This window comes from Phyllobates terribilis, unplaced genomic scaffold (genome assembly GCF_046119375.1).
Source record: "Phyllobates terribilis strain yellow unplaced genomic scaffold, ASM4611937v1 Scaffold_11__3_contigs__length_659146591, whole genome shotgun sequence".
Lineage (NCBI taxonomy): Eukaryota > Metazoa > Chordata > Amphibia > Anura > Dendrobatidae > Phyllobates > Phyllobates terribilis.
Window position 1 is genome coordinate 621,622,859 of NW_027362771.1, and position 144,179 is coordinate 621,767,037.

At 45.5% G+C, this 144,179-nt stretch overlaps 1 protein-coding gene across 1 annotated transcript; it reads left to right on the plus strand.

Moving 5' to 3' along the window:
• Positions 1 to 14,708: 14,708 nt before the first annotated feature.
• On the plus strand, positions 14,709 to 109,213 carry LOC141167409 (extracellular calcium-sensing receptor-like). Its single transcript, XM_073654815.1, has 5 exons — positions 14,709 to 14,714; positions 16,034 to 16,861; positions 33,424 to 33,651; positions 39,960 to 40,083; positions 108,294 to 109,213. Exons 1-5 carry the CDS (start codon positions 14,709 to 14,711, stop codon positions 109,211 to 109,213), a joined length of 2,106 nt encoding a protein of 701 aa, XP_073510916.1.
• Positions 109,214 to 144,179: the final 34,966 nt, after the last annotated feature.

Below are 144,179 nucleotides of genomic sequence, written 5' to 3' on the forward strand. Positions count from 1 at the left end.
ACCAGCATGTCGCACACAACATCACCGCTTCTTTGAGAAACTCTGTGTGTGACAGGGTGCATTTCACCACAGACACTTGGACGAGTAGGCATGGACAGGGGCGTTACATGTCGCTGACTGGGCACTGGGTAACTATGGTGACAGCAGAACAAGGGGATGCTGTCCAAGTCTTGCCGTCCCCACGAGTTGTGCGTCAATCCTCTTTATGTCAAAGTTCCTCCACTGCTTCTGCCTCCTCAACCTCCTCTCGGTCTTCCACCTGCACCCAAAGCCTGTCTGGTCATGCCACAAGCTTTCTAACTGCACAGAAGGGATCCTGCACACCTCCTTACTATGCTGGCAGTAGGGCTCAACGTCATCAGGCGGTTTTTACTTTGAAATGTCTGGGAAATGTGAGTCACACAGCCGAGGAGTTGTGGTCAGCTCTGGAGAACCAATTTCATGAATGGTTGTCTCCACTGGACCTGAAACCAGGGAAGGCCGTGTGCGACAATGCTGCAAACCTGTGTGCGGCCCTTCGCCGGGGCAATGTCACACACGTGCCTTGTATGGCTCACGTGTTGAACCTGGTTGTCCAGCAATTTTTAGCCCACTATCCCAGACTAGATGTCCTTATGCAGAGGGCACGGTCGCTGTGTGCTCACTTCCGCCGTTCGCATCCCGCAGCTCAGCGACTTACATCTCTACAGAAGTCGTTGGGCCTGCCACTTCACCGGCTAAAATGCGATGTGCCTACCCAGTGGAATTCAACTCTGCACATGTTGCAGCGACTGTGGCAGCACCGACAAGCCCTGGTGCAATACGTTCTGACGTATAGCCTGGGCCAACGAGATCCAGAGGTGGGGCAAATCACGCTGGAGGAGTGGTCTCAGATCAGGGACCTCTGCACCCTTCTGCACAGTTTTGAAATGGCGACGAAGATGTTTAGTGCTGACGATGCCATTATCAGCATGACTATTCCGGTGATTTACATGCTGGAGCACATGTTAAACAGAATTCGGAGTCAGGTGGTGGCACAAGAGGAGGTGGAGGAAGTAGAGGAGGAGGAGTTGTATGCGGAAGGGCTAACATCTGCAAGGTCCAGACGGTCGGCAGCACCAAGGCGGCAGGCATGTGAGGGTGGGGGAGATGGTTTTACCAGGGCACATGGTAGCAGCCAAACTAGTGAGGAAGGTGCAGGAGCCCAGGAAGAAGTGGAGGACGAACTGATGGAAGACTCATCAGATGAGGGAGACCTTGATCACATTTCTGTTGTGCGAGGTTGGGGGGAGAGGACAGAGGAAGGAAGCATGATTGTTACCTCGCCACCAACAGAACAGGGACTTGGTGCTCCTGGATGCGCAACACACATGAGTGCCTTCTTGCTGCACTACCTGCAACATGACCCTCGAATTGTGAGAATTAGAAATAATCCTGACTACTGGGTTGCCACACTGTTAGATCCCCGGTACAAAAGTAAATTTGCAGAAATTATTCCTGCCATAGAAAGGGATGCACACATGCAGGAGTATCAGCAGAGACTGTTGCAGAATCTTACATGTGCTTTTCCACAAAACACCAGTGGTGCACGTAGTGAATCTCACAGTTCCAACTTGCCAACCGTGGGACCGTCAAGTGTTCAGCACTCAAACCGTAACAGAAACACAGTATCTGCTGGTAACATCAATTTTGCGGAATCATTTCACCACTTTTTTAGCCCATCCTTTACAAGGCCACAGGAAACAAGAAGTCTGACACATAGTCAACGCCTAGAGACGATGGTACAGGAGTATCTCCAAGTAAACATTGAAGCCATGACTGTGTCACTGGACCCTTGCTCTTTTTGGGCTTCCAATCTGGATAAATGACCGGAGCTAGCCACTTACGCCTTGGAGATCTTGTCATGCCCCGCAGCCAGCGTTCTGTCTGAACGTGTGTTCAGCGCTGCTGGTGGTGTGCTGACAGATAAGCGCACGCGGCTCTCCACTGATAATGTAGACAGACTCACGTTCATAAAGATGAACAAATCATGGATCCGAAACGACTTTTCTACCCCTGTGTCATCCTGGGGAGAGTAAAAGCTTGATGATTGGTTAAAATCACCCTACCAACCGTTTTAAGCTTTCAAATTATTAATCATGTTTATCTGTATCTTGGCTGGAAAATAATTTGGGCTTTGTAGCAGTGTGCAGCACTGATTCTATTAGGCCATCTATAATAAGCTCCACCAGATTTAAAATTACTAATCATGTTTATCTGTATCTTGACTGGAAAATAATTTGGGCTTTGTAGCAGTGTGCAGCACTGATCCTATTAGGCCATCTATACTAAAGCTTCACCAGATTTAAAACTAATAATAATTTTTAGCTGCATCTAGCCCGGAAAATAATTTTGGGGCTCCGAGATGCGCAAGACACATAAGTGCCTTCTTGCTGCACTACCTGCAGCATGACCCTCATATTATCAGAATTTGAAGTAGTCATGACTACTGGGTTGCCACACTCTTAGATCCACCAAACTTTTCGATCAACCTTTTCATTTTAATAAAGACCAAAAAAATGGTCATTTTTGAAATTATAAGCATTAGCAGGTTGTTAGAAACTGAAATCAAACAGTTTTCAACTCAAAACTTTATTCTAGGTGATGTTACATTTTCACATAGGACCCCTTGTTCGAAAGGAGCTTCTGAACTCTCTCGTCCATTGAATTTGTCAGGTTTTGGATGGTTTCTGCTTCAATTGTTTTGCATGAGGACAGAATACCCTCCCAGAGCTGTTGCTTAGATGTGAACTGCCTCCCGCCATCATAGACACTCCTTTTAATGATGCTCCAAAGGTTCTGAATGGGGTAGAGGTCAGGGGAGCATAGGGGTCACACCATAAGTTTGTCCCTTTTTATGCCCATATCAGCCAGAGATGCAGATGTTTTATGTGCAGCATGAGATGGTGCATTATCATGCAAAAAAATGATCTTGCTGTGAAATACACGGTTCTTCTTCTTGAACCATGGCAGGAAGTGCTGTTTGAGAAAATCCACATACATTATGGAGTTCATCTTTAGCGCCTTCAGGGATCCTAAAGGGGCCGACAATCTCTCTCCCCATGATTCCAGCCCAAAACATTACTCCACCTCCTCCTTGTTGGCACTGTAGCCGTGTTTGCGTGGGGTGTCCATCAACCAGCCATCCTCCACTCCATCCATCTGGACCATCGAGCACTGCACGGCACTCATCCGTGAACAAAACAGTTTTGAAATTAGTCTTCATGTAATGTTTGGCCCACTGGAGCCGTTTCTGCTTGTGTGAAGTGGATAGAGGAGGTCGACAGGATGGCGTATGCACAGCTGCAAACCTCTGAAGGACCCTGCATCTTGTTGTTCGGGGGACGTTGGAGGCACCAGCAGCTTCAAAAACTTGTCTGCTGCTATGACAAGGCTTTTTTGCCGCTGCTCTTTCAACCTGACGTAATTGCCTGTAGGAAAGAGTCCTCAATTTGCCCTTATCAGCACGCACACGTGTGTACTGTGAATCAGCAACATACTTCTTGATTGCCAAGACACTTCATCCTGATCATCGCACAATGTTGATTGTAGTCATGCCTTGACCTAAACACTCCACAATTTGTTGCTTCTCAGCAGCCGACACATCCTTTTTCTTTCCCATTTTGGCAGAAAATGTAGGCTGCTTAATAATGTGAGACAGCCTTCTTAAGTAGTCTTGCCTTTCATTGGACACACCTGACAAACTTATTAGCACAGGTGTCTGCAATTGCTTACAGTGATATAAAGAGCCCTGACACACATCACCATCAATGAGTTTAACTGACAAACAAACAAATTCTTCCCTTATCACTCCTAAACACTTTTTGCATAATAATTTGGAACACAGTGTACATGTGCTTTTCCACAAAACACCAGTGGTTCACGTAGTGAATCTTACAGTTCTAACTTGCCAACCGTGGTCTGTATGGAGTTGTTCAATAAAGGGCCCAAAATTAAGATAACATAGATGGGAGAGGTCTCTATGAATAGGAATTCCTAAGTATTTGATACCCTGTGAGGGCCAGGCACAGGGAAAGTTGGACTGGATGGAATCCTATATGGATTTGGGGAGGGAGACATCGAGGGCGTCAGACTTCGCTGCAATGATTTTAAAATTTGACCATGTAACAAAGTGATCTATTTCAGCCATAACAGCATGGATGGATATATGTGATTGAGTGATATATACTAGGACATCATCAGCAAATAGAGAGCACTTGTACTCGGTGCCTCCCACCTCAATCCACCTAATATTGGGGTTATGGCGAATTGATGAGAGCAGGTGCTCCATCACTAGGATGTATAAGAGAGGGGACAGAGAACATCCCTGCCTTGTCCCATTGGTGATTGTGAAAGGTGATGAAAATGTTCTGACGCGCCCCCTGGGCCTTGGGACACCCGGAGCCGGACCGTTTTTGGTGGATGCTGGTGGTTGTAGTCTCCGTGGCGGCGACCCGGTTCCGTGGCTCAGGGTGGTCAAACCAGTGGCGGAACTATTTATGTGGTTTTGATGTTTAAATGTCCGACTACGCCACCCGTGGATTGCGGTCAGAGTGAACCGCCGCTGCAGGGCAGACCGCTGAGGCTGGTGTTGTGGGTGCAGCAGAGCGTAGCATAACTCCCCACGGGAGGAGTATAGCCTCAGGGCAGTGTATGCGGAGGATGGGGGTGATGGTGCAGGGCAGCAGCAGTAACGACACGGAGTCAGTGATGCAGTCCAGGGCCTTTACTCACAGTTCTTATTATCCAGACCACGTCTGCAGGTAACGGCTGCCCACGTCGTACTGTGCTCACCAGGTGAGGGGCTCAGACAACTCCCAGATAACTTTGGAGCGCTTCACAGGACCCCCTTTGTGTGTCCTTTGTCTGGCCTTTCTTACCAACCCTTCTGTCCGGCTGCCTCGGGCCTCCTCTTGGTAAACTTGGCGCCAGTTTCCCTGACCCTATGTGGTGCCTTCCTAGCGGGTGTAGCGAGGGGCTGCGCCACAAAAAATGTCACAGCCTCCTGTTTCTAGCTGAGGGTCGTTTCCTGCCTCCACTAGTTTCGGGGACCGGTCTCCCCCTTTGGCCTGACCCCTCCACGCAGGTGGATTCGGGAGTGCGGTGGCGACTCGCCCGTCCGCACCCCTGGGATCCCTTCGTTCCTCGTTCCTGGAGCCTTTTCCGCTCCTCTTCCTTCCTTCTCCCTCTTCCAGGCCTGGGCCTCTGTTACTAGGCCCGCCTCCGGAGCAGAGCTCATGCAGAGCCCCTGCTCCCTGCCACTTCTGCTCAGACTTCTCTGCACTGAACTAAGATGGTGCCCACCTTTTATACTCCCTTCTCAATGCACCCAGGAACTGCTTCCTCCCTGCTCCTGCACTACAGGGTTCCCCTTCCTCAGTGTTCCCTCCCCCCACTCCAGCCAGGGACAGGGACTGTCGTGCCCATCTCAGGGGCATATTGGTCGCCCTGCCCCACGGCAATGTGGTGTAATGCATGCAGGTGTCGGGTCCTGATCCACACTACATCCTTACCTGAGAGTGAGATATCACACCTCTGGGTGAGGTGCAATACCTCTGTAGCAACCGAGCCCTCAGGGTGCTACAGTTCCATTTATCTTCAGCCTAGCTGACGTATTGCGATACAGGGCCGTGATTTTGGCTAGAAAAGGGTCCCCTAGACCCCTACCCCAAGCTTTTTAAGAGAATCATATATGGCGTGCCAGGAGACTCTATGGAATGCTTTCTCAGCATCCAACGAGAGTATCTAATTACAAATTTTTAACTGCATCTAGCCCAGGAAATACTTTGTGCCTAGTAGCAGTGTCTGCTAGTCAGCGGATTATCCCGGCTGTTAAGCAAGCTACACCACCTGTAGTTTGGACACTTATTTTTTTTAAAGGAAATGCTTCGGGACCACGGGATACTCAGTGAAGAGCATCAAGAGGCACCCCAAGGCATAGGGGCTGGGACTGGCAGTAGGATGCCTTGCGGTGGACAGCCGAGCTCGATCCTTATAAAAGCTTTTTAACTGCAGCAGCTTTAGTGGACGCTACTGGAGCTGGAATTACGCGGCTGCTGGCATGAGACTTGCCCTCCAATAGATCCTTGTAAATGGATTTAAAGTGTATTCATTCAAATTAGAGAGACAATTTAAATTAAAAAGCTTAGAGCTGCCTCCACCACAGGGGGGCTCGCTCGACCCACCAGCGGACAGGCACCAGTATTGGGAGAGGGGGGCTGGCCGTCAGGGTTCACCGCGGCTCTGGCACAAACCCGGCGACGCGGAGGTGGCACGGGCAGGAGCAGACTGAACATGTCGGCTTCTCACTTTTTGGATTTTAGAAGGGCATGACATGCCTATATCTGTGTCCCCCCCTCCTTTTACTCCTCCACCTCTTTTCTTTTCGCATGACTATATGTACTTGTCACTTTTCCATGTGTTAGTTGTGTCTTCTGAGCAGTTTGTCAGCTTTTGGACACCTTTGAAGGTGTTTTCTATGTGTTTCTATGTGTTTTTGTTTGACTGCCATTGGTTTTAACGGTGTTCGAAGGTGTTCGACGAACAGTTCGGCGAACACACGGGTGTTCGACGAACCGAACCGAACTCGAACACTACGGGGGTGGCTCAACACTACCTTTAAGCCTCTGTGTGTGTACTCTTACCAGTATATATTGGAGCATTGTGCCAAAAAGCCACTGTGTGCACTCTGCACCCACTACTGTCGTAATACTGTACCAAGAAGCCCCTGTGTGTACTCGGCACTGATATATAGTGGAATACTGTGCCAAAAAGCCACTGAGTGTACTCTGTACCCCCGCCTGTGGTAGTGCTGTAACAAAAAGCCACTGTGTGTACTTTGCACCCCCGCCTGTGTTAGTACTGTACAAAAATCTTCTGTGTGTACTCTGAACATATATATGTTGGAGTACTGTGCCTAAAAGCTGCTGTGTGCACTCTGCAACCACACCTATGGGAATACTGTGCCTTTTAGCCTCTGTGTATTTTGCAGTTGGGTCTGTATGAGTAGGGAGTAGTGATGAGCGCGCACTAAAATGCTCAGTTGCTCATTGCTCGGGTTGAGCAAATCGTAATGCTCGAGTGCTCGACCCAAGCAATGAGCCCAATGTAAGTCTTTGGGAAACGCAAGCATTTTTCTGGTGCCCCCCATGGAGATCTGCAGGGGGCCAAAAATTGCTCAAATCGATGGAAAAAGTGCTGAAATGACATGGGAACAGCATGCGGAAGACCCCTGGAAGCATCTCTGACTCCAAGGTCACTGCTGTGAACAATATTGTCAGAATATTTTGCCACTTTAACGGACTCACAATAAAACATACAAAAACGAAGCCAAAATGGATTTTCCTGGAAAAAACGTTAAAGAACATTCTTTCCAGGGTAATGACTTCTATATAAGGCAAAAAAAACAAAACACACAAAAAAAATTGCTCCTCTACACCTTGGGCTTTGTTCACACGTAGCATTTTTGATGTTTTTTTGCACTTCTGCATTGCTTTCAATGGTGAAAAATACATTCACCAGTAAATGTCATTTTAACATTTTACTACCTTATCTGCCCATGTAGTGTGTGAGATATGATCAATCATGTGCCGACAGGCATCCATTACTATTGTTAAAGGGCCAGCAGTCGGCCCTCACTATTGTTAGAGGGCCATCAGCCGGCTATGCTTTGTTGTTCCCATTATTTAAGAGTCGGCCTCCTATACTGTTATTGCATATACAGAGACTGCAAGGGCTGCCAAAAATTTGGACGCAACTTTCTGGTGGTGGCAAACTGACTGGAAGCATTATCTCTTATCCTACCAACAACCTTTTCACATTGCTCTTGCTTCAAGATTGTGGTGTTTCGCGGCCTTTTAGTAATTGGGACAGGAACGTTGCTTGACATGATGTGAGTGTTTGTTGTGCACCCTGAGCAGGCACAGTTTCATCTTGCCAATAGCCTCGGCCTCTGCTGCACCATCACCATCACATCCTCTTCCCAGTCCCTTGCCACTCACCTTGCCCATTTTAAATGGAGTATAATATTTGGCACACTCCACTAAATGTCTGTATGATTACTGGAGTAATATGGGATCACATGTGATGACCATAGTTTTAGGCAGTGGCCTATTAGTATGATATTGGTCAGCGACAAAGTGTGAACAACACACAACTGCCAGACTTTAAATGGAGTACAATATCTAGCACGCTCCCAAAAATTCTATATTATTCCCGCAGTAATATGGGATCAGGTCTGATGGCCACGGTTTTAGGCAGTGGCCTTGCAGTGTGGTATTGGTCAGTGACCAAGTGTTAATAGGTTCAACAACACACAACTGGCAGACTTTAAATGGAGTATATTTGGCACAATCCACAAAATGTCTGTATTATTACTGCAAAAAAATTGGATCAAGTGTGATGACCATGGTTTTAGGCAGTGGCCTTGTAGTATGATATCGGTCAGCATCCAAGTATGAATAGGTTTGAACAACATACGACTACCAGACTTTAAAAGGAGTGCAATATCTGGCACACTCCTAAAAAAATCTGTATTACTAGCGCAGTAATATCTGATCGCGTCTGATGACCACGGTTTTTGGCAGTGGCGTTAGAGATATGGTATTGGTCAGCAACCAATTGGGAATAGGTTGAACAACACACAATTGGCAACTTTAACTGAAGTATATTTGTCGCGCTCCAAAAAATGTGACTATTATTACAGCAGTAATATGGGATCACATCTGATGACCATGGTCTTAGGCAGTGGCCTGTTAGTATTATATTGTTCAGTGACGAAGTGTGAATAGGTTTGAACAACACACAACTGGCAGACTTTAACTGGAATGTAGTATTTGGCATGCTCCAAAAAATTACACAATTATTACCGCAGTAATATGGGATCACGTGTGATGACGATAATTTTAGGCAATGGCATATAGTATGACATTGGTCAGCGACCAAGTGTGAATAGGTTGAACAACACACAGCTGGCATACTTTAAGTGGAGTGTAATATTTGGCACTCTCCAAAAATTGTCACTGTTATTATGACAGTAATATGGGATCACGTCTAATGATGGACATGTTTCTCTGCTTCCACAATACAGCAATGCAAATAAAATAAAAAAAATCTGGCTGTATTCTGCTAAGAAGCAAATGGAGCAGTGAAATGGTGTACTGTATTGCTTTTTAAGGAAATAATCAGGATTAAGAGCAAAAAAAGAATTAGCCCTATTATCTGGGGCTATGGAAATCTGTAAAAGCAGCAGACAGAATGTGCAAAGGACCCTATTCTGCTGTGTACAGTATTCACAAACTCTGCCTGCCTCCTGCCTAACTTCTGCTATCACCAGTAATATATACAGCTGGATTAGTCCTGAGAAGGACTGTTAGCTCAGATGGATATATATCTTGCTGTGGAATATCTCTACCTAACTAATAAACCGTCAATTCTCTCCCTCACTCAGCAGCATCTCTCCCTACTCTGCTTGTTTCCGGGGTAAACTGTGACGAGCATAGGGTCACCGGGTCTTATATAGACCCCATGACGCTATGGGGCCAGCCAATCACTGTAATGCCCACAACCAACATGGCTACGGCATAACAGTGAGTGGCAGGCTATCCCCACATGTTTATTCTCTGTTTATAGAGCACCAAACATGTAGGGCGGGAACCCAAGCTCCCACCCAAGCAAATTGGAAGTATTCACCGAGAGCCGAGCAGTGAGATACTCGGATGAGTACCGAGCAGTTGCGAGTATGCTAACTCATCAATAGTAGAGATCCTAAAAAATGATTTAAGTTTATAGCAGTCTCTTTGTCATTTGTGGACCCAAAAAAAAGTTTACTGTACCGCTGTGTCTATAGGAGTAGTGTGCCTACAAAAAAATTCTAGTCTGCAGCCGTTTCTTTCACATTTGAGGGCCTAAAAAAATTATTTTATTGTACTGCTGTCTCTGCATGTTGTGTGCAGGCGTAATGGTTGTGTGCGAGTAGTTTGCATAAAAAATTACTATTATTAATTATTAAAGAGCCATTTAATCTATGGCATTTTACATGTGAAAATTGGTATATATAATATTAAATAAGTACAATGATCTTCAACAAAAGAAGTCACCGACTGATACAGGAGGAGAGGTGACCCTGCCCACTAGGGCTTACAGTCTACAAGGGATGGGTGATGATACAGTTGGTGAGGTTAGAGCTGGTCGTGCAGCGGTATAGTAGAACAAGGGTTACTGTAAGTTGTTGGCCTGTCAGAAGAGGTTGGTATTCAGGTTCCTTTTGAAGGTTTCCAAGTTAGGCAAGAGTCTGAAGTACTGGGAGACTAGGTGTGGAGGAGACAGGTTGTGGGTGGCTTTGTATGCCATGGTTAGTATTTTGAATTGAAGTATCTGGGCAATGGGGAGCAAGTGAAGGGATTGGCAGAGAGGAGAGTCTGGGGAATAGTGGGGTGACAGGTGGATTAGTCGGACAGCAGAGTTTATGATAGATTGGAGGGGTGTGAGAGAGTTAGAAAGGAGGTCACAGAACAGGAGATTTAAGAAGTCAAGGCAGGAGATAATAAGGGCATACACTAGTGTTTTTTCAGATTCTTGCTTAAGGAATGTGCGGATCCGGGAAATATTTTTGAGTTGGAGCCGGCAGGAAAGTGGAAATGGCTTGGATATGTGGTTTGAAGGAGATGTCAGAGTCAAGGGTTACCCCAAAGCAGAGAGCTTGTGGGACTGGGGAGAATGATCAGCCACTGACTTTTGATGGATAGTTCTGTTGGAGGGGTTGAGTGAGATGGGAGAAAGAAGATGAATTCTGTTTTATTCATCTTAAGTTTTAGAAATCTAGCAGAGAAGAAGGATGAAACAGCAGACAGACTGTTATGCACACGCCCAGGCTGACTGGCGTGTGCATGATTTAGTGATTCCACTGTGCCATGAACCGGAGAGTGCCTTGAGGGGCGTAACTAAGTATCCACCCGATCCGACCAAGGTCGCATGACGGCTAACGACGCCATGCACCAGGGAGGAACCGAGCAGAGGGACCAGGTGCTACTCCAGGCCAGACCCCGGACACGGCTGTTGACCCACACCGGGGAATACAGGAACAGGCAGGTTAGGCTGGCACACAGACAGGTGGGTATTGGCAGGCATGGCTGGCATGCAGACATGTGGGCACTGGCAGGCACGGCTGGAGTGCAGACAGGAGGATACTGGCAGGGACGGCTGGTATGCAGACAGGAGGGTACTGACAAGTACGGCTGGTGTGCAGACGGGGAGGTACTAGCAGGTTGGAGCACAGGCTGGATAGGGTCCAGTACAGACTGGGATTCAGGAACAGAACCACAGATGCGGTAGACAAGCAGAGAGGAACCTCTCGAGCGGTGGGCAAGGCGGAGCAGAGGTACCACCGGAGCGGTGAGCAAGAAGAGCAGGGAGAAACCGCCGGAGCGGTGAGCATGGCAGAGCAGGCAGGAACCGCCGGAGCGGTGAGCAAAGCAGAGCAGGCAGGAACCGCCGGAGCGGTGAACAAGGCAGAGCAGGCAGGAACCGCTGGAGCGGTAAGCAAGGCATGGCAGAGAGGAACCGCCGGCGCGGTAAGCAAGATAGAGCAGGCAGGAACCGCCGGAGCGGTGAGCAAGGCAGTGCAGGGAGGAACCGCCAGAGCGGTGAGCAAGACAGAGCAGGCAGGAACCGCTGGAGCAGTGAGCAAGGCAGAGCAGAGAGGAACCGCTGTAGCAGTGAGCAAGGCAGAGCAGAAAGGAACCGCCGGAGCTGTGAGCAAGGCAGAGCAGGCAGGAACCGCCGGAGCGGTGAGCAAGGCAGAGCAGGCAGGAACCGCCAGAGCGGTGAGCAAGGCAGAGCAGGCAGGAACCGCCGGAGCGGTGAGCAAGGCAGAGCAGGCAGGAACCGCCGGAGCGATGAGCAAAGCAGAGCAGGAAGGAACCGCCGGAGCGGTGAGCAAGGCAGAGCAGGAAGGGACCACCAGATCGGTGAGCAAGGCAGAGCAGAGAGGAACCGCCGGAGCAGTGTACAAGGCAAAGCAGAGAGGACAGGGCTCTGTTCACACTGAACAGACAGGAAGGGAAAAGCAGAACCAGATACACACAAGGTACTTGCAATGAAGTAGCGAGTGGACTCTAAACTCACAAACGGAAGAACAGCGACAACGAGTAGGAGTTAGGTGCAGGTTCTGACTCTGCAGAAAAAGGGAAGGTACGGACATAGAGAAAAACAGGTAACAGGCTAGGAGAGTGTTCAGACAGGAACTGACACTGCAGCGAGATACAGGAGCGAGTCTGGGTATGCGGCCCCCAGAAGGCTTTACGAACAGGCTAGTAGCGTGTTCAGACAGGCCTGGGAATACAGCCTCCAGGAAGGCGGACAGGCAGGAAAAACAGAACAGGACCTGGCACATCAGAGGCAAGGAGCCCTCTGAAGGTTAGAGTTGCTCAGGCACCAGCTTCAAGGTGGAGCTGGTTTAAATATCCAGTGAAAGACAGCAATAGGCTGAGGACGCATTAGGGGTGTGCCCACAGCAGCTACAAAAAACAGGAAGTAACCGGGCCGCCGCCCTAAGCAGTCAGAACAGAGACAAACAGACAGCATGAATAGAAGCCAGGCTAGCAGACTGGACTGAAGATCAAGTTTGTGATCTTGCATAGTGAGAGATGGTGCACCATGCAAGCCCGCCACTAGGTATGTTACACAGACATTGTGGGATTCTGGTTAGTAAGGAGGTGATATCCGGTCCAGAGAGGTAGATCTGTGTGTCATCAGCATAGAGATGATACTGAAATCTGTGGAACTCTATGAGCTGTCCAAGGCCAAAAGTGTAGATGGTGAAGAGCAGGTGTCCTGGAACTGAACCTTGGGGGACCCCCACAGATAGGGGGCAAGATGAAGAGGTGGCGTGTGAATGTCCGGTCTGATAGGTATGAAGTGATCAAAGATAGGGTTGGTTTGTGATGCCAAGAGATAAGAGAATCTGTAATAAGAGGGAATGGTCCACTTTGTCGAAGGCAGGGGATAGGTCCAGGAGGAGGACAGAGTAGTGTTGCTTGTGTAGCACCCCAAGGGTTCGGTCGCTGCAGAGGTATTGCACCTCAACCAGAGGTGTGATATCCCACTCCCGGGTAAGGATGGTGTGTGGACCGGGACTCAGTTAGCTGCATGCATCACATACACCCCATTTCTGGGGGACAGCTCAACGGTGCTCCCATTAGTACAGTAATGCAGGCATGACAGAACATGTCCCTGGCTGGAGTGGGAAGGGGGGAGGAAAACCCTGTTATGTTGGAGCAGGAGGGGACGGTTTCTGGGCATAGGTAGGAGCCCATTGGTTGCAAGTCACCTGGGCTCATACTCAGAGAGGGAGGTATATAAGGTGGGCTCCATCTTAGATCAATGTTCAGTCTGAGAGAGGAAGTGACAGAGCAGGGCCTCTGTGGAGCTCTGCTCCGGAGCCTGGCCTAGCCTGTGGGGCCCAGCCAGCACAGGAAGAGAGGAGAAGTTCAGTCAGGAGGAGTGAGAGAAGGAGCTCAGCCAGAGAGGGCTGACAGGGAGCTGTGGCTCAGTCTGGGCCCAGCTCCACGAAGAAGGCCTGGAGTGAAGGCCATAGCCAGAGGAGAGGAACGGAAACAGAAAGGAACAGAAAGGAAAGTTAGAAGGAACAGAACACCAAGAGAGGCCCAGAGACACGAAGGTAGAAGGAACCCTAAGGACCCAGGAGATTGCGGGTGACGGGTTGGCAGAACAGGGTACCGGATCCCAAGTTGGTGGAGGCGACTAATCCTCAGCCAAGGACCGGCGGTCATGACCATTTACTGGTGCGACCCCTCACTACACCTACTTGAAAGGCACACCACATAGAGTCAGGGAAGTGGACACCCAGCCTCCCAAGAGAAGACCCGAGGCAGCTGGACAGAAGTAGTGTCACTGGTGGGGCACGGCTGACGAAAGGATAGAACGGAGTCCTGTGCCACACTCCGGAATTACCTGGGGGTTGATCGAGCCCCCTGCCTGGTGGACGCAGCACGGCTCGGGCGGTGCTATCTGTGCACAAGTTACCTGGATGAGAACTGTGAGTAAAGAACTTGAACTGCAACACCTTGTCTCTGTGCTTTCTCTCCGCATACAGCACTACTAGTGCTGGGACGCCCGCACCATCACCCCCACCATCTACTACACTGCCCTGGGGCTGCACTCTTCCCGTAGGGAGTTACACTACCACAGCTGCATACACCATCAGCCCCAGCGGTCTGCCTTGCAGCAGCGGTTCGCACTGACCGCAATCCACGGATGGCGTAGTCGGACATTAAACCACAAAAACCCTATAAAGACTGCCACTGGTTTGACCACCCTGAGCCACGGGACTGGGTCGTCGCCGCGGTGACTACAACTCCCAGCATTCCACAAAAAGGGCCCGGTTCCGGGTTCCCCATGCGGCCCAGGGGGCGCGTCACTTGGATTTGGCAGTTAGTAGGTCATTGTTGACTTTAGTCAAGGTAGTTTCAGTGGAATGATGCCGTCAGAAGCCAGATTGTAAGTGGTCATAGAGGGAGCAGGAGGAGAGGTAGTAGGATAGTTCAAGGTGGACGTGTTGTTCCAGTAGTTTTGAGGCATAGGGGAGAAGTGATATGGGGTGATAGCTAGACACAGAGAATGGGTCAAGGCAGAGCATTTGAAAATAGGTGCTATTGAGGCATGTTTGAAGCATGAGGGTAAGACACCAGTTGTTAATGAGATGTTAAAGAGATGGGTTAGGGTTGGGATAACGACTATGGTGAGGTTTGGAATGAGGTGGGATTGGATTGGGTCAAGTGCCCAGGTGGTTGAATGTGATCTGGAGAGTAGAGAGGAAAGTTGATCTTCTGTAATGGTGAATTAGCTGATTTTGGAGTAGGAATGCTGAATAGTTTTGAGGAGGGGCTGTGGGGACTGTAGGCCAAAGCTTTCTCTGATGTTATCAATCTCCTGCTTGAGAATGAGGCAAAGTATTTAGCTGAGTTGAGAGGAGAGGGAGGAGGTGCTGGGGATCCAGGAGAGAATAAAAAGTGGTGAATGCCCACAAGGAGAAATGTTACCCCTTAGATACCGGTCTGATGCCTCTCAACCAACCAAATCAGAACTCACACTTTGCACTGACGAGGGGCAGTACCCCGAAACACAGTGTCTGCAAATTGAGTTTCTGGTTCTGGCTTATATCCTAAGTCATGTGGTAAGGCTCGTTAAAGGGTCACTATTGACTTTTAGGATTGCTACTTCCTGTAGGTGGCACTAGAGTTCAAGTCCTCCTCCTCTCTGAAAAGACAATTTGAACATTTCCCAGAGGAGCATTGCGTCTTTTAAAGTCTCCTCACCGTGACATGCTTAACATGTCACTCTCTGCAAGGAGAAATGTTACACCTTAGATATCAAAAATATAAAACACTGGGGAGGATTCATTTATTTTTTGTAGGGTCTGTTCATAGAAAGTAGCTTAATAATGGGGTGGCGGCACCAAAAAGCAATTTGGTTCAGGGCACCATTAAGCCTGAAGCTTGCATGGAAAGATATGCTAAAATATTTTTGGGAGTCATTTGCATACTTTCCACAAAGAACATTTTTACTGATTTATATCTTCTTTCATGGGCTTTTCAAAGTACAAAAATTAAATTTGCTCCAGAATAAAAGAAATTAAAGTAAGAAGGCTTTTCTAGGTATTTCCAAAGACAATGTCTACAAAATAAATGCTGAGTGAAAAAAAAAATAATTATAAAAGGGGGTTGGTCTTCCTAGCATAACATGTCTATGTGTTGCATGGACAGCCTTTTGAATCTATGGAGATTGTGCAATGTTTTATTTTTACTGCAGTGGTGAGCAATGAAATTAGGTTCTTGCTCATGGGTTTCCACATCCGAATATAACACAATATGAGCACTTTAAGATCTTTTCACCTTTCGATTTTTTAGCAAAAGATCTTTATTACTCTATAATCTCCCAACCAACAAACTTTATTCAAATTTCTAATTCTTATATTGCAATTTGCATTTTTTTCCAGATCAGTCCATTTTCCAGTGTTTCCATCTTAAGTAACAGAAACATGTTTCCATCCTTCTTCAGGACTTTCCCGAGTGACATTGTCCAGTCTAAAGGCATGGCTCAGCTTATTCTCAGATTTGGCTGGACCTGGATTGGTCTTCTCGCTCTCGACAATGATTATGGCCTACAAGGAATTCAGCCAATAAAAAAAGAAATAATAAGAGCTGGAGCATGTGTGGCCTTTATGGAATATATTAGCCTTGGCCAACCCGATCGCAATGCTCCACGCATAGTCAAGGTCATGAAAGAGTCCTCTGCTATGGTTGTTGTTGTTTTTACTACAGAAATTGAATTTATTCCTATTTTGAATGAGATGATAAATCAAAATCTAACAGGGAAGATTTTTGTTGGGAACGCCGGTTGGGCGAAGTCGCTGTTATTATCCATAAGTAAATATTTCCAATTGTTATCTGGTAGTCTTAGTTTAGCCAGCAATGATTACACTGTCCCAGGTTTAAGTCAATTCCTGGCCAAGATCCATCCATCTACGACTACAACATCAAAGTGGACCAAGATGATGTGGGAGACGGTTTTCAACTGCCAATTTCTTACTGAAAACCAAACTGTTTCTTTAGGGAACTCGGTGAAGATTTGTACTGGATCAGAACGTATAGAAGATATCAAGAACAACGCCATCTATATCTCCAGCCTTAAAATGACCTATGTAATGTTTGCAGCTGTCCATGTCTTATTCAAAGCTTTAGATGATCTGAAAACCTGCAAAATTGTGGAAGGGCCATTTTCTAAGAGGACCTGTGCGAACATTCAGAACTTCAAACCATGGCAGGTAAATATACATATTCTGGGTTCAAAAACATTACTGTTTATATATTGTGGTAGGTCGTCTCGCTCGGCTGCTTCCGGAAGTAGACTCAGGAACCCGGTTTTCTCTGCAGGCTTTATTATATGGCATAAAGCCCTACAACTTCAGCAAAAAATAAACACGGCCTTACTGGCAAAACAACAAAACAACAAAACAAAAGATAAACGATAACCCAGTCCTTATGTGTATGTGTGGTTCACTCACACAGGTTATGTCCAGCCTTCAGCTCCTCTCTGAGCTATGGCTATCCAGTCTGGAGACCTTGCCTCTCCAAACACAACAACACAGAGAAAAAAAAAAACTGAACATTTAAAGCTTGCTCAGCCATACCCTGAGGTGGAAGTATGGGGAATGACTTCCCTCCCACCTCTACGTCATTCCCATAAAACCACACCCTTTAAAAGAGGAAACCCCCAGCATAAAATATGCTGGCAGAAATTCAGTAGGTCTCAGTTCACACAGGAAAGCATCCTGAGTGATACATACCTCCCCTCACATATAACACTAGTGACTCTGTCATATATTTCCCCCCTCTGCCCAAAGCCAGGGATTTAGGCACCTTCAGACACAAAACAGGGAATTCTGGAGAGGGCATCACATTTTGCAGATGACTAGCCCAGTCTGGGCTAAAAACGATAATGTCATCAAGGTAGGCTGCGGCATACTTCTCATATGAGCCAAGGATCTGAACCATGGCCCTTTGGAAGGTGGCTGGTGCTCCCTGAAGTCCGAAAGGCATTCGGGTGTACTGGAAGCGCTCATCAGGTGTTGAGAAAGCTGTTTTCTCCTTTGCCCTCTGGGACATGGGGATCTGCCAGTAGCCCTTTGTCAAGTCGAGGGTGGTAATATATCTCCCAAGTCCAAGCCTCTCGATGAGTTCATTGACGCGGGGCATCGGGTATGCGTCACACTTGGAAACCTCATTCAGCCTGCGATAGTTGTTACAAAATCTCCACTCCCCGTTGGGCTTTGGCACGAGAACTATGGGACTAGACCATCCGCTCTTTGATTCCCCTATCACCCTGAGGTCCAACATCCTCTTCACCTCAGCTAAGATTACCTCACGGCCGGCTTCAGGAATCCTATAGGGTTTGAGGTTTACCCTAACATGCGCTTCCGTCAGCATGTCATGCTCGACCACCTCCGTATGCCCTGGCAACTCCGAGAACAGGTCACGGTTCCATTGCAGCAGCTCTCTACATCCCCCGTGCCAGCTATAGAGTCTGCGCTATCATGACATTCTCGACTTTGGCTTTCGGACTGGCTCCCAAACAAGAAGCCTCCAGCGTTTCCCGATCTCACCACAACTTGAGCAAGTTCACATGGTACACTTGGTGCGGCTTTCTTCGGCCAGGATGGAGAACTTTGTAGTTCACTTTGCTGAGTTTCTCCATCACCTCATACGGGCCTTGCCACTTGGTCAGGAACTTGCTCTCGATGGTGGAAATAAGCACCAGTACGCGATCCCCAGGATGGAAATGTCTCAGCCTCGCCGACCGACTATAATCCCTTGCCTTGGCCTCTTGTGCTTGGAGGAGATGAGCCTTCATGATAGGCATCACTTTAGCCATTCTCTCCTGCATCTCAGCGACAGGTTCTATTATGCTCCAGTGGGGTTTAACCTTGGCTTCCCAGGGTTCCTTGTCAATATCCATGAGCCCTCGTGGATGTCGTCTTTACAATAGCTCAAACGGGAAAAACCTGTAGAGGCTTGTGGGACCACTCTTACCGAGAAGAGCAGGAATGGTAGCGGGTAGTCCCAGTCATGACTGTCCTTCTCTATGACCTTTTTGAGTATTGCTTTTAAGGTTTTATTAAAGCGCTCCACCAGGCCGTCTGTCTGCGGATGGTAAACAGAGGTTTGCAGATGGGTAATCTGAAGGATTTTACAGAGCTCCTTCATTACCTTGCTCATGAACGGGGTTACTTGTTCCATTTGAATCTCCTTTGGCAGTCCGGTCCTGGAAAATACATGGAAAAGGCAATGCTTCTATTCGACTAGTTCCTCAGTGGTAACGCCTCTGGGACCTGGGTCACATAGTCCATGACCACCAGGATGTATTGGTGGCCCCGGGCCGATTTGACTAAGGGCCCCACTTGGTCCATGACAATCCTCTCAAAGGGGATTTCTATCACAGGTAGGGGGATTAAAGGACTACGGAAGTGGGAGGAGGGTGCCGTTATCTGGCAGGTGGGACAGGGTCTACAATAGTTCAGGATCTCCCTGTAACACCCTGGCCAGTAAAACCTCCTCAGCATCCTCTCCAAAGTTTTATCAACCTACAGGTGTCCCCCCAGAACATGTGAATAGGCCATATCTAATACCCTCTGTCGGTATGGCCCTGGAACTAATAGCTGCTCCACTATTTCACCACCCCTTGGTTTAGTCACCCGATACAATAAATCCCCCTGAACTGCAAAGTGTCAGTACCTGGTGTCTGCCTCCGGCTCTTGAGCTACCCCATTACAGACAGTAACATTGTCCCATGCCCCCTTCAAGGTCAAGTCCCGAACTTGAGCAGGCCCAAAGTTCTCTCCTGTCACCTCTAACTCAGGGTGGTCGGCCTCTTTGGTCACAGTCTCATCCTCATCGCTAGCAAGGGCACACAATGGGAACTCATCCCCTTCAGATGTTGATGGGTGTATTTTCCTTAGGGACCTGGAATTTGTCCACGTGACTCAGTCCGGTTCCTTTCCCCCATAAGTTCCAGAACAACAGGAAATCGCTCCTCAATATGACAGGATGCATCAGATCCTTAACCACCCCGACCTGGATTGGGCACCACAGTCTGATCTCCCTGTCACAGTGGGTAGTCCTTGGTGTCCCCATGTATGCAGCGAATGCCCACTGTCTGGGCAGAGATTAGCTGATGGGGAAGGTTGGCCCTGATTAGGGTCACTATATTCCCTGAATCCAACAGTCCAAGCACCATCACCCCATGAATGGACACGGCACATGAATGCAGTCCCTCGCTGGGTCAACAGTCCACGCTGCTGGTGGGATAAGCATAATAGGAGACCCATTTGCCTACGCTGCAGTCCATGGGCTCAGGGGACATATGACACCTGTCGGCTACGTGTCCAGGGTTGTGAGACTGCCAAAAGACTAGATCTCTAGTAGTGTTGAGCCACCCCCATAGTGTTCGAGTTCGGTTTGGTTAGTCGAACACCCGTGTGTTCGCCGAACTGTTCGTCGAACTGTTCGTCGAACACCTTCGAACACCGTTAAAACCAATGGCAGGCAAACAAAAACACATAGAAACACATAGAAAACACCTTCAAAGGTGTCCAAAAGCTGACAAACTGCTCAGAAGACATAACTAACACATGGAAAAGTGACAAGTACATATAGTCATGCGAAAATAAAAGAGGTGGAGGAGTAACAGGAGGGGGAGACACAGATATAGGCATGTCATGCCCTTCTAAAATCCAAAAAGTGAGAAGCCGACACGGCCAGTCCGCTCCTGCCCGTGCCACCTCCGTGTCGCCGGGTTTGTGCCAGAGCCGCGGTGAACCCTGACGGCCAGCCCCCCTCTCCCAATACTGGTGCCTGTCCGCTGGTGGGTCGAGCGAGCCCCCCTGTGGTGGAGGCAGCTCTAAGCTTTTTAATTTAAATTGTCTCTCTAATTTGAATGAATACACTTTAAATCCATTTACAAGGATCTATTGGAGGGCAAGTCTCATGCCAGCAGCCGCGTAATTCCAGCTCCAGTAGCGTCCACTAAAGCTGCTTTAGTTAAAAAGCTTTTATAAGGATCGAGCTCGGCTGTCCACCGCAAGGCATCCTACTGCCAGTCCCAGCCCCTATGCCTTGGGGTGCATCCTGATGCTCTTCACTAAGTATCCCATGGTCCCGAATCATTTCCTTTGAAAAAATTAAGTGTCTAAACTACAGGTGGTGTAGCTTGCTTAACAGCCGGGATAATCCGCTGACTTGCAGACACTGCTACTAGGCACAAAGTATTTCCTGGGCTAGATGCAGTTAAAAATTTGTAATTAGATACTCTCGTTGGATGCTGAGAAAGCATTCCATAGAGTCTCCTGGCACGCCATATATGATTCTCTTAAAAAGCTTGGGGTAGGGGTCTAGGGGACGCTTTTATAGCCAAAATCACAGCCCTGTATCGCAATACGTCACCTAGGCTGAAGATAAATGGAACTGTAGCACCCTGAGGGCTCGGTTGCTACAGACGTATTGCACCTCACCCAGAGGTGTGATATCTCACTCTCAGGTAAGGATGGAGTGTGGATCAGGACCCGACACCTGCATGCATTACACCACATTGCCGTGGGGCAGGGTGACCAATATGCCCCTGAGATGGGCACGACAGTCCCTGTCCCTGGCTGGAGTGGGGGGAGGGAACACTGAGGAAGGGGAACCCTGTAGTGCAGGAGCAGGGAGGAAGCAGTTCCTGGGTGCATTGAGAAGCGAGTATAAAAGGTGGGCACCATCTTAGTTCAGTGCAGAGAAGTCTGAGCAGAAGTGGCAGGGAGCAGGGGCTCTGCATGAGCTCTGCTCCGGAGGCGGGCCTAGTAACAGAGGCCCAGGCCTGGAAGAGGGAGAAGGAAGGAAGAGGAGCGGAGAAGGCTCCAGGAACGAGGAATGAAGGGATCCCAGGGGTGCGGACGGGCGAGTCGCCACCGCACGCCCGAATCCACCTGCGTGGAGGGGTCAGGCCAAAGGGGGAGACCGGTCCCCGAACTAGTGGAGGCAGGAAACGACCCTCAGCTAGAAACCGGAGGCTCTGACATTTTATGTGGCGCAGCCCCTCACTACACCCGCTAGGAAGGCACCACATAGGGTCAGGGAAACTGGCGCCAAGTTTACCAAGAGGAGGCCCGAGGCAGCCGGACAGAAGTGTTGGTAAGAAAGGCCAGACAAAGGACACACAAAGGGGGTCCTGTGAAGTGCTCCAAAGTTATCTGGGAGTTGTCTGAGCCCCTCACCTGGTGAGCACAGTACGACGTGGGCAGCCGTTACCTGCAGACGTGGTCTGGATAATAAGAACTGTGAGTAAAGGCCCTGGACTGCATCACTGACTCCATGTCGTTACTGCTGCTGCCCTGCACCATCACCCCCATCCTCCGCATACAATGCCCTGAGGCTATACTCCTCCCGTGGGGAGTTATGCTACGCTCTGCTGCACCCACAACACCAGCCTCAGCGGTCTGCCCTGTAGCAGCGGTTCACTCTGACCGCAATCCACGGGTGGCGTAGTCGGACATTTAAACATCAAAACCACATAAATAGTTCCGCCACTGGTTTGACCGCCCTGAGCCACGGAACCGGGTCGCCGCCACGAAGACTACAACCACCAGCATCCACCAAAAAGGGTCCGGCTCCGGGTGTCCCAAGGCCCAGGGGGTGCGTCAGAACATTTTCATCACCTTTCACAATCACCAATGGGACATGGCAGGGATGTCCTCTGTCCCCTCTCTTATACATCCTAGTGACGGAGCACCTGCTCTCATCAATTCGCCATAACCCCAATATTAGGTGGATTGAGGTGGGAGGCACCGAGTACAAGTGCTCTCTATTTGCTGATGATGTCCTAGTATATATCACTCAATCACATATATCCATCCATGCTGTTATGGCTGAAATAGATCACTTTGTTACATGGTCAAATTTTAAAATAAATGCAGCGAAGTCTGAGGCCCTCGATGTCTCCCTCCCCAAATCCATATAGGATTCCATCCAGTCCAACTTTCCCTTTGCCTGTCCCTCACAGGGTATCAAATACTTAGGAATTCCTATTCATAGAGACCTCTCCCATCTATGTTATCTTAATTTTGGGCCCTTTATTGAACAACTCCATACAGAACACGGTTGGCAAGTTAGAACTGTAAGATTCACTACGTGAACCGCTGGTGTTTTGTGGAAAAGCACATGTACACTGCGTTCCAAATTATTATGCAAAAAGTGTTTAGGAGTGATAAGGGAAGAATTTGTTTGTTTGTCAGTTAAACTCATTGATGGTGATGTGTGTCAGGGCTCTTTATATCACTGTAAGCAATTGCAGACACCTGTGCTAATTAGTTTGGCAGGTGTGTCCAATGAAAGGCAAGACTACTTAAGAGGGCTCTCTCACATTATTAAGCAGCCTACATTTTCTGCCAAAATGGGAAAGAAAAAGGATGTGTCGGCTGCTGAGAAGCAACAAATTGTGGAGTGTTTAGGTCAAGGCATGACTACAATCAACATTGTGCGATGATCAGGATGAAGTGTCTTGGCAATCAAGAAGTATGTAGCTGATTCACAGTACACACGTGTGCGTGCTGATAAGGGCAAATTGAGGACTCTTTCCTACAGGCAATTACGTCAGGTTGAAAGAGCAGCGGCAAAAAAGCCTTGTCATAGCAGCAGACAAGTTTTTGAAGCTGCTTGTGCCTCCAACGTCCCCCGAACAACAAGATGCAGGGTCCTTCAGAGGTTTGCAGCTGTGCATACGCCATCCTGTCGACCTCCTCTATCCACTTCACACAAGCAGAAACGGCTCCAGTGGGCCAAACATTACATGAAGACTGATTTCAAAACAGTTTTGTTCACGGATGAGTGCCGTGCAGCGCTCGATGGTCCAGATGGATGGAGTGGAGGATGGCTGGTTGATGGACACCCCACGCAAACACGGCTACAGTGCCAACAAGGAGGAGGTGGAGTAATGTTTTGGGCTGGAATCATGGGGAGAGAGATTGTCGGCCCCTTTAGGATCCCTGAAGGCGCTAAACATGAACTCCATAATGTATGTGGATTTTCTCAAACAGCACTTCCTGCCATGGTTCAAGAAGAAGAACCGTGTATTTCACAGCAAGATCATTTTTCTGCATGATAATGCACCATCTCATGCTGCACATAAAACATCTGCATCTCTGGCTGATATGGGCATAAAAGGGGACAAACTTATGGTGTGACCCCCATGCTCCCCTGACCTCTACCCCATTCAGAACCTTTGGAGCATCATTAAAAGGAGTGTCTATGATGGCGGGAGGCAGTTCACATCTAAGCAACAGCTCTGGGAGGGTATTCTGTCCTCATGCAAAACAATTGAAGCAGAAACCATCCAAAACCTGACAAATTCAATGGACGAGAGAGTTCAGAAGCTCCTTTCGAACAAGGGGTCCTATGTGAAAATGTAACATCACCTAGAATAAAGTTTTGAGTTGAAAACTGTTTGATTTCAGTTTCTAACAACCTGCTAATGCTTATAATTTCAAAAATGACCATTTTTTTGGTCTTTATTAAAATGAAAAGGTTGATCGAAAAGTTTGGGGGATCTAAGAGTGTGGCAACCCAGTAGTCATGATTACTTCGAATTCTGACAATATGAGGGTCATGCTGCAGGTAGTGCAGCAAGAAGGCACTTATGTGTCTTGCGCATCTCGGAGCCCCAAAATTATTTTCCGGGCTAGATGCAGCTAAAAATTATTTTTAATTTTAAATCTGGTGAAGCTTTAGTATAGATGGCCTAATAGGATCAGTGCTGCACACTGCTACAAAGCCCAAATTATTTTCCAGTCAAGATACAGATAAACATGATTAGTAATTTGAAAGCTTAAAACGGTTGGTAGGGTGATTTTAACCAATCATCAAGCTTTTACTCTCCCCAGGATGACACAGGGGTAGAAAAGTCGTTTCGGATCCATGATTTGTTCATCTTTATGAACGTGAGTCTGTCTACATTATCAGTGGAGAGCCGCGTGCGCTTATCTGTCAGCACACCACCAGCAGCGCTGAACACACGTTCAGACAGAACGCTGGCTGCGGGGCATGACAAGATCTCCAAGGCGTAAGTGGCTAGCTCCGGCCATTTATCCAGATTGGAAGCCCAAAAAGAGCAAGGGTCCAGTGACACAGTCGTGGCTTCAATGTTTACTTGGAGATACTCCTGTACCATCGTCTCTAGGCGTTGACTATGTGTCAGACTTCTTGTCTCCTGTGGCCTTGCAAAGGATGGGCTAAAAAAGTGGTGAAATGATTCCGCAAAATTGATGTTACCAGCAGATACTGTGGTTCTGTTACGGTTTGAGTGCTGAACACTTGACGGTCCCACGGTTGGCAAGTTGGAACTGTGAGATTCACTACGTGCACCACTGGTATTTTGTGGAAAAGCACCTGTAAGATTCTGCAACAGTCTCTGCTGATACTCCTGCATGCGTGCATCCCTTTCTATGGCAGGAATAATTTCTGCAAATTTACTTTTGTACCGGGGATCTAACAGTGTGGCAACCCAGTAGTCAGGATTATTTCTAATTCTCACAATTCGAGGGTCATGTTGCAGGTAGTGCAGCAAGAAGGCACTCATGTGTGTTGCGCATCCAGGAGCACCAAGTCCCTGTTGTGTTGGTGGCGAGGTAACAATCATGCTTCCTTCCTCTGTCCTCACCCCCAACCTCGCACAACAGAAATGTGATCAAGGTCTCCCTCATCTGATGAGTCTTCCATCAGTTCGTCCTCCACTTCTTCCTGGGCTCCTGCACCTTCCTCACTAGTTTGGCTGCTACCATGCGCCCTGGTAAAACCATCTCCCCCACCCTCACATGCCTGCCGCCTTGGTGCTGCCGACCGTCTGGACCTTGCAGATGTTAGCCCTTCCGCATACAACTCCTCCTCCTCTACTTCCTCCACCTCCTCTTGTGCCACCACCTGACTCCGAATTCTGTTTAACATGTGCTCCAGCATGTAAATCACCGGAATAGTCATGCTGATAATGGCATCGTCAGCACTAAACATCTTCGTCGCCATTTCAAAACTGTGCAGAAGGGTGCATAGGTCCCTGATCTGAGACCACTCCTCCAGCGTGATTTGCCCCACCTCTGAATCTCGTTGGCCCAGGCTATACGTCAGAACATATTGCACCAGGGCTTGTCAGTGCTGCCACAGTCGCTGCAACATGTGCAGAGTTGAATTCCACCGGGTAGGCACATCGCATTTTAGCCGGTGAAGTGGCAGGCCCAGCGACTTCTGTAGAGATGTAAGTCGCTGAGCTGCGGGATGCGAACGGTGGAAGTGAGCACACAGCGACCGTGCCCTCTGCAGAAGGCCATCTAGTCTGGGATAGTGGGCTAAAAATTGCTGGACAACCAGGTTCAACACGTGAGCCATACAAGGCACGTGTGTGACATTGCCCCGGCGAAGGGCCGCACCCAGGTTTGCAGCATTGTCGCACACGGCCTTCCCTGGTTTCAGGTCCAGTGGAGACAACCATTCATGAAATTGGTTCTCCAGAGCTGACCACAACTCCTCAGCTGTGTGACTCACATTTCCCAGACATTTCAATGTAAAAACCGCCTGATGACGTTGAGCCCTACTGCCAGCATAGTAAGGAGGTGTGCAGGATCCCTTCTGCGCAGTTAGAAAGCTTGTGGCATGACCAGACAGGCTTTGGGTGCAGGTGGAAGACCGAGAGGAGGTTAAGGAGGCAGAAGTAGTGGAGGAACTTTGACATAAAGAGGATTGACGCACAACTCGTGGGGACGTCAAGACTTGGACAGCAGCCCCTTGTCCTTCTGTCACCATAGTTACCCAGTGCCCAGTCAGCGACATGTAACGCCCCTGTCTATGCCTACTCGTCCAAGTGTCTGTGGTGAAATGCACCCTGTCACACACAGAGTTTCTCAAAGAAGCGGTGATGTTGTGTGCGACATGCTGGTGGAGCGCAGGCACACCTTTCTTTGAGAAGTATGCCGACTGGGCATCTGGTACTGGGGCACTGCAACGGACATAAGGTCTCGAAAATCCTCTGTGTCCACCAGGCGGAAAGGCAGCATTTCTGTAGCCAAGAGCTTGCAGATGGTGAAATTCAACCTCTTAGCTTTCTCATGGCTAGGAGGAAATGGTCTTTTACTTGTCCACATCTGAGGGACCGAGGGCTGGCTATTGTGCTTAGACGGGGTTGATAAGGGTGTCCCCGGCAAACTGCCGGTCTGTGAGGAAGATGCAGGCGGATATGTTAGGTTGCCTTGATCCAAAGGTGGTGCTATCGATGTCGGACAGCGTTCAACACCAGCTGGTGTTCCCACCTCCAAAGAAAATGATGACCTGCCAATCACGCTGGCTGTTGCGGGTAAAGAGGTGGCAGGTCTGCGCCCCATAAAAGGTGTGACTGCTGTCCCCCCAGTCACAGAGGATGAAGAGGCCGCGGATGCACAAGATATGGCAGACGGTGGTTGGCCCGGCCGGCTAGGCCGCATTGTAGCACACTGAGCTTCCCACTGCAACTTATGCTTCATGTCCATGTGCCGGTTCATGCATGAAGTACTCAAACTATGTATTTTTTGGCCTCTACTTAGCTTTTGCTGACAAATGTTACAGATAACACGAGTTGGGTCATCTTTATCGATCTGAAAAAATGCCCAGGCTATGCAAGGCTTAGCACCCATGCGACCTGAAGAGCCACCACGACTTGTGGTGAGAGGCAGAGTTGTGTTTGAGGATGCAGTTGTTGACGTGCTTCCAGTACTACGTCTCTGTCCAGTAAGGCGCAACCTGACCTCGTCGTCACTAGCATCTTCCTCCACCTCCTCTGCTGACCTCATCTCTTGGCTGACTGTGGGTTGACAGTAAGTGGGATCTCCAACCTCATCATCATCACCCTGTGTGTTATCACACCCGACGTCCTCACAGCCAACCTGTTCCTGCCCTGACAAAAAACTAAAGTTGTCGCTCCAATCAGGTATTTGAGTCTTATCATCGTCTTCCTCATTGTCTCCACCAACAGGAGTTACAGTTTGGGTATGAGGGTCTACATTATGGTCAGAACCTTCTGCGTCTGGTCCTGGATCCGACTCATAAAGATTCTGGGCATCAGTGCAGATCATTTCCTCGTCTGGATTCACAGAAGCGCTGGAGTCGACCTCTGATTCCCAGGCTATAGTATGAGTAAACAGCTCTGCAGACTCAACCATCTGTTCTACCTCATACTCAGACGGGCAGCTGGAGATTTGGGAGCTGTGAGGAAGCAAATGCGATTTGGGTGACACCTTTGAGGACTGGAGTATTTGTGATGTTGAAGTTGATGTGGAGGAGAGCCCACTTAAAGGAGCACTTGATATCCGTTGAAGCACCTGCTGTTTTTGTGCCTCATCTGAAATTTGTAGCGATTGGCGTGGCCGTAAGAAAGGGATCTTATCACATTGTCCGCTAAAAGAAGTAGACATTTTAGTTTGGCTGGAAGATGGTCTTTCTTCTGCAGATGTTACTGTTGCTTTAACACCTACCCCACGGACACAACCTTTTTTCCCCTTCCCAACATGCCTATTCCCCTTTCCACCAGCAGCAGGCCTTTTTCCACTCATTTTGGTGGTTAACTAATTCACAACTCTGGAGTTGTTTGCACAAAAAAACAATGCATGGTAACCGAGCAGAACTGAGTGGCCAAACTGTGGTATTAGGCCAAAACTATTGACTGGGTTAGATGCAGAAAAAAATTATATTCAATTTGCAACCTGATGGAGGTCAGTATAGATGGACTAATACAACAAGTCCCACACACAGCTAGAAGCCCAATATTTTTTCAGAGGTAGATGCAGAAAAAAATATATTCAGTTTGCAACCTGATGGAGGTCAGTATAGATGGACTAATACAACAAGTCCCACACACAGCTAGAAGCCCAAATATTTTTTCAGAGGTACTGTAGATGCAGATAAAAATTATTTTTAATTTGCAACCTGATGGAGATCAGTATAGATGGACTAATAGAGAAAGTCCGACACACTACTAGAAGGCCAAATATTTTTTCAGAGCTAGATGCAGAAAAAAATTATATTCAGTTTGCAACCTGATGGAGGTCTGTATAGATGGATTAATAGAACAAGACCCACAAACAGCTAGAAGCCCAATATTTTTTCAGAGGTAGATGCAGAAAAAAATATATTCAGTTTGCAACCTGATAGAGGTCAGTATAGATGGATTAATAGAACAAGACCCACACACAGCTAGAAGCCCAATATTTTTTCAGAGGTAGATGCAGAAAAAAATATATTCAGTTTGCAACCTGATGGAGGTCAGTATAGGTGGACTAATAGAACAAGTCCCACACACTGCTAGAAGGCCAAATATTTTTTCAGAGCTAGATGCAGAAAAAAATTATATTCAGTTTGCAACCTGATGGAGGTCAGTATAGATGGATTAATAGAACAAGACCCACACACAGCTAGAAGCCCAATATTTTTTCAGAGGTAGATGCAAAAAAAAATTATATTCAGTTTGCAACCTGATGGAGGTCAGTATAGATGGATTAATAGAACAAGACCCACACACAGCTAGAAGCCCAATATTTTTTCAGAGCTGGATGCAGAAAAAAATTATATTCAGTTTGCAACCTGATGGAGGTCAGTATAGATGGATTAATAGAACAAGACCCACACACAGCTAGAAGCCCAATATTTTTTCAGAGGTAGATGCAGAAAAAAATATATTCAGTTTGCAACCTGATGGAGGTCAGTATAGATGGACTAATACAACAAGTCCCACACACAGCTAGAAAGCCCAATATTTTGTCAGAGCTAGATGCAGAAAAAAATATATTCAGTTTGCAACCTGATGGAGGTCAGTATAGATGGACTAATACAACAAGTCCCACACACAGCTAGAAGCTCAATATTATTTCAGAGGTAGATGCAGAAAAAAATATATTCAGTTTGCAACCTGATGGAGGTCAGTATAGATGGACTAATACAACAAGTCCCACACACAGCTAGAAGCCCAATATTTTTTCAGAGGTAGATGCAGAAAAAAATATATTCAGTTTGCAACCTGATGGAGGTCAGTATAGATGGACTAATACAACAAGTCCCACACACAGCTAGAAGCCCAATATTTTTTCAGAGGTAGGTGCAGAAAAAAATATATTCAGTTTGCAACCTGATGGAGGTCAGTATAGATGGACTAATACAACAAGTCCCACACACAGCTAGAAGCCCAATATTTTTTCAGAGGTAGGTGCAGAAAAAAATATATTCAGTTTGCAACCTGATGGAGGTCAGTATAGATGGACTAATACAACAAGTCCCACACACAGCTAGAAGCCCAAATATTTTTTCAGAGGTACTGTAGATGCAGATAAAAATTATTTTTAATTTGCAACCTGATGGAGGTCAGTATAGATGGACTAATAGAGAAAGTCCGACACACTACTAGAAGGCGAAATAATTTTTCAGAGCTAGATGCAGAAAAAAATTATATTCAGTTTGCAACCTGATGGAGGTCAGTATAGATGGATTAATAGAACAAGACCCACACACAGCTAGAAGCCCAATATTTTTTCAGAGGCAGATGCAGAAAAAAATTATATTCAGTTTGCAACCTGATGGAGGTCAGTATAAATGGATTAATAGAACAAGACCCACACACAGCTAGAAGCCCAATATTTTTTCAGAGCTAGATGCAGAAAAAAATTATATTCAGTTTGCAACCTGATGGAGGTCAGTATAGATGGATTAATAGAACAAGACCCACACACAGCTAGAAGCCCAATATTTTTTCAGAGCTAGATGCAGAAAAAAATTAGATTCAGTTTGCAACCTGATGGAGGTCAGTATAGATGGACTAATAGAATGATGCTATGCCCAAAAGATTTTACTTCACTAGGTGCAGTAAAAAAATTGGTATTCTATACACAGGTGGTATATCTTGCAACACAGATAGGCTACTCCACTGACTAACACACTCTGCAATAGGCCAAAAAGGATTAGCTTTGCTAGATTCAGCCAAATGCTGTGAAAAAAACTTGCACAGCACTGGCACAGACCTGCCTGGCAAAAACTGATAGGAACTGATGTAACCTAGTCCTGAAAAGGACTCCAATTACAATTAGTCTTTACTCCCACAACCTATCTATTTAAGAGCACAGACCTGCCTGATAAAAGTCGTAGGAAATGCTGTAACCTAGTCCTTAAAAGGACTGCAATCACAACTATTCCCTACTCCCAAGCTATCTGTATATTTGTGCGAAAATTGGCTTGAAATTAACAAGGTATAGCGCACACAGCAACAGCGGTGCCGTCTAACACGCAGCTGCAGCAGTGAGAAAATGGTGGCGACGGGGAAAATGGCTTGGTTTTATAGGGCAAGGACATGTGACATACACTGCCAATGACACATGCCCTTGCTTGTGTGAAAAAAAGCACTTCGCTCCGTGTGTGCGCTGTTGATAGGCTGACAGATTGCACCTCCCCACTGCAAATGTGGGAAAGAGAAAAAAAAATGGAGATCTTCATTGTTCCTGCAGAGATCCATCCCCTGCCCCTCCCCCCACCCTGCTGTACACTCAAACTGCGTATTAACATTAATTTTCATCATTACTGAGAAAAAATCCAGTTATGATTTTGGTGCACGAACAGTTATCGAACATAACCTCGAACAGCCGAATTTTTCTCAAATTGTTCGTGTTCGCTGAACGGCTCGAACACCGCCCAAAACAGCTTGAATTTGAGATAGGCGAACAGTTCGATTAGAACAACACTCATCTCTAATCTCTAGCAACAGTCCTTGTGCCACATTCAGTGAGAGTGGGATGCCCCCCAGTGGTGGCTCTAGACCCCTTCCATGGTGAACCGGCCCCCTTTTTGGGTATCCCAGTACAGAGGAGTGACTATTTCTGGCTTCCCGAGGTTTCCCGAGAGATTTCTCAACCACCTGGCACCTCTCTACCAGGCCAATTAAGTCATCTGCATTCTGGGGATGCGCTGGGTAACCCAAGTCTGTACTGACTTGGGAAAGGAGTGCACAAATCTATCAATCACCACCCGCTCAACCATCTGGGCCGGAGTGGAGGACTCTGGCTGCAACTACTTCTGAACGAGCTGCAATAGGTCAAACATCTGCGAGCGAGGGGGTTTGTCACTGGCATACGCCCAATGGTGGACTCGTTGGGCTCACCGCCATATTCACTCCCATACGTGCTAAGATATCTGTCTTTAGTGTGGCGTATTCCTTGCCATCCTGCAGTTCCAAGTCGTAATATGCCTTTTGGGGTTCCCCGACAAATATGGTGCCAGAACCTCTGCCCACTGTTCTGATGGTAGTTTCTCCCGATCAGCGACCCTCTCAAAGACAGTCATAAATGCTTCAACATGATCCCCGGGGGTCATCTTCTGCATGGCTCGTCTTACCGCCTTCCTGATGTGGGAGTCAGTTGGCCCTGGGGGTAGGGCGATTGCCCTGCCCTAGATGATGTTCACCATAAGCTGTATCTGCTGCTGTTCTGGCTTGTGCTGCTGCTGGCCTTTTACTGCAAATGGATTTGTTGCAACAGTTTGGTCGTCTCCTTGTGATGCTGCTGGCTCTGCAAATGCTATTGGTGCATCTGTTGTTGGCTCTGCACCAGGTGCTTAATGAGCTCCTCCATGCTGCCAGACTTCTCTGGCAGGCTGCTGGCCTTCACCAAGGACATCAACCGGTCTGTGTGGCAGGTACACGTGTTCCTGGAATCTTGCACGCACTCGCACACCAACTGTGGTAGGTCGACTCACTCGGCTGCTATCGGAAGTAGACTCAGGAACAGGGTTTTCTCTGCAGGCTTTATTATATGGCATAAAGCCCTGTAACTCCAGCAAATATAAACACAACCTTACTGGCAAAACAACAAAACAAATGATAAACGGTAGCACAGTCCATATGTGTATGTGCGGTTCGCTCACACAGGTTATGTCCAGTCTTAAGCTCCTCTCTGAGCTGTGGCTGTCCAGTCTGGAGACCTTGCCTCGCCAAACACAACAACACAGAGAAAAAAAAAAGGACTGAACACTTACATGTTGTGACCCCCTTATGCAGAAATAACTGTGTCTAAACTTCTGATAATTGTACATTAGTATTGCAAATTGTCTTGGAGGAATTTTAGCCCATTCCTCCATACAAAACATCTTCAACTCTTTAATGTTGGTTAGTTTTCTACTATGAACTGCTCGCTTCATGTACTTCCACAACATTTCTATAGGATTAAGGTCAGACTCAGGACTATGATTTGTCCATTCCAAAAAATTAATTTTATTCTTTAACCATTCTTTTGAAGAACGACTTGTGTACTTTGGGTGATTTCTTGCTGCATGACCCACATTCTCTTAAGATTCAACTCAGGGCAGGTGTCTGACATTTTCCTTTTGAAATGGCTCTTTTCATTCACTTATATGACAGTTATGAAAAATTCCGAGCAAGCATGCTCAACAGTTTTCAGAGCTTCTATACCAAGAGATTGAAAGAGTTTTCCCATTAACAGTAACATGCAATGGGGCCTTGTTGTCAAGACAGATGTAGACCACTTCTTTAGAAAGACATCTTTTGACATTCATGGCATATTCGTTGGATATCACATTAGTGTTCATTTAATTGGGACATTTATCCACAGGGTTTTATAAAGAGAAAATTTGGGGAAATGTTCATGTTCTCCTAGAAGATCCTGACATTTAAATCCAGTACTGCTGTCAATGTCAGAACACGTATGATTGTGGTTGTTTTCACATTATTGTTGGCATTGTTTTTTTACAATGACTTTTATTAAAACTTTGTATTAAACATCTCCCAATTTAGCTCATGTATTATATACGGAGAGTAAGGGTTAACATTAATTTGAAGAACGAAAAATATTTTGATGAGAATGGGGATCCTCCTGGACTCTATGCTGTTGATGACTGGCAGCTGAAGGCAGATGGGACCCTGGCACAAGTGAAGATTGGCATCTATAATAATTCAGCCCCACCTCCTCAGGATCTGACCCTGAACTCAAATCTGACAGTGTGGAAACTGGGAAGTCAACACGTGAGTGGAAATACAAAGAATAATAAATACAAGAACTAAATGTGAGTGATCATAGGGATGTGATTCACATTTAGGCTGTGTTCACACTTGAGTTCTTTACATGACGTCAAAGTCGATAAACTTTCAAAACTAAACCACTTTAAACATAAAGGACTTGAAATCCTCATTTGTGGGGAGGTTGTGTAAGAGTTTTTCATTTCTAGAAGCGTTGTATAGGCTGTTTGCACTTGGAGATTTTAGAGGAGTTTTTGGAGCAGAAACTGTTTTTGTTAGATGCCGCCACAGCCGTCTAAATTTTCAGAGTAATTTTATTATATATTGTACTACGAGTGTTGAGGGGGAAACCACATAAAGAATAAAAAAAAATCCACAAAAAATTAGCATAGTGCACAACAATGATAAAATGACATTGCTGTGCACATGGTCTGACTTTTGTCACTTCTATTAACTGCTTCAGGGTTCAGAAACAACCGAAAAGCCACCTGATTAGCCGCTTCAGAAAAAAAAGCCACTAGATTTTTCCTGAAGTGGCTTTATAAAAGACAATTCTGTAAGCTCTGCCGTTGGATGAAAGATGTCTGCACTCAGAATGGTTCTCCTCCGAAAACTCTGATTACACATAACCATAAAGGGATTTTGGGCTATTTTGGGCTATTTTTTAAATGCCGAAGTAGCCTGTGAGTTTTGTCAGAGAAAACCGCTTGAGACAAACACCGGCAGTCATTTTCCCAAACAGCTTTGCTGGCTGTCCTGCCGGCATTCTTGTGTCAGCTTCACGCTTGTGTCTTTTGCTCTATACTGTTAAATATAGAGAGTGAGTGGCTTCCCAGGGGAAGCTGCCTGAAGAGTGACCATGTTACCTCATTTTACACCTTCCCGACAAGCGCCATGCATGTAGTGCTCTGTGGGAGTTGCGGTCCCGCAATTGTGTAAAAGCGGCAAAACATAAAAGAAATGTATAAATGTCGTATCTCTGTAATTGAACTGACCCAAAGTAGGAAGCTGCCTTATCAATTTTACCACAAGCAGAACGGCATAAAAGAAATCCCCAAAAAACAATTCCTGAATTGATGGTTTTTGTTCATTTTTCCTCCCAAAAAACAGAATAGAATGCGATCAAAAAAAGTAATGTGCCCGAAAATGGTACCAATAAAAACGTCAACTTGTCCCGCAAAAAACAGTCCATCCTGTGAGTCTGTCTGACAAAATATGGAAAAATTATGGCTCTCAAAATATGGCGTTGCAAAAACTTGTTTTTACAATAAAAAGCATCTTTTAGTGTGTGACAGTTGTCAATCATAAAAACTCGATATAAATCTGGTATCGCTGTAATCGCACCAACTTGAAGAATAAAGTCATCTTATCAGTTGTACTGCACAAGGAATGGCGTAAAAAATAAATAAAAGCAATTATTTTCCTGCTGCTTATTTGTTCATTCTGCCTCCCAAATATCGCAGCAAGGCTCGATTCACATTTATCCTGCGATCTGCGCTGAGAACTGGGGTTTCCGTTTAAATCTCTAACATACATGATTCAGACGGAACCTACGGCGGAAGATTCCCTGTAATGAGACAGATGGAGGCACTGTGGACGCCGTCTGGCCTATGATCCTATGGTGTCCGTCTTTTTATTAGGCGTGCATAAAAGTGCCGTCAGCCACAGTTTTATGAACCTCTGAAAAAAAGGACACCGCTAAACAGAGGCCAGATGGAGTCCATAGTCACTCTGTTGCCTCATTATAGTGAATAGATCGCTTGGGGATTTCATCTGAATCACTTCAATTTGAGATTTAGATGGGAACCCCAATATAAGTGCTCAGCGTAGAGCACAGGATAAACGTGATTCAAAATGTTCTGTAAAATATTCCTAATAAAAGCTTCAACTCCATTCACAAAAAAAGCATGTTTCCACTCAGGTCCATCATCTTTTAACGATAATATAGAGACTTCCACATTACTGGTAGTACAAAGGCTCTGGAAAAAATAAATGGTTCCTCGCCCTTCAAAAGAAATCCAACAAATTCTGCGCTCCCAAATCCAAATTTCCCCCTCCCTTCTGAGCTCCAGTGTGTTTTTAAATTGCAGTTAGCATCCACATGTTTGGCATTTCTGTAGCGAAGAGAGCATGCCTAATTTTCAGGTGCATGTCTCCGAAAGCACGAGCTGGGCATAATGTACTGGTAACCACAATGTACTGGTCACTACAGCATACTGGTCACTACAACGCAGTTTGCAATCTTTACTTAGCAACATCTACTGCTGCTTGTTTGTGGAAAACACCCATGGAGTCAAAATCGTCACTCTACCTGTAAATAAATTCACAAAGGGGTATAATTTCCAAAATGGGGTCAATTTAGGGGGGATTCTGCTCTTCTAGCATGTAGGGGCTCTGTATATGGAGTCCACAAACTATTCTAGGAAAATCTGCGCTCCAGGAGGCAAATAGAGCTCCGTCCCTCCCGAGTCTAAGAAGTACTGTACAGTCATATATGAGGTATTTCTAAACTCGGTAGAAATTGTGGGACAAATTTTATTGCCATTTTTACCCATTTCCCATTGTGAAAATGTAAAATCTGGGGCTGAAACAAAATGTCTGTGTTAAAAATGTACGGTAATTTTTCTTCAGTGCCCAATGGTATAAAATTACGTTACCCACCTCTGGTGTCAATATGATCACTGCACACATAGATGAATTCATTGAGAGGTGTAGTTTGTAAAATTAGGTCAGTTACGGGGGGGTTCAGATGCTCTGGCATGTCAGGGGCTCTACCAATTTGACATGGCACTCTCAAACCAGTCTAGCAAAATCTGAACTCCAATATGGCGCTTCTTCCCTTCTGAGCTTTGCACTATGCCTCAAGGTAGTTTTCGATCTCATATGGGGTCCATTTTCTCCTGTTATCCTTGTAAAAATGCAAAATTTTGGGCTAAAAAACATTCATGCGGGAAAATTTTTATTTTTTTTATTTTCACTGTTCAATGTTGTAAACTTCTGTGAAGCACCTGGGGGTTCAAGGTGCTCACCAAACATCTAGATAAGTTCCCTAAGGGGTCTAGTTTCCAAAATGGTGTCAGTTGTGGGAGTTTCCACTGTTTAGGTACATCAGGGGCTCTCCAAACGCAACACGGCATCCGTTAATTATTCAAGCAAATTTTACATTCAAAAAGTCAAATGGCGCTCCTTCCTTTATGAACCCTGCTGTGTGCCCAAACAGTGGTTTTCTCCCACATATGGGGTATTGGCTTACTCAGGAGAAATTGCACAATAAATGGTATGGTGTAATTTCTCCTGTTATCCTTATGAAAATGCAAAATTGGGGGCTGAAAAACATTTTTGTGGGAAAAATGTGAAAACATTTTTTTTACGGCTGAATGTTATAAACTTCTGTGAAGCACCTTGGAGTTCAAGGTGCTCACCATACATTTAGATAAGTTCCCTGAGGGGTCTAGTTTCCAAAATGGTGTCACTTGTGGGGAGTTTCCACTGAATAGGTACATCAGGGGCTCTCCAAACGCAACATGGCGTCCGCTAATTATTCCAGCAAATTTTACATTCAAAAGTAAAATGGCGCTCCTTCCCTTCCGAACCCTGCCGTGCGCCCAAACAGTGTTTTTTTCCCACATATGGTGTATCAGTTTTCTCAGGAGAAAATGTACAATATATTTTGGGGTCCAATTTTTCCTGTTATCCTTGCGAAAATAAAAAAATCAGGGTCTATAATAAAATTTTTGTGAAAAAAGTTAAATGTTCATTTTTTTCTTCCACATTCCAAAAATTCCTGTGAAGACCCTGAAGGGTTAATAAACTTCTTGAATGTGGTTTTGAGCACCTTGAGGGGTGCAGTTTTTAGAATAGCATCACTTTTGGGTATTTTCTGCAATAAAGGTTTCTCAAAGTCACTTCAAATATGATGTGGTCCCTAAAAAATGGTTTTGTAAATTTTGTTGGAAAAATTAGAAATCGCTGGTAAACTTTTAACCCTTATAACTTCCTAACAAGAAAAAAAAATTGGTTCCAAAATTGTGCTGATGTAAAGTAGACATGTGGGAAATGTTAACTATTTTTTTGTGACATGACTCTCTGATTTAAGGGCATGAAGATGAAAATTTAGAAAATTGCTAAATTTTCAAAATTTTTGCCAAATTTCTGATTTTTTCACAATTAAACGCAAGTCATATCAAATAAATTTTACCACTATCATGAAGTACAATATGTCATGAAAAAACAGTCTTAAAATCACCCGGATCTGTTGAAGCGTTCTAAACTAATTACCTCATAAAGTGACAGTGGTCAGAATTCAAATAATTCAAATAATTGGCCCGGTCAGGAAGGTGAAAACAGGCTTCGGGGTGAAGGAGTTAACCACCGGCTATTTTACTGTTGTTTTTGTAGCATTTTTTTTCTACATATTCTGTTTTAGAGTACAGACGGCTTCTAAACAAAGTCTCCTGAAGAGAGAACATGCTGTAAAGCACTTCATGGTTTGCAAACCCTAAAACAGTTAAAAGATGTAACAAGTAGTGATGAGCGAGTATGTTCTTCGGCGAGTATGCTCGGGCCGAGATCCGAGTATTTACAGCTGCTCGGTGATATGTTTGAATCGCTCCCGTGTGCATGATTTGCGACTGTTTGACAACTTTAATACATGTGAGGAATGTGTTAGAAAGCTGTCAAACAGTTGCAAATCATGCACACGGGAGCGATTCAAACATATCACCGAGCAGCTGTAACTACTTGGTGCTCGGCCCGAGCATACTCGCCGAAAGGGTTAACAGAACATACTCACTCATCACTAGTAACAAGTCTTTATGGAGTGGAAACTGAGGAGAAGCTGGGAACTTGCAAACAAAGTCTTTTTACTCTGGTTTTGGAGTGAAAAATGAGCAGATCCTCCAAACTTTTAAGGAGTATTGAGATTTGGAAGAGAATTTGGGGTTTCCTCTCTGTTTCTGCTCAGTTGCAGCTCCAAAAAGATTCTGTGCGCACATAGCCTCTGAGCGAAATCTTTCCAAATTCTCTTCAAAAACCTGAAGGTCATGTTCAGGTTCTGCTCTGAAAAATCTGCAAAATTATTCAGTATATACATAGCCAGTTTTTGATCCACAAACTCTGTCTATACAAAGCCTTAGAGTATTTGCACACATCGTATTTAAGATGCAGATGGATCCCTGAGGTTTGCCTAGGCAATGCCACTTAAGGAAAAAGTCAGTAGTCTTTTTCCAGAAGCGGCTTTGCTGGTGGCTTTGCCATCCTTTTAATTGCAGCTTTGCCGCTGGAGTCTTTTCTCTGTAATTTAAACTATAACCATTGAGCAACTGTCAATAAATTAACTTTTTACTTCTTTTAACTGATTTACAATTTCTTAACCATAAAGCAGTTAAAAGAACCAACAAAAGATTGAATGTGCACAGCAATGTCATTTTTACATTTATATGCATTATGTCAATGTTTGCAATAGTTATACAGTGCCTTTTCAAGTGGATTCCAGACAGAATCTACCTGAAAAACACATTGTGTGCACACTTTTCTTTTTTGCTGAGTTTTTGAAGCAGAAACTAAGGGTATGTGCAAGACCGCTTGTGTTTTCCTCGAGAGTCTTCTTTTGCAAAACTAATGAATGGCTTCAAAACAAAAGTCACATGAAGAATGATCAGGTCACTTCTTTCAGCTGCTTTATAGCTTTCGAAGCCTTGAGAAGCTAAAAAGAAGCTCAAAAGACTAAACATATGCACAACGTGCTATATTTTGCATTTTAGATTCTTTTTGGCATTTCTAGTCCTTTTTCAAGCAGGTTTCAAATGGAATCTGCCAGAAAAATGATACCTCAAATTAGTGTTTTTATAACTTCTCATGGTTAGAAGCAGTAGCATTTTAATTCTTCAGGCGAATACCACTAGGGAGCGACAAGCCAATCTAATGAAAAATTCAGAAAAAACACACCTTTGGCTGAGCAGAAAATAACAGCAAAGCCGATAGTCATTTTCCTGGAGAAGGCATTGCCTAGATAAACTTGGCGGCTCTGCAACCAGGAGAAAGGCATTGTGTGCACCTACCTCAACTCTACTCAAATCAATTGTTTTTTGAATGATTTGTAGCATTTCTGCTCCAAAATTGCAGCAACAAAAAACTCAGCGTGAACACATTCTAAGAATCTTAATCCCAACTTTTCACCTCCCCCTCCATTTCATTATCAGTTTGATTTGACACAATTCTTTCTGGGGAATCCTGTGCACTATATTACATTTGATCTCTCTAGTGTAAATTACACAGCATCTTAAAGAAATAAAATTAATCTTTACTTTTTCCAGGTTCCACTATCAAGGTGTAGTACCAGTTGCATCGTGGGCTTCCGGAAGGCCGCTATTGAAGGGAAACCATCATGCTGCTATGCCTGTGTCCCGTGCTTACATGGAGAGATCTCAAATCAGACAGGTGATATTCCACACCAGGGAAACTAATTTCAAGTTCCAAAAACAGAATATAACCCTGAATCCAAGCAATTTTTCTTAGGGCTCATACTCATTTGGGAGAAAAACGGACAAGTGCAATCCAATAAAAAAATCATATTGCACTCTGACTAATGTTTTTCTAGAAGTCTCTGCTCATCAGCAATTTTTTTATCAGCTCAGATCGGACTGAGAAAAAAATTGCAGCATGCTGCAAATTGCCGTGTATATTGGACGAGACTCGCCAATGCAAGTCAATGGGTGGGATTAAATAATTGGACGGCACTCGGACTATGTGCGTGCTGCCCGTTTTTGGTCTGTGAAAACACACATGTGTCCAAAAGTCCTGGAAATTGCACTTGGACAACCCAGGAAGCTGACACAAAAGATGTTATAAATGGGAAGCTTGAAAAAACACACCTCCATGAAAACCAGGAAGATTACACACATCATTAATGTGGAGCTAGTGATAGTTCTGGTGCATCAGTGGGCAGAATTATGGGACACCCGGGATGCTGGTTATGTGGACCTGACTCGGCGCCATGCAGCCTCGACCCAGATTTACAGCAACATGTTTGCCAATTTTAACAGCAGCTCCAAAAAAGTTCAGGATGATATAAGTAAGTATTCCAAAAAATATAAACATTACATTATGCTTGTCGGAATATATGTGTCATGGTTTTTTTTTTTAGTGACCATAATGTTTTCTTTTTGTTTTATAGGTATATCATTCTTTAAAAATCAAATAAGAAAATGTTAACATAATAGTACACCATACTAGCAAAGAGATTCAAAAATATAATTTATTTTAAGGCATACACTGTCATTGCTGATATTATATTTTGTAAGCAAATATATTATACTTTGTTTTATTTTACAGTGGATTCAGTCACCAAAAGATGGAGGAGTTGCCGGGACCAGTTACGCCGGGAGAGGCAGCTGCGGTCCAACAGCAGGGGTGTTGCTGTCAAAAAGAGGCCATACCTCTACTACGACCGCCAAAATTTTTTGGTCCCAGTGTTAGATCTGCGATTGTAAGTGTCTACCTTTTGCTTTATTTTTAATCTAATGTTTTTATTAGGCTGTATCCTACAAAATTTATTTTTTAATATCAAATTCCTTACATTTCAGACCTAAAAAGGGAACTGTATCCAGTTCGAAAGTGGTGGAGGCTCATTCTGAAATGGAGGCAGGAGATTGTGGACATGATGAAGAGGAGGCACTGGACACCACAAGTGCAAGCCACACCATCGACAGCTCCTCACAGCTGTGCATCAGCCTTCAACGCCCCCGACGAAGGAGGGCCCCCAACAACAGCAATGCCAGAACAGCCAGCGAACTTGGTGTGACAGAAAAAGGTTGGAGGGCCCTCTGTCTTATTCTGGCCCAATATTTTAGAAAGGTCTCTTTTGGGTTGACTCTGAGGACCAGGGCAGCTTTCCAAATTGTCCTGAGTTCATCAAAACCACCCAACAGTCCAATGGCGGTTTTTGATTTCCTGGAAAGGTGGCAGTTTCTCAGGGAAACAAAAAACATCTATTCAACCCTAAAGAAGGGCATTTAGCCAAGCGGGTTGGTCAACATCCTCCACTTTCATTGGCAGCTTCCCACCAGCAGCTCACTCCTCCTCCTGTAGCCCACAGCCTGTGTCCACTGGCACCACCTCCTCCTGTCACCTACAGCCTGCATCCACCGGCACCACCTCCTCCTATGGCCCCCAGCCTGCAACCAATTCCACAGCATCCTGGACAACATTGTTGGCAAACAAAAACACCCTCCCCAGCAACTATCCAGCCAATTTATATTTTACCTGGATGGAACGTGGGCCCAAATGAAGATCTAAAGGGCAGAGGAGCACGTTCCAAGGAGGCTTTTGGTTCTGAAATGTCTGGCCAACAACTTTATACCCCAGAATCCCACCATCAGACTTGTGTGTTGGGTTCTGAAATACATTTTCAATAAGAAGAGACTGCGAACCATAGAATGTTCCCACCCTTTATTCCCCTTCCGTCAGTTACCCCCTATGTGTCGACTCCAGTTTATGATCCCTCACCTTTTTCCACACCCAGTTCAGGCCCTGATGTAAGTACATCCCCCTTGTATTATAATTTGTAAATTGAGTATTTATTATTTAGTCCTTTTGTTTGTGCAAGCATTTGTTCAGCATTATGTTTTGGTGTATGAAAATAATATGCCTTTTTTTTGGTATCAAAATCTGTAATAATAAATAATTTATTTGGTTTGAAAATTGCCTTGTTGTTTTGTTTTTTTTTGTGAAAAAAAAAAACACACAACACTATAAAGCATCAGCGGGACAGCGTACAACTGTGGGCTGATGATTATAGTCTGTGAATTTGTCATAAACATTGAGTTTCACAGACTATTATTATCATCACCTAGTTGTATGTTTACCCTTTACTGAGTATTAACATGGAGGACCCCCCCAAAAATGGCGTGGATTGCCCCTAAATTTAAAGAACCAGCAGAGGGAAAGTGGACAGTTGGGGCTACTGTTTATGGCCTGGGAAAGGGGTTTTACCCAAGGAGCTTCCAAGGCTATTAAAATCACATCACAGCTGTATACTTAGCTTTTAGTGGTTATTAAAATGAGGGATCCAGAAAAAAATGATGTGGGGTACCCCTATCTATAATATAACTGACCAAGCATCCCTCTGTCTGAAGCCTCTATAGACTGCGCATGCGTGACGTGCAGTCTGGCTCCAGATAGAAGAACGTATGGAGCCGTTACAGGTAAGAGGAGTGTATGGTGCCGGAGATCGCGGTATGCGTAGACACTGAATGTATACCACGATATCCGGCGCCATACTTACATACTTACCTGACCAGGAGGAGCGTTGCCGCGGCGCCTCTCTTCTGGCCTGAGACCAGGGATGGAGTAAAGGCGTCGGATTCGGCGCATGCGCATAGCGCTATCCGACGCCATTTTACTGAAGACACATTTGCAGTGTGTCTTCAGCAAAATGGCACAAGACAGCGCGGTGCTCCAGCGCCGCACTCCTCCCCCGACCTCCGGCAGAACAGGACACAGCAGCGCTGGAGCACAGGGAAAAAAGGTGAGTAAAAGTGTTTATTTTTTTTGTATGTGTGCAGAGAAGTACCATGCATACCAGGATTGGGGGGTGAGGGGGCCACACATACAAGGATTGGGGGATGAAGGGTGCTGTAACATCCCTGGCGGTGTGCTGGCATGGCTTACCATCTCCCACCATGCAAGACCTCCAACTTACCTATCAGTCCAGGCTGCACACTTTGCTCCAGTATGTGCTGTGTGCATGTCTTTTGTCTGATTGCTTAGGGCGGCGGCGCTGTTGCTGCCTGATTCTTAAATTTACAGTGTGCGCAGTCATAATGCCTCCCCAGCCTATTGCTGTGAGTTACTGGATACTTAAACCCCCTCCACCCAGTAGGAGGTGCCTGAGCAACACTTTCTTTCAGTGTGTTCTGTGCAACTGAGTTGCCAGGTACTGTCCTGTATCTTGTCTGTTTCCACCATCCTGGTGGCTGAGTACCCAGGCCCGTTACCTGTATCTGTGACTTCTAGTCTGTTTCCGCCACCCTGGGGGCTGAGTACCCAGGCTCGTTACTGTACCTTGTTCCTGGTTCAGTTCCTGTCTGAACTATGTCCTAGCCCGTTACTTGTTTGTCTCTATGTTGGTATCTTCCCTTTTCCTGCAGTTTCTGTAAACTGCACCTAACTCCAACTCGTTGTCTCTGTACTTCTGTTTGTGAGTTTAGTGTCCACTACCTATTTCATTGTAAGTACCTTGCGTATATCTGCTCTGCTTGTCTACCGCACCTGCGGTTTTGCTCTGCTTGTCTATCGCACCTGCGGGTTTTGCTTTGCTTTGCTTGTCTACCGCACCTGCGGGTTTTGCTGTGCTCTGATTGTCTACCGCACCTGCGGGTTTTGCTCTGCTCTACTTGTCTACCACAACTGCGGGTTTTGCTCTGCTCTGCTTGTCTACCTCACCTGCGGGTTTTGCTCTGCTCTGCTTGTCTACCGCACCTGCTGGTTTTCCTCTGCTCTGCTTGTCTGCCGCACCTGCGGCTCTGTTCCTGTATCCCAGTCTATACTGGTCCCTATCCTGCCTGCGTTCCTACCTGCCAGTACCCACCTGTCTGCATACCAGCCGTGCCTGTCAGTACCCACCTGTCAGTATGCCAGCCTAACCTGCCTGTTCCTGCATTCCCCAGTGTGGGTCAACAGCTATGACTGGGGTCTGACCTGGAGTAGCACCTGGTCACTCTGCTCGGTTCCTCCCTGGTTCACGGAGTCGACTGAGCCACCGTGCGACCTTGGTTGGACCGAGTTGATACTTAGTCACGCCCCTCCAGGCACTCCTCGATTCATGGTCCAGTGGGATCACTAACTACGCTCATGCCAGTCAGTCCGGGCGTGTGCATAACAGTTTGCTCAGGCATGGTCCCCGTTGAGTTCCACGGCCCTCCACTCTCGGAAACAATTGAATTCTTGTCTGGCGAATACGTGCACCAAGGAAAAATTTTTTCTCAAGCTGAGGTCCAGGCGATTTACGCACCAGCCCAAATGGAGCTATCAGCACTCGTTCCTCCTGATCCACCACGGTACTATGGGAATCCAAAACAAAGCCGTGTGTTTGTGGAGCAATGTATGCTGCATTTCAAATTCTATGCTCACTATTTTCCCACTGATCAGGTTAAAGTAGCATTTATGATGTCCTACTTAGCGGGTGATGCCTTGAATTGGATCACCCCCCTATGGGAAGCATGGGATCCTATCGTCTCTGACCTGCAGGCCTTACTGGTGGCTTTTCTAATTGTCTTCGATGACCCTAACCCTGAGGCTTCTGCTAAAGCTTACCTTCCCAATATCCTGGAGCAGTCCCGATGGGTGATGCATGTAGGTAGCCCACCAGCTCTCCAGCCTGAAGAGACTGCTGCCTACACAGAATCCACACAGGATGACAATGCTACACAGAATACTTCTCTTCCCAACCTCAAGAGGCAGTCCAGACGTGCCAGGCGTAGAGGTAAACCGTCACGCCAGGTTCTATCCTCCCAAAGACCTCCTGTTCCCCAGCCTGTAGAGGCAGCTACCCGCACAGAATCCATGAAGGATGACCATGTTCGTCAGGCAAAGCAGAGTCTGGAACTCAGTCACAAAATCGGATTGCGGTCCCGCTGCGGTTGTTTGGGACACCTTGACGGTCTTTGTCGAGCGAAGGTTGGACAATCCCAAGACATTAGGCCAGTAGGAGAGGCTGCCCTTGGCGTTAGTATTTCCTCTTCACAGATGACCGTGACTGTTTCCGTAGCAAGTGAAGGCCTTGCATTAACCGGAAGTTTCGGGCGTAAAGCCTTGAATAGTCGGTGTCTGATTCACGTCCGACAACTCCAGAATCCGGTTTGGGCATTGTCAGCGGAAGGACGAGCCCTACTCAGAAACAGTCAAAATATGTCTGTACAAATTAAGCTCCAGATTGGAGCATTACACATGAAGAAGTTCACATTCCCGGTGCTGTCTGGTTTACCCACAGGTCGTCCAAAGCCGAGAGATCTAGTGCCCGCTCAGGTCTGGAGATCCTGCATGGTGTTTCCTGGGGGACTGCTGAGGTACAAGGGGTGTCCAGTCCCCATATCGTCAGGACAGTCAGCGGTGTCTTCTTCTTCTTCTTCACCAGATCTGCTCGTCGCTGACTCGCTGTGCGCTGAAGTTTCCGAAGGAAGGGAAGCGGAGGCGTTGTCCCCACACAGTCTCGACGATTGTACCAATGATCTGGCTTCACGTACCACCCCGCCTCACAGACTTGTCATCTCAGAAACCAGACTCATGTTGGTCCCAAAGCAAGAATCCTCTATCCCTAATAAATCTGGCAATAAGTCCATCAAGGTGGTGGCTTCCTCCAAGTCTCTGCACCCCTCCAACCAGGCGGAGGACATCCAGTTGTCTCCTGAATCATCTGGGGTGCTACCTGATAACAAATAGAGAGAGACTTTCCTACACCCTGTACCTGGTACTTTGCTCACTTCATCCAGTAAGCTTGGCAAAGTGTACGCCAAGGCGGTGGTTATCCCCAAGTCTCTGCACCCCTCCAACCCGATGGAGGATTTCCAGTTGTCTCGTGAATCTTTTGGGGTGCTACCCGATATTAACAAGTGGAAAGAGACTTTCCTGTGTCCTGTTTCTTGTCCTTCACCCACTTCATCTGTTGCTGAGGATGGCTCGATGGGAGGAAGCATCCTAGTCACCAAGATGATGAGACCAGCTTCGTTCCCTCTAGTGGACAGAAGAGGTAATCTTCTCGAAGAGAAGGATCGGTCTCCAAATTATCTGCAGAAAATCCTTGCAGGCTTGAAGAAGACGGGGCATAAAGGGGGGCACTGTAACATCCCTGGCGCCGTGCTGGCATGGCTTACCATCTCCCACCATGCAAGAACGCCAACTTACCTATCAGTCCATGCTGCACACTTTGCTCCAGTATGTGCTGTGTGCATGTCTTTTGTCTGATTGCTTAGGGCGGCGGCGCTGTTGCTGCCTGATTCTTAAACTTACAGTGTGCGCAGTCGTAATGCCTCCCTAGCGTATTGCTGTGAGTCACTGGATACTTAAACCCCCTCCACCCAGTAGGAGGTGCCTGAGCAACACTTTCTTTCAGTGTGTTTTGTGCAACTGTGTTACCAGGTCCTGTCCTGTATCTTGTCTGTTCTGCCACCCTGGGGGCTGAGTACCCAGGCCCATTAACTGTATCTGTGACTTCTAGCCTGTTTCCGCCACCCTGGGGGCTGAGTACCCAGGCTCGTTACTGTATCTTGTTCCTGGTTCAGTTCCTGACTGAAAAGTGTCCTAGCCCGTTACTTGTTTCTCTCTATGTTGGTTTCTTCCCTTTTCCTGCAGTGTCTGAACCTGCACCTAACTCCAACTCGTTGTCTCTGTACTTCTGTTTGTGAGTTAAGTGTCCACTCGCTACTTCATTGTAAGTACCTTGTGTGTATCTGCTCTGCTTGTCTACCGCACCTGCGGTTTTGCTGTGCTGTGCTTGTCTACCGCACCTGCGGGTTTTGCTCTGCTCTGCTTGTCTACCGCACGAGCGGCTTTTGCTCTGCTCTTTAAGTCTACCGCACCTGCGGGTTTTGCTCTGCTCTGCTTCTGTACCGCACCTGCGGGTTTTGCTCTGCTCTGGTTGTCTACCGCACCTGCGGTTTTGCTCTGCTCTGCTTGTCTACCGCACCTGCCGGTTTTGCTCTGCTCTGCTTGTCTACTGCATCTGCGGGTATTGCTCTGCTCTTCTTGTCTACCGCAAATGTGGGTTTTGCCTGCTCTGCTTGTATACCGCTCCTGCGGGTTTTGCTCTTCTCTGCTTCTCTACCGCACCTGCGGGTTTTGCTCTGCTCTGCTTGTCTACTGCATCTGCGAGTATTGCTCTGCTCTTCTTGTCTACCGCAAATGTGGGTTTTGCCTGCTCTGCTTGTATACCGCTCCTGCGGGTTTTGCTCTTCTCTGCTTCTCTACCGCTCCTGCGGGTTTTGCTCTTCTCTGCTTCTCTACCGCACCTGCGGGTCTTGCTCTGCTCTGCTTGTCTACCGCATCTGCGGGTATTGCTCTGCTCTTCTTGTCTACTGCACATGTGGGTTTTTCCTGCTCTGCTTGTATACCGCTCCTGTGGGTTTTGCTCTGCTCTGCTTGTCTACCGCACCTGCGGGTTTTGCTCTTCTCTGCTTCTCTACCGCACCTGCGGGTCTTGCTCTGCTCTGCTTGTCTACCGCATCTGCGGGTATTGCTCTGCTCTGCTAATCTACCGCACCTGCGGGTTTTGCTCTGCTCTGCTTGTCTACCGCACCTGCGTGTTTTGCTCTGCTCTGCTTTTCTACCGCACCTGCGGGTTTTGTTCTGCTCTACTTGTCTACCACACCTGCGGGTTTTTCTCCACTCTGCTTGTCTACTTCCTGTATCCCAGTCTGTACTGGTCCCTATCCTGCCTGCGTTTCTACCTGCCAGTTCCCACATGTCTGCATACCAGCCGTACCTGCAAGTTCGCCCCTGTCTGCATACCAGCCGTGCCTGCCAGTACCCACCTATCAGTATGCCAGCCTAACCTGCCTGTTCCTGCACTCCCCGGTGTGGGTTAACAGCTGTGACCGGGGTTTGACCTGGAGTAGCACCTGGTCACTCTGCTCGGTTCCTCCCTGGTTTTGCGGAGTCGACTGAGCCTCAGTGCCACCTTGGTCAGACCGAGTTGATACTTAGTAACGCCCCTCCAGGCACGCCTCGGTTCATGGTTCAGTGGGATCACTAACCACGCTCACGACAGTCCATCCGGGCATGTGCGTAACAGGTACCATGCATACCAGGATTGGCGGGTAATGGGGCCACACATTCCATGATTGGGGGATGATCGGGCCACACATACCAGGATTGGGGGATGAGGGGTACCATACATACCAGGATTGAGGGATAAGGTGGCCACACATACCAGGATTGGGTGATGAGGGGACCATGCATACCAGGATTTGGGGATGAAGGGACCATGCATACCAGGAATTCGGGTGAGGGGACCATGCATACCAGGATTGAGGGATGAGGGGGCCATGCATACCAGGATTGAGGGATTAGGGGGCCACGCATACCAGGATTTGTCGATGAGTGGTACCAAATATACCAGGATTGGGGGATGTGGGGTACCATACATACCAGGATTGGAGGTGAGGGGACCATGCATACCAGGATTGGGGGATGAGGGGGCCACACATACCAGGATTGGGGGATGAGGGGTACCATGCATACCAGGATTGGAGGGGTGATGGGAGCCATGCATATCAGGAATGGGGATGAGGGGTTCATTCCATACCAGGATTGGGGGTGAGGGGACAATGCATACCAGGATTGGGGGTGAGGGGACCACACAAACCAGGATTGGGGGATGAGGGGTACCACGCATACCAGGATTGGGGGATGAGGGGTACAACGCATACCAGGATTGGAGGATGAGGGGTACTATGCATACCAGGATTGGGGGATGAGGGGTACCAAGCATACCAGGAGTTGGGGATGAGGGGTACCATGCATACCAGGACAGGGATGAGAGGGCCATACATACCAGGATTGGGGATGAGAAAGCCATGCATACCAGGATGAGGGTTTGGGTACCATACATACCAGGATTGGGATGAGGGGTGCCATGTATACCAGATATGAAATGAGGGGTGTCATGCATACCAGGATTGGGGATGGGGGTGCCATGCATACCAGGACAGGGATGAGGGGGCCATACACACCAGGATTGGGGATGAGAAAGCCATGCATACCAGGATGATGGTTTGGGTACCATACATACCAGGATTGAGATGAGGGGTGCCATGTATAGCAGATTTGAAATGAGGGGTGTCATGCATATCAGGATTGGGGATGGGGGTGCCATGCATACCAGGACAGGGATGAGGGGGCCATGCATACCAGGATTGGGGATGAGAAAGCCATGCATACCAGGATGAGGGTTTGGGTACCATACATACCAGGATAGGAATGAGGGGTGCCATGTATACCAGATTTGAAATGAGGGGTGTCATGCATACCTGGAATGGGGATGGGGGTGCCATGAATACCAGGACAGGGATGAGGGGGCCATACATACCAGGATTGGGGATGAGAAAGCCATTCATACCAGGATGAGGGTTTGGGTACCATACATACCAGGATTGGGATGAGGGGTGCCATGTATACTAGATTTGAAATGAGGTGTGTCATGCATACCAGGATTGGGGATGAGGGGTGCCATGCATACATGGATTGGGGATGAGGGGTGCCATGCATACCAGGATTGGGGGAAGAGGCACGCCATGCATACCAGGATTGAGGGGTGAGGGGTACCATGCATACCAGCATTGAGGAATGAGGGGACCACACATACCAGGATTAGGGGATGAGGGGTACCATGCATACCGCCGGGATTGGGGGATGAGGGGTACTATGCATACCAGGATTGGGGGATGAGGGATAATAAGCATACCATGTATACCAGATTTGAAATGAGGGGTACCATGCATACCAGGATTGGAGGATGAGGAGTGCCATGCATACCTGGATATGGATGAGGGGGCCATACATACCAGGATTGGGGATGAGAAAGCCATGCATACCAGGATGAGGGGTTGGGTACCATACAGACCAGGATTGGGATGAGGGGTGCCGTGTATACCAGATTTGAAATGAGGGGTGCTATGCATACCAGGATTGGGGATGGGGGTGCCATGCATACCAGGATTGGGGATGATGTGGTGCCATGTATACGAGGATTGGGATGAGGGGTGCCATGCATATCAGGATTGTGGGAAGAGGCGTGCCATGCATACCAGGATTGAGGGGTGAGGGGTACCATGCATACCAGGATTGGGGGATGAGGGGTACCATGCATACCAGGATTGGGGGATGAGGGGTACCATGCATACCAGGATTGGGGTATGAAGGGTACCATGCATACCAGGATAGGGATCTGGAGGGCCATGTAGACCAGGATTCGGATGAGGGGCCATGCATACTAGGATAGTGATGAAGGGCCATGCATACCAGGATAGGGATGAGGGGTACCATGCATACCAGGATGGGGGGTGCCATGCATGCCAGGATAAGGGATGAGGGGTGCCATGCATGCCAGGATTGGGGATGAGGGGTGCCATGCATACCAGGATTGGGGATGAGGGGTGTAATGCATACCAAGATTGTGGGTGAGTGGTGCCATGCATACAGGATTGGGGGTGAGGTGTGCCATGCATACAGGATTGGGGGTGAGGGGTGCCATGTATAAAAGGATTGGAGGTGAGGGGTGCCATGCATACCAGGATATGGATGAGGCGTGCCATGCATACCAGGATAGGGATGAGGGGTGCAATGCATACCAGGATTAGTGGTGAGAGGTGCCATGCATACCAGGATTAGCGGTGAGAGGTGCCATGCATACCAGGATTGGGGTGAAGGGTGCCATGCATACAGGATTGTGGGTGAGGGGTGCCATGCGTACCAGGATTGAGGGTGAGGGGTGCCATGCGTACCAGGATTAGGAGTGAGAAGTGCCATGCATACCAGGATTGGGGATGAGGGAGCCATACATAACAGGATTGGGGATGAGGGAGCCATGCATACCAGGATAGGGATGAGGGGTGCCATGCATACCAGGATAGGGATGAGGGCAGCACATAACAGAATGGGGGAAAAGGATTGGGGAGCACAAGTACCACGATGGGGGCAGCACAAATACCAGGATGGGGGCAGCACATACCAGCATGGGAAACCGTATATCAATAAAAATGCTCGCCACCCGGGCGTAGAACGGGCTCAATAGCTAGTAATTAATAACCAGCTAAGGCAGACAGCTGCGGGCTGATATCAATAGGTGTGGAAGATCGGCTCACTTGTTTGCTTATAGAGATAGACTCAGGAACACTGTCCCTTTATTTATTTATTGTACTCACTTATATAGCGCCTTTAACCCCTTAAGGACCGAGCCACTTTGTACGTTAATGACGGGGCCAATTTTTTAAATTCTGACTACTGTCAATTTATGCGGTAATACCTCTGGAATGCTTCAATGGATCCCCTTGATTCTGAGATTGTTTTTTCGTGACATATTGTACTTCATGATATTGGAAAATTTCTTTGATATCACTTGCGTTTATTTGTAAAATAAACAGAAATTTGGCGAAAATTTTTAAAATGTTGCGATTTTCAAACTTTGAAGTGTTATGCCCTGAAATAAGAGAGATATGTCACACAAAATACATAATAAATAACATTTTCCACATGTCTACTTTACATCAGCACAATTTTGGAACAATTTTTTTTTTATTAGGGAGCTATATGGGGTTAAAAGTTGACCAGCGATTTCTCATTTTTCCAACAAAATTTACAAAACCATTTTTTTTAGGTACCACATCACATTTGAAGTCACTTTGAGGGGTCTATATGACAGAAAATACCCAAAAGTGACACCATTCTAAAAACTACACCCCTCAAGGAACTCAAAACCACATTCAAGAAGTTTATTAACCCTTCAGGTGCTTCACAGGAACTGAAGCAATGAGAAAGAAAAAAATTAACATTTAACTTTTTTTCACACAATATTAAATTTAGACCATTTTTTTTTATTTTCACAAGGGTAACAGATAAAAATGGACCCCAGAATGTATTGTGCAATTTCTTCTGAACATTCTGATACCAAATATGTGCCTGAAAACCACTGTTTGGGTGCGTGGCAGGGTTCGGAAGTGAAGGAGTGCTTTTTGAATTAAAAATTTGCTGGAATAATCAGCAAACACCATGTTGCGTTTGGAGGGCCCCTGATGTCCCTAAACAGCAGAAACCCCCCACAAGTGACCGCATTTTGAAAAATAGACCCCTCAATGAACTTATATAGATGTGTGATGAGCACTTTGAACCCCCAGGTGCTTCACAGAAGTTTATAACATAAAGACGTGAAAAAAAAACTCACAAAAATTTTCTTTTAGCCCCAATTTTTTATTTTCACAAGGGTAACAGGAGAAAATAGACCCCAAAAATTGATGTGCAATTTCTCCTGAGCACGCTGATATCCTATATGTGGCAGAAAACCACTATTTGGGCGCATGGAAGGTTTGGAAGGGAAGGAGCGCTATTTAACTTTTTGAATTCAAAATTTGCTTGAATAATTAGCGGACGCCATGTTGCGTTTGGAGAGCCTCTGATGTGCCTAAACAGTGGAAACCCCCCACAAGTGACCCCATTTTGAAACTAGACCCCTCAGTGAACTTATTTAGATCTGTGGTGAGCACTTTGAACCCCCAGGTGCTTCACAGAAGTTTATAACGTAGAGCCGTGAAAATAAAATAAATCACAAAAATTTTCTTTTAGCCCCAAATTTTTTATTTTCACAAGGGTAACAGGATAAAATTGACCTCTCATTTTGTTGTGAAATTTCTCCTGAGCACGCCAATACTCTACATGTAATAGGCAACTACTTTACTGTTATGGTTTGAGGGTGCTATGACCCACTGGGAGATCCCCTGAGGTGCCATAACAGCAGATTCCCCCATAAATGACCCAATTTTTCAAACTACACCTCTCAATGAACTCATCTAGGGGTGCAGTGATCATACTGACACCAAGGGTGTGCCACGGAATTTTATTCCATTGGGTAGTGAGGAAAAAATAATTACATTTTTACTGCAAAAAATTTGTTTTAGCCCCTGATTTGACATTTTCACACTGAATAATGGATAAAAATGGCACCAAAATTTGTCCCATAATTTCTGCTGAATGTGGCAATACCTCATATGTGGCTGTGCAGTACTGGATAGCCACACGGAGACACTCAGGAGGGACGGAGCGCTATTTGCCTCCTGGAGCTCAGATTTTCCTAGAATGTTTTGCCTACCCCATATACAGAGCCCCTAAATGCTAGAAGAGCAGAATCCCCCCTCAAGTGACCCCACTTTGGAAATAATACCCCTGCCAAACATGTGGACACTAAATGTGGTTTAGACACACTGCAGTGCTCAGAAGGGCGTTGGGATTTGCATTTTGGAGCGCAGATTTTGCTGTATTTCTTTTGGGGGGCGAGGAGCCATTTAGCTTTTCCAGAGCCTTTGTAATACCCGTAACGTGGAAGCCCCCTATATTTCCAGTAACACATTGACAGACCTGAGTGGGGGCTTTTATGTGAAGTTTTTATTGGGAACATTTTACATAACATTTTGGATCACATGTATCCTGCGCTCTACGCTGAGCACTTATATCGGGGTTTCCATCTACATCTCCAAATGACGTGATTCAGATGAAACCCCAGAGGGATCCATTCACTATAATGAGATGAGACAGTAGAGTTACTCTGGACTCCATCTGGCCTCTGTTCAGCGTTGTCCTTCTTTTCAGAGGTGCACAAAACTGTGGCTGACAGCGCTTTTATTTACGCCTAAAATGTTGGACACCGCCGGATCATAGGTCAGACGGCGTCCACAGTGCCTCCATCTGCCTCATTACAGGGAATCTTCCATCAGGGGTTCCGTCTGAATCACGTATTTCAAAGATTTACACGGAAACCCCGGTGTAAGCGCTAAGCGCAGAGCATAGGATACATGTGCGCCGAGACTTACTGCAATCTTTGGGAGGCAGAATGAACAAAAATCAACAATTCAGGATATTTTTGCTGCTCCGCGTGTGGTAAAATTGATAAGGCAGCTTTATTCTTTGGGTCAGTACGTTTATAGCGGTACCACATTTATGTAATGTTTTTAATGTTTTGGCACTTTTACATAATAAAACTTATAAAAAAAAAATTATCTTTGCATCGCTTTATTCTGAGAGATGTAATTTTTTAATTTTTCGGCTGATGGAGCTATATGGTGGGTAGATTTTTGCGGGACAAGATGACGTTTTCAGCGGTACCATTTTTATTTCCATCCGCCTTTTTGATCCCGTTTTATTCCACTTTTTTCCAGTGGCATGATGAAAAGTCATATTTTCTCATGTTTTTTTTTTTTTTACGCTGTTCACTGAAAGGGTTAACTAGTGTGACACGTTGGAGCTGTTCCGTACACGGCGATACTAAATATGTGTACTCTTTTATTTATTTTTTTTTTTTACCTATAAATCTGTATTTATAAGTGTAATATTTATTTTTTTTTACTTTTTTTTTAGATTTTTACAATTTTTTTTTTTACTTTTTTACTTAGTCCCACTATGGGACTTTCACTTTTTTCATAGGTATAGTGTATTGCAATGCACTACATTATACCTATTGTAAGGCAGCGCTAGTCATCATACTGGGGGATACTCGCTGCACCGGGTCAATTAAAGCACACATGCAATGTCTTTCTGGTTTTTCCCAATGCCGCAGTTTATTATTTATCATAAACCGCTTATCACCAAGTCCAAGTCAGTGGCTCGCCGGCATGCACATATAATATCCACGAGCCTCAAGTGGCAGACAGGCCCACTGGGCTCCAGTTACAGCCTTCAGCAAGGTAATAGCCTAAATGTCCACATTAAGCAGTGTTTTTACCTTTGCCAGGTTACAGCTGCTTCAGTCCGTTTGGTTTGCCACCACTGTGGCTTTGCGGCTTCCCAGATGGGGTGTCTAGCCCTCGCTCCCTCAAAGGCTACTGGAATGTTTCAAACACACATCCAGTCTTCGCCTTCCATGACTCTTGCCTTCCAAGCCGGCTTTCCCTCCAAGGCCACTGGCATCTACACACAGGATCCAGCCTCGACCTTTCAGGCTGCCAGACTTCACCAGGCTTCACTTTAACGGTGTCCGACATGGGAAAAGGCCTCACGCCTTACACACTAGCTCTCCCTGTTTCAAACTACTCGGGTTTATATATCCGTCTGCGCATGTAGGACCTGTCATGATGTCACAGTCATGTGATTATTCCTTCCGTGTGCACGTAGGACCAGTGCTGATGTCACGGTCATGTGATCAGTCATCTGAGGGAGAGGTACATGGTCAGGCAAAAACACACCCTGGACCATTACCGTAATGTCAAGCAAGCCGCTGCATTACATATCCCCCACCTCTGTTCAAACTTGTGGGGTTGAACACATAATATACACAATTACCCCATAACCCACAGTTCACACCAAGTCCATGTACTTGACAATTGCGTTGCTCAGTCCCTGTAAAATTAGTCATCGACATCAGCCCATCCCTTAGGGACCTACCGTCCGTCATTGTCACCGACTACGTCACATCACATTTCTGGGTCATAAACTTGTCAGACCTCCCCCGCTCCCAGCGGTCAGTCGTAACCTTGTCAGGCCTCCCCCGCTCCCAGCTGTCAGTCGTAACCTTGTCAGACCTCCCCCTCTCTTAGCGGTCAATACAGCAGTGGGACTCACATGCCCTGGCATCCAAGGTCCAGTTCAACTCTGTACTGTCCCGTCCTCTATTAGGTCGTCTGTATGGGCCACTCAAACCTGAGCCACCGGAGGTCTCACTACCTCTAAACCCACCCCCACTACTCTCAGGACGTCTTGAAAGGTCCCTAACTTCAGATGTAGCTGTTCTGTTACTTAGGGGGCCCTTTCTCTGTCTGGTCTCACAATTTCTAGACCGCTGCCATCTTCTGCTGCTCAGATGATGCTGTCTATCCATTCGCAGTCTAGCGAGATTCAACTGTTCTACATCCCGCAGGTAAGTCACTCGGTACTCCATCAGCATGCGCACATATGCAAGACTTTCTTCCATTTCTACAGCGGAGAATGACACCTTGCCGTCTTCATCTGGTATCCAGTCCTGACGATCACGTGGACTGCTTACTTTCATCACACCAGACTTCTTTACCATCAGCTGCATGGCTCGGCCATTCCTCCCAATGAGCTTTCTTACCAGAGCCTGAGGCACCCGGATGACCTCTTCCCGCAGACTCTGAGCTTTTCTCATAAGCTCCAGTTGTCTAACGGCTTGTTCCGTCTTCAACCGGAGAAACCGCTTCGTGCGAATACATTGCCAGTGCATGTCACTTAGGATAGCCACCCTCTTCACTGTGACTTCGGTCATGGACAGGACCACCAGCTGATTAGCTCCTGAGGTCGAGTACACCTTACAGGCTCCCACGCCCTTCTTAAACTCTTCATGCACGGACTCACTGGTGCACTCTTCTCTCAAATCCTCGGGTACATCTGTGAGGCATTTGTACCGAGACGTTTCTGTCTCACCAGTGGTTTCCAGACAATCAACCAGCTCAGGTTTCAGGGACAACTGACTTTCAGCTTCGTCACCCTGTATGCATCCCCTGAGCTGACTCACAGCTATAACTTCAAGAATTTTCGTCTTGACCACTTCCATCTCATTTTCATCTTCTGTTGACACATTCTTAGCTCTCCTCAGGTCCACCTTCTCATGGTATAAGGGAGTGAGTGTAACTTTTTTTTCCTTTTCCTTCTCCAAGGAGGCCTTGTTCACTGAGTGATACTTTGCCAGGCGACTTTTGAGCTTGAAAACTCCTTCCTCTAGCTCAGCTACTCACCTCTCAGCAGCCCATCTCTGAAGCTCTTCCTGCTTCAGCTGCTCCTTTAACAGTAGAGTTCTCTCAGACCTCTCTGTCTCCAATGCTCCCACTCGGCTCTCAACAGCCAGTCTCTCAAGCTTCTCTTGCATCATATGGGCTTGTAGCAACTCCTTGAGCTCCTTGATCTCAGCTCCTACATCCACTGAATCATCCGAGCTCGTATTATTCAAGGAGGTATCTGTTTCATACCTCCCATCTCCAGTGGCCAACTCCTGGCCCTGGTCTGTGGCTTCTCCGATAGTCTCCTCCATCTGTTTCTGCTCAGCTTCCATCTTGCTGATTCTTTCCTTAAGGCAAGTCTCTACCCTCTGGAGATTATCACAGAACGTCTGCAGCTTCTTCACCTGAGCTTCCAGACTTAGGGTCTTTCTGCAGAGATTACCATTTTCCTCACAGGTGTCCTGCAGAGTGGTCTCAAGCACTAGTCGCATGTGCTCTGCATCCGCCTTATCATCCTCTAGTTTTTCTTTAACCCTGAGGAGATACTCATAGTCTCTCTTGATTTGTTGCAGTTCCATATTGAACTTTTCATGTCTCTTTTCTGCCTCTTTCAGGGCGGATAGCACCCAGTCTCGCTGGTACAGAGAGTCCACCAGCCGCTCTATCTCCTGCCTTAGAGGCTTTCCTTGGTCCTGGCATTGCTGCAGCTCCCTCATGAGCTCACCATATTCCTTCTTGGAGTCACACAGCTCCCGGTTGAACTCTTCACGCAGTCGTTTTAGGTTTTGGTCACGCCCAGAAACTTCATTCTGCAGCGCCTCCTTCTCACTGTGCTGTCTCTGTATCTCCAGGGTTTGCACCACAGTCACCTTCTCTTTGATCGTCAGTTCTGTCTGGTGTGACCTCTCATCGATTTCTTCCGCCTGTTTTCTGAACTTCTTGGCTTCTTCTTCAGCTTTGGCTTAGGCTTGACTCATTTCCATCACTTGCATTTTAAGGCATTCAGCTTCAGCACTTATGTCAAGCTGTCGTCAATGTTCGGCCTCTAGGGTCTTTTGGAAGCCTTCGGTCTCCTCAGCTAGTTGCTGCTGCATCTGCTCCTGTTTCATCTTCTCAGCTTCCTCGACAAGGAATTTTTGTGTGTTGTCTTTGTCAATCTCTAATAGAAAAACCTCCTCCTTGATTTTGTAGAACGCTTCCTTCCATTGGTTAACCTCCTCGTCTGCTTCTACAGGATCCACACTTGGAATAAAGGCAAACAGTACTACATTTTCTTTATTTTCACTTTCAGCAGCGACTACAGGAGCAACCTTCTTGTGGTCCTTGCGCTGTCGACAACGAGAGGGAGACTCTCTTTCTACTTTTGTAGTGTCACCGTCAGTTGTGGGGTCTGCTTCACTCTCTATGGTGTCGTGGACCAACAAGTCACCTCCCACCTTGACTTCACCCCCTTCTACTGGAGCTACTCCATTATCAAAGGTCACATTGTCATTTTTAGGCGGTACCAACCCACCACCAGTAAATTTTTTTGATTTTCTACACTCCACGCTGTTTTGACCCACCGCCCCTTGTTTAGACTCCGCCCCCTTTTGGACACCCACACCTGTAGGAGAATTTTTACAAAAAAAATCAACAATAAACTTAGGACTCAGTTCACAACATCTCTTACCACCTCCCCGGGCACTCTGGGACAATACTGGCGCCCCCGGAGAGTCCACAGAATGGTCCACTGCCGCCATTCTTTACGGTGCCCACAGCTCCTGCGGTTCCTCCACCATGTCCTGTAGACGTTTCTCACATTCCTGCTGCAGTTTTAACCGGCACTTTAACTGCTCAAAAGCTTCATTTTCTTTTGCTGCTCTGTTCACAGCCATTGCGGTACACTATCCACACACACCGCTCTCCCCGGAAAATTTTCGCGGCCCCGCCGAGCCACAGCAAACCAGGTTTGAGTGCGACTGCAATTTTCGTAACCCCTGCCAAGTTACAGCAAGATGCTTTAATCTTCGTGACCACGCCGAGTCACAGCAAGATGCTTTAATCTTCGTGACCCCACCGAGTCACAGCAAGATGCTTGTATCCACACTCGTCGTCCTGTGCCGTTACCCCTAGCAACCGGGCTGCAGTTGCCCCTAGCAACTGGGCTGCAGTTGCCCCTAGCAACCGGGCTGCAGTTGCCCCTAGCAACCGGGCTGCAGTTGCCCGCATTCTCGAACCAAATGTAAGGCAGCGCTAGTCATCATACTGGGGGATACTCGCTGCACCGGGCCAATTAAAGCACACATGCAATGTCTTTCCGGTTTTTCACAATGCCGCAGTTTATTATTTATCATAAACTGCTTATCACCGAGTCCAAGTCAGTGGCTCGCCGGCATGCGCATATAATATCCACGAGCCTCAAGTGGCAGACAGGCCCACTTGGCTCCAGTTACAGCCTTCAGCAAGGTAATTGCATAAATGTCCACATTAAGCAGTGTTTTTACCTTTGCCGGGTTACAGCTGCTTCAGTCCGTTTGGTTTGCCACCACTGTGGCTTTGCGGCTTCCCAGATGGGGTCTCTAGCCCTCGTTCCCTCAAAGGCTACTGGAATGTTTCACACACACATCCAGTCTTCGCCTTCCAGGACTCTTGCCTTCCAAGCCGGCTTTCCCTCCAAGGCCATTGGCATCTACTCACAGGATCCAGCCTCGACCTTTCAGGCTGCCAGACTTCACTAGGCTTCACTCTAACGGTGTCCCACACGGGAACAGGCCTCACGCCTTACACACTAGCTCTCCCTGTTTCAAACTACTCGGGTTTATATATCCGTCTCCGCATGTAGGACCTGTCATGATGTCACAGTCATGTGATCAGTCACCTGAGGGAGAGGTACATGGTCTGGCAAAAACACACCCTGGACCATTATCGTAATGCCAAGCAAGCCGCTGCATTACACTATATTGAAAGCTCCATTCTGTGCACTGGTCTCTGGAGCTTTCCGTTTCTTGGTGACCTGGAGTTCGTCATGATGACCCCTGGTCACCATGGCAATGGTCGGGCCCCCGCGATGACGTCAGGAGGGCGCTGACCTGAAGGTAGAGGGAGCTCCCAGCCCTCTACCTTGTCTCCTGAATGCTGCAATAGCGCTCGATCGCAGTACTCAGAGGGTTAACAGCCAGGGGCAGCGCTGACACCGCTCCAGGCTGTTTAGTGCCGCAGCTCAGCCACTGGCAGCACTGAGCTCCGGCACTGATAGAGCAGCAGACACTGAAATTTCAGCTCACCTGCTGCATCATGCTGTGATCGGTAAGTTCAATTGACTGACCGATCGCAGCGATCTGGGTGCAGGGACCGACGGCATGGGTCCCTGCACCCCTTCTCGTGCCGCTCAGCTGTCACAGACAGCTGTCGGCACTGAACTGGCACAGCGTGTTTACACACTGTGCCAGTTCAAACATATAACGGACACTGCACGGCAATGAGCGGTAACTTACACCCACTCATGCCGTGCAGTGTCCGTCATTGAGCGCTATGGGGTTAATTCCACAGCGCTCCACAGACAATATTGGAACTGTCCCGATTGGGGTTCACAATTTAAATTTCCTGTCAATATGTCTTTGAAGTGTGGGAGGAAACTGGAGAACCCAGAGGAAATCCACACAAACACTTGGAGAACATACAAACTCCTCGCAGATGTTATCCTTGTTGGGATTTGAACCCAGGACCCCAGTACTGCAAGGCTGCAGTGCTAACCACTGAGCCACCTTGCTGCCATGTCTCTTTAAATCTTTTGCGGTTTATTGAGAGCACTGCATAAACCACGACAACGTTAGCAAAACAAACATGGCCTTCACAGTCTCACAGGAAAAACAAAACATATCGCATGGCACAGTCCTTGTTGCTATGAGTAACCGCCCACTTCAGGAACAAATAACCCAAGGTTTAGCTTTCTTTCACATGACAAAACAGCTCCAGAGCTTTCACTTCCAAACCCACCCTACACCAAATGCTCTAAAAAGCTAGGAATTTATCCTCTGACCACCTCCTTCTCTACAGGTGTTTCATCACCCTAGCACTAAACATGGTTGATTAACCCTTCATTACTTTGTGTGCTGGAACTTTTTTCTATGTTTATATTACTGCAGCTAACAATCCCAGTGCTACATATCTCCCCTCCAGTACTTTGCTAGTAACTTTGACACATACCCCCCTCTGCCCAAAGCCATAGGTTTTGGCACCCTCAGTCACCAAACATGGAAGTCTGCATTAATGTGCAGCTTCCCAGTCCTGCCCAGGTATTTTCACTTTTCTTCCCCGATGGCAATCTTCTTTAGGTTTATGGTAAACCCTCTTTCCTCAGCGCATCCACAATGGCCTGGATCTTCTGCAGATGACTTCCCAATATGGGCTGAATATCACAACATCATCGAGGTAAGTTGTGGCATACTTTTTGTGAGGGGCTAAGAGCTGGTCTTTGGCCCTCTGGAAGGTAGCTGGGTCTCCTTGCAGCCTGAATGGGCTTCTGGTATACTGGAAGCAACGTCAGGAGCAAAAGAGGCCATCTTCTTCTTGGCACTTTGAGAGAGGAGGATTTGCCAGTAACCTTTGGTTAGGATGGGGAGGTGATATATCTTTCTGACCCTAGCTTCTCTATGTTCATCGTCCCGGGGTATCAGATACGCATCAAATTTAACCTCTCCCTTCAAAATCCACTTGCTGCGGGATTCGAGGATTATTTACAGCTTTTGGTTCACATGTACATGTGATTCCATTAGGATTAGTGTTGAGCGAACATGCTCGACACTGCTCGGTACTCGCCCGAGCATCACGCTACTCGGGATCTTCGACGAGCACCGATCATTTCCGGGTTATTAGGGCGGGAGCTCGGGTCTCCACCCTGCCTTTTTGGCGCATTTTTCAGAGCCAATGAACATGCAGGGATTGCCAGACAGTCACTGTAATACCGCAGCCATGTTAGTTGTGGGCACTACATTGATTGGCTGGCCGCACAGCGTCACCTCGAGTATTTAAAACCGGGCGCCGCCATCTTGGACACAGATGGCTGGGATCAGACAGTGTAGGGACAGCACTGCTGATTTAGGGAGAGATATATACTGCAAAATAGTTAGCGTAGGGTCTGTAAAGGCTGCCAGATCAAACAAACAGTCCTTCTCGGGACTAACATCCATCCCAGATATCAGGCAGGCTGTATAGGAGATGCAGTGGTTATACCAGCAAACGCTGCATTACAGTCCTGTGTGCTCCTGTTGCTGAAATTGCTGGACTTAGCTCCAGGTCTCGGGGGCCAGGAAAAATCCTTTTTTTTCATCTAAATCCTCTTTTTTTTTTTTCCTCCTTCACACTGTACAAATACCCATCTTATTAACATTTTGGTGTCCCCCCCCCAAAAAAAAAAGTCTGTCTGTGACAGTTCAGACACAAATATATATTTTTAAAAAGCCTATTTTGGGGAAAAGGGGTGGTTATGTGGGAGAGAATAATCGCCCTAGTAGTCTATATCCCAATCCACATGTTAGTGGACCCCAAAAGGACAAAAGAGGGATTTAATTCCAAAAATATCAATTTTATTAGAAATTGTAAAAATTACATCATAATTCACAATTTAAGAGGAGGGAAGAAGAAGAGGTGGTAGGTAAACCATAGGGGCAGGTTTTAAGGAATAAAATCCTGCCAGGAGACTAACATCCCTAAACCAGCATAGAAGGTAAGCCAGGTACGCGTACTAGCTGCTATTTAAAAGATAATGGAAGGATCATATCAATCTATGTCCACACTAGTAATATCAGTGAGGTATAAAGCATGGTATACATGATAATAATATTGATATGTGGACATATGGCACCATATATCAGATCATATAGCAGTAATATATGGGTAAGAGCATTAAACAAATAGCATTAGATAGGTAGCATAAAACATGAATACCGGTGATACATAAGTGTTAATAGATCGATAGTGCTATTGATATAGTATTACTGTCTAGTCTGGAGCTGTCTAGTCTGGAGCTGCGGCTCTATAGAAAATCAATTACCTTGTGCCATATGAGAAGTGATAAAGCAGCGTGTCCTGGAGAGCTGGGGGGGATGTGGAGCAGCCTCGACGCGCGTTTCGCCCTGGGAGTGGCTTCGTCAGCCTCCTGACGAAGCCATATCCCCCCCAGCTCTCCAGGACACGCTGCTTTATCACTTCTCATATGGCACAAGGTAATTGATTTTCTATAGAGCCGCAGCTCCAGACAAGACAGCTCCAGACTAGACAGTAATACTATATCAATAGCACTATCGATCTATTAACACTTATGTGTCACCGGTGTACATGTTTTATGCTACCTATCTAATGCTATTTGTTTAATGCTCTTACCCATATATTACTGCTATATGATCTGATATATGCTGCCATTTGTCCACATATCAATATTATTATCTTGTATACCATGCTTTATACCTCACTGCTATTACTAGTGTGGACATAGATTGATATGATCCTTCCATTATCTTTTAAATAGCAGCTAGTACGTGTACCTGGCTTACCTTCTATGCTGGTTTTAGGATGTTAATCTCCTGGCAGGATTTTATTCCTTAAAACCTGCCCCTATGGTTTACCTACCACCTCTTCTTCTTCCCTTCTCTTAAATTGTGAATTATGATGTAATTTTTACAATTTCTAATAAAATTGATATTTTTGGAATTAAATCCCTCTTTTGTCCTTTTGGGGTCCACTAACATATGGATTGGGATATAGACTACTAGGGCGATTATTCTCTCCCACATAACCACCCCTTTTCCCCAAAATAGGCTATTTATCATTTTTTTCAGCTTTCTAGGGATTACTGGCCATATATATATTATTTATGGCCAGCTTGTAGGTTTTCATATATTTTTAAAAGAGTCTGGTGTAGGCCAGAGAAATAGAACTGTGGTTTTGCAGTTCCACGGTTCAAACCTGTGTATTATCCTCTTTTGGGCCATTTTTAATTACAAATAAACAGTTTGAGTGTGTCGCTCACTGTTCAGCGGCAAATATATCTATTTAAAAAAGTCTGGTATACACCAGTATATTATAACTGTGGTTTTGCCGTTCCACGGTAAAAAATCTCTATTATCCAGCTTTTGGTATTTTAGTAATAATGTCTCCTGATTGTTCAGACACCAATATATCTGTTTAAAAGAGTCTGGTATACACCAGCAAATTATAACTGTGGTTTTGCCGTTCAACGGTGAAAAATCTCTACTATCCTGCTTTTGGCATTTTTTGCCATAAAGAAAAACAGTAATAGTGTCTCCTGATTGTTCAGACAGAAATTTATCTGTTGAAAATAGTCTGGTGTAGGCCCGAGAAATAGAACTGTGGTTTTAGAGTTCCACGGGTCAAATCTCTGTATTATCCTGCTTTTGGCATTTTTTGCCATAAAGAAAAGCAGTAATAGTGTCTCCTGATTGATCAGACACAAATATATCTGTTTAAAAGAGTCTGCTATACACCAGTAAATAATAACTGGATTTGCCGTCCCACGGTAAAAAATCTCTATTATCCAGCTTTTGGTATTTTTTCCATAAAGAGAAACAGTAATAGTGTCTCCTGATTGTTCAGACACCAATATATCTGTTTAAAAGAGTCTGGTATACACCAATAAATTATAACTGTGGTTTTGCCGTTCCACGGTAAAAAATCTCTATTATCCTGCTTTTGGCATATTTTGCCGTAAAAAAAAATTTAATAGTGTCTCCCTGATTGTTCAGACACAAATATATTTGTTGAAAATAGTCTGGTGTAGGCCAGAGAAATAGAAGTGAGGTTTTGCAGTTCCACGGTTCAAACCTCTATATTATCCACTTTTGGGCCATTTTTACCTAAAAAAAAACAGTTTGAGTGTGTTGCTCACTATTCAGCCGCAAATATATCTATTTAAAATTGTCTGGTATACCCCAGTAAACAATAACTGTGGTTTTGCCATTCCACGGTAAAAAATCTCTATTATTCAGCTTTTGGTATTTTTTCCGTAAGGAAAAACAGTAATAGTTTCTCCCTGATTGTTCAGATTGTTTAAAAGAGTCGGGTGTAGGCCAGAGAAATAGAACTGTGGTTTTCCTCTTCCATGGTTCTAATCTACTTTTTATTACCCTTTTTCCATTGATAGTGCGAGTGTTAGCTATTTTACTTCCTTTACAATGGGCCTGGCGCTTGGCAAGGGACGTTGAACTGGACGTTCAGGTGATGGTGCGTGCAGAGGACGGGGCGGTGGCCAAGGTGAAAATGTGCCACAACCAACAGCCACATCTTCTCGCTCCCACTTCTTGACCCAATTACTAGGGAAGCACAGAACAACACCAGTATTGCGAACTGATCAGTGTGACCAGGTTATTAATTGGATAGCAGATAATACTTTCAGTTACCTGGGCACCACCACCTCCAGTCTGTCTTCAACACGGTCAAATGTTAGAAGACGTGAGTCTCGACCGCATACTCCTCCTCACCCTGATGCTCCTTCCTCCCACCATGCCGAGTATCGTCTGACAGCAACTGATCCCACAGTTGGACACTCTGAAGAGCTGTTCACTGGTCCATTTCCTTATTTGTGCCCCTCGCCTGCTCCGCTTGAAGTGGTGGAAGAGGAGATCCCATGTAGTGATGCCCAAATATTTGAAGAGCCACGGCCACAGGAGGAGGATCGTGGTGCGCAAGTGTAAGAGGAGGAGGTGGTGGATGATCTAGTAACTGACCCAACATGGCAGGAGGACATGCAGAGTGAGGCCAGCAGCACACAGGGTGAGGGAGGCAGAGTACCCCAACAGGCAGGAAGAAGCAGTGTGGTGGCCGCACACAGAAGGCAGGCCACAGTTCCCCGTAACACCAACACGAGGAACATTGCCAGTACAACCTGTAGGTCTTCCAGAGTCTGGAATTTTTTTAAAGACTCTGCTGATAACCCCAAAAAGGCCATTTGTACCACATGCCCTGCCAGCATCAGCAGGGGTGACAAAACTTCCAGCCTTACCACCACCAGCATGATCAGGTACATGGCAGCAAAGCACCCGACTTTGTGGGGTGAACCCCAGGGTCCACGACCAGTGTCAGCGGGTGTCACCACTGCTTCTTCCGCTGTTGTGCGTGCAATAGAACCCCCTGTTGTGTGGCAATCCCCTGTCCATACTGCATGCAAAGACGTCCCCTCCTCTCAGTCTTCACCTATTATGCAGTTTCTCAAGAAACAGCATCAACGTCCACATCCACGTCCCACCACAACGTTCAATTGTCCATATCCCAGACCTTTGAATGAAAGCGGAAATTCGCAGCCAACGCCCCTCAGGCCACAGTCCTAAATTTGCACATTTCACGACTGCTTGCGTTGGAAATGCTGCCTTTTAGGCTGGTGGAGACGGAATCCTTCCGCAACCTTATGGCGGTGGCCGTCCCTTGGTACTCGGTCCCCAGCCGACAAAATTTTGCCCAGTGTGTCATCCTCGCACTACCCAAGCACGTGTCCCAAAACATCTTCCCTGCCCTCAACAATGCAGTTACTGGGAGAGTCCACCTGACAACGGACACGTGGACAAGTGCTTGTGGCCAAGGATGGTACATCTCCCCGACGGCACACTGGGTAAACATAGTGGAAGCCGCGAACCAGTCGGACCTTGGGACGGAACACATCCTCCCCACACCGAGGATTGCGGGCCCTATGTCAGTCAGAATTGCCCCCACAGTGTACAGCTTCTGCGTATCATCCTCCTCCTCCTCCTCCTCATGTTCATCCTCCATTTCAGGTATCACCACATCAGTTACAAGCTGGAAGCACTGCAGTACTGCCTCCGCCAAGTGGCAACAGGCTGTGCTGAAACTCATAAGCTTAGGTGAGAAACCTCACACTGCTTGTGAGTTGTGGACCGCTGTGAAAGAGCAAGCAGATCTGTGGCTGAGACCGCTGAACCTACATCCAGGCATAGTCGTGTGTGACAATGGCCGTAACCTGGTGGCGGCTCTGAGGTGAGGCGAGATCACACAAGTACCATGCCTGGCTCATGTGCTTAACCTCGTGGTTCAGCGGTTTCTTAAATAGTACCCCACGTTGCCAGATCTGCTCGTCAAAGTACGCCTCCTGTCAGCTCATTTTCGCAAGTCACCTACAGCTTAAGCCGCCCTTGCTGTGTTGCAGCAGCGATTGCAGCTTCCGTCACACCGACTGGTGTGTGATGTCCCCACACATTGAGCAGAAGAGAGCAGTTGTGAAGTTCCAGCTGCAACAAGGCCGTCGATATTCAGGTCAGAGTATGATGAGATGGATCATGAAGCCGTAGCGGTCGATAGCACACAGCCCAGCCTCAACTCATCCCAACGTGCATTGGGGGAAAATGAGGGAGAGGAGGAGGAGGAAGAACAGGAGCTTGTATCATGCGCTGTAGATGGTAGTACTTGTACAACTGCATACTATCTGTTCAGCGTGGGTGGCCTGAGGACAGGGGGGAGGAGGAGGAGGAGGAGGAGAGCATGGTCAGTCATCATCTTGGTGAGGACACGGAAGTCTTGCCAGTTACCAGTCTGGCACGCATGGCTGACTTTATGTTACGCTGCCTTAACCGTTACCCTCGCGTTGTCAAAATGTTGGGTGACAGTCATTACTGGTTGGTGACACTTTTAGACCCCACTACAAGGAGAACTTTCACTACCTTATTCCTGAGGTGTAGAGGTCTACAAAAATGGGGCAGTACCAGAAGGCCCTTGCTGAAGAACCGTTAAAAAAATTGGCATCTGAACACGCTAGCAGCAGAGGTCACATTTCGTTGCCCAACCACGGCGTACATGCGAGAGAGAAGCAACTCCAATCCAGCAGAGGGGACAGTTTTCTCAGACCCTTACATCGGACAGACACTGAGGCGCGGGGTACTCTCACAAGGAGTGGAAAGTTTCAAAAGATGGTGAGGGAGTACCTTGCCAACCGTACCAACATCCTCCGTGATTCCTCTGTGCCTTTTAATTATTGGGTATCCAAGCTGGACACTTGGAATTAACTCGCTCTGTACGCCTTGGAGGTCCTGGCCTGCCCTGCTGCTAGCGTGTTATCGGAGCGTGTTTTTAGTGCCGCTGGGGGAATTATAACTGATAAGAGCACTCGCCTGTCAACTGACAATGCTGACAAGCTGATCCTTATCAAAATGAACAAGGGCTGGATTGGGCCAGACTTCTCATCACCACCAAATGATAGCAGAGTAACATAAAGTCAAATCCACAGTGTTATTTAGGGAGGTGTATTCACATGCACCGCTTCACACCCACACATGGGTAAACGCTTCCTCATTTCGGCTGTTTTATGTTCTTCTCCTTATCCTCAGCCTCCACCACCACTATACCACCAGGGTGACCGTGGTCCGTGTTGCCATTATTGAAAGTTCCTCCATCCTAATTTTTGGCAGCTTTTGCTTGGAAGGCATAAGCAAAGACTATGTGAGACCCACTCCCCAATAATAGGAATAATGTTTTTAAGATGCTGTACTGTATGGCTCTTGTAAGGGACATTAAAACCATCTTGTTAAGCTACTGCGACCTCCACCACTAGTCCAAGGGGCATTCAAACCATCTTGTTAAGCTACTGTGACCTCTACCACTTTACCAAGGGGCATTAAAACCGTCTTGCTAAGTTACTGCGACCTCCAGGTCTCTTCCGAGGGGCATTAAAACAGTCTTATTAAGCTACTGTGACCTCCACCACTTTTCCAAGGGGCATTCAAAACATCTTGTTAAGCTACTGGGACCTCCACCACTTTTCCAAGGGGCATTAAAACCTTCTTGTTAAGCTACTGCGACCTCCACGTCTCTACCGAGGGGCATTAAAACTGTCTTGTTAAGCTACTGGGACCTCCACGTCTCTTCCGAGGGGCATTAAAGGCGTCTTTTGAAATGTTTTGTTTTTAATTAACTCTAACCTCCACGACTCTTCGAACGGGCAATGCATTTCCTCCTAATTTTTGGCAGCTTTTGCTTGGAAGGTATAAGCAAAGACTATGGGAGACCCACTTCCCAATAATGGGAATAATGTTTGTAATATGCTGTACTGCATGGCTCTTGTAAGGGGTATTGCAAGTTCCTCTGTCCTAATTTTTGGCAGCTTTTGCTTGGAAGGCATAAGAAAAGACTATGGGAGACCCACTTCCCAAAAATGGGAATAATGTTTGCAATATGCTGTACTGCATGGCTCTTGTAAGGGGCATTGCAAGTTCCTCCGTCCTAATTTTTGGCAGCTTTTGCTTGGAAGGCATAAGCAAATACTATGGGAGACCCACTCCCCAATAATGGGAATAATGTTTTTAAGATGCTGTACTGTATGGCTCTTGTAAGGGGCATTAAAACTGTCTTGTTATGCCACTGCGACCTCCACCTCTATTCCAAGGGGCATTCAAACCATCTTGTTAAGCTACTGTGACCTCCACCACTTTTCCAAGGGGCATTAAAACTGTCTTGTTAAGCTACTGCGACCTCCACGACTCTTCCAACGGGCATTGCATTTCCTCCTAATTTTAGTCAGCTTTTGCTTTTCAATGCATAGGCGAACACTAAGGGAGACTCACTCCCCAATAATGGGTAGAAGGTTTTTAGTATGCTGTAATCCACGTCTGTTTCAAGGGGCATTGCAGTTCCTCATAATTTTTGGAAAGCCTTCCATTCACTGCTTAGGCCAACAGTGTACATGAGACCCAGTTGCTCTAAATGGAAAAAATGGTTTAGTTAAGGCCTTCTGACCTCCATGTCATTTCCAAGGGGCATTGGAGTGCCTCAAAATTTTTGGTAGACATTGCACTCACTGTATGCCCTATTACTGTGTAGCCAAACCGCTCCTTTTGTTACAGAAACATATCCTACAAGACATATGTGGTTGACTGGCCTGATATTGATGTGAATGGTCCCTGTTCCCCCTTCTCTTTCTCCTTTGCCACTACCTCATCCATCATTTATCACTTGAAGCTTTGTTTTAACGGGAGTCATAGAACTGGGATACTAGCAGGAAAACATCCAGCAATCCTCGGAGGAGGTAGGATATGCGCCAAAACGCTGACCACCTCAGGCCTAGCCGCTATTACATACATGCACTTGCATTCCAAGAAAACAAAGCAGATGCTAACTTCTATCATCATCATCATGCTCCTCACCTTGGCACTCTTAACTCCCCTGATGGAGAAGCCAGGGCCCACCGGAGGAGTCTGGTTCTCTGGTGGGCTCGTCCAATGCTGCCCTAAAGCAGGCCAGGCTCAGAAAAGTGTGGGGAAAGGTGACAGGAGAAATATGGGCGGATGGGGACCGTTAATGGACACCCGGCCGCCCCCAGGTGGCTGGGGACCGTGTGTGGACACCCGGCCGCCCCCTGGTAGCTGGGGAATGAGCATGGACACCCGGCCGCCAGGCGGCTGGGGACTGAGTATGGATACCTCTCTGCTGAAGCAGCCATGAGGTAGTGGCCAGCTTCAGCCTCCTCCAAACTAAAAGGCCCCATTTCAAATGAAAGCTAGCAGTATGGTATTGCAGCCTGCGGGTGGGTGGGTGGTTGGCTGCATATTTGCGCTTGCATTGCAAGGAATGGGGGAGGTACAATTGAACACTGCCCTGGGACAAGGACTTGCACGGGGATAGTTGCAAGTCTGCATCTTCTGATGCGGCAAGGATCACTTCTGATGGGCGCACTTTTTGGCAGTGACCTGGGAGTCAGAGATGCTTCCAGGGGTCTTCCCCATGCTGTTCCCATGTCTTCTTTTCAGCACTGTATGCATGTGTCACCCAGCACATGGCCAGATAAGGTTGTAAAATGTTAAAATGACATTTCCCAGTGAATGCATTTGTCACGGTTGAAAGCAATACAAAAGTGCAAAAACGCATTAAAAATGCTACTTGTGAACATAGCCCAAGGTGTGGAGGAGTATTTTTGTTTTTGGTTATTTATTTTACCTTATACACAAGTCTTTACCCTGGAAAGGAAATTCCTTAACATATTTCACAGGAAAACCGTTTCAGTTTCGTTTTTGTATGTTTTATTGTGTGCCCGTAAAAGTGGCTTAATACCTCTGACCACGTTGTTGACAGAAGTGACCTGGGGGTCAGAAATGCTTCCAGGGGCGATAGCCGTGCTGCCCACATTTCTTTTGAGCACTGTCACTATCGTTTTGGGCACTTTTTAGGCTTTCTACGGACTGCCGGGGGTGCCACAGCAAAAATGCTCGTGTCTCCCATAGACTAACATTGGGCTCATTGCTCGGGTCGAGCACGCGAGTATCACGGTGAGTTAGGCCCGAGCTTCGAGCACCCGAGCATTTTAGTGCTCGCTCAACACTAATCAGGATTCCATGTTCACCAACTCGTATCTGTCTTGGCAACTCCGAACACAGGTCCTGATTCCACTGAAGCAGTTCCAGTCACTGTTGTTTCTCGGCCGGTGACAGTTTCTCTGCCACTGTGACACCCTTAGTATCCTCTTCTGGTCTGTTCAGCCAACATGAAGTTTCAAAGTGGTTTCTCTGTGGTCTTGCCTTGATGGATAGCGGCATGAGAGGATTTTGGAAGGGAGAGGTTGTAGTTGTCAACTGGCAGTAGGGACAGGACTCGCAATATCTTAGGATTTCACAGTGACATAAAGGCAAATAGTACCTCCACATGATGAGTTCTTGAGTTTTGTCCGCCCCAGCTGGCAACCCAAGATGTAAAAGGGCCCTTTGTATATAGGGTCCTATACCAACAATTGCTCCATTATCTTCTCCCTCACTCTAGTAACCCGGTACAACCAAGTACCCACTCAACATGAAATTGGGAAACCTAGTGTCAGACCTGTGATATGCCGTTTATAACCGTTACCTTATTGAATGCTTCTTTTATAGATAGATCTCTATGTTGGGTGAAGCCAAATTTTTCTCTGGTCTCCCCTATATCAGAATTGTCTGCCTCGGGGGATACTACTTTCTCCTCTTCTCTCATTAAACAGAAGGGAATCCTGTCAGACTCTGGGTTTGGAGAGACTTTTTTAGGGCCAATCCGTTTCTTACCCGAGTAATCGAAGTCTCCTACCCTCCCCCTCAAGTCCCAAAACAATATAAAGTCCCAGCCTATGATAATTGGGTGCAACAAATTCGGGACCACACCGACCTCATGGGACTTAGTACCTCGGTCAGTTTCAATGACCACTCTGGCCACTGGATAGTATTTAGCATCCCCTTGAATGCAGCGGACGCCAACCTTCTTCCCAGGGATCAATTGGACAGGAAGTGTGGCCCTCATGAGAGTCACCAAACTTCTTGAGTCTAGTAGTCCAGTAATTTGCAGGCAATTCACTATTGAAAGATAAGTTTTGGACCCCTTGCTGGGTGGACAGTCCACACTGCAAGCTGGATATCCGTAAAAGGACCACCGTCGTCCCATGCTACAGTCCACTTGCTCAGTGGTAAGGTGACAATGGGCTGCTATATGCCCTATGCCGTGAGATCTCCAGCAAATTGCATACCCCAATGAGGGCATTATCATGACCGATGCCACCTCGTTGGAATTTTGACACCCCACCCCCTTTTTAACCTCCACTCCCCAGTATGAAATGGGTTGTATCCCCATGGACCCATAGACCTCTTGAAACCTTTCAACCAGTCCGACCAAGTCATTGGCGTTCTGTGGATCTCTCTGGGTAACCCAAGTCTGCATCAGGCTCGGAAGGCAGTGCACAAACTTGTCCATTACAATTCGCTCCACCATCTGAGCTGGGGTTGAGGACTCCAGCTGTAACCACTTTTGGATGGGGTGCAGAAGATGAAATGTTTGGGAGCAAGGGGGTTTATCATGGTGATATGCCCAGCAGTGAACCCATTGTGCCTTGATAGACATTTTCACCACACAAGCTCAACAAAATTTCTGTTTTCAATTTTTCATATTCTTTGGTGTCCTGTAAGGCCAAATCATAGTAGATCTTTTGTAGCTCCCCCATTAAGTATGGCTCCAGGACTTCTACCCTCTGCTCTGCCGGGAGTTTCTCTCTATCGGCGACCCTTTCAAAAATGGTAAAAAAGGCCTCTATTTCATCATCTGGGGTCATCTTCTGCAAAGCTCTCCTCACCTTCTTCCGGACAGAGAAATCATAAGCTAATATTGGGGTGGGAGCTCCTGCCATTCCACAAATCGAGTAAATCAATCTGCTGCTGCTGTTGTTGGAGCTGCTCCTGGTGCTGTTGCTGCTGCTCGAGCTGCTGATTCTGCACCCTGTGCTGCAGCTGCTGCAGGTGCTGCTGGTGCTGGCTTTTGACCAGATTTATCTGCTCCTCCATTTTGTCTGACCTCTGTTCCATCCTTACAGCTGCCTTTGCCGAAGACATGCAATCTGTCCACAGCAGGCACATTTGCTTCCTGGGGATCTTGCCCACAATTCTGCCTACCACCACTGTGGTAGATCGGCGCACTTGGTTGCACATAGAGGTAGACACAGGAAAATTAGTTTATTAAAAGCACTGCGTAAACCATGGCAACATTAGCAAAACAAACATGTTCTTCCCAGTATAACAGGAAAAGCAAAACATTACATATGGCACAGCCCTTGTTGTTACGGGTAACTGCCCACTTCAGGTACAAACAACCCAAGATTTAGCTTTCCTTCACACGATAAAACAGCTCCAGAGATTTCATCTCCAGACCCACCCCACACCAAATGCTCTAAAAGGCTGGAAATGTATCCTCTGACCTCCTCCCTCTTTACAGGTGTTTAATCACCATAGCACTAAACATGGCAGATTAACCCCTCGTTACTTTGTGTGCTGGAACATTTTCCTATGTTTATATTACTGGAGCTAACAATCTCATTGCTACATATCTCCCCTCCAGTACTTTGCCAGTGACTTGGTCACATTGGCTAGGAAGGGGTCATGAACATTGGCCCCCTCTCAGACTAAAAACATCAGCTCTCAGGCACCCCAGAAAAGGCGCATCCATAAGATGCGCCAAATCTGGTACTTAGCATTTGCTCTTCCCACTTGCCCTGGTGTGCCAGAATCTTATGGATGCACCTTTTCTGTGGCAGCTGAGAATTGATATTTTTAGTCTGGGAGTGTGCCAATATCCAAGGCCCCTTCCTAGCCTATTAATATTACCCCACAGCTGTACGCCTAGCCTTTGCTGGTTATTAATTATAGGGGGACCCCAAAACATTTTTTTTCCAGGTCAGCCATTTTAATAACCAATAAAGGCTAAGTTTACAGCTGGGAGGTGATATTAATAACCTAGGAATCTCCATGGGCATTACCCTCTACCAAAGCTATAAACATCAGTCCGATCTGTCTGCTTTCCCTCTGCTGGTTTTTAAGATTTAGGGGCATCCCTAATTTTTTTCTGAAATTGAATTATTTATTAGTAAATTACGTGTACAGTAAGCTACACATGCAAAGCACTGATTATATATATCACTCACATATATCTATCTATCTATACTGTATATGTATTGAATTATTTTTCCTTGGAAAAATATTTAAATTACATAGAGAATTGCTCTATGTAAAAGCTCATGTTAAAATCACATTGCATATGGATTTCATTTGCATGTGTTTTGGATGTTAACCAGATGTTAGGGGATAAAAATCAGATTGTACTCGCATGAAAATCGCATGCTATTTGCATGACACTTGGCCGACTTTTCAGGAACAGTATCAGACCATTTTTTTTACGGTGATGGGTATGAGCTCTTAGTCTTAAAATGAATAAAGTGGATGCCTGAGTAAGCAATTCCTCAAATGAGTTATCCAAGAATTTGAATTAATAGCCTTTCCATAGTATAAGTCATTAAAGTATAGTAATTAAGAATTTAGGAAGTCACATCAGTTGTACAATTTTCTGGAGGAATATAGTCCTTCCATAGTTTAGGCAAGCACACAGTCATTTATACTGTTTTGAATTTTTCTGCTACTGCAGCTCGGCTTGTGAATGTGAACAGGGCTGAGAAGGGTTGAGATACAATAACAGACACATTCATTCCAGTATCAAACATATTTTCCAGCATAAAGAATCACAGGGTACCCAAAATAAATAATTTTAAAAAACATGCTCACAAAAAGCTAACTCTGACACAATATCAGTAATAAGAAATCTAAATTTTATTAAATCGATCACATGAATGAATCCAAAAAAGAAAAATTCTGTCAAAATGGAATTTAAAAATTTAAATAGGGGCTATCTCTGCAAGAATGTAGATACTGAAAAAAAAACATATAGAAGCTGGCAAGTCATGCAGCACTAAAAAAAACAATGCATAAAAGGAAAGAAAGAAAAAAATAATGATAATGACAGTATGTGTAAAATACTGATACAGATGAGATGAAGGGTGCCAATTGATACGTAAAGTATTAAAATATATTCACCAACAAGATAATAACAGTTATGTAGAAAAGATAGCGTCAAGTAACTATTTACAATGAAATACCAAACATTAAAGACACTGTTAAAGGGGACGTCAAAAATTTGTTAAATAACTTGTAAAAATCCCAAAGCTCTCCTGATTCTGCCACTGTTTTCCATTTTGTGCTGTGCATAGGTATTCACATTTGTTGCTTCTGGAATGCAGTATGTGAAATCTCTCCTGGAAGTGCAACTGGGTGTTTTTTCAGAGTCTTTTCTGCACTTTCACCCCACCCTTCTACTTGCTGTCAATCACAGCTCAGTAGAATCTGAGACTGCTAGACTGATAAACTGCCGTGTTGTGATTGGCTGTGTTTGGACAGAAGGGATGAAAGCACATGCCCCCAGAGAAGACTGAACAAATCTCCAGTTTGATGCAAGCATAGATTTCACATACTGCACTTCAAAATCAACAAATATGATTATCTTTGCAATGGAAAATATTCTCAAAGTATACACCCTCCAATCAAAAGGCTGCAAAAAATACTTCAGGAAAAAAAATCAAAATGTTTTCAACAATGAGTTTTTAGAGCAGAAAATTAATGGAAACTCCCCAAGGCCATTTGCATACAGAGTCCTTTTGCTTAGTTTTCCTATCACCAATGACAGCACAACATGAGAGAGGGGATCCACCCTTCAAGGACAGGAAACCTACAGAATAAAAGGATGGCGCCTCTCCACCACCTCAGTTGGCTTCCAGTCCTTGATGGGGGAATCTCTTAAAAAGGGTCAGCTTACTTGAAGATAAAAAGACTGAAGAACTGAGGATGTGCCCAGGCCTGGGCAGTCAGCTCAGGCAGCGGTGTCTTCCCTGCCTCGGCCAGTGCACGGCCAGTGCATGGTCCTTGGAAAGTCCAGGGAGACTTTCACTTATGTGTGGGCGCAGGTGAGTGGAATGCTGGGACGGTGATTGCCTGCTCTGATGCCACTCATCATATGCAGGATCTAAATGATGCGCAGGAGCCAGATGAACCGGTACTTCCGGAGTGTACTGGAAGAGGCCTGGAGGGGCGAGCTGTAGCGCAGGTCCCACATTTAGGTGCAGTAAAACCATTGGGTGAGCACTTCCGTGCTCCAGCTTTCGCCTCCAAGAAAATGAAGCCAGTCATCGAGCAGCAGCATATGCAGCAGCAGCCTGATGGGAAGCCCCAGACGCAGTTGGAGCTGCATTGACTCCGTGGCAGTGGTGGCGGCTGCTGAGTCGGTGGGGGATGGAGTACTGTGAAGAGTAGCAGGTCAGTGGAGCTCCGGTAAAGTGGATGATTCGTCAGCCTTGGCTGAGATGTGTCCTCCCCTTAATCTGGTAACATTTGATTGCCGCAGAGTACAGTGAGGGCCATTTATATGAATAAACCTAAATTAAATGGGAATGGTTGGTGATTAGAGATGAGCGTTGTTCTACTCGAACTGTTCGCCAATCTCAAATTCGAGCTGTTTTGGGCGGTGTTCGAGCCGGACGGCGAACACGAACAATTTGAGAAAAATTCGGCTGTTCGAGGTTATGTTCGATAACTGTTCGTGCACCAAAATCGTAACTGGATTTTTTCTCAGTAATGATGAAAATTAATGTTAATACGCAGTTTGAGTGTACAGCGGGGTGGGGGGAGGGGCAGGGGATGGATCTCTGCAGGAACAATGAAAATCTCCATTTTTTTTTCTCTTTCCCGCATTTGCAGTGGGGAGGTGCAATCTGTCAGCCTATCAGCAGCGCACACACGGAGCGAAGTGCTTTTTTTCACACAAGCAAGGGCATGTGTCATTGGCAGTGTATGTCACATGTCCTTGCCCTATAAGACCAAGCCATTTTCCCCGTCGCCACCATTTTCTCACTGCTGCAGCTGCGTGTTAGACGGCACCGCTGTTGCTGTGTGCGCTATACCTTGTTAATTTCAAGCCAATTTTCGCACAAATATACAGATAGCTTGGGAGTAGGGAATAGTTGTGATTGCAGTCCTTTTAAGGACTAGGTTACAGCATTTCCTACGACTTTTATCAGGGAGGTCTGTGCTCTTAAATAGATAGGTTGTGGGAGTAAAGACTAATTGTAATTGGAGTCCTTTTCAGGACTAGGTTACATGAGTTCCTATCAGTTTTTGCCAGGCAGGTCTGTGCCAGTGCTGTGCAAGTTTTTTTCACAGCATTTGGCTGAATCTAGCAAAGCTAATCCTTTTTGGCCTATTGCAGAGTGTGTTAGTCAGTGGAGTAGCCTATCTGTGTTGCAAGATATAACACCTGTGTATAGAATACCAATTTTTTTACTGCACCTAGTGAAGTAAAATCTTTTGGGCATAGCATCATTCTATTAGTCCATCTATACTGACCTCCATCAGGTTGCAAACTGAATATAATTTTTTTCTGCATCTAGCTCTGAAAAAATATTTGGGCTTCTAGCAGTGTGTGGGACTTGGTCTATTAGTCCATCTATACTGACCTCCATCAGGTTGCAAATTAAAAATAATTTTTTTCTTCATTTAGCTCTGAAAAAATATTTGGGCTTCTAGCAGTGTGTGGGACTTGTTCTATTAGTCCTTCTATACTGACCTCCAGCAGGTTGCAAATTGAATATAATTTTTTTCTGCATCTAGCTCTGAAAAAATAGTTGGGCTTCTAGCGGTGTGTGGGACTTGGTCTATTAGTCCATCTATACTGACCTCCATCAGGTTGCAAATTAAAAATAATTTTTTTATGCATCTAGCTCTGAAAAAATATTTGGGCTTCTAGCAGTGTGTGGGACTTGGTCTATTAGTCCATCTATACTGACCTCCATCAGGTTGCAAATTAAAAATATTTTTTTTCTGCATCTAGCTCTGAAAAAATATTTGGGCTTCTAGCGGTGTGTGGGACTTGGTCTATTAGTCCATCTATACTGACCTCCATCAGGTTGCAAATTAAAAATAATTTTTTTCTGCATCTAGCTCTGAAAAAATATTTGGGCTTCTAGCAGTGTGTGGGACTTGGTCTATTAGTCCATCTATACTGACCTCCATCAGGTTGCAAATTAAAAATAATTTTTTTCTGCATCTAGCTCTGAAAAAATATTTGGGCTTCTAGCAGTGTGTGGGACTTGGTCTATTAGTCCATCTATACTGACCTCCATCAGGTTGCAAATTAAAAATAATTTTTTTCTGCATCTAGCTCTGAAAAAATATTTGGGCTTCTAGCAGTGTGTGGGACTTGGTCTATTAGTCCATCTATACTGACCTCCATCAGGTTGCAAATTGAATATAATTTTTTTCTGCATCTAGCTCTGAAAAAATAGTTGGGCTTCTAGCGGTGTGTGGGACTTGGTCTATTAGTCCATCTATACTGACCTCCATCAGGTTGCAAATTAAAAATAATTTTTTTCTGTATCTAGCTCTGAAAAAATATTTGGGCTTCTAGCGGTGTGTGGGACTTGGTCTATTAGTCCATCTATACTGACCTCCATCAGGTTGCAAATTAAAAATAATTTTTTTATGCATCTAGCTCTGAAAAAATATTTGGGCTTCTAGCGGTGTGTGGGACTTGGTCTATTAGTCCATCTATACTGACCTCCATCAGGTTGCAAATTAAAAATAATTTTTTTCTGCATCTAGCTCTGAAAAAATATTTGGGCTTCTAGCAGTGTGTGGGACTTGGTCTATTAGTCCATCTATACTGACCTCCATCAGGTTGCAAATTAAAAATAATTTTTTTCTGCATCTAGCTCTGAAAAAATATTTGGGCTTCTAGCAGTGTGTGGGACTTGGTCTATTAGTCCATCTATACTGACCTCCATCAGGTTGCAAATTAAAAATAATTTTTTTCTGCATCTAGCTCTGAAAAAATATTTGGGCTTCTAGCAGTGTGTGGGACTTGGTCTATTAGTCCATCTATACTGACCTCCATCAGGTTGCAAATTAAAAATAATTTTTTTCTGCATCTAGCTCTGAAAAAATATTTGGGCTTCTAGCAGTGTGTGGGACTTGGTCTATTAGTCCATCTATACTGACCTCCATCAGGTTGCAAATTAAAAATAATTTTTTTCTGCATCTAGCTCTGAAAAAATATTTGGGCTTCTAGCAGTGTGTGGGACTTGGTCTATTAGTCCATCTATACTGACCTCCATCAGGTTGCAAATTAAAAATAATTTTTTTCTGCATCTAGCTCTGAAAAAATATTTGGGCTTCTAGCAGTGTGTGGGACTTGGTCTATTAGTCCATCTATACTGACCTCCATCAGGTTGCAAATTAAAAATAATTTTTTTCTGCATCTAGCTCTGAAAAAATATTTGGGCTTCTAGCGGTGTGTGGGACTTGGTCTATTAGTCCATCTATACTGACCTCCATCAGGTTGCAAATTAAAAATAATTTTTTTCTGCATCTAGCTCTGAAAAAATATTTGGGCTTCTAGCAGTGTGTGGGACTTGGTCTATTAGTCCATCTATACTGACCTCCATCAGGTTGCAAATTAAAAATAATTTTTTTCTGCATCTAGCTCTGAAAAAATATTTGGGCTTCTAGCAGTGTGTGGGACTTGGTCTATTAGTCCATCTATACTGACCTCCATCAGGTTGCAAATTAAAAATAATTTTTTTCTGCATCTAGCTCTGAAAAAATATTTGGGCTTCTAGCAGTGTGTGGGACTTGGTCTATTAGTCCATCTATACTGACCTCCATCAGGTTGCAAATTAAAAATAATTTTTTTCTGCATCTAGCTCTGAAAAAATATTTGGGCTTCTAGCAGTGTGTGGAACTTGGTCTATTAGTCCATCTATACTGACCTCCATCAGGTTGCAAATTGAATATAATTTTTTTCTGCATCTAGCTCTGAAAAAATAGTTGGGCTTCTAGCGGTGTGTGGGACTTGGTCTATTAGTCCATCTATACTGACCTCCATCAGGTTGCAAATTAAAAAAAATTTTTTTTCTGCATCTAGCTCTGAAAAAATATTTGGGCTTCTAGCAGTGTGTGGGACTTGGTCTATTAGTCCATCTATACTGACCTCCATCAGGTTGCAAATTAAAAATAATTTTTTTATGCATCTAGCTCTGAAAAAATATTTGGGCTTCTAGCGGTGTGTGGGACTTGGTCTATTAGTCCATCTATACTGACCTCCATCAGGTTGCAAATTAAAAATAATTTTTTTCTGCATCTAGCTCTGAAAAAATATTTGGGCTTCTAGCAGTGTGTGGGACTTGGTCTATTAGTCCATCTATACTGACCTCCATCAGGTTGCAAATTAAAAATAATTTTTTTCTGCATCTAGCTCTGAAAAAATATTTGGGCTTCTAGCAGTGTGTGGGACTTGGTCTATTAGTCCATCTATACTGACCTCCATCAGGTTGCAAATTAAAAATAATTTTTTTCTGCATCTAGCTCTGAAAAAATATTTGGGCTTCTAGCAGTGTGTGGGACTTGGTCTATTAGTCCATCTATACTGACCTCCATCAGGTTGCAAATTAAAAATAATTTTTTTCTGCATCTAGCTCTGAAAAAATATTTGGGCTTCTAGCAGTGTGTGGGACTTGGTCTATTAGTCCATCTATACTGACCTCCATCAGGTTGCAAATTAAAAATAATTTTTTTCTGCATCTAGCTCTGAAAAAATATTTGGGCTTCTAGCAGTGTGTGGGACTTGGTCTATTAGTCCATCTATACTGACCTCCATCAGGTTGCAAATTAAAAATAATTTTTTTCTGCATCTAGCTCTGAAAAAATATTTGGGCTTCTAGCAGTGTGTGGGACTTGGTCTATTAGTCCATCTATACTGACCTCCATCAGGTTGCAAATTAAAAATAATTTTTTTCTGCATCTAGCTCTGAAAAAATATTTGGGCTTCTAGCGGTGTGTGGGACTTGGTCTATTAGTCCATCTATACTGACCTCCATCAGGTTGCAAATTAAAAATAATTTTTTTCTGCATCTAGCTCTGAAAAAATATTTGGGCTTCTAGCAGTGTGTGGGACTTGGTCTATTAGTCCATCTATACTGACCTCCATCAGGTTGCAAATTAAAAATAATTTTTTTCTGCATCTAGCTCTGAAAAAATATTTGGGCTTCTAGCAGTGTGTGGGACTTGGTCTATTAGTCCATCTATACTGACCTCCATCAGGTTGCAAATTAAAAATAATTTTTTTCTGCATCTAGCTCTGAAAAAATATTTGGGCTTCTAGCAGTGTGTGGGACTTGGTCTATTAGTCCATCTATACTGACCTCCATTAGGTTGCAAATTGAATATAATTTTTTTCTGCATCTAGCTCTGAAAAAATAGTTGGGCTTCTAGCTGTGTGTGGGACTTGGTCTATTAGTCCATCTGTACTGACCTCCATCAGGTTGCAAATTAAAAATAATTTTTTTCTGCATCTAGCTCTGAAAAAATATTTGGGCTTCTAGCAGTGTGTGGGACTTGGTCTATTAGTCCATCTATACTGACCTCCATCAGGTTGCAAATTAAAAATAATTTTTATCTGCATCTACAGTACCTCTGAAAAAATATTTGGGCTTCTAGCAGTGTGTGGGACTATTTGTATTAGTCCATCTATACTGACCTCCATCAGGTTGCAAATTCAAAATAATTTTTTTCTGCATCTAACCCAGCCAATAGTTTTGGCCTAATACCACAGTTTGGCCACTCAGCTCTGCTCGGTTACCATCCATTGTTTTTTTGTGCAAACAACTCCAGAGTTGTGAATTAGTTAACCACCAAAATGAGTGGAAAAAGGCCTGCTGCTGGTGGAAAGGGGAATAGGCGTGTTGAGAAGGGGAAAAAAGGTTGTGTCCATGGGGTAGGTGTTAAAGCAACAGTAACATCTGCAGAAGAAAGACCATCTTCCAGCCAAACTAAAATGTCTACTTCTTTTAGCGGACAATGTGATAAGATCCCTTTCTTACGGCCACGCCAATCGCTACAAATTCCAGATGAGGCACAAAAACAGCAGGTGCTTCAACGGATATCAAGTGCTCCCTTAAGTGGGCTCTCCTCCACATCAACTTCAACATCACAAATACTCCAGCCCTCAAAGGTGTCACCCAAATCGCACTTGCTTCCTCACAGCTCCCAAATCTCCAGCTGCCCGTCTGAGTATGAGGTAGAACAGATGGTTGAGTCTGCAGAGCTGTTTACTCATACTATAGCCTGGGAATCAGAGGTCGACTCCAGCGCTTGTGTGAATCCAGACGAGGAAATGATCTGCACTGATGCCCAGAATCTTTATGAGTCGGATCCAGGACCAGACGCAGAAGGTTCTGACCATAATGTAGACCCTCATTCCCAAACTGTAACTCCTGTTGGTGGAGACAATGAGGAAGACGATGATAAGACTCAAATACCTGATTGGAGCGACAACTTTAGTTTTTTGTCAGGGCAGGAACAGGTTGGCTCTGAGGACGACGGGTGTGATAACGCACAGGGTGATGATGATGAGGTCGGAGATCCCACTTACTGTCAACCCACAGTCAGCCAAGAGATGAGGTCAGCAGAGGAGGTGGAGGAAGATGCTAGTGACGACGAGGTCAGGTTGCGCCTTCCTGGACAGAGACGTAGTACTGGAAGCACGTCAACAACTGCATCCTCAAACACAACTCTGCCTCTCACCACAAGTCGTGGTGGCTCTTCAGGTCGCATGGGTGCTAAGCCTTGCATAGCCTGGGCATTTTTTCAGATCGATAAAGATGACCCAACTCGTGTTATCTGTAACATTTGTCAGCAAAAGCTAAGTAGAGGCCAAAAAATACATAGTTTGAGTACTTCATGCATGAACCGGCACATGGACATGAAGCATAAGTTGCAGTGGGAAGCTCAGTGTGCTACAATGCGGCCTAGCCGGCCGGGCCAATCACCGTCTGCCATATCTTGTGCATCCGCGGCCTCTTCATCCTCTGTGACTGGGGGGACAGCAGTCACACCTGTTTTGGGGCGCAGACCTGCCACCTCTTTACCCGCAACAGCCAGCGTGATTGGCAGGTCATCATTTTCTTTGGAGGTGGTAACACCAGCTGGTGTTGAGCGCTGTCCGACATCGATAGCACCACCTTTGGATCAAGGCAACCTAACATGTCCGCCTGCATCTTCCTCACAGACCGGCAGTTTGCCGGGGACACCCTTATCAACCCCGTCTAAGCACAATAGCCAGCCCTCGGTCCCTCAGATGTGGACAAGTAAAAGACCATTTCCTCCTAGCCATGAGAAACTAAGAGGTTGAATTTCACCATCTGCAAGCTCTTGGCTACAGAAATGCTGCCTTTCCGCCTGGTGGATACAGAGGATTTTCGAGACCTTATGTCCGTCGCAGTGCCCCAGTACCAGATGCCCAGTCGGCACTACTTCTCAAAGAAAGGTGTGCCTGCGCTCCACCAGCATGTCGCACACAACATCACCGCTTCTTTGAGAAACTCTGTGTGTGACAGGGTGCATTTCACCACAGACACTTGGACGAGTAGGCATGGACAGGGGCGTTACATGTCGCTGACTGGGCACTGGGTAACTATGGTGACAGCAGGACAAGGGGCTGCTGTCCAAGTCTTGCCGTCCCCACGAGTTGTGCGTCAATCCTCTTTATGTCAAAGTTCCTCCACTGCTTCTGCCTCCTCAACCTCCTCTCGGTCTTCCACCTGCACCCAAAGCCTGTCTGGTCATGCCACAAGCTTTCTAACTGCGCAGAAGGGATCCTGCACACCTCCTTACTATGCTGGCAGTAGGGCTCAACGTCATCAGGCGGTTTTTACATTGAAATGTCTGGGAAATGTGAGTCACACAGCTGAGGAGTTGTGGTCAGCTCTGGAGAACCAATTTCATGAATGGTTGTCTCCACTGGACCTGAAACCAGGGAAGGCCGTGTGCGACAATGCTGCAAACCTGGGTGCGGCCCTTCGCCGGGGCAATGTCACACACGTGCCTTGTATGGCTCACGTGTTGAACCTGGTTGTCCAGCAATTTTTAGCCCACTATCCCAGACTAGATGGCCATCTGCAGAGGGCACGGTCGCTGTGTGCTCACTTCCGCCGTTCGCATCCCGCAGCTCAGCGACTTACATCTCTACAGAAGTCGTTGGGCCTGCCACTTCACCGGCTAAAATGCGATGTGCCTACCCGGTGGAATTCAACTCTGCACATGTTGCAGCGACTGTGGCAGCACCGACAAGCCCTGGTGCAATACGTTCTGACGTATAGCCTGGGCCAACGAGATTCAGAGGTGGGGCAAATCACGCTGGAGGAGTGGTCTCAGATCAGGGACCTATGCAGCCTTCTGCACAGTTTTGAAATGGCGACGAAGATGTTTAGTGCTGATGATGCCATTATCAGCATGACTATTCCAGTGATTTACATGCTGGAGCACATGTTAAACAGAATTCAGAGTCAGGTGGTGGCACAAGAGGAGGTGGAGGAAGTAGAGGAGGAGGAGCTGTATGCGGAAGGGCTAACATCTGCAAGGTCCAGACGGTCGGCAGCACCAAGGCGGCAGGCATGTGAGGGTGGGGGAGATGGTTTTACCAGGGCGCATGGTAGCAGCCAAACTAGTGAGGAAGGTGCAGGAGCCCAGGAAGAAGTGGAGGACGAACTGATGGAAGACTCATCAGATGAGGGAGACCTTGATCACATTTCTGTTGTGCGAGGTTGGGGGGAGAGGACAGAGGAAGGAAGCATGATTGTTACCTCGCCACCAACACAACAGGGACTTGGTGCTCCTGGATGCGCAACACACATGAGTGCCTTCTTGCTGCACTACCTGCAACATGACCCTCGAATTGTGAGAATTAGAAATAATCCTGACTACTGGGTTGTCACACTGTTAGATCCCCGGTACAAAAGTAAATTTGCAGAAATTATTCCTGCCATAGAAAGGGATGCACGCATGCAGGAGTATCAGCAGAGACTGTTGCAGAATATTACATGTGCTTTTCCACAAAATACCAGTGGTGCACGTAGTGAATCTCACAGTTCCAACTTGCCAACCGTGGGACCGTCAAGTGTTCAGCACTCAAACCGTAACAGAACCACAGTATCTGCTGGTAACATCAATTTTGCGGAATCATTTCACCACTTTTTTAGCCCATCCTTTGCAAGGCCACAGGAGACAAGAAGTCTGACACATAGTCAACGCCTAGAGACGATGGTACAGGAGTATCTCCAAGTAAACATTGAAGCCACGACTGTGTCACTGGACCCTTGCTCTTTTTGGACTTCCAATCTGGATAAATGGCCGGAGCTAGGCACTTACGCCTTGGAGATCTTGTCATGCCCCGCAGCCAGCGTTCTGTCTGAACGTGTGTTCAGCGCTGCTGGTGGTGTGCTGACAGATAAGCGCACGCGGCTCTCCACTGATAATGTAGACAGACTCACGTTCATAAAGATGAACAAATCATGGATCCGAAACGACTTTTCTACCCCTGTGTCATCCTGGGGAGAGTAAAAGCTTGATGATTGGTTAAAATCACCCTACCAACCGTTTTAAGCTTTCAAATTACTAATCATGTTTATCTGTATCTTGACTGGAAAATAATTTGGGCTTTGTAGCAGTGTGCAGCACTGATCCTATTAGGCCATCTATAATAAGCTTCACCAGATTTAAAATTAAAAATAATTTTTAGCTGCATCTAGCCCGGAAAATAATTTTGGGGCTCCGAGATGCGCAAGACACATAAGTGCCTTCTTGCTGCACTACCTGCAGCATGACCCTCATATTGTCAGAATTCGAAGTAATCATGACTACTGGGTTGCCACACTCTTAGATCCCCCAAACTTTTCGATCAACCTTTTCATTTTAATAAAGACCAAAAAAATGGTCATTTTTGAAATTATAAGCATTAGCAGGTTGTTAGAAACTGAAATCAAACAGTTTTCAACTCAAAACTTTATTCTAGGTGATGTTACATTTTCACATAGGACCCCTTGTTCGAAAGGAGCTTCTGAACTCTCTCGTCCATTGAATTTGTCAGGTTTTGGATGGTTTCTGCTTCAATTGTTTTGCATGAGGACAGAATACCCTCCCAGAGCTGTTGCTTAGATGTGAACTGCCTCCCGCCATCATAGACACTCCTTTTAATGATGCTCCAAAGGTTCTGAATGGGGTAGAGGTCAGGGGAGCATGGGGGTCACACCATAAGTTTGTCCCCTTTTATGCCCATATCAGCCAGAGATGCAGATGTTTTATGTGCAGCATGAGATGGTGCATTATCATGCAGAAAAATGATCTTGCTGTGAAATACACGGTTCTTCTTCTTGAACCATGGCAGGAAGTGCTGTTTGAGAAAATCCACATACATTATGGAGTTCATCTTTAGCGCCTTCAGGGATCCTAAAGGGGCCAACAATCTCTCTCCCCATGATTCCAGCCCAAAACATTACTCCACCTCCTCCTTGTTTGCGCTGTAGCCGTGTTTGCGTGGGGTGTCCATCAACCAGCCATCCTCCACTCCATTCATCTGGACCATCGAGCGCTGCACGGCACTCATCCGTGAACAAAACAGTTTTGAAATCAGTCTTCATGTAATGTTTGGCCCACTGGAGCCGTTTCTGCTTGTGTGAAGTGGATAGAGGAGGTCGACAGAATGGCATATGCACAGCTGCAAACCTCTGAAGGACCCTGCATCTTGTTGTTCGGGGGACGTTGGAGGCACAAGCAGCTTCAAAAACTTGTCTGCTGCTATGACAAGGCTTTTTTGCCGCTGCTGTTTCAACCTGACGTAATTGCCTGTAGGAAAGAGTCCTCAATTTGCCCTTATCAGCACGCACACGTGTGTACTGTGAATCAGCTACATACTTCTTGATTGCCAAGACACTTCATCCTGATCATCGCACAATGTTGATTGTAGTCATGCCTTGACCTAAACACTCCACAATTTGTTGCTTCTCAGCAGCCGACACATCCTTTTTCTTTCCCATTTTGGCAGAAAATGTAGGCTGCTTAATAATGTGAGAGAGCCTTCTTAAGTAGTCTTGCCTTTCATTGGACACACCTGCCAAACTAATTAGCACAGGTGTCTGCAATTGCTTACAGTGATCTAAAGAGCCCTGACACACATCACCATCAATGAGTTTAACTGACAAACAAACAAATTCTTCCCTTATCACTCCTAAACACTTTTTGCATAATAATTTGGAACGCGGTGTACATGTGCTTTTCCACAAAACACCAGTGGTTCACGTAGTGAATCTTACAGTTCTAACTTGCCAACCGTGGTCTGTATGGAATTGTTCAATAAAGGGCCCAAAATTAAGATAACAGAGATGGGAGAGGTCTCTATGAATAGGAATTCCTAAGTATTTGATACCCTGTGAGGGCCAGGCAAAGGGAAAGTTGGACTGGATGGAATCCTATATGGATTTAGGGAGGGAGACATCGAGGGCCTCAGACTTCGCTGCATTGATTTTAAAATTTTACCATGTAACAAAGTGATCTATTTCAGCCATAACAGCAGGGATGGATATATGTGATTGAGTGATATATACTAGGACATCATCAGCAAATAGAGAGCACTTGTACTCGGTGCCTCCCACCTCAATCCACCTAATATTGGGGTTATGGCGAATTGATGAGAGCAGGTGCTCCGTCACTAGGATGTATAAGAGAGGGGACAGAGGACATCCCTGCCTTGTCCCATTGGTGATTGTGAAAGGTGATGAAAATGTTCTGACGCACCCCCTGGGCCTTGGGACACCCGGAGCCGGACCCTTTTTGGTGGATGCTGGTGGTTGTAGTCTTCGTGGCGGCGATCCGGTTCCGTGGCTCAGGGCAATCAAACCAGTGGCGGAACTATTTATGTGGTTTTGATGTTTAAATGTCCGACTACGCCACACGTGGATTGCGGTCAGAGTGAACCGCCGCTACAGGGCAGACCGCTAAGGCTGGTGTTGTGGGTGCAGCAGAGCGTAGCATAACTCCCCACGGGAGGAGTATAGCCTCAGGGCAGTGTATGCGGAGGATGGGGGTGATGGTGCAGGGCAGCAGCAGTAACGACACGGAGTCAGTGATGCAGTTCAGGGCCTTTACTCACAGTTCTTATTATCCAGACCACGTCTGCAGGTAACGGCTGCCCACGTCGTACTGTGCTCACCAGGTGAGGGGCTCAGACAACTCCCAGATAACTTTGGAGCGCTTCACAGGACCCCCTTTGTGTGTCCTTTGTCTGGCCTTTCTTACGAACACTTCTGTCCGGCTGCCTCGGGCCTCCTCTTGGTAAACTTGGCGCCAGTTTCCCTGACCCTATGTGGTGCCTTCCTAGCGGGTGGAGCAAGGGGCTGCGCCACATAAAATGTCAGAGCCTCCGGTTTCTAGCTGAGGGTCGTTTCCTGCCTCCACTAGTTCGGGGACCGGTCTCCCCCTTTGGCCTGACCCCTCCACGCAGGTGGATTCGGGCGTGCGGTGGCGACTCGCCCGTCCGCACCCCTGGGATCCCTTCATTCCTCGTTCCTGGAGCCTTCTCCGCTCCTCTTCCTTCCTTCTCCCTCTTGCAGGCCTGGGCCTCTGTTACTAGGCCCGCCTCCGGAGCAGAGCTCATGCAGAGCCCCTGCTCCCTGCCACTTCTGCTCAGACTTCTCTGCACTGAACTAAGATGGTGCCCACCTTTTATACTCCCTTCTCAATGCACCCAGGAACTGCTTCCTCCCTGCTCCTGCACTGCAGGGTTCCCCTTCCTCAGTGTTCCCTCCCCCCACTCCAGCCAGGGACAGGGACTGTCGTGCCCATCTCAGGGGCATATTGGTCGCCCTGCCCCACGGCAATGTGGTGTAATGCATGCAGGTGTCGGGTCCTGATCCACACTCCATCCTTATCTGAGAGTGAGATATCACACCTCTGGGTGAGGTGCAATACGTCTGTAGCAACCGAGCCCTCGGTGCTACAGTTCCATTTATCTTCAGCCTAGGTGACGTATTGTGATACAGGGCCGTGATTTTGGCTATAAAAGGGTCCCCTAGACCCCTACCCCAAGCTTTTTAAGAGAATCATATATGGCGTGCCAGGAGACTCTATGGAATGCTTTCTCAGCATCCAACGAGAGTATCTACTTACAAATTTTTAACTGCATCTAGCCCAGGAAATACTTTGTGCCTAGTAGCAGTGTCTGCTAGTCAGCGGACTATCCCGGCTGTTAAGCAAGCTACACCACCTGTAGTTTGGACACTTAATTTTTTCAAAGGAAATGCTTCGGGACCACGGGATACTTAGTGAAGAGCATCAGGAGGCACCCCAAGGCATAGGGGCTGGGACTGGCACTAGGATGCCTTGCGGTGGACAGCCGAGCTCGATCCTTATAAAAGCTTTTTAACTGCAGCAGCTTTAGTGGACGCTACTGGAGCTGGAATTACGCGGCTGCTGGCATGAGACTTGCCCTCCAATAGATCCTTGTAAATGGATTTAAAGTGTATTCATTCAAATTAGAGGGACAATTTAAATTAAAAAGCTTAGAGCTGCCTCCACCACAGGGGGGCTCTCTCGACCCACCAGCGGACAGGCACCAGTATTGGGAGAGGGGGGCTGGCCGTCAGGGTTCACCGCGGCTCTGGCACAAACCCGGCGACACGGAGGTGGCACGGGCAGGAGCGGACTGGCCGTCTCGGCTTCTCACTTTTTGGATTTTAGAAGGGCATGACATGACTATATCTGTGTCTCCCCCTCCTTTTACTCCTCCACCTCTTTTCTTTTCGCATGACTATATGTACTTGTCACTTTTCCATGTGTTAGTTGTGTCTTCTGAGCAGTTTGTCAGCTTTTGGACACCTTTGAAGGTGTTTTCTATGTGTTTCTATGTGTTTTTGTTTGCCTGCCATTGGTTTTAACGGTGTTCGAAGGTGTTCGACGAACAGTTCGACGAACAGTTCGGCGAACATACGGGTGTTCGACGAACCGAACCGAACTCGTACACTACGGGGGTGGCTCAACACTATTGGTGATATCAACTTCCTGCTTGTGACACATTAGTATATGGGAGGGTGAAAACTTTTCCAGATGAGTGGTGACCATGGTGGCCATTTTGAAGTCAGACATTTTGGATCCAACTTTATTTTTTCAATGGGAAGAGGGTCATGTGACACATGAAACTTATTGAAAATTTCATAAGAAAAACAATTGTGTGCTTGGTTTTAACGTAAGTTTATTCTTTCATGAGTATTTTACAAGTTTATGGCAACTTATAAAATGTGTTCAAAGTGCTGCCCATTGTGTTGGATTGTCAATGCAACCCTCTTCTCCCACTCTTGACACACTGATAGCAGCACCGCAGAATAAATGCTAGCACAGGCTTCCAGTATCCGTTGTTTCAGATGCTGCACATCTCGTATCTTGATGGTATGGTGTGGTATATGGGGTACAAAGATAGCGGGGCCATTCTTCATCAATGGAAACCTCAATGCCACGGGATATCTGAAATTGCTACATGATGATGTGTTGCCATCTTTATGTACTGAAGGTGGCACGTTCCCTGAGTTTTTACAACAAGATGGTGCACCGCCACATCATGGGTGTCAGGTCCGAGCTTTCCTACATGAACAGTTTCCTGGAAAGTGTATTGGTCATCGTGGGCCAGTTGAATGGCCACCAACGTCTCCCGATTTGACTGCCTTAGACTTTTATATTTGGGGTCATCTGAAGGCAATTGTCTATGCTGTGAAGATACAAGATGTGCAGCATCTGAAACAATGGATACTGAAAGCCTGTGCTAGCATTTCTTCTGCGGTGTTGCTATCAGTGTGTCAAGAGTAGAGATGAGCGTTGTTCTACTCGAACTGTTCGCCAATCTCAAATTCGAGCTGTTTTGGGCGGTGTTCGAGCCGTTCGGCGAACACGAAAAATTTGAGAAAAATTCGGCTGTTCAAGGTTATGTTCGATAACTGTTCGTGCACCAAAATCATAACTGGATTTTTTCTCAGTAATGATGAAAATTAATGTTAATACGCAGTTTGAGTGTACAGCGAGGTGGGGGGAGGGGCAGGGGATGGATCTCTGCAGGAACAATGAAGATCTCCATTTTTTTTTCTCTTTCCCGCATTTGCAGTGGGGAGGTGCAATCTGTCAGCCTATCAGCAGCGCACACACGGAGCGAAGTGCTTTTTTTCACACAAGCAAGGGCATGTGTCATTGGCAGTGTATGTCACATGTCCTTGCCCTATAAGACCAAGCCATTTTCCCCGTCGCCACCATTTTCTCACTGCTGCAGCTGCATGTTAGACGGCACCGCTGTTGCTGTGTGCGCTATACCTTGTTAATTTCAAGCAAATTTTCTCACAAATCTACAGATAGCTTGCGAGTAGGGAATAGTTGTGATTGCAGTCCTTTTAAGGACTAGGTTACAGCATTTCCTACGACTTTTATCAGGCAGGTCTGTGCTCTTAAATAGATAGATTGTGGGAGTAAAGACTAATTGTAATTGGAGTCCTTTTCAGGACTAGGTTACATCAGTTAAGCTAATCCTTATTGGCCTACTGCAGAGTGTGTTAGTCAGTGGAGTAGCCTATCTGTGTTGCAAGATATACCACCTGTGTATAGAATACCAATTTTTTTACTGCACCTAGTGAAGTAAAATCTTTTGGGCATAGCATCATTCTATTAGTCCATCTATACTGACCTCCATCAGGTTGCAAATTGAATATAATTTTTTTCTGCATCTAGCTCTGAAAAAATATTGGGCTTCTAGCTGTGTGTGGGACTTGGTCTATTAATCCATCTATACAGACCTCCATCAGGTTGCAAACTGAATATATTTTTTTCTGCATCTACCTCTGAAAAAATATTTGGCCTTCTAGCTGTGTGTGGGACTTGTTCTATTAGTCCATCTATACTGACCTCCATAAGGTTGCAAACTGAATATAATTTTTTTCTGCATCTACCTCTGAAAAAATATTTGGCCTTCTAGCTGTGTGTGGGACTTGTTCTATTAGTCCATCTATACTGACCTCCATAAGGTTGCAAACTGAATATAATTTTTTCTGCATCTAGCTCTGAAAAAATATTTGGCCTTCTAGCTGTGTGTGGGACTTGTTCTATTAGTCCATCTATACTGACCTCCATCAGGTTGCAAATTGAATATAATTTTTTTCTGCATCTAGCTCTGAAAAAATATTGGGCTTCTAGCTGTGTGTGGGACTTGTTGTACTAGTCCATCTATACTGACCTCCATCAGGTTGCAAACTGCATATATTTTTTTCTTCATCTACCTCTGAAAAAATATGGGGCTTCTAGCTGTGTGTGGGACTTGTTCTATTAATCCATCTATACAGACCTCCATCAGGTTGCAAACTGAATATATTTTGTTCTGCATCTACCTCTGAAAAAATATTGGGCTTCTAGCTGTGTGTGGGACTTGTTGTATTAATCCATCTATACAGACCTCCATCAGGTTGCAAACAGAATATATTTTTTTCTGCATCTACCTCTGAAAAATATTGGGCTTCTAGCTGTGTGTGGGACTTGTTGTACTAGTCCATCTATACTGACCTCCATCAGGTTGCAAACTGCATATATTTTTTTCTGCATCTACCTCTGACAAAATATTTGGCCTTCTAGCTGTGTGTGGGACTTGTTCTATTAGTCCATCTATTCTGACCTCCATAAGGTTGCAAACTGAATATAATTTTTTTCTGCATCTACCTCTGAAAAAATATTTGGCCTTCTAGCTGTGTGTGGGACTTGTTCTATTAGTCCATCTATACTGTCCTCCATAAGGTTGCAAATTGAATATAATTTTTTTCTGCATCTACCTCTGAAAAAATATTTGGCCTTCTAGCTGTGTGTGGGACTTGTTCTATTAGTCCATCTATACTGACCTCCATAAGGTTGCAAACTGAATATAATTTTTTTCTGCATCTACCTCTGAAAAAATATTTGGCCTTCTAGCTGTGTGTGGGACTTGTTCTATTAGTCCATCTATACTGACCTCCATAAGGTTGCAAACTGAATATAATTTTTTTCTGCATCTACCTCTGAAAAAATATTTGGCCTTCTAGCTGTGTGTGGGACTTGTTCTATTAGTCCATCTATACTGACCTCCATAAGGTTGCAAACTGAATATAATTTTTTTCTGCATCTACCTCTGAAAAAATATTTGGCCTTCTAGCTGTGTGTGGGACTGGTTCTATTAGTCCATCTATACTGACCTCCATAAGGTTGCAAACTGAATATAATTTTTTTCTGCATCTACCTCTGAAAAAATATTTGGCCTTCTAGCTGTGTGTGGGACTTGTTCTATTAGTCCATCTATACTGACCTCCATAAGGTTGCAAACTGAATATAATTTTTTTCTGCATCTACCTCTGAAATAATATTTGGAATTCTAGCTGTGTGTGGGACTTGTTCTATTAGTCCATCTATACTGACCTCCATAAGGTTGCAAACTGAATATAATTTTTTTCTGCATCTACCTCTGAAAAAATATTTGGCCTTCTAGCTGTGTGTGGGACTTGTTCTATTAGTCCATCTATACTGACCTTCATAAGGTTGCAAACTGAATATAATTTTTTTCTGCATCTACCTCTGAAAAAATATTTGGCCTTCTAGGTGTGTGTGGGACTTGTTCTATTAGTCCATCTATACTGACCTCCATAAGGTTGCAAACTGAATATAATTTTTTTCTGCATCTACCTCTGAAAAAATATTGGGCTTCTAGCTGTGTGTGGGACTTGTTCTATTAATCCATCTATACAGACCTCCATCAGGTTGCATACTGAATATATTTTTTTCTGCATCTACCTCTGAAAAAATATTGGGCTTCTAGCTGTGTGTGGGACTTGTTGTATTAGTCCATCTATACAGACCTCCATCAGGTTGCAAATTTAATATAATTTTTTTCTGCATCTAACCCAGCCAATAGTTTTGGCCTAATACCACAGTTTGGCCACTCAGCTCTGCTCGGTTCCCATCCATTGTTTTTTTGTGCAAACAACTCCAGAGTTGTGAATTAGTTAACCACCAAAATGAGTGGAAAAAGGTGTGCTGCTGGTGGAAAGGGGAATAGGCGTGTTGGGAAGGGGAAAAAAGGTTGTGTCCGTGGGGTAGGTGTTAAAGCAACAGTAACATCTGCAGAAGAAAGACCATCTTCCAGCCAAACTAAAATGTCTACTTCTTTCAGCGGTCAATGTGATAAGATCCCTTTCTTACGGCCACGCCAATCGCTACAAATTCCAGATGAGGCACAAAAACAGCAGGTGCTTCAACGGATATCAAGTGCTTCTTTAAGTGGGCTCTCCTCCACATGAACTTCAACATCACAAATACTCCAGTCCTCAAAGGTGTCACCCCAATCGCACTTGCTTCCTCACAGCTCCCAAATCTCCAGCTGCCCGTCTGAGTATAAGGTAGAACAGATGGTTGAGTCTGGAGAGCTGTTTACTCATACTATAGCCTGGGAATCAGAGGTCGACTACAGCGCTTCTGTGAATCCAGACGAGGAAATGATCTGCACTGATGCCCAGAATCTTTATGAGTCGGATCCAGGACCAGACGCAGAAGGTTCTGACCATAATGTAGACCCTCATTCCCAAACTGTAACTCCTGTTGGTGGAGACAATGAGGAAGACGATGATAAGACTCAAATACCTGATTGGAGCGACAACTTTAGTTTTTTGTCAGGGCAGGAACAGGTTGGCTCTGAGGACGACGGGTGTGATAACGCACAGGGTGATGATGATGAGGTTGGAGATCCCACTTACTGTCAACCCACAGTTAGCCAAGAGATGAGGTCAGCAGAGGAGGTGGAGGAAGATGCTAGTGACGACGAGGTCAGGTTGCGCCTTCCTGGACAGAGACGTAGTACTGGAAGCACGTCAACAACTGCATCCTCAAACACAACTCTGCCTCTCACCACAAGTCGTGGTGGCTCTTCAGGTCGCATGGGTGCTAAGCCTTGCATAGCCTGGGCATTTTTTCAGATCGATAAAGATGACCCAACTTGTGTTATCTGTAACATTTGTCAGCAAAAGCTAAGTAGAGGCCAAAAAATACATAGTTTGAGTACTTCATGCATGAACCAGCACATGGACATGAAGCATAAGTTGCAGTGGGAAGCTCAGTGTGCTACAATGCGGCCTAACCGGCCGGGCCAACCACCGTCTGCCATATCTTGTGCATCCGCGGCCTCTTCATCCTCTGTGACTGGGGGGACAGCAGTCACACCTGTTTTGGGGCGCAGACCTGCCACCTCTTTACCCGCAACAGCCAGCGTGATTGGCAGGTCATCATTTTCTTTGGAGTTGTAACACCAGCTGGTGTTGAGCGCTGTCCGACATCGATAGCACCACCTTTGGATCAAGGCAACCTAACATGTCCGCCTGCATCTTCCTCATAGACCGGCAGTTTGCCGGTACACCCTTAGCAACCCCGTCTAAGCACAATAGCCAGCCCTCGGTCCCTCAGATGTGGACAAGTAAAAGATCATTTCCTCCTAGCCATGAGAAAGCTAAGAGGTTGAATTTCACCATCTGCAAGCTCTTGGCTACAGAAATGCTGCCTTTCCGCCTGGTGGACACAGAGGATTTTCGAGACCTTATGTCCGTCGCAGTGCCCCAGTACCAGATGCCCAGTCGGCACTACTTCTCAAAGAAAGGTGTGCCTGCGCTCCACCAGCATGTCGCACACAACATCACCGCTTCTTTGAGAAACTCTGTGTGTGACAGGGTGCATTTCACCACAGACACTTGGACGAGTAGGCATGGACAGGGGCGTTACATGTCGCTGACTGGGCACTGGGTAACTATGGTGACAGCAGTACAAGGGGCTGCTGTCCAAGTCTTGCCGTCCCCACGAGTTGTGCGTCAATCCTCTTTATGTCAAAGTTCCTCCACTGCTTCTGCCTCCTCAACCTCCTCTCGGTCTTCCACCTGCACCCAAAGCCTGTCTGGTCATGCCACAAGCTTTCTAACTGCGCAGAAGGGATCCTGCACACCTCCTTACTATGCTGGCAGTAGGGCTCAACGTCATCAGGCGGTTTTTACATTGAAATGTCTGGGAAATGTGAGTCACACAGCTGAGGAGTTGTGGTCAGCTCTGGAGAACCAATTTCATGAATGGTTGTCTCCACTGGACCTGAAACCAGGGAAGGCCGTGTGCGACAATGCTGCAAACCTGGGTGCGGCCCTTCGCCGGGGCAATGTCACACACGTGCCTTGTATGGCTCACGTGTTGAACCTGGTTGTCCAGCAATTTTTAGCCCACTATCCCAGACTAGATGGCCTTCTGCAGAGGGCACGGTCGCTGTGTGCTCACTTCCGCCGTTCGCGTCCCGCAGCTCAGCGACTTACATCTCTACAGAAGTCGTTGGGCCTGCCACTTCACCGGCTAAAATGCGATGTGCCTACCCGGTGGAATTCAACTCTGCACATGTTGCAGCGACTGTGGCAGCACCGACAAGCCCTGGTGCAATACGTTCTGACGTATAGCCTGGGCCAACGAGATTCAGAGGTGGGGCAAATCACGCTGGAGGAGTGGTCTCAGATCAGGGACCTATGCACCCTTCTGCACAGTTTTGAAATGGCGACGAAGATGTTTAGTGCTGACGATGCCATTATCAGCATGACTATTCCGGTGATTTACATGCTGGAGCACATGTTAAACAGAATTCGGAGTCAGGTGGTGGCACAAGAGGAGGTGGAGGAAGTAGAGGAGGAGGAGTTGTATGCGGAAGGGCTAACATCTGCAAGGTCCGGACAGTCGGCAGAACCAAGGCGGCAGGCATGTGAGGGTGGGGGAGATGGTTTTACCAGGGCGCATGGTAGCAGCCAAACTAGTGAGGAAGTTGCAGGAGCCCAGGAAGAAGTGGAGGACGAACTGATGGAAGACTCATCAGATGAGGGAGACCTTGATCACATTTCTGTTGTGCGAGGTTGGGGGGAGAGGACAGAGGAAGGAAGCATAATTGTTACCTCGCCACCAACACAACAGGGACTTGGTGCTCCTGGATGCGCGACACACATGAGTGCCTTCTTGCTGCACTACCTGCAACATGACCCTCGAATTGTGAGAATAAGAAATAATCCTGACTACTGGGTTGCCACACTGTTAGATCCCCGGTACAAAAGTAAATTTGCAGAAATTATTCCTGCCATAGAAAGGGATGCACGCATGCAGGAGTATCAGCAGAGACTGTTGCAGAATCTTACATGTGCTTTTCCACAAAATACCAGTGGTGCACGTAGTGAATCTCACAGTTCCAACTTGCCAACCAAGTGTTCAGCACTCAAACCGTAACAGAACCACAGTATCTGCTGGTAACATCAATTTTGCGGAATCATTTCATCACTTTTTTAGCCCATCCTTTGCAAGGCCACAGGAGACAAGAAGTCTGACACATAGTCAACGCCTAGAGACGATGGTACAGGAGTATCTCCAAGTAAACATTGAAGCCACGACTGTGTCACTGGACCCTTGCTCTTTTTGGGCTTCCAATCTGGATAAATGGCCGGTGCTAGCCACTTACGCCTTGGAGATCTTGTCATGCCCCGCAGCCAGCGTTCTGTCTGAACGTGTGTTCAGCGCTGCTGGTGGTGTGCTGACAGATAAGCGCACGGGGCTCTCCACTGATAATGTAGACAGACTCACGTTCATAAAGATGAACAAATCATGGATCCGAAAAGACTTTTCTACCCCTGTGTCATCCTGGGGAGAGTAAAAGCTTGATGATTGGTTAAAATCACCCTACCAACCGTTTTAAGCTTTCAAATTACTAATCATGTTTATCTGTATCTTGACTGGAAAATAATTTGGGCTTTGTAGCAGTGTGCAGCACTGATCCTATTAGGCCATCTATACTAAAGCTTCACCAGATTTAAAATTAATAATAATTTTTAGCTGCATCTAGCCCGGAAAATAATTTTGGGGCTCCGAGATGCGCAAGACACATAAGTGCCTTCTTGCTGCACTACCTGCAGCATGACCCTCATATTTTCAGAATTCGAAGTAATCATGACTACTGGGTTGCCACACTCTTAGATCCCCCAAACTTTTCGATCAACCTTTTCATTTTAATAAAGACCAAAAAAATGGTCATTTTTGAAATTATAAGCATTAGCAGGTTGTTAGAAACTGAAATCAAACAGTTTTCAACTCAAAACTTTATTCTAGGCGATGTTACATTTTCACATAGGACCCCTTGTTCGAAAGGAGCTTCTGAACTCTCTCGTCCATTGAATTTGTCAGGTTTTGGATGGTTTCTGCTTCAATTGTTTTGCATGAGGACATAATACCCTCCCAGAGCTGTTGCTTAGATGTGAACTGCCTCCCACCATCATAGACACTCCTTTTAATGATGCTCCAAAGGTTCTGAATGGGGTAGAGGTCAGGGGAGCATGGGGGTCACACCATAAGTTTGTCCCCTTTTATGCCCATATCAGCCAGAGATGCAGATGTTTTATGTGCAGCATGAGATGGTGCATTATCATGCAGAAAAATGATCTTGCTGTGAAATACACGGTTCTTCTCCTTGAACCATGGCAGGAAGTGCTGTTTGAGAAAATCCACATACATTATGGAGTTCATCTTTAGCACCTTCAGGGATCCTAAAGGGGCCGAAAATCTCTCTCCCCATGATTCCAGCCCAAAACATTACTCCACCTCCTCCTTATTGGCGCTGTAGCCGTGTTTGCGTGGGGTGTCCATCAACCAGCCATCCTCCACTCCATCCATCTGGACCATCGAGCGCTGCACGGCACTCATCCGTGAACAAAACAGTTTTGAAATCAGTCTTCATGTAATGTTTGGCCCACTGGAGCCGTTTCTGCTTGTGTGAAGTGGATAGAGGAGGTCGACAGGATGGCGTATGCACAGCTGCAAACCTCTGAAGAACCCTGCATCTTGTTGTTCGGGGGACGTTGGAGGCACAAGCAGCTTCAGAAACTTGTCTGCTGCTATGACAAGGCTTTTTTGCCGCTGCTCTTTCAACCTGACGTAATTGCCTGTAGGAAAGAGTCCTCAATTTGCCCTTATCAGCACGCACACGTGTGTACTGTGAATCAGCTACATACTTCTTGATTGCCAAGACACTTCATAACGATCATCGCACAATGTTGATTGTAGTCATGCCTTGACCTAAACACTCCACAATTTGTTGCTTCTCAGCAGCCGACACATCCTTTTTCTTTTCCATTTTGGCAGAAAATGTAGGCTGCTTAATAATGTGAGACAGCCTTCTTAAGTAGTCTTGCCTTTCATTGGACACAGCTGCCAAACTAATTAGCACAGGTGTCTGCAATTGCTTACAGTGATATAAAGAGCCCTGACACACATCACCATCAATGAGTTTAACTGACAAACAAACAAATTCTTCCCTTATCACTCCTAAACACTTTTTGCATAATAATTTGGAACGCAGTGTACATGTGCTTTTCCACAAAACACCAGTGGTTCACGTAGTGAATCTTACAGTTCTAACTTGCCAACCGTGGTCTGCATGGAGTTGTTCAATAAAGGGCCCAAAATTAAGATAACATAGATGGGAGAGGTCTCTATGAATAGGAATTCCTAAGTATTTGATACCCTGTGAGGGCCAGGCAAAGGGAAAGTTGGACTGGATGGAATCCTATATGGATTTGGGGAGGGAGACATCGAGGGCCTCAGACTTCGCTGCATTGATTTTAAAATTTGACCATGTAACAAAGTGATCTATTTCAGCCATAACAGCATGGATGGATATATGTGACTGAGTGATATATACTAGGACATCATCAGCAAATAGAGAGCACTTGTACTCGGTGCCTCCCACCTCAATCCACCTAATATTGGGGTTATGGCGAATTGATGAGAGCAGGTGCTCCGTCACTAGGATGTATAAGAGAGGGGACAGAGGACATCCCTGCCTTGTCCCATTGGTGATTGTGAAAGGTGATGAAAATGTTCTGACGCACCCCCTGGGCCTTGGGACACCCGGAGCCGGACCCTTTTTGGTGGATGCTGGTGGTTGTAGTCTTCGTGGCGGCGACCCGGTTCCGTGGCTCAGGGTGGTCAAACCAGTGGCGGAACTATTTATGTGGTTTTGATGTTTAAATGTCCGACTACGCCACCCGTGGATTGCGGTCAGAGTGAACCGCCGCTACAGGGCAGACCGCTGAGGCTGGTGTTGTGGATGCAGCAGAGCGTAGCATAACTCCCCACGGAAGGAGTATAGCCTCAGGGCAGTGTATGCGGAGGATGGGGGTGATGGTGCAGGGCAGCAGCAGTAACGACACGGAGTCAGTGATGCAGTTCAGGGCCTTTACTCACAGTTCTTATTATCCAGACCACGTCTGCAGGTAACGGCTGCCCACGTCGTACTGTGCTCACCAGGTGAGGGGCTCAGACAACTCCCAGATAACTTTGGAGCGCTTCACAGGACCCCCTTTGTGTGTCCTTTGTCTGGCCTTTCTTACCAAACACTTCTGTCCGGCTGCCTCGGGCCTCCTCTTGGTAAACTTGGCGCCAGTTTCCCTGACCCTATGTGGTGCCTTCCTAGCGGGTGTAGCGAGGGGCTGCGCCACATAAAATGTCAGAGCCTCCGGTTTATAGCTGAGGGTCGTTTCCTGCCTCCACTAGTTCGGGGACCGGTCTCCCCCTTTGGCCTGACCAATTCACGCAGGTGGATTCGGGCGTGCGGTGGCGACTCGCCCGTCCGCACCCCTGGGATCCCTTCATTCCTCGTTCCTGGAGCCTTCTCCGCTCTTCTTCCTTCCTTCTCCCTCTTGCAGGCCTGGGCCTCTGTTACTAGGCCCGCCTCCGGAGCAGACCTCATGCAGAGCCCCTGTTCCCTGCCACTTCTGCTCAGACTTCTCTGCACTGAACTAAGATGGTGCCCACCTTTTATACTCCCTTCTCAATGCACCCAGGAACTGCTTCCTCGCTGCTCCTGCACTACAGGGTTCCCCTTCCTCATTGTTCCCTCCCCCCACTCCAGCCAGGGACAAGGACTGTCGTGCCCATCTCAGGGGCATATTGGTCGCCCTGCCCCACGGCAATGTGGTGTAATGCATGCAGGTGTCGGGTCCTGATCCACACTCCATCCTTACCTGAGAGTGAGATATCACACCTCTGGGTGAGGTGCAATACGTCTGTAGCAACCGAGCCCTCAGGGTGCTACAGTTCCATTTATCTTCAGCCTAGGTGACGTATTGTGATACAGGGCCGTGATTTTGGCTATAAAAGGGTCCCCTAGACCCCTACCCCAAGTTTTTTAAGAGAATCATATATGGCTTGCCAGGAGACTCTATGGAATGCTTTCTCAGCATCCAACGAGAGTATCTACTTACAAATTTTTAACTGCATCTAGCCCAGGAAATACTTTGTGCCTAGTAGCAGTGTCTGCTAGTCAGCGGATTATCCCGGCTGTTAAGCAAGCTACACCACCTGTAGTTTGGACACTTAATTTTTTCAAAGGAAATGCTTCGGTACCACGGGATACTCAGTGAAGAGCATCAGGACTCACCCCAAGGCATAGGGGCTGGGACTGGCACTAGGATGCCTTGCGGTGGACAGCCGAGCTCGATCCTTATAAAAGCTTTTTAACTGCAGCAGCTTTAGTGGACACTACTGGAGCTGGAATTACGCGGCTGCTGGCATGAGACTTGCCCTCCAATAGATCCTTGTAAATGGATTTAAAGTGTATTCATTCAAATTAGAGAGACAATTTAAATTAAAAAACTTAGAGCTGCCTCCACCACAGGGGGGCTCGCTCGACCCACCAGCGGACAGGCACCAGTATTGGGAGAGGGGGGCTGGCCATCAGGGTTCACCGCGGCTCTGGCACAAACCCGGCGACACGGAGGTGGCACGGGCAGGAGCGGACTGAACGTATCGGCTTCTCACTTTTTGGATTTTAGAAGGGCATGACATGCCTATATCTGTGTCTCCCCCTCCTTTTACTCCTCCACCTCTTTTCTTTTCTCATGACTATATGTACTTGTCACTTTTCCATGTGTTAGTTGTGTCTTCTGAGCAGTTTGTCAGCTTTTGGACACCTTTGAAGGTGTTTTCTATGTGTTTCTATGTGTTTTGTTTGCCTGCCATTGGTTTTAACGGTGTTCGAAGGTGTTCGACGAACAGTTCGACGAACAGTTCGGCGAACACACGGGTGTTCGACGAACCGAACCGAACTCGAACACTATGGGGGTGGCTCAACACTAGTCAAGAGTGGGAGAAGAGGGTTGCATTGACAATCCAACACAATGAGCAGCACTTTGAACACATTTTATAAGTGGTCATAAACTTGTAAATTACTCATGGAAAAATAAAGTTACATTAAAACCAAGCACACCATTGTTTTTCTTATGAAATTCTCAATAAGTTTGATGTGTCACATGACCCTCTTCTCATTCAAAAAAATAAAGATGGATCCAAAATGGCCAGATTCAAAATAGCCGCCATGGTCACCACCCATCTGGAAAAGTTTCCCCCTCCCATATACTAATGTGCCACAAACAGGAAGTTGATATCACCAACCATTCCCATTTAATTTAGGTGTATCCATATAAATGGCCCACCCTGTAGTAAGTGATCATTGTGAAAGTTCACTTGGTAATGAGGTTTTTTCTTTCTTGTTATTTATTGCCAGAGAAAGAAATATGTTTCAAAATCGAAGCACAAGGAGCATGCGCATTGTAAAAAAAAAATAGTCTGTGCCTCATGTTCTTAAATTTGGCTTCAGGTACAGAAGCTGGGCCTTGGACCTCTAGGCTAAGATTAGCCACATGTCAGGGCTCCACACGACCTCATGACTGGGCTTTAAGTTTAACATATGCTGAGCCTGTTTATCCTCATTTCTTTTTTGGCGGAGTAACATTGAGACGCTTTTCTATGCTGTCCTCCAGTCTATCTACTCCATTCATTCACAGTACATTGCGGGACGCTGAAGGGAGAAGACGCGGCTGGGAGCTGACCGGAAGAGACCGGAGAGCAGACCGGGGGCAGCCGGAGAGGTGAATATACAGGTTTTTTTTTATTTTTAATGTTTTAATTCTTTTTTTTACTATAGATGCTGCATTTAAAGCATCTAAGTTGTTCACACATTATAAATCCATGCCGGTTGCATGGATTTATATAGTGTGATCAACTTGTCAAGCACTTTTCAAGTGATGCTCAAAATCGCTTGGAAAAGTGCTTGAAAAAATGCATGCGAAAACGCTGAAAAAACGCTTCTCTCTGGCAGAAAGAACGCATGTAAATCTGCATGCGTTTTTTTCTGCAAGAGAGAGGCAAAAATGCTCTGCATCAAATCTGCTATGTGGGCACATAGCCTCAAGCTTTGTCGGTTAATCCTTTGTTTACACAGATCCTAGAAGATAGGGTAGTTCTGGAATCAGCCTTTCTTCACAAGGTGGCTTCAAAGTTCCAGAGAAGGCAGGAGATTTGGCAACCTTCTTTCTGTGTTAATCCAAGGAAGAGCAATAGGAAAGCCGATGTCCCCGTCAAACAATATGTAAGGTTGGGATATGAGCATCACCTTATACCCTTTAAGACACAATAGGATTGATCTGGGATCTTCTGCTCTCCTTTCCTTTAGGGAAAGAGTTCTATAGGCTGTATTCCCGCCTTACGGAAGAAGAAGAAAAAATCGTGTAGTTCTTTTAATGGTGTGTATAACTATTAAGTGGTTTCCTCTCATGCTCTGTAAACAACTGAGGTGGTAGAGAGCTGTCGCCCTTCTATTCTGTAGCTTTCCTGTCCTTGAAGGGTGGATCCCCTCTCGTGTGGTGCTGCCATGGGCTCAGGAAAATCACATTACCATTAAGTAATTTGGTGATTTTGTTGCAGAACTTTTGAGAAGTTTTTGATTTTTGAGTGGGATTTGAGTGTTTCTGTTCAATTTCTCCTCAGTTTCCACCCTAAAAACTCATGAAGTACATTGTTTTGACCATGTCTTTTGAAAGACAACTGGCAAAAAAATATGGAATGTGAACATATTCAGGCATCTTTTTGAGCGTTTTGCCAACATTTTTGCTTAAAAAAATGCTAACATTTTCTTGATAAGTATACAGTGGTGTGAAAAAGTGTTTGCCCCTTTATGATTTCTTATTCTTTTGCATGTTTGTCACAGTTAAATGTTTCAGATGACAAAACAAATTTAAATATTAGAGAAAGATAACACAAGTGAACACAAAATGCAATTTTTAAATGAAGGTCTTTATTATTAAGGGAAAAAGATTGCCCCCTAAACCATTAACTGGTTGGGCCACCCTTAGCAGCAGCAACTGCAATCAAGCAGTTGCAATAACTGGCAATGAGTCTTTTACAACGCTCTTTAGTAATTTTGGCCCACTCATCTTTGCATTGTTGTAGTTCTGCCACATTGGTGGGTTTCCGAGCATGAACCAACTTTTTAAGGTCATGCCACAGCACCTCAATTGTCAGGACTTTGACTAGACCACTCCAATGTCTTAATTTTGTTTATCTTAAGCCATTCAGAGGTGGACTTGCTAGTGTGTTTTGGATCATTGTCCTGCTGCATAACCCAAGTGCGCTTCTGCTTGAGGTCAGGAAAAAATGTCTGGACATTCTCCTTTAGTATTTTTTAGTAGACAGCAGATTTTATGGTTCCATTTACCACAGCAAGTCTTTCAGGTCCTGAAGTAGCAAAACAGCCCCAGACCATCACACTACCACCACCATATTTTACTGTTGGTGTAATGTTCCTTTTCTGAAATGCTGTGTAACTTCTACACCAGATGTAATCGGACATACTGTACACCTACCAAAAAGTTCAACTTTTGTCTCGTTAGTCCACAGAGTATTGTCCCAAAAGTCTTGATGATCATCAAGATGTTTTCTGGCACAACTGAGCAGAGCCCTTGTCTTCTTTTTGCTCAGGAGTGATTTTAATCTTAAAACTCTGCCATGCATGCCATTTTTGCCCAGTCTGAGGCAAGTGAGGCCTGCAGTTCTTTGGATGTTGTTGTGGGTTTTTTTGTGACCTCTTGGATGAGTCACCGCTGCACTCTTGGGGTAATCTTGGTCAGCCAGCCACTCCTGAGAAGGGTCATCATTGTTCCATATTTTCTCCATATTAGTGTGAACATAGCTTAAGGCTCTATGGCTGAATAAACAACTGATGGGTATGGATACCGCAAATCAACTCTCAAATTTCCAAAGTTTTTGTGAGGATGCGCAAATATGGCAAGATTTAGATTTAAAAATTCACTCAATCGCAAGGGCAAAATTTTCGCCAGATCAAAGCTATTTGATACAAATTGAATGTTCCTTGTTATGCTGTGGAATCTCTCCAGACCCCCATAGACTAATAAACATAAGATGTTAAAATAAAAATAATAATACAAATGTCATTGCTCACTTGTTCTACTTTCCACGCAACCCTGACGCACAGCTGTCCTCTGCTCCTTATTTCTTGCCTTCCCCTGTAGCACGTTGTCAGGTAACAGCCGAGGGATCCTGCAGATATCTCACCGCTGCCACCAATTTGACTGGGAAGAACTGGGGGATCTTGCAGATATCTTCCAGCTGATGGCAAGTTGTCATGAGCAGCACTCTGCTGCCTCCAATCGTAAGGACAATTATACAATTGACTGCCACGGCTGCTTTAGCTGATTGTCCGGCTATTGGGGAACTCATGGAAAATGTAGAGTATATACACATCTGATTCCAATGTATGGAATGCATATATATATATATATATATATATATATATATATATATGTATATATATACAGTTAGGGCCATATATATTTGGACAGAGACAACATTTTTTAATTTTGGTTCTAGACATTACCAGAATGAATTTTAAACAAAACAATTCAGATGCAGTTGAAGTTCAGACTTTCAGCTCTCATTTGAGGGTATCCACATTAAAATTGGATGAAGGGTTTAGGAGTTTCAGCTCCTTAACATGTGCCACCCTGTTTTTAAAGGGACCAAAAGTAATTGGACAATTGACTCCAAGGCTATTTCATGGACAGGTGTGGGCAATCCCTTCGTTATGTCATTCTCAATTAGCAGATAAAAGGCTTGGAGTTGATTTGAGCTGTGGTGCTTGCATTTGGAAGGATTTGCTGTGAAGTAAACATGTGGTCAAAGGAGCTCTCCATGCAGGTGAAACAAGCCATCCTTAAGCTGCAAAAACAGAAAAAAACCATCTAAGAAATTGCTGCAATATTAGGAGTGGCAAAATCTACAGTTTGGTACATCCAGAGAAAGAAAGCACTGGTGAACTCATCAATGCAAAAAGACCTGGGCACCCACGAAAGACAACAGTGGTGGATGATCGCAGAATAATCTCCATGGTGAAGAGAAACACCTTCACAACAGCCAACCAAATCAACAACACTCTCCAGGAGGTAGGCGTATCAATATCCAAATCTACCATAAAGAGAAGACTGCATGAAAGTAAATACAGAGGGTTCACTGCACGGTGCATGCCACTCATAAGCATCAAGAATAAAAAGGCTAGACTGGACTTTGCTAAAAAACATCTAAAAAAGCCAGCAGAGTTCTGGAAGAACATTCTTTGGACAGATGAAACCAAGATCAATCTCTACCAGAATGATGGAAAGAGAAAAGTATGGCGAAGGCGTGGTACAGCTCATGATCCAAAGCATACCACATCATCTGCAAAACACGGCGGAGGCAGTGTGATGGCTTGGGCATGCATGGCTGCCAGTGGCACTAGGTCACTAGTGTTTATTGATGATGTGACACAGGATAGAAGCAGCCGAATGAATTCTGATGTATTCAGAGCAATACTGTATGCTCAGAAACAGCCAAATGCAGCCAAACTGATTGGTCGTTGTTTCATACTACAGATGGACAATGACCCAAAACATAAAGCCAAAGCAACCCAAGCGTTTATTAAAGCACAGAAGTGGAATATTCTTGAATGGCCAAGTCAGTCACCAGATCTCAACCCAATTGAGCATGCATTTCACTTGTTAAAGACTAAACTTCAGACAGAAAGGCCCAAGAACAAACAGCAACTGAAAACCACCGCAGTGAAGGCCTGGCAGAGCATCAAAAAGGAGGAAACACAGCGTCTGGTGATGTCCATGAGTTCAAGACTTCAGACAGTCATTGCCAACAAAGAGTTTTCAACCAAGTACTAGAAATGAATATTTTATTTACAATTATTTAATCTGTCCAATTACTTTTGGTCCCTTTGAAAACAGGGTGGCACATGTTAAGGAGCTGAAACTCCTAAACCCTTCATCCAATTTTAATGTGGATACCCTCAAATGAAAGCTGAAAGTCTGAAATTCAACTGCATCTGAATTGTTTTGTTTAAAATTCATTGTGGTAATGTCTAGAACCAAAATTACAAAAATGTTGTCTCTGTCCAAATATATGGACCTAACTGCATATATATATATATATATATATATATATATATATATATATATATATATATATAATACAGTACGGTCTTTGTTAATCTTCTCAATTACCCCGGAAAAGCTAGCTGCCACCACTAGTCATTTACACAGGACGATTGGACACCCGTTATGAGTAGCATATGGCTTTGGTGATGCGGTTTATAGAACAAGAGTAGCAAAGCTAATATATTTCATATATTTAATCCAAAAAGTTGGGAGTGTTTATAAAATATATGAAAAATAATACACAAGAAGACATTACAGTAAGGCACATACAATTACATAAAATAAATAGTAATAACTAAAAAAAGTACTAAACCTGTGTTATGGAAAAGGCACAGATCTTGGTAGAGGGAAACTCTCCTTTTAGGAAAATGATACATAAATACAGCGAACTGAGTCTTTCAGAATTGATAATGATTACAATTCAAAATCTGTATTTATCAATTGTAAGTCATGTCCAAATACCTCACCTGGTTGACCTTATTGATTTCCAAGTAAGTGTTCTTCGAAATCTTTCCTTCTCAGTTTTATATTTTATGGCCGCTCAGGCTTCATAACACGGCAGTGACCAAATGATACAAGCTAAATATATTTTTTTTCTCCATTTATAGATTCCTTGAACTGTTTCAGATGTTCATGGGACCAATGGCCCAATCTTGAAAAATCCAAGTGTCTACCAAAGCCTATAGAGTTTCTGTCTTATGAGGATCAATTAGGAGCCACCTTAGCTGCAACTGCCATAATGTCATCTATTATTCCAGCTCTTATCCTGTTTTTTTTCATTTATTACAACAATTCACCACTTGTGAAAGCCAGCAATTACTCTCTAAGTTGTCTTCTATTGATATCCATCAGTCTCTGCTTCTTCTGTTCTTTAGGTTTTATTGGTTACCCTGATCATGATAAATGTCTCCTACGTCAGGTATCTTTTGGTCTGGTCTTCACTCTCTGTGTTGCATGTATTTTGGCCAAGACGATCATGGTGGTTTTTGCTTTTATGGCTACTAGACCAGGAAGTAGTCTAAGAAAATGGACTACCCTAAAAGTCTCCTACTCAATTATCTTTATATGCTTCCTTCTACAGCTAATATTGTGTATTACTTGGATGTCAGTGGATCCTCCATTATCTAAATTCAACACAGAAGATAAAGCAGAACTCATTATTATTGACTGTAATGATAGGTCCATCGCATTCTGGGCCATGCTCGGTTATCTCTTTCTTCTGGCTACCATTAGCTTCATTATGGCTTTCTTGGCAAGAAAACTTCCAGATAGTTTTAATGAAGCTCAGTTTATTACCTTTAGTATGTTGGCCTTCCTTAGTGTTTGGCTATCCTTTATTCCTGCCTCTCTTAGTGCTCAAGGCAAATATACAGTCGCCATGGAGGTGTTTGCCATCCTGGCATCCAGTTGGGCATTGTTGATCTGTATGTTTTTTCCTAAATGTTTCATTTTACTGTTCAGACCAGAGATGAACTCCAAAGAATATCTGATGAGAAATAAAGATAAAGGCGCAATAAGCAAATTGTAGACAGATTTTGCAACCACAAATTATGGTAACTGTTATTTTAATGAAAGCTATGAAAGTAAATCTTGATCAATGATCTTCTAAAAATCATTTAAACACCCGGTAGATTTAAGTATATTGAACAGCATCCAAATAGGATGATGATGTATTAATTGTATTAATAATGTATTTTACCAAATATAAATTGCTATGTTTCAATCTATTTCATGTCTTTGTCAAGCATGCAAATGGAATATAGGTCAGGATTAAAGGGGCACAAGTCTGGAGTCATTCTCTGATCCTGTTTGTACAAAGTACAAGAAACTACAGCAAAACCAAAGAAATTAGCCAGACAATAATTTGATATGTATGCATAATATAAGAGCATGTTCACACTAGCCATTTAACAGAAAAAACCTAAGATAGAGACAAAATGATCATATACCCTGCTATCTCGTTTGTCTGCTAAATGGCCACAGTGTCAACAAGCTCTTTTACGTTGTATGTAAAACAACTTGTGCTCCGGCTCATTTCTTTATTTTTGCCAAATTCCACACCAAAGAAATTGTCAGCAGACTCCAGGATGACAATGATGAAGATAATGATCCTGTGATGGACATTGCCTGGAAACCAGACAGGGGTGCTGAGGAGGTGAGGTTATCATAGGACAAGGGTGTTAGCATTGGTAATACACAGCCCAATCAAACTGTAAGTAAAAGGTCCTGTAGAACAAAATGAGCTTATTCTGTGGTAAACTGTGGAACAGGTGATGTCACAACTGTTAGTCATGATTAGAGATGAGCGAATTTGTTCGGCGAACGATCGCAAGTTTCAAATTCAGCATTAATATGGCACATTCGGATTCGTGTTCGGGTTATCGAGCTTTTGCTAAAAAATTGGCAAAAGTCAGCCCCGAACACGAACATCTCTGGTTTCCCACGCTGTCTTCTGCATGACAGCGTGAGAATCAGGGTTTGTGATCGGCGGTGATATCACTACTGCCGGTAACAGCACTGCAGGGATCAAGCTGTTAGCTGTCAGCATGATTCCCGCACCTTTGACAGTGACTCGCAGGAATCAGGGGCTGTGACCGTCGGTAAGATCGCTACTGCTGGCCACAGTTCTGCGGGATCATGCTGTCAGCTATCAGCATGATCTCCGCAGTTGTGAGTCACCCGCGGTAAAAAACTTACCACGGGTGGCAGGCACCCAATGATGGGGCTACTACCCACATCATCTGGCACCTGCTGTCACTGTACACAAGCGGCGCTGATGGTAGAAGTAATCTGTCATCAGCGTGTTTGCAAACTGAAAGTGAAAGTAAAAGAAAAAAATTTAAAATAAATAAATATTTAAATAAAAATGATAAACACATCATACTCACCTATCACTTACCTGCACCTTGAACCCAATGTTCTCATCCTCTGCAAAAAAAAAAAAAGTAAAACAAAAACCACCATATATTCACCTTACACCTAATCCCCGAAGCCCATGGTCACCTGCAATAATGGTAGAATAATAAACCAACCTCATCCTCACCTGTCCACCGCAGTCCAAATACCAAGTTTCACACGTCGATGTCAGTGATAGCAAGGCAACTTCTGGAGAGGTGACTATCCTATCTGACAGCCGGCGATACACTGACAGGAGCATGCTCACTCCCGCAGTATATCGCGAGAAGCTGCCGGCTCAGGTCACCGGAGTTGAGTGCTCTGGTGATCTCACTTACGGCGTTAGTGCTGTATGGGAGTTTTCCCATGCAACACCAATGTCATAAGTGAGATCACTGTAGCTCTCAACTGATCATCAGCTGTTCGAACTCCAGTGAGCTCACCCCTGCAGCAGCACTATACACTGACAGGAGTGATTCCACTCCTGTCAGTTTACAGTGCTGTCTTCTACAGTAGTAACACCAGTGATTGATGTGGCTGCTGCAGAAGTAACCTGGATCGCCGCGGGACACTCGGATTACGTCATGACGGTGGACAGGTGAGGGATATGGTTGATTTTTATTTTTTTTTGCAGGAGACGAGAGCTTCGGGGACTGGGTGAATAATAAATACATTTTTCAAACCGTGTGGAATTTTATTTCAATTAAAGACTTTATTCTGGCGGTGTCCTTGTTGAAAAAACGTTGTAAACCTTTACTATGCGGCTAGTAATGGGGGCGTCTTATAGACACCTCTCCATTACTAACCTGGGGTTCATGTCAGCCACCAATGCAAAGCTGACGAGAACCCCAACCCTATTACTCCACTCACCAACACCACAAGGTAGTGGGAAGAGTGGGGCTAAGCACCAGAATTGGCACAACTTATAAATTCGCCATTTCTGGGTCAGCTGAAGGCTGATGTTATTAGCCTCAGAGAGAGCCAGGATCCATGACCCTTTCCTGGCTATTAATATCATCTCACAGCTATCTGTTTTCCTTTGCTGGTTAGATATTATAGGGGCACCCTTGGGCAATTTTTTCCTGGGGGCCCCTTGTTATCTAGACAGTAAAGGCTAAACAAACAGCTGTGAGCTGTTATTAATAGCCAGGGAACATCTTTGGCTAAAGGCTCCTTCCCCGGCTAGCAATATCAGCCCACAGTGGTCAGCTTTCCCTCTGCTGGTTTTGAAAATGATGCAGAAGTCCACACCATTTTTTTATTTAATTCTTCATTTTCTTTCATTTATAAGAAATTCCATGCCCACTGTGCTTGTTTTTTTTCATGCTGCATAAACTCATCTGCAGCATGTCAATTTCTGTAGTGGAGATGCAACTCTCCTTTGCAGATTTTGACCGATTAAAATGTCATTACATGCGGTAGATTCACATGTACTGATAAAGCAAGTGCGGCATTAGAATGCAGCATTTTTGATGCAGCGAAAATACCCACCTCTGGCTCAAAGGTTCTCCAAGGGATAGGATATGTGCACACGATCCGGGCAGACAGCATTTTGGACACAGTATACTTTTTGCTGCGTACAAAGCGCTGCATTCTATTGAATGCAGGTGAATCCGCATATGTTCAGTGATCCATGCGGATTCACCGCAATCAGTTCATTACACATTGATCAGATTTCTCTTGCAGAAACTAGTGACTCTGAAAGAGAAATTGACATGGTGTTGTCTTGAAAGAGTTGCCGCATGTCCGTTTCCACGGGTGATCCGCGGGTATATCTATCCATATATCTATTATCTATCCATATATCTATCTAAGATAATTCTTTTAATATTGAATAAATAATACGAAAACAGAATCATTGTCTGGGAGGCCATGCACTCATTCATTATATGACTGGTGCTGTTCCATTTTCTTAACAAATAAGATAGATAATAGATATAAATATGGATATATAGATCTATTGATAGATATAGAACAATTTACAATGTGCAAGCTCTGTTCATGGGATCTTCGTGGGACCCTTGCTATTTGGACTGCGGTGGACAGATGAGGATGAGGTTGCTTTATTATTTTACTTTTATTACAGGTGATCATGGGCTTTGGGGACTAGGTGAAAGAGGAGTATATGTTTTTTTTTTTATTTTTCATTTTTTGCAGTGGTGGCAAACATCGGTGAGTATAATGTGTTTTATTTTTATTTTAATTTTTTTTATCAATTTTAACATTTTTTTATTACTTTCAGAAGAGCACAGGCGCCCCTTCTGATTCTAATAACATCAGCCCTCAGTGGACCCAGAAATGGCACATCCATAAGATTCACCAATTTTGGCGGTTAGCCCCAGTCTTTCCACTACCATGTAGTGGAGGCGAGTGGCATAATATGGTTGGAATTCAAGTCAGCCTTTTATTGGCGGCTGAAATGAAGCCCAGGTTAGTAATTGAGAGGTGTCTATAAGACGTCCCCATTGCTAACCGCATAGTAAAGGTTTGCAATGTTTTTTCAATAAAGACACCACCAGAATAAACTCTTTTATTGAAATAAAATTCCACACAGTTATAAAAATATATGTATTATTCACCCAGCCCCCGAAGCCCTCATCTCCTATAAAAAAACAAGAATAAAAAACAACCTTATCCCTCACCTGTCGGCCATCATGACATAATCTGAGTGTCCCACGGCCATCCGGATCACTTCTACAGCAGCCACATCAATCACTAGTGATGAGCAAGCACTGAAAGGCGAGGGAGGTGTAGCACCACAACAGGCAAAAACAAGCAGTGTGGTGGTCACAGACACAAAGCGGGCAACCGTTCCCCGGAACACCAACACGATGGAAGTTGCCAGCACAACTGTTAGGTGTTCCAAGTCTGGGTCGTTTTTAAAGCATGTTTAGATAACCCTAAATAGGCCATTTGCAACATCTGCCAGGCAAGCATCAGTAAGAGCACCAAAACTACCAGCCTGACCACCACCAGCGTGCTCAGGTACATGACAGCAAAGCACCCGACTATTGGGCCGAACACCAAGGTCCAGAAGCAGTGTCTGCGGGTGACACCACAGCCTCTTCCGCTATTGTGCGTGCATGCCAATCCCCTGTCCATTGCGCATGCGAAGATGCCTCCCGCCCTTCACCTGTCATTGCAGACTTGCAACCATCACCATCCACATCCTTGTCCCTTCGCAGCGTTCAGTTGTCCCTACCACAGTCCTTGGAATGCAAGTGCAAGTATGCCACCAGTCACCCACCCACCCACAGGCCGCAATACTAAACTGACACATTTCTGGACTGCTTGCACTTGAAATGTTGCCTTTTAGGCTCATGGAGGTGAAAGCTTTCCACAACCTCATGGCGGCTGGGTGTCCCTACTGTTAAAACTCGATGGCCTTCACATTGAAAAGGGTATGACACTTGTCACATGCAATGTGGAATCGTTATACACTTCGATCAAGCTCAAGGATGCAATAGCAGGGCTAAGGGCATTCTTGATCATGAATGATATAGATGAATTGAGGAGGGACTTTATCTTTGAATCCGTCTCATTCATAATAACACAGAACTTCTTTATGTTCAAGGACTCCCTCTACCTACAGCTCCAGGGCACTGCAATGGGGGTGGCTTGCGAGCCTTCATTTGCAAACCTTTCCTGGGGCTGAGGGAGAGGGTGATCTTTTATACTCAACCAGATCCCCTGATACATCGGATCCATTTTTGGGGCAGGTATATTGACGATATTCTGCTGATCTGGCAGGGTTCTGAGTGATCTTGATATGTTCTTCGAAAACCTTAAAGCCAATACATATAACATCAGACATCAAACTTTTCTATGTATCTTGTCAGGTGTCAATCAATTTTTTGGATATATCCATACAGGTTGACCAATTGGGCTACTTACAAATACATATACATAGGAGGGAGATGGCAGTGAATACCCTTCTTCTTCTACTTCACATCATTCTCACTTGACAAGAAATATTCCCACGGGGCAGCTCTTGCGGGCTCGCAGGATATGTTCAGACAAATCAAGGTATGATCATTAAGAATCTGATTTAACCAACTGGTTCCTGGAACGTGGGTACAGCCAACACTGCATTCAGCATGCGGAGAAAAGAGAAAGGATGACCAAGAGATCTGACCTCCTCATTCCAAAATTAAAATCAACGAAGAAACATCCAATTCATATGTGACTATCAATCTCATCATTATCAGGTACGGCAAATTTTGGGTAAATATTGGCCAGTGTTGTTGTGTGTTGCCACTTTTAGCAGACATTTATCTGAGAATCCATCCATTACATTTCGGCGATCAAAGAACCTACGTGACTTATTGGTTCACAGTCACTATCAAGATAGTAAAAAATTTAATTTTATCTTTGGATCACATGGCCCTAAAGGGGGCAACTAACCTTGTGGTCACTGTGTGGCATGCTCTAACATTATGACTGCTTCTGATTTTTCTGACTCCTCGGGCATTACCAACTATAGAATCATTCACCCGATAAATTGTGATACAAGTGGGGTTATTTATTATGCCACATGGCCAAGTAGTAAGATATATGTGGTCATGACCACAAGGGAGCTAAGAAGGAGAACCAGGGAACATGTGCACGATATCAACGCAGCAAAGGAAGCTACTTCACACATGGACCTAAAACCTATACCCCGACATTTCTGGCTAACACATGGGTGTGATGAAACTTTGCTGCGGATACGAGGGATCGACTGTATAATACCTGGACCTAGAGGAGGAAACTGGAAGCAAAGATTGGCCCAGTATGAAGTCCAATGCATATATAAGCTGAAAACTTATACCCCTCATGGTCTCAATAAGCATTCTTCATTTGTTCCCTTACTGTAGTTCCATTTGAGCACTTCTCTGCTATTCTTGAGACTTCTTGTCTTGGTTGGTTTACCAATTTTTAACTTATGTGTTCTTGTTTGATTTGTTTTTACATTTAAATTTTTTGCTTATTTCTCATATATAACTCAGCATTGGGATATGTACCAATGGCGTAAAAATGTAAATGATTTACTGGTTCTATTCTTATCCATGCCCATAATATAATTGCCATCAGTTTTATTTGTGGTTTCTCCTATATTTTTTTTGTTTCTTTTCTATATTTAATTATTTCTTTTTTGCATGATGAGGTCTTTGAAAAATAGATCAAATTGCACCTTATGTATACATGCTTGTTATATAATACTTTACTTTTACCTATGCACTTTATGTTTATACTTTAATTAGACACTGTCACGTTAATGTATTTGCAGTGAATTCATGGAGGGATTCAAGAATAGACAATGGCGATTTGTGGTTTATTTTATATTTATTTTATAATCATTGTTTTAGTTTAAATATTAATATATATGTGTCTCTACAAAATCAAAGGTTGGATTTATGCATTTGTATGTGTATCCTTTTCACATATATATAAATCACCTATGCACTGGCACTTTCTCCGGTATGGTTCATTATCAATAGTATGTAAATAATTCATGTTCAAATAAAATAAAGTATTTATCTATTTTTTTTACTCAGGCAGTCACTATACTATGGTAACACACATATTTAAAATCAATCACGATTTTATTCTTGTTTTTCACTACAATTTTCTATTAAATTCATTAATAATGAAGTACAACTTGATATATGTTTAATTAATTTAAGGTTTATTATATACATCGCTCTATTTAATCATGTACTGTCATTTTCCTTCATTTGGTCACTGACACTATGTATAATTAATTATATATTTTTTATGTGTTCACTCACGTATGCACTGCCACTATAGTAATTTTTGTTATGTAAATACATTAAATGCATTTTGCTGTTTTGCACTGTCACTTTTATCTGGGCTCTTTCGTTTGGACATCTATATACTTATCTATACAGTAAATATATATTATATACGGTACTTCCTTTACAGGCTTCTTCTATGCTTAACTCAGGTCTATATTCCAGTACGTACTGATTCCCGGTGCATCGGTCTATATGATCGATGCACTGCGCTGTTGACTTTACTGCGGAGTAGTTTAATAAAGCGATCACATGATTTATACTGCGTGACCTCTGTATGCCTCCGCCATTGGGTGAATACAGCGCATGCGCAGGGTATCAAGACGCATCATATTAATGACACTACGGCTGTCTAACCTCTTCTCACGGGAGGTGGTTCCCCCGCGCATGCGCTGTATGCAAACGACGCCCACAAGCTTGTACCTGCACAGTTGATCCTCCTATGAGTAAATTTAGTGCGCATGCGTGGCGTATTCATGACGGGCAATATCTACTCAAACACTACTTGGTCTCACCTGTTTTTATTTATATCGTTGTCCCTCATTGATTACCTGTCCATTAAATAGCTGGGTCATCCACCTACCAACCAACCCTGACGAAGCATTTGTGCATTGGGTGTTGGTGGGTGAGTATGGTTACACATGGCAATGTTCATTGATACTCCCTATACATAGCTATGGGCTGTTTGTATACCCTCATTATATGAGTGACCTGTGGAACTTTTATATTTACATTTATCTATAACTATTTATTTGTCACTCTATGTATTTTTTATATATATTTATAGGAATGACCGGTGTAATTTATATATATTTATCTACATTTACCTATTTATCATTCCTTATATTTATTTATATATTCATATATACTAGTGATCAGGGTCTCCCATAGTGCTCACCCACTAATATGTTTGTGTCTGTATCTTGGAATGTTTTTTATGTACCTTTTATGTAATTTTTATCTTTTTGTGTTCAATAAAGATTATCATTTTTTATCTCTATATGGGTGAATAATTTGGTCCTAGCACATTTTTTGTTTTTGGTTTTCCTACATAAGATAGTGCTAAGTGGGACATTATACCCTGACCCTGGTGTGCATATTGGTGATATATCAGATAGTGTGGTAGGAGCACGCTATTAGCAAAAAATAAATTACATTTTTTACTCAGCACCTGTTCTGCACAAACCTGAATTTCAGTGGCACTAAATGACAAGGTGAAATATGGCTTGCTGTATCACTTTAGCAACTGAAAAATATATATTTTTTTGGCTCTGCAGCAGCCCTTCACAAAGCTAATTTTTAGAAGCACTAAATGACAAGGTGAGATATGGCTTGCTGTATCATGTTAGTAACAGAGGAAAGTATTTTTTTAATGTAGATGACACTTGTATAACATAGCAGATATACTGCAAACTATTTCAAACTGAGATGTCCCCTGTTGTATAATGTTAGTAACAGAAGAAAGTATTTTTTTTACTGTGGATAATGCCTGCATAACATAGGAGATATGCTCCAAATTATTTCAAACTAAGATATTCTTGATTACATACTTAAACTTCTTGGGTGTCAATAACATTAAGCAGGACTGTATGCTTAGGTGACAAACCACACACCACTGCAGAGTTGTTGAAAGCTGAAACAGAGAAGGCAGATATGTGGCTCTCACCGCTGAGCCTACAGCCAGGCATGATTGTATGTGACAATAGCGGAAACAAGGTAGCGGCTCTGAGGCTTGGCAACTTTGCACATGTACCATGATTGGCCCATGTGCTCAATTTAGTGGTTCAGCGGTTTCTCAAAACCTACACAGATCTACCAGAGTGGCTTGTGAAAATATTCCGCGTGTGTGCCCATTTCATAAATTTAACTACAGCTTCTGCCGCCGTGGCAATGCTTCAGCAGCGTTTGCAGCTTCCAGCTCACCGACTGGTGTGCGATGTGACCACACATTGGAAATCAACGTTGCAGATGTTTGAAATAATTTGTGAGCAGCAGAGGGCATTTGTTGGCTTCCAGCTTCAACACGCCCATCAGAATCAGGTCAGCTTCCGCACATAAGAGCTGATGAGTGGTCATGGGTGTTTAACATCTGTACCATCCTCCAAAACTTTGAAGACTCGACCAAGATGGTGAGCAGCGATGAGGCCATAATTAGCGTCACCATCATTAGCGTTATCACATCTCAATGAGGATTGGGTTATAATGAGGTATAGGAAGAAGAAGAATAGAACATGGACAGTCGTCCTCTTGGATTGGACAGGGAAGTCTTGGCTTTTGGCAGTGTAGCACACATGGCCTACTTTATGTTCCGCTTCCAGACCCAACAATGCAGACAAGTTTATGGCTGCTATCAAAGCAACCTGGGCTTCTATAACACCTCAGCAGTGCCACAGGCTGATCACCTTCATGCCACTCTGCATTGATGCAGTAAGTGATAAAAAAGGAGCCCCGACCAAGTATTGAGTGCAATTACTGGACATATATTTCAGTAGACCAACATTTTGCATTTTAAAATCATTTTTCAAGCTGGTGTAATAAAGTATTCTAATTTAATGAGATAATGACTTTGTTTTTTCATTGGCATTAAGCCATAATCATCAACATTAACAGAAATAAACACTTGAAATAGATCACTCTGTTTGTAATGACTCTATATAATAAATAAGCTTCACTTTTTGTATTGAATAACTGAAATAAATTAACTTTTTGATGATACTCAAATTTTGTGAGAAGCACTTATAGGTAGCTTAATGAAAGTCATATATACAGGTAGGTTAGTAAAATTCAAGTAGAGGTAGGCTAGTAAAAGTCAGATATAGGTAGGTTAGTAGAGGGAGGAAAAAGAAGAAGTTAATTTTTGGAGATATTCAGTATTCACTATTTCAGATCCTTGTTGAAGAATTATTAAAAAAAATTCCCATCTGACAACGCTGGCAGCAGAGGTCACAGATGGCAATTGGACACCCAAGGAGTACATGCAAGGGAGAAACAAACCAGGCACGGCAGAGACAGGGGAATGCTATTAAAGGTCTGGGACAGTTTTCTCAGACCCTCCAAGAGCCCAGGCTCTGATACATGGGATACTCTGACAAGAAGGGAAACGTTTTGGAAGATGCTGAACGACTACCTTGGCAACTATACCAGTGTTCTCCATGATTCCTATTTGTGCCTTATAACTGTTGTGTAGCCAAGCTGGACACGTGGCATGAACTGTCTCTGTATGCATTAGAGGTCATGGCCGCTAGCGTTTTGTCAGAGATGGTTTTTAATGTCGCCAGGGGCATTTTAACTGATAGGCGCATCCACCTGTCAACTGAAAATGCTGACAGGCTGACTCTTATCAAAATGAACAAAGGCTGGATTGGGTAAGACTTCTCAACACCACCGAATGATTGCATTGAACATAAACTCAAATCCAGTGGTTATTTTTTTGGAGGTTTATTCCCATGCACCCCTTCACACCCAGACATGGGTAATATGTATGCCTCAGAATTTCTTCTATTTTATGTTGCCCTCCTCCTTCTCCTCATCCTTCACCACCATATTAACAGGGTGACCTTCATGTAACGGCCACATAGCTTTTTTAAGGGTGTTTATGACACGCGTAGGAACTATTTTTAGAGGCCTACCTCTAACTTCATGTATATGTATACCCCCCAGGGGTCAATGTTTTTGAGCCCATGCAGTTAGTGTATTATCATTACCAGTCTAAGAGACCCACTTCTTAATTATAGAAAATACATTTTTAGCTTTGGCCCTCCACTACTGTGACAAAACAGTATATAATCTTAATCAGCCAGACTGTTAGATTTGTTAAGCCAAGAGAAATACACTATTGTGCTTGTGCTGATTTGTGAATGTATGTGTATTTCTGTGGTGGGTCAAGAAGGACAGACCAATATTTGTATAACCCTGATTGTTGTATTCCCTTGGTTCTCAAATAATGATGTTTGTTACTATGCTAATTGCATATTATACTAAAACCAGCTAGAGGTTTATTCACAATAGCCCCCTGCTATGCCAATTATGTAAATTGATTAAAAGCTCAAACTATGAGACCTCAGCCCTGTGGAAAAATACCCTCCCTAATTTTAGACCTGTAAATGTGTACTTCAAAGGATAATTGAACTATTTAAGGAACATATGCCTCAGTAGCAGAAGATTAGAGACAGACAATTGAAAGAGACTATACAAGGAGAATCAAAGATCATACTCTCTGCAGACTATCAGCTTGGTAGCATGGTTTATGCAAAGAGACACAGACACTGCACGAAAGGAGCCATGGAGCAGAAGGGCGCAGCCAGTGCATCCTGCGAGCCATAAATAAGGCTCAACTCTGTGGTGAGGAAAAATAAAGCTGGACTCATCGAGTGGATGAGGAACTCTATTGTATCACTTGTGCAAGAGAATATACAAAGGAAATATGGTTGCCCACATCCAGGTTGGGTTGGAGAAGCTCCTCTACATGGTTATGAAATTTTTATTGGCAGTATTCCTCAGGAGATACATAAAGATGCATTGATACCCCTCTTTCAGTCTGTAGGAAAGCTGTATGAGTTTCGCTTAATGATGACCTTCAGTGACCTAAACCGTGGCTTTGCTAATGCACATTATTTCTAAAAACGCATTAAAGATCAGGCCATTGCCCAATTCTGTAGTCATGAAAGTCAAGGCATAAAGATTTTTGTGTGTCGAAGTACCGAGAAGTGTGAGCTGATGTTGGACGGGCTGCCATTTCAGCAGCAGATCGAGTTGCTTGCAGAGACGGTCCATGGCACAGCGACACCACTGATAAGGTCAGTGGGCGAATTTTCCATCCGGAAGTCGGTAAGCGGAGCACTGCAGAAAATGACCCCAGGGGTAATATAGAGGCCTTTCTGATGTGGTTTGAAAGGGTTACCGAGAGAGAGAGATTTCTAACAGAGCAGTGTGCAGAGGTGCTGGCGCCATACTTGACGGGGAAGCCCCAGAAGGCTTATTATGATATAGTTTTGCAGGATGCCAAAGAGTATGGTAAGCTAAAAACTGAGATTCTGGAGCGCTTCGGGGTGAAGTCTGTCAGGGCACAGCGGGTCCACCGTTGGGCTTAACACTGAGACAAACCCCCTCACTCTCAAATGTTTGACCTTTTTTGCACCTGGTCCAGAAGTGGCTGCAGCTGAAGTCCTCTATGCCTGCGCAGATGAAAGAGTAAGTGGTAACAGACCAGTTTGTGCACTTCCTACTGAGGCCCAAACAGATTTGGGTTGCCCAGGGTGATCCCCGGAATGCCAATGAACTGGTCGGACTGGTCAAGATATACCAGGGGGTTGAAGATTCCTTGGGAGGCAGCCCACTTTATACTGGGGGGGTCCCAACAGGGAGCAGAGTCTCAAAAGGGGGTGGGTGTAAAAGGTCCAAAGGGACGGGGGAGGTGGTGCCCAAGGTCCCTATGAGTGATGTGATTTGCTGGAGGTGCCATGGGCAAGGCCATATAGCTGACTATTTTCCCCTGACCCCGGAGAAGATGGACTGCAGCATAGGGCGCCGCTGTTCATATTATTCGTATCCGGCCTGCAGTGTGAACTGTCCACCCAGCAAGGAGCCACAAGTATGCCCCGTGAAGGTAAAAAAATGGCAGTTAATGCCATTGTTAGATTCCGGGAGTCTGGTGACCCTTGTGAGTGCCACCCTTCCTCTCCAACTGATCCCGGGGAAAAAATTTGGCATACGATGCATTCATGGCAATGCTAAGGACTATCCTATGGCCAGAGTGGACATTGAAGCGGGCCACGGTACTGAGTCCTATGAGGTCGGCGTCATTCAGGAATTGTTGCACAATATCACTATTGGCCGGAGCTTTTGCTTATTTTGGGATCTGTGAGGGAAGGGTCCGGATTCGTCGGCTCAGATAAGAAGTAGTGTTGAGCCACCCCCGTAGTGTTCAAGTTTGGTTCGGTTCATCGAACACCCGTGTGTTCGCCGAACTGTTAGTCGAACTGTTCGTCGAACACCTTCAAACACCGTTAAAACCAATGGCAAACAAACAAAAACACATAGAAACACATAGAAAACACCTTCAAAGGTGACCAAAAGCTGACAAACTGCTCAGAAGACATAACTAACACATGGAAAAGTGACAAGTACATATAGTCATGCGAAAAGAAAAGAGGTGGAGGAGTAAAAGGAGGGGGAGACACAGATATAGGCATGTCATGCCCTTCTAAAATCCAAAAAGTGAGAAGCCGACACGGCCAGTCCGTTTCTGCCCGTGCCACCTCCGTGTCGACGGGTTTGTGCCAGAGCCGCGGTGGACCCTAACGGCCAGCACTCCTCTCCCAATACTGGTGCCTGTCCGCTGGTGGGTCGAGCGAGCCCCCCTGTGGTGGAGGCAGCTCTAAGCTTTTTTATTTAAATTGTCTCTCTAATTTGAATGAATACACTTTAAATCCTTTTACAAGGTTCTATTTGAGGGCAAGTCTCATGCCAGCAGCCGCGTAATTCCAGCTCCAGTAGCGTCCACTAAAGCTGCTGCAGTTAAAAAGCTTTTATAAGGATCGAGCTCGGCTGTCCACCGCAAGGCATCCTACCGCCAGTCCCAGCCCCTATGCCTTGGGGTGCCTCCTGATGCTCTTCACTGAGTATCCCGTGGTCCCGAAGAATTTTCTTTGAAAAAATTAAGTGTCCAAACTACAGGTGATGTAGCTTGCTTAACAGCCGGGATAATCCGCTGACTAGCAGACACTGCTACTAGGTGCAAAGTATTTCCTGGGTTAGATGCAGTTAAAAATTTGTAATTAGATACTCTCGTTGGATGCTGAGAAAGCATTCCATAGAGTCTCCTGGCATGCCATATATTATTCTCTTAAAAAGCTTGGGGTAGGGTTCTAGGGGACCCTATTATAGCCAAAATCACGGCCCTGTATCGCAATACATCACCTAGGTTGAAGATAAATGGAACTGTAGCACCATGAGGGCTCGGTTGCTACAGAGGTATTGCACCTTACCCAGAGGTGTGATATCTCACTCTCAGGTAAGGATGGAGTGTGGATCGGGACCCGACACCTGCATGCATTACACCACATTGCGGTGGGGCAGGGCGACCAATATGCCCCTGAGATGGGCATCACAGTCCCTGTCCCTGGCTGGAGTGGGGGGAGGGAACACTGAGGAAGGGGAACCCTGCAGTGCGGGAGCAGTGAGGAAGCAGTTCCTGGATGCATTGAGAAGGGAGTATAAAAGGTGGGCACCATCTTAGTTCAGTGCAGAGAAGTCTGAGCAGAAGTGACAGGGAGCAGGGGTTCTGCATGAGCTCTGCTCTGGAGGAGGGCCTAGTAACAGAGGCCCAGGCCTGGAAGAGGGAGAAGGAAGGAAGAGGAGCGGAGAAGGCTCCAGGAACGAGGAATGAAGGGATCCCAGGGGTGCAGACGGGCGAGTCACCACCGCACGCCCGAATCCACCTGCGTGGAGGGGTCAGACCAAAGGGGGAGACCGGTCCCCGAAACTAGTGGAGGCGGGAAACAACCCTCAGCTAGAAACCGGAGGCTGTGACATTTTATGTGGCGCAGCCCCTCCCTACACCCGCTAGGAAGGCACCACATAGGGTCAGGGAAACTGGCGCCAAGTTTACCAAGAGGAGTCCCGAGGCAGCCGGACAGAAAAGTTGGTATAAAAGGCCAGACAAAGGACACACAAAGGGGGTCTTGTGAAGTGCTCCAAAGTTATCTGGGACTTGTGTGAGCCCCTCACCTGGTGAGCAAAGTACGACATGGGCAGCCGTTACCTGCAGAAGTGGTCTGGATAATAAGAACTGTGAGTAAAGGCCCTGGACTGCATCACTGACTCCGTGTCGTTACTGCTGCTGCCCTACACCATCACCCCCATCCTCCGCATACACTGCCCTGAGGCTATACTCCTCCCGTGGGGAGTTATGCTACGCTCTGCTGCACCCACAACACCAGCCTCAGCGTTCTGCCCTGCAGCGGCGGTTCACTCTGACCGCAATCCACGGGTGGCATAGTCGGACATTTAAACATCAAAACCACATAAATAGTTCCGCCACTTTTTTGACCGCCCTGAGCCACGGAACCGAGTCACTGCCACAGAGACTACAACCACCAGCATCCACCAAAAAGGGTCTGGCTCCAGGTGTCCCAAGGCCCATAGGGAGCGTCAGAACATTTTCATCACCTTTCATAATCACGAATGGGACAAGGCAGGGATGTCCTCTGTCCCCTCTCTTATACATCCTAGTGACGGAGCACCTGCTCTCATCAATTTGCCATAACCCCAATATTAGGTGGATTGAGGTGGGAGGCACCGAGTACAAGTGCTCTCTATTTGCTGATGATGTCCTAGTATATATCACTCAATCACATATATCCATCCCTGCTGTTATGGCTGAAATAGATCACTTTGTTACATGGTCAAATTTTAAAATCAATGCAGCGAAGTCTGAGACCCTCGATGTCTCCCTCCCCAAATCCATATAGGATTCCATCCAGTCCAACTTTCCCTTTGCCTTGCCCTCACAGGGTATCAAATACTTAGGAATTCCTATTCATAGAGACCTCTCCCGTCTATGTTATCTTAATTTTGGGCCCATTATTGAACAACTCCATACAGACCACGGTTGGCAAGTTAGAACTGTAAGATTCACTACGTGAACCACTGGTGTTTTGTGGAAAAGCACATGTACACTGTGTTCCAAATTATTATGCAAAAAGTGTTTAGGAGTGATAAGGGAAGAATTTGTTTGTTTGTCAGTTAAACTCATTGATGGTGATGTGTGTCAGGGCTCTTTATATCACTGTAAGCAAATGCAGACACCTGTGCTAATTAGTTTGGCAGGTGTGTCCAATGAAAGGCAAGACTACTTAAGAAGACTGTCCCACATTATTAAGCAGCCTACATTTTCAGCCAAAATGGGAAAGAAAAAGGATGTGTCGGCTGCTGAGAAGCAACAAATTGTGGAGTGTTTAGGTCAAGGCATGACTACAATCAACATTGTGCGATGATCAGGATGAAGTGTCTTGGCAATCAAGAAGTATGTTGCTGATTCACAGTACACACGTGTGCGTGCTGATAAGGGCAAATTGAGGACTCTTTCCTACAGGCAATTAGGTCAGGTTAAAAGAGCAGCGGAAAAAAGCCTTGTCATAGCAACAGACAAGTTTTTGAAGCTGCTGGTGCCTCCAACGTCCCCCGAACAACAAGATGCAGGGTCCTTCAGAGGTTTGCAGCCGTGCGTACGCCATCCTGTTGACCTCCTCTATCCACTGCACACAAGCAGAAGCGGCTCCAGTGGGCCAAACAATGCATGAAGACTGATTTCAAAACTGTTTTGTTCACGGATGAGTGCCGTGCAACGCTCGAAGGTCCAGATGTTTGGAGTGGAGGATGGCTGGTTGATGGACACCCCACGCAAACACGGCTACAGCACCAACAAGGAGGAGGTGGAGTAATGTTTTGGGCTGGAATCATGGGGAGAGAGATTGCCGGCCCCTTTAGGATCCCTGAGGGGGTAAAGATGAACTCCATAATGTATGTGGAGTTTCTCAAACAGAACTTCCTGCCATGGTTCAGGAAGAAGAACCGTGTATTCCACAGCAAGATCATTTTCATGCATGATAATGCACCGTCTCATGCTGCACATAACACATCTGCATCTCTGGCTGATATGGGCATAAAAGGGGACAAACTTATGGTGTGACCCCCATGCTCCCCTGACCTCTACCCCATTCAGAACCTCTGGAGCATCATCAAAAGGAGTGTCTATGATGGCGGGAGGCAGTTCACATCTAAGCAACAGCTCTGGGAGGGTATTCTGTCCTCATGCAAAACAATTGAAGCAGAAACCATCCAAAACCTGACAAATTCAATAGACGAGAGAGTTCAGAAGCTCCTTTCGAACAAGGGGTCCTATGTGCAAATGTAACATCACCTAGAATAAACTTTTGAGTTGAAAACTGTTTTATTTCAGTTTCTAATAACCTGCTAATGCTTATAATTTCAAAAATGACCATTTTTTTGGTCTTTATTAAAATGAAAAGGTTGATCGAAGAGTGTGGGGGATCGAAGAGTGTGGCAACCCAGTAGTCAGGATTACTTTGAATTCTGACAATCTGAGGGTGATGTTGCAGGTAGTGCAGCAAGAAGGCACTTATGTGTCTTGCACATCTCGGAGCCCCAAAATTATTTTCTGGGCTAGATGCAGCTAAAAATTATTATTCATTTTAAATCTGGTGGAGCTTTGTATAGATGGACTAATAGAATCATTACTGCACACTGCTACAAACCCCAAATTATTTTCCAGGAAAGATACAGATAAACATGATTAGTAATTTTAAATCTGGTGGAGCTTAGTATAGATGGCCTAATAGAATCAGTGCTGCACACTGCTACAAAGCCCAAATTATTTTCCAGCCAAGATACAGATAAACATGATTAGTAATTTTAAATCTGGTGGAGCTTAGTATAGATGGCCTAATAGAATCAGTGCTGCACACTGCTACAAAGCCCACATTATTTTCCAGCCAAGATACAGATAAACATGATTAGTAATTTTAAATCTGGTGGAGCTTAATATAGATGGCCTAATAGAATCAGTACTGCAGACTGCTACAAAGCCCAAATTATTTTCCAGCCAAGATACAGATAAACATGATTAATAATTTGAAAGCTTAAAACGGTTGGTGAGGTGATTTTAACCAATCATCAAGCTTTTACTCTCCCCAGGATGACACAGGGGTAGAAAACTCGTTTCGGATCCATGATTTGTTCAAATTTATGAACGTGAGTCTGTCTACATTATCAGTGGAGAACCGCGTGCGCTTATCTGTCAGCACACCACCAGCAGCGCTGAACACTCGTTCAGACAGAACGCTGGCTGCGGGGCATGACAAGATCTCCAAGTTGTAAGTGGCGAGCTCCGGCCATTTATCCAGATTGGAAGCCCAAAAAGAGCAAGGGTCCAGTGACACAGTCATGGCTTCAATGTTTACTTGGAGATACTCCTGTACCATCGCCTCTAGGTGTTGACTTCTTGTCTCCTGTGGACTTGCAAAGGATGGGCTAAAAAAGTGGTGAAATGATTCCACAAAATTGATGTTATCAGCAGATACTGTGTTTCTGTTACGTTTTGAGTGCTGAACACTCGATGGTCCCACGGTTGGCACGTTGGAACTGTGAGATTCACTACGTGCACCACTGGTGTTTTGTGGAAAAGCACATGTAAGATTCTGCAACAGTCTCTGCTGATACTCCTGCATGCGTGCATCCCTTTCTATGGCAGGAATAATTTCTGCAAATTTACTTTTGTACCGGGGATCTAACAATGTGGCAACCCAGTAGTCAGGATTATTTCTAATTCTTACAATTCGAGGGTCATGTTGCAGGTAGTGCAGAAAGAAGGCACTCATGTGTCTTGCGCATCCAGGTGCATCAAGTCCCTGTTGTGTTGGTGGCGAGGTAACAATCATGCTTCCTTCTTCTGTCCTCTCCCCCCAACCTCGCACAACCGAAATGTGATCAAGTTCTCCCTCATCTGCTGAGTCTTCCATCAGTTCGTCCTCCACTTCTTCCTGGGCTCCTGCACCTTCCTCACTAGTTTGGCTGCTACCATGCGCCCTGGTAAAACCATCTACCCCACCCTCTTATGCCTGCCGCCTTGGTGCTGCCGACCGTCTGAACCTTGCAGATGTTAGCCCTTCCGCATACAACTCCTCCTCCTCTACTTCCTCCACCTCCTCTTGTGCCACCACCTGACTCCGAATTCTGTTTAACATGTGCTCCAGCATGTAAATCACCGGAATAGTCATGCTGATAATGGCATCGTCAGCACTGAACATCTTCGTCGCCATTTCAAAACTATGTAGAAGGGTGCACAGGTCCCTGAACTGAGACCACTCCTCCAGCGTGATTTGCCCCACCTCTGGATCTCGTTGGCCCAGGCTATACGTCAGAACGTATTGCACCAGGGCTTGTCAGTGCTGCCACAGTCGCTGTAACATGTGCAGAGTTGAATTCCACCGGGTAGGCACATCGCATTTTAGCCGGTGAAGTGGCAGGCCGAACGACTTCTGTAGAGATGTAAGTCGCTGAGCTGCGGGATGCGAATGGCGGATTGAGCACACAGCGACCGTGCCCTCTGCAGAAGGCCATCTAGTCCGGGATAGTGGGCTAAAAATTGCTGGACAACCAGGTTCAACACGTGAGCCATACAAGGCACGTGTGTGACATTGCCCCGGCGAAGGGCTGCACCCAGGTTTGCAGCATTGTCGCACACGGCCCTTCCCTGGGTTCAGGTCCAGTGGAGACAACCATTCATGAAATTGGTTCTCCAGAGCTGACCACAACTCCTCAGCTGTGTGACTCACATTTCCCAGACATTTCAAAGTAAAAACCGCCTGATGACGTTGAGCCCTAATGCCATCATAGTAAGGAGGTGTGCAGGATCCCTTCTGTGCAGATAGAAAGCTTGTGGCATGGCCAGACAGGCTTTGGTTGCAGGTGGAGGACAGAGAGGTGGTTGAGGAGGCAGAAGCAGTGGAGAAACTTTGAGATAAAGAGGATTGACGCACAACTCGTGGGGACGGCAAGACTTGGACAGCAGCCCCTTGTCCTGCTGTCACCATAGTTACCCAGTGCCCAGTCAGCGACATGTAACGCCCCTGTCCATGCCTACTCATCCAAGTGTCTGTGGTGAAATGTACCCTGTCACAAACAGAGTTTCTCAAAGAAGCGGTGATGTTGTGTGCGACATGTTGGTGGAGCACAGGCACACCTTTCTTTGAGAAGTAGTGCCGACTGGGCATCTGGTACTGGGGCACTGTGACGGACATAAGGTCTCGAAAATCCTCTGTGTCCACCAGGCGGAAAGGCAGCATTTCTGTAGCCAAGAGCTTGCAGATGGTGAAATTCAACCTCTTAGCTTTCTCATGGCTAGGAGGAAATGGTTTTTTACTTGTCCACATCTGAGGGACCGAGGGCTGGCTGCTGTGTTTAGACGGGGTTGACAAGGGTGTCCCCGGCAAACTGCCGGTCTGTGAGGAAGATGCAGGCAGGCATGTTAGGTTGCCTTGATCCAAAGGTGGTGCTATCGATGTCGGACAGCGCTCAACACCAGCTGGTGTTACAACCTTCAAAGAAAATGATGACCTGCCAATCACGCTGGCTGTTGCGGGTAAAGAGGTGGCAGGTCTGCGTCCCAAAACAGGTGTGACTGCTGTCCCCCCAGTCACAGAGGATGAAGAGGCCGCGAATGCACAAGATGTGGCAGAAGGTGGTTGGCCCGGGCAGCTAGGCCGCATTGAAGCACAGTGAGCATCCCACTGCAACTTATGTTTCCTGTCCATGTGCCGGTTCATGCATGAAGTACTCAAACTATGTATTTTTTGGCCTCTACTTAGCTTTTGCTGACAAATGTTACAGATATCACGAGTTGGGTCATCTTTATTGATCTGAAAAAATGCCCAGGCTATGCAAGGCTTAGCACCCATGCGACCTGAAGAGCCACCACGATTTGTGGTGAGAGGCGGAGTTGTGTTTGAGGATGCAGTTGTTGACGTGCTTCCAGTACTACGTCTTTGTCCAGGAAGGCGCAACCTGACCTCGTCATCACTAGCATTCTGCTCCACCTCCTCTGCTGACCTCATCTCTTGGCTGACTGTGGGTTGACAGTAAGTGGGAACTCCAACCTCATCATCATCACCCTGTGTGTTATCACACCCGTCATCCTCAGAGCCAACCTGTTCCTGCCCTGACAAAAAACTAAAGTTGTCGCTCCAATCAGGTATTTAAGTCTCATCATCGTCTTCCTCATTGTCTCCACCAACAGGAGTTACAGTTTGGGAATGAGGGTCTACATTATGGTCAAAACCTTCTGCGTCTGGTCCTGGATCCGACTCATAAAGATTCTGGGCATCAGTGCAGATCATTTCCTCGTCTGGATTCACAGAAGCACTGGAGCCGACGTCTGATTCCCAGGCTATAGTATGAGTAAACAGCTCTGCAGACTCAACCATCTGTTCTACCTCATACTCAGACGGGCAGCTGGAGATTTGGGAGCTGTGAGGAAGCAAGTGCGATTGGGGTGACACCTTTGAGGACTGGAGTATTTGTGATGTTGAAGTTGATGTGGAGGAGAGCCCAGTTAAAGGAGCAATTGATATCCATTGAAGCACCTGCTGTTTTTGTGCCTCATCTGGAATTTGTAGCGATTGGCGTGGCCGTAAGAAAGGGATCTTATCACATTGTCCGCTAAAAGAAGTAGACATTTTAGTTTGGCTGGAAGATGGTCTTTCTTCTGCACATGTTACTGTTGCTTTAACACCTACCCCACGGACACAACCTTTTTTCCTCTTCCCAACACGCCTATTCCCCTTTCCACCAGCAGCAGGCCTTTTTCCACTCATTTTGGTGGTTAACTAATTCACAACTCTGGAGTTGTTTGCACAAAAAAACAATGGATGGGAACCGAGCAGAGCTGAGTGGCCAAACTGTGGTATTAGGCCAAAACTATTGGCTGGGTTAGATGCAGAAAAAAATTATATTCAATTTGCAACCTGATGGAGGTCAGTATAGATGGACTAATAGACCAATTCCCACACACTGCTAGAAGCCCAAATATTTTTTCAGAGCTAGATGCAGATAAAAATTATTTTTAATTTGCAACCTGATGGAGGTCAGTATAGATGGACTAATAGACCAATTCCCACACACTGCTAGAAGCCCAAATATTTTTTCAGAGCTAGATGCAGATAAAAATTATTTTTAATTTGCAACCTGATGGAGGTCAGTATAGATGGACTAATAGACCAAGTCCAACACACTGCTAGAAGCCCAAATATTTTTTCAGAGCTAGATGCAGAAAAAAATTATATTCAATTTGCAACCTGATGGAGGTCAGTATAGATGGACTTATAGAACAAGTCCCACACACTGCTAGAAGCCCAAATATCTTTTCAGAGCTAGATGCAGAAAAAAATTATATTCAATTTGCAACCTGATGGAGGTTAGTGTAGATGGACTAATAGAATGATGCTATGCCCAAAAGGTTTTACTTCACTAGGTGCAGTAAAAAGGTTGGTATTCTATACACAGTTGGTGTAGCTTGCAACACAGATAGGCTTCTCCACTGACTAACACACTCTGCAACAGGCGAAAAAGGATTAGCTTTACTAGATTTAGCCAAATGCTGTGAAAAAAAACTTGCACAGCACTGGCAAAGACCTGCCTGGCAAAAACTGATAGGAACTGATGTAACTTAGTCCTGAAAAGGACTGCAATTGCAATTAGTCTTTACTCCCAACCTATCTATTTAAGAGCACAGACCTGCCTGATAAAAGTCGTAGGAAATGCTGTAACCTAGTCCTTATAAGGACTGCAATCACAACTATTCCCTACTCCCAAGCTATCTGTAGATTTGTGCGAAAATTGGCTTGAAATTAACAAGGTATTTCGCACACAGCAACAGCGGTGCCGTCTAACACGCAGCTGCAGCAGTGAGAAAATGGTGGCGACGGGGAAAATGGCTGGGTCTTATAGGGCAAGGACATGTGACATACACTGCCAATGACACATGCCCTTGCTTGTGTGAAAAAAAGCACTTCGCTCCGTGTGTGCGCTGCTGATAGGCTGACAGATTGCACCTCCCCACTGTAAATGCGGGAAAGAGAAAAAAAAATGGAGATCTTCATTATTCCTGCAGAGATCAATCCCCTGCCCCTCACCCCGCCCCGCTGTACACTCAAACTGCGTATTAACATTAATTTTCATCATTACTGAGAAAAAATCCAGTTATGATTTTGGTGCACGAACAGTTATCAAACATAACCTCGAACAGCCGAATTTTTTTCAAATCGTTCGTGTTCGCCGAACGGCTCGAACACCGCCCAAAACAGCTCGAATTTGAGATTGGCGAACAGTTCGAGTCGAACAACGCTCATCTCTAATAAGAAGCCAGTTAACAGACAGGTTTCCCTTTTGTGTATTTGTGGGGGATGAGGAGGTAGTGTCCCCTGAGTCTGACTTTCCGGAGTTAGGGGTGACCAGTGAGAATTTTGGGTCTGCCCAACATAGGGACCTAACTCTGAGGGAAACCTTTAATAATGTCACGGTCAGAAATTGGGTTGCACAGGAGCCGGGGGCTGACACAAAGTTTCACTATTTTATGATAAGTGGAGAATTGTTGTACCGGGTCCCGAAACTGAGGGAGGATCTGGTGAAACAGTTAATAGTGCTAGATCCCTATAGACGGATGGTGTTGGACATGGCCCATTCATATATCTTAGGGGGACACCTAGGGGTGGAAAAAACACAGGAAAGGATCGTGCAGAGGCTCTATTGGCCTGGGTGTCACCGGGAAATATTAAAGCATTGCAGGTCCTGCCCTATGTGTCAGTTAACTGCCCTCACCTCTCACTTTCAAAGTCCCCTCATGCCATTGTCCATTATTGAAGTGCCGTTCGAGAGAATTGCCATGAACTTGGTTGGTCCCCTGGTTAAATCTGCTCATCAGCATCAATATATATTGGTTATTCTGGACTTTGCCACATGCTATCCTGAAGCAATTCCCCTGAGAAACTCTGCCACAAAGAGTAAAGCCCATGAATTGGTCTACGTTTTTTGCCGGACAGGTTTACCAAAGGAGATCCTGACCGACCAGGGAAAACCTTTTTTGAATAAGGTGTTGAGGGAGGTATGCAAGGTCCTGCAAATCTCCCAACTGAAGACTTCAGTGTACCATCCTCAGACAGAAGGCCTTGTGGAAAGGTTTAACAAAACGCTGAAGAGTATGCTGAGGAAGGCCATAGAAAAGGACGATAGAGACTGGGACTGTCTCCTACCATATCTGCTGTTCTTGATCTGTGAGGTTCCACAGGCCTCTCCAGAGTTCTCGTCATTCGAACTTCTATATGGCTGACATCTGCGGGGTCTCCTGTATATAGCAAAGGAAACCTGGCAAGCCAAAGTCATGCCCCACAGGAGCGTCATCGAGCACGTCACTCTGATGCAGGAGAGGATTGCGAAGGTGATACCCATCGTAAAAGAACATCTCCTCCATGCACAAAAGGTGCAGGCCAGGGTCTACAACCATTCAGCCACAGTACGGCAAACCAATCCTGGTGACAGAGTCCTCGTTCTGATTCCTACAGTGGAAAGCAAGTTTTTGGCCAAGTGGCAAGGACCATATGAGGTGGTTGAAAAGGTTGGTGAATTGAATTACAAGGTCAACCTCATTAAGCCGTGACAAGAAAGAGAGGCGGTGGAAGCTCCATGTTTGCTGGTCAAACCAGAAGGTGAGGTTGGAGGGGTCACAATAGCGGAGACGCTAAAGAAGGCCCAAAAACAGCATTGTCTGGAGTTGCTGCAGAGAGACAGGGATCTCTTCCCGGAATTGCCATGCTGCACAAGAGTCATAGAACACGAGGTTCTAACAAAGCCACATATATGGGTGAACTTGAAGCCCTATCGGATGCCTGAGGCCCGACGAGAGTTGATCTCCAAAGAGTTGGCTTGTATGCTGAAGCTCGGTGTCATTGAAGAATCCAATAGCGGTTGGTGAAGCCCGATGGTCTTGGTCCCAAAGCTCGATGGTGAGTGGAGATTATGCAACGACTATCGGAAGTTGAATGAGGTCTCAAAATTTGTCGCATATCCCTTGCCATGCGTCGATGAGCTGATTGAGAGCCTTTGGCCAGCAAGATACATAACCACCTTAGATTTGAGAAATGGATATTGACAGATCCACATTGCAAAGGGAGTCAAGGAGAAGACTGTGTTTTCTACGCATGACGGGGCCCCTGCAACCTTCCAGAGAGCCATGGATCGAATCCTTACGTCTCATAAGAAATACGCCACAGCATACCTGGACGATATTTTTATCTTCAGCCCAGATTGGAATTGTCGTCTGAAGAAGGTGCAGGCTATGTTTGATGCTCTAAGGAAGGCAGGGTTATCAATAAACCCAAAGAAATGTGCCAAGGGGAAAGAAGAAGTCAAGTATCTGGGTTATATAGTGGGTAGAGGCGAGATCAAACCCCAAATCAGTAAAGTGGAGGCAATCCAAACCTGGCCTTGGCCGCTGTAAAAAAAAACAAGTTAGAGCCTTCCTGGGGATCGTGGGATACTAAAGGAAATTCATCCAAAACTTTGTCTTGATGGCCGCAGCCCTGACTGACCTCCTTAGGGGGACAAAATAAGCAATGGCCAAATGGTCTGAAGAGGCAGAGGCGGTCTTTAAAAAAATGAAAGGGGCTCTGTTTAAGCAACTGGTCCTGGTTGCCCCCCGACTTTAAGAAAGAATTTGTACTCCAAATGGACGCCTCAGATGTTGGTTTGAGAGCAGTCCTTTCTCAGGAGATACAAGGAGAGAAGTACCCTATTCTCTCCCTAAGTAGGAAACTGTCCACATGTGAGAGAAATTATTCGGTCATAGAGAAGGAGTGCTTGGCCATAAAGTGGGCGGTGGACACGTTACGGTACTATCTGTTAAGACGTAAGTTTAGATTGTCATCCAACCATGCCCCATTCAGATGGATGAGGGAAACAAAGGGTAGAAATGCTAGTGTCACCCTCTACTTCTTAGCCCTACAGGATTTCAACTTCCATGTAATACAAAGAGCAGGAAAGCTACATGGTAATGCGGATTCCCTCTTGAGAATGCTCTGTCTGGAAGTAGAAAGTGCCAAGCCCCATGGCTTTAGGCAGAGGAGGAGGTATGTAAGGTGGCTAATGGTTGCATAGTCGATGGGACGTATGTGTCGCAGAGATGGCTGTCCTCTGTGATGTAGCCAGGAGTGTTTCTCTAGTGCACGTAAGCACTAAGAGGTTCGTTTAGTGCACCTGGGACCTGGTTATGGGTAGCTGAGAGAGTTGGGAGGGTCTAGTTAACCACATACCTCACCTCTGGGTGTGGTTAACAGCCTATAAAATAGAGGCTGTTGTTTGGCACATGGTCTGTGTGTCTGGAGGGAGAAGGACTCCTGTGTGTGGTTGTCTCCATACTAGGCCTTGTACTGGATGCTTGTCAGCCTGGGTGACCACAGTGCTGGCTAATCAGAGTCTTTGCTAAACAGACTGTTTTCTATGTTTTTGACTGCTCTAAAGGCTGTTTGTTTGCATTTTGCTTTTGATCGGTGTATGAAGCCAATAAACCGTTATGGACACTTAAAGGAACATGCCTCCCGTTTGCCTCCCATCGCACCCAAGTGAGTACGATCTCTACAGGTCTTATATACAAGTCTTGACCCTGCGAAGAATGTTTCTTAACATTTCTTCTAGGTAAATTAATTTTAGCTTCGTTTTTATGTGTTTTATTGTCAGTCCGTAAAAATGGTGTAATACTCTGGCAACATGGTTCACAGATATGCTATTGGTCAGCGACCAAGTGTAAATAGGTTTGAACAACACACAGCTGGAACACTTTAAATGGAGTGTAATATCTTCCACGCTCCCCAAAATGTCACGATAATTACAGCAGTAATATTGAATCACGTCTGATGAACAAGGTTTTAGGCAGTGGTCTATTAGTATGATATTGATCAGCAACCAAGCGTGAATAGTTTGAACAGCACACAACTGGCAGATTTTAACTGGAGTGTAATATTTGGCACGCCCCAAGAAATGTGACATTTATTACCTCAGTAATAACGGAGCAGGTCTGATGACCACAGTTTTAGGCAGTGGCTTTGTAGTATGGTATTGGCAATGGTCAGCACCTGAGTGTGAATAGTTTGACAACAGACAAATGGCAGACTTTAAATGGAGTGTAATATTTGCCATGCTGCAAAAAATGTGACGATTATTACCCCAGTAATATGGGATCATGTCTGATGATCACGGTTTTAGGCAGTGGCGTTAGAGATATGGTATTGGTCAGCGACCAAGTGTGAATAGGTTGAACAACACCCAGCTAACAAACTTTAAATGGAGTATAATATATTACACATTCCCTAAAAATTTCTGAATTAGTACGGTAGAAATATCTGATACGTGTGATGACCATGTTTTTAAGCACTTGCCTTGTAGTACACTTAGTATTGGTCAGTGACCAGGTGTGAATTGGTTCAAATACACACAGCTGCCATACTATAAATGGAGTATTATATCTGACACATTCCCTAAAAATTTCTGGATTAATGCCGCAGAAATATGTGATACATCTGACGACCAAGGTTTAAGGCACTAGCCATGTTGTATGCTTTGTATTGGTCAGCAACCAGGTGTGAATAGGTTCAACAACACACAGCTGCCATACTTTAAATGGGGTATAATATATTACACATTCCCGAAAAATTTCTGGATTAGTACAGCAGAAATATCTGATACGTCTGATGACCATGGTTTTAGACACTGGTCTTGTAGTACACTTAGTATTGGTCAGCGGCCAGGTGTGAATAAATTCAACAACACACAGCTGCCATATTTTAAATCAAGTATAATATCTGAAACGTTCCCTAAAAATTTCAGGATTTGTACTGCAGAAATAACTGATACGTCTGCCAACCATGGTTTTAGGCATTGGCCTTCTAGTACACTTAATATTGGTCAGCGACCAGGTGTGAATTGGTTCTAAAACACACAGCTGCCATACTATAAATGGAGTATAATATCTAACACGTTCCCTAAAAATTTCTGAATTAGCACGACAGAAATATCTAATATGTCTGATGACCATGGTTTAAGGCACTGGCCATGTTGTACACTTAGTATTGATCAGCGACTAGGTGTGAATAGGTTCAAAAACACACATCTGCAATACTTTAAATGGAGTATAATATCTGACACCTTCCCTAAAAATTTCTGGATTAGTACCGCAGAAATATCTGATACGTCTGATGACCTCGGTACACTTAGTACACTTAGTATTGGTCAGCCGCCAGGTGTGAATAAATTCAACAACACACAGCAGCCATATTTTAAATTGAGTAAAATATCTGACATGTTCCCTAAAAATGTCTGGATTAGTACCGCAGAAATATTTAATACATCTGACGACCACAGTTATAGGCACTGACCTTGTAGTACACTTAGCATTGGTCAGCAACAAAGTGTGAATAAATTCAACAACAATGCCTTCCAGAAGGTCTTTGATGAGCCTGGACTAAAATCTTCTACTGCCTCCTCACTTCTCCGTCTCCGCCAAGGGAGTCTCTCCGTGGGCCAGTATGCCATACGTTTCCAAACCCTCGAATCTGAGCTTGCCTGGAACAACGAGGCCCTGGTGTTCATCTTCTGGGAGGGTCTTTCCGGATGGATCAAGGATGATCTAGCTGGTCGTGACATCCCTTCCACCCTGGACGACCTGGTGTCATTAGTTACCTGGAATGACATCCGTTTTCTGGAATGAGCTAAGGAGACTACCCAGGAGAGAAGATTTCCGCATCTCACTCCTGTATTCCAAAAGCCTGCCTCGCAACCAGCAATTCCCCGGGCATGTTCGCCTGAACCCGTGCAAATTGACTTAACCAAGATGGTCAAGTCTCGCCAGGAAATGCGCCGAGCCAAAGGGAGTTGCTTCTACTCTTGCAGTAAAGAGCATCTTATCTGATCTGTTTCTGCCTGGTGAGGCCTGTGAATCTCATTCAACAGGCTATTGTGGAGCATTATCAGTTTCCTGCTGTACATCTGGCTGAACCGTTGGCGGTTGCCTCCGTGGATGGAAGGCTTCTTCCAGAGACCATCTTGCTCGTCACAGAGCCTGTAACCCTTCAGGTGGGAATGCTGCAATCGGAGAAGATCTCCTTTCATGTGCTGTCTGGTCTCTCTCACTCCCTCTTGCTTGGTCTACCCTGGTTACAAAGACATGAGCCCGTCCTTAATTGTAAATCTGGTGAGTCCTGTCTGGTTACGGTTTATCCTGCTTTACCCCCGTCTACTTTGGCTAATCTACCTGGTCTGCCAGCACCCTACTGGTCCTATGCGGACGTCTTCGACAAACAGGAAGCAGAGACACTGCCACCTCATAGTCGGTATGATTGCCCCATCGACCTGGTACCTGGTGCTTCTCCTCCCCGCGGGCGTATCTACCCCTTGTCGCTGGCTGAGACCCGGGCCATGTCTGAGTACATAGAGGAGAATCTTGCTAGGGGATTTATCCAGAAATCCACCTCTGTGGCTGGAGCAGGATTCTTCTTCGTCAAGAAGAAAGATGGCTCTCTACATCCCTGTATCGATTACAGGGGTCTTAAGCAGATTACCATCAAAAATAAGTACCCCCTGCCTCTCATCTCGGAGCTGTTCGACCACCTTAAAGGTGCGAAGATCTTCACCAAGCTCGATCTTCATGGGGCGTACAATTTGTTCCGGATCCGCCTGGGAGACGAGTGGAAGATGGCATTCAACACCCGGGACGGTCACTACGAATACCGCGTAATGCCCTTTGGTCTCTGTAATGCTCCAGACGTCTTCCAGTAAATGGTTAATGACATCTTCCGTGATCTCCTGTATTCTTGCGTGGTGGTGTAACTGGACGATACCTTGGTCTTCCCTCCGGATCTGCCCTCTCACTGGAGGGATGTTCGATTCTGCTAAGGATCTGGCAGAATCACCTATACACTAAATTCGAGAAATGCCTCTTTGAGCAGACCTCTCTACCATTCCTGGGCTATATTATCTCTGAGACTGGTCTGCGGATGGATCCCGAGAAGGTCTCTGCCGTCTTAAAATGGCCCCGACCAGAGGGGTTGAAGGCGATTCAGTGATTCCTGGGCTTCACAAATTATTATCACCTCTTCATTCCTCATTTCTCCTCCCGGACTGCTCCCATCTCCTCGCTCACCCGTAAAGGAGCAAATCCCAGGGAATGGACTTCCGATGTGGAGGAGGCCTTTGTCTCCCTAAAACAAGCCTTTTCCTCCGTTCCTGTGCTACACCGTCCGGATTGCAACAAGCAGTTCTTACTGGAGGTTGATGCATCCTCCTCCGGAGCCGGAGCGGTGCTCACCCAGTTATCCTCGTCCGGGAGAATGGTAACCTGCGGCTTCTTCTCCAAGCTCTTCTCCTCATCCAAGTGAAACTACTCCACAGGAGATCATGAGCTGCTGGCCATCAAATTAGCACTGGAGAGGTGGTGCTACTTGCTGGAGAAGGCTCTGCACCTGGTGGTCATCTACACTGACCACAAAAACCTTGCTTATTTGCAGAATGCCCAAAGATTAAATCCGCGTCAGGCCAGGTGGTCTCTATTATTTGCTCGATTCTGCTTCACTCTGCATTACCGCCCGGCGGACAAGAACATTAAAGCTGACGCTCTATCCCGCTCATTCCAGTCTTCTGACCAAGAAGAGGGGCCTCTACATATCATTGACCCATCCAAAGTAATGACTGTGGCTCCGTTTGACCTGCTTTATCTTCCACCGGGTAAGACTTTTGTAGCAGTTCCGGATCGTAAGAAGGTTCTACTCTGGGGCCATTCATCCTAACTAGCCGGTCATGCTGGCCAGAGGAAGACCTTTCTGCTCATCACCTGATATTACTGGTGGCCTTACCTGCGCAAGGATGTTGCGGACTTCATCGCGGCTTTTTCCTCCTGTGCCCGTAACAAGGTTTCCAGGCACCTTCCATCCGGCCGTCTCCTTCCTCTCCCCGTGCCTTTCGCTCCGTGGCAACACATTGCAATGGACTTCATTACTGGTCTCCCTGTTTCTGCCGGTTGTACTGTCATTTGGGTGGTTGCTGACCGCTTTTCTAAAATGGCCTACTTCATCCCTCTGCCTGGTCTTCCATCTGCATCTGTGCTGGCTAAGGACTTCATCCATCATATCTTTCGTCTTCACGGACTACCCCTCCACATCGTGGCTGATCGTGGGGTTCAGTTCACTTCGCGCTTCTGTAGAGCCACGTTTAAGCTGCTGGATGTCTCCTTGGATTTCTCCTCTGATTATCATCCTCAATCCAATGGTCAAGTGGAACATTTCAACCAGGTCCTTACCAACTTTCTTTGGCACGTTGTCAACACTCACCATAATGATTGGGTTGAGCTCCAGCCCTGGGCTGAGTTCTCCTATAACAACCATGAGAGCGAGTCTTTTTCTAAATCCCCATTCTTTGTGGTCTACGTTTCCCGTCTCCTCTTCAGTGGACAATCCTGCTCCGGAGACTCTGGTCATCGAATTTTTGGCTATTTGGAAATACTTTCTTTCCTGTGGATTGGAAGGGGTTTGGCCCTGAGGAGAGGTCTTGGGAACCCAGGGAGAACATTCATGCCCCTCATCATCTTAAAAAATTTCTTGCGGGCCTAAAGAAGAGGGGGCGTAAAGGGGAGGGGGTACTGTAGCATCGGCATCTCTGCATCCTGCCGGGCAGAGACGCCGTTCCCCTCACTGCCGCGGTCCAGATCTGGCGTCTTCCAGCTCCCCTGCTGCTGTGGATCGCACCACGTGCAGCTTCCCGGGCACTGTGCTTAGGGTGCGTGTGCTCCCTCCCTCTTAAAGGGGCCGCGCGCGCCGTCCTATAGAGTCCCCGGCCAATGGCCGGAGGACTTCCCCTATATAAGGCACCTCCTTCAAAATGGAGGTGCCTGTGCAAGGTTGTTGTTCCGTGTGCTATACACTTGCTCCAGCCCTCAGGTCCCGCTGCCTGTCAGTCCTGCCTGCCAGTCTGTCTGTCAGTCCAGCCCGCCAGCATGTCTAACAGTTCTGTTCTCCAGTCTGCCTACAGTTGTGCCCGCCAGCCTGCTTACCTGGAGCATCGATCTGTAACCTGCCGTGCATGCCAGTCTGCCTACCTTTAGCACCTGTCTGTTACCTGTTGTGCCCACCCGCCAGCCTACCTGGAGAACCTGACTGATACCTGTCATGCCACCAGCCAGTCTACCCGGAGCACCTGCCAGTTACCTGCCGAGCCTGCCTGCTCTCCTACCCGGAGCACCCGTCTGGCTATCTGCCGAACCAGCCTGCTTATCTACTCGGTTCACCCGTCAGCCTTCCTGCCATTCTCATCCGCTGTAACAGTCAGTTCCTGCCATCTGACCCATGGGAGTCACCTGCTCTCACACAAGGTCGGTCCCAGAGTGACACCTGGTCCACCTGCCCGGTTCCTCCCTGGTTAACAGAGTCCACTAAGCCACTGTGTGACCTTGGTCAGGCCGAATAGGCACTTAGTCACACCCCTCTGGTCCCTCCTTGCACCGAAGCACAGAGGTTCCACCACCCGTAACATTAGGTTATACTTTTCTCTATGTTTCCTCTTTTAACTTGGTAATGTTTACAATGTTCTTTTCTGGATGCAACCTCCTTTTTACTTCATTTCTTTACCTTCATTTTTTATTTTTTTTCTGCTATTTAGGGGATATGTATTTGATTGGCTGTAACTAGAGATGAGTGAACCTGTGAATGTTTGAGTTTGCCGGGTTTGATGAACATACAGTAAAAAGTTTGTTTCGGATCCAAACTTAACTTTGAACTTTACAATGGACCCGAACCCAATAGAAGTCAATGGAAACCCGAACTTCGGTGCTTTAAAATGGCTGTAAAATAGTCATAGTAAGGGCTTGGGGGCTTCAAACGGAAGTTAAAAGGGGTGAGAGCAGGACAATTGCCCTCCAAACAAATGTGAATAAGGAAATTACTTAAATGGATATGTCACCATTGAAATCATGGTAAAATAGGAAGTAAATGAATAACATAACAATTTTAAAAGTGCCCTCACACTGAGGGTAGCTACTTCCAGTTCAGTTAAAAAGGTCACACAAAGAACATGGGGCAGAGTACCCCCTTGAAAGCAGTTTTACTTTTTTATTTATTAACAAGTATAGGAAAATACACATCCAAGGTAACCTTAGTTCACAGCTTCCAGGTGTCCCAGCAGCTAGAAACTCCAGTAACTTTAAAATGTCCCTTAAAGTTTCCCATAAGGTTTCCTAGCCTAACAACTGCCAGGAGACCCCGTGGCTGTGAACTCTGGTAGCCTGTTTCCTGAGTTCAAACCCATCAGGTTTCACAGTAGCTCAAGAATGGACTGATGAGTGCCGGAGTGCTGAATGCCATACTCGCGGTTGTTTATCAGTCTGGCACTGGCACTTGCAAAGTAAGAGAAACAGCTGCTATGAACTCAGTTGACATTACTGTACTTGTTAATAAATTAAAAAATAAATGAAAAAAATGATGTGCGGTCCTCAATAATTTTTATAACCTGCAAAGGGAAAGCTGTTGACTGAGGGCTGAGTTAATATTCCTAGGAACAGGCCAATAGTCATGAAATATCTTATACCATCCTCATTGAAAAATTAGCAACTATAGAATGGACAAGGCATTTGTTTGGTGGATTCATAACTGGCCTAGTGATCGGACCCAAAGAGTGATGATAAATGTTTGCACATCCAGTTGGAAGAATGTCTCCAGTGGGGTACAACAAGGCTCTATCCTGGGCCCTGTGTTGAAAATCTTTATCAATGATTTAAATAAAGGAATTGAAGGTAAACTGATTAAATTTGCTGATGACACAAAGCTAGGAGGGATAGCTAATTGTTAGAACCTTGTTCTTAGGTTTTTTCCTTTGCTGGTCACATGACCTTGTTGGCCTATTTAATCCTGCTCCGCCCTTCTGGCTTTGCTGGACTCCATTGTTTAACTACTTTCTAGCTAGCCTGTGCTCTGTATCTAACTCTGTTAGTTTGCTTGGTCTACGGACCTCTATGTTCTATATATTTTGTTTGTTCGTCTGTCTGCTACTATTTCTGTTAGGAGGTGTTCCATTTTCCTCCCAGTCCTTAGTACTTGTAGGGATTCCTTCCCCACATCTATAGGTCTCCGTACAGACTAGCTTAGGACTTTAGCAGGTCTGATCGCAGGATCAGGTCCCCTGTTACATCGTAGGGATTAAGCTGAGTTCTATCGTAGGGACAGATCTCCTCTCTTTCCTTAGCTCTGGTAGCAGAACATAACACTAATACTAGAGAATAGACAGAGAGGATTCAAAAAGTTCTAAACAAACTGGAACTGTGGGCAGAAACTAACAGAATGTTTTTTAACAGGGAGAAATACAAAGTCCTACCAGAAAAATGAAAAAAAAAGCATTTACTGAATGGGAGGAATTTGGCCAAGCAACCGCACATGTGAAAAAGACTTGTGTATACTAATAGATCACAGACTGAACATGAGTCAACAGTGTGATACAGCAGCAAAAAAGGCAAATACAATTTTGGGTTGCATTAACAGAAGCATAAAGTCTAGATCATGTGAACTAATTATCCCCCTCTAGTCCTCTTTGGTCAGACCTCATCTGGAGTACTGTGTCCAGTTCTGGGCACCACATTTTACAAAAGACATGAAGAAACTGGAGCAAGTTCAGTGAAGAACCACTTAGTGACAGAGCAAATTTTGACGTTAATGACCATGCCCAAATTTTTAAATCTGACCAGTGTCAATATTTGTGGCAACAACTCTCTAAAGCTTCAACATATTCCAGTAATTCTAAATCTATTTTTTCGTGACACATTGTACTTTATGTTATCAGTTAATTTAGGGTGAAATGTTTTGTGTTTATTTATGAGTATCGAAATTTTGGTGAAAATGTTGAAAAATGTGCAATTTTCAAACTTTCAATTTATATATCCATAAACCAATTTGTCATGCTGTACATAATAAGCAATAAATAATAGTGATGAGATAGCACTAAAATTTTCGAGTGCTCGTTACTGGTAACTAGCTTTCCGTAATGCTCCAGTGTTCATCTCGAGTAATGAGTATAATAGAAGTTAATGGGAAACCCAAGCATTTTTCCGGCAGTCCTTCCGAAGAGGTCTGGGGACCATTCAAATTTCTGAAATGGATGGAAAAAGTGCTCAACATGGGGAAGATGCCTGGACACATCTCTGACTCC

Coding starts and splice junctions, on each gene's coding strand:
- LOC141167409 (XM_073654815.1), top strand. Junction 16,862..33,423: donor AGAACTTCAAACCATGGCAG/GTAAATATACAT, acceptor CTCCCAATTTAG/CTCATGTATTATATACGGAG. Junction 33,652..39,959: donor GGAAACTGGGAAGTCAACAC/GTGAGTGGAAAT, acceptor TACTTTTTCCAG/GTTCCACTATCAAGGTGTAG.